We start from the raw sequence: 144,179 nt of genomic DNA on the forward strand, positions 1-144,179 counted from the left end.
AACTAATACATAAGAGCAGTGCTCTAGAGCTTGCATTTTTGTTTTACTTACACACATATGCACAGTCTTGTATATATGTATGTATATATATACTCAAATGAAACAAGGTTAAGAATGTATTCCACAGTTCTACTGGATGTGAACTAAAAAATTTAGTTTTTTAATTTACCTGTCCATTGACAGATGAATGGATAAAGAAGATGTGGCACATGGGCTTCCCTGGTGGCGCAGTGGTTGAGAGTCTGCCTGCCGATGCGGGGTACACGGATTCGTGCCCCGGTCCGGGAAGATTCCACATGCCGCAGAGCGGCTGGGCCCGTGGGCCATGGCCGCTGAGCCTGCGCGTCCGGAGCCTGTGCTCCGCAACGGGAGGCCACAGCCACAGCAGTGAGGCCCGCGTACCGCAAAAAAAAAAAAAAAGAAGATGTGGCACATATATACAATGGAATATTACTCAGCCATAAAAAGAAATAGAATTGAGTTATTTGTAGTGAGGTGGATGGACCTAGAGTCTGTCATACAGGGTGAAGTAAGTCAGAAAGAAAAAACAAATTCTGTATGCTAACACATACACATGGAATCTAAAACAAAAAACAAAAAAACAACGGTACTGATGAACCTAGTGGCAGGTCAGGAATAAAGACGAAGACACAGATGGACTTGAGGACACGGCGGGAGGGGGAAGCTGGGGCGAAGTGACAGTAACATCAAAATATATACACTACCAAATGTAAAACAGATAGCTAGTGGGAAGCAGCTGCATAGCACAGGGAGCTCAGCTCGGTGCTTTGCCAAGGACCTAGAGGGGTGGAATAAGGAGGGTGGAAGGGAGGCTCAAGAGGGAGGGGATATGGGGATAATTGTATGCATATAGCTGATTCACTTTGTTGTACAACAGAAACTAACACAGTATTGTGAAGCAAGTATACTCCAATAAAGATCTATTAAAAAAATAAAAATGCTAAAAAGCTATGACTTTTTAGACCATGGCATTTTAGATTGGCATTAACTCTGCTTCATGACTTCTTGCATTATCCACTTGCAGTGGGTAATGACAAAAATACAGAAGTTATATTATAAATAAATATCTGGGTGTACCAAAAAAAATTTAGTTTATCAACTGACTGAGTACAACGTATATTAGCATATCAACAAATTATATAACAGCTCTTCACTTATATATTTTCTGTATAATCCTATTTATACATCATTACATTTTCTTCATTGATAATGCAGAGGTAAGTCTCATACGAGCACATGTGAACATTCATTCAAAATTAGCAAGGAAGGGAGGCAGAGAGGGGAGACAGAGTGTGTGAGTGTATATTTGAGTCTTTAGGAATGCGTTAGTATGTCTGTATATTAAGGTGGAAATTAAATATAGTAATTCCTTTAGAAGTTTATATTTATCTAAATATCAAACATCTGGAAGCAAAAAATATTCCCTTGCAATGTATATACTTACTATATTAGATGTTTCTGGGTTTCTGGGATTCTCTTTTTGGAGAGACAGACCTCCAGGGATATGACATTGTCCCTGGGATGCCCTTCTTTCCTTTGTCTGCCTGGTGAACGTCAACCATCACACCTCTTTGGACAATTTCTGTACAAACAATATATAGAAGTAGTCTTCCATATTACAGTGCTAACACATTGCAGGAGTTATTATGTACCATTCAAAATCAGGTACTATTTTTTGTCTAGTTCTGGAATGGTATATAATAGGAGCACAGTAAAAGTTTAATATTAATTATGAGTTTTTATTGACTAAACTAAGTTCTCAATTTCAACTGGATTACTCAGCAGTTTTTAAATCCAAATCATATGTTATGTTCAACTTTGTTTAGGCCTTTAACATTAAATTAAATGACTTACTATTTTAGTATGAGGGAAATACTTTAATTATGGGCCTGAAGCCACTTATATTCTCCTTAGTTAAAAAGTCCTCTTGCTGCTACCAGTTAACAAGCTGTAGGCATTATTAACCACTTCTCCCGGTGATTTCCTTAGCAAAAGTGGAGTTAGAAGCTTGGCATTTGCTTTATTTTAGATTCAAAAAAACTTTTTTAAGATTATGAACAAAGACTGAAGTTCCTTAGAAAAATGTTAAATAAGATATTCATTTTAAATATAAAATATCCAGGTTAACGCAAATGAAATATTTTTTATCAATTATTTCTATACTTTATATGATGCTCTGTAAATACTACAGAAATGGTAAATAATAAAATATCTGGCAAAGAGGTTCTCAAGAGCCTGTAGCATAGGCTAATAATCTTTGCTAAGTGTGATAGAAAGATTTTTAGGCTGAAATACAGAAGACTGACAACTGGTCATCTTGGTGAATCTAAGAAGACAATTCTTCAAAAATTACTTAATTCATAAGAGATTACAGAATACTGAATTGTATTCAGTAACACCTGCAAGGGACCAAGTAAAATATGGTATTTAAACCCCTATTAAACACTACACTTCCAAAATATAAAAGTGATTTAGATTGTTCATTTTCCACAGATGAAAGCTAAAATTCTGAATTTTTAATTATTGACTTTCCCCCAATTTTAGCAGTACATATAATACTTATTAAATTTTTAAATGTCAGATTGGTATGCCTGCTTCCAATTGCTGTCTTGTTTAATTCTCAACTTTTTCTTATGAAGTAGCTCAAGATAAATGTAGCTCAAAAAAGCTCTCATAATTATCAAGCTATTTTTCCAATGCACATATTATATATTCAATTACACACTCAAGTAATTTCACAATTGTTTTCATTTAAAAAATTATTTTCAGTTGATTATTTCTTATGCATTGTAGATTCTGGGAGGAAAGTTACATAAAGCATTTGAAAATAATTCAAAGGTGTATTCAAGTGAATGAGGTTTTTTTTTTAATAGGATACTTTTCCTAGTGATAATAATCTTTAAAAGAGAAAGTATTAATACCTCAATATTTTGAAGTAAGATAGCTCAGAAACACAAGTTAAATGCTATTTATTTACTTTTCTAAAATGTACAAATGACTCATTTTTATTATCACTCATGCACTGTAATAGCTGGGAGAACAGCAGGTTGCTTGAAGATGTAACAAATATTCTTTGAACACTTCAATAAACAGAATGTAAACATTCACTTTAATAATGTTTCCTTTGTTAATGCAAAACTGAGTGCATTTTTTCCTTGTCTCTGGTTGAGTCATGACTAGCTGAGTAGCAACAGCAGAGCGCTGAAAGAATTTTTCAACAGCAATTTGCTTGTTCTAATTTACTTTTCAAGGTTGATGATCAGGATCATTATGTGGCTTGCAGAACTATTTCTATTAACTTGATCCAGTCATTCCTCTTGTTCTCATCATATTTAGTTGCCCTGGCAGCTTTAAGTGAATCAGAAGTGCCACTGGTGCTCCAGTTCTATAGTTTCATATACAAAATGAATTCCTATATCCTTTAGAAACAAATCTGTCATACTCATTGAGAAAGTATGGGTTCTTTGAAATGAGTGACTCAGATACGAAACCTTTGCCTTTTGTTCTTCAAATAGAAATACTCTTTCTGGTTAGTGGACCTATGCAACAATAATACCAAAGCATTATCTGTTCAACCTTAACTTTGTTTAAAGAAATTCTAAGTAGCCTCGTGTTTTGAGCTTGAACACAATCATCACTCATCAACAAGATTAAGAAATAAAACTCATGTAATTTTTAAAATTTACATGATGCATACTGGAAAAGGCTTATTTTATTTCAATGTATAATATTCTAATAATGTAATGGGAAATAATCAAGTTATTCTCCACATTTTCAATAAATTTCAAAATCGCTGAATGTTTTCCCAATCTGCTTTCTGTGAGGGAATGTGTATTACTATAGTTCTAACATTTAAAGAGTGCCAGCTAAGTGATTTGGAAAATTCAATGGTATTACATTCTTCACACTAAACAAAACTATAAAACTGGCAAAGAAAAGAAACTCTTACTTCAATCACTGGCAAATTAACAAAGTTAACAATATAAGTAAAATGGATCACACTTACCAGGCTTTGCTTCTAAAAGGGAAAAATCACAGGGTTTAAAAATATAGTCATTAGTTATCTCTTTATATAACCTGCAGAGGGCACTAAAGTCCCTTGAAAGAAAAAGTAAAAAATTTAAGAGGGATAACAATAATTTTTCATTTTTATTTATTAGTAGTATGTTAACTAAATAACCTTTTTTTTCCCACAGAAACTATCATTTAAAGAGAAGACATTTAAAGGAAACATAGTTTGATTTTAAATGTTTAATGGAGTATTAAGATATACAAATTTTCACGTCCTACTGGAAGAACAATTCAGCAGGTGGTTTCCACCCCAGGGCATCCGTCACTATGTAAATGCTGTGCATCATATATTAACACCACACTACCAACAATTACACAGATTGGCCAGGGCCTGAGAAAAGTCAACCTGGACCTCAAAGTAACCTGCTTACAAAGCAGTAAATTAGTAATACAGATAAGGCATTGCATTGCTCCAGGCTATATACAGACGATAATGTTATCATATCCATAAAACAGTTGTTGAAAAAAAACCTAGAAGCTAGCTGAAAAGCTTTCAACTCATAAGAGTTTTAACCATTTTATAAGAGTAACCTCAAGAGTTCTTTGGTAATATTCATTTTATGCACCTCCTCATTACTACTGACTAACATTGTGTTTGCAGGGAGGACATTTGAATATTTAACTTTAAATATTCTTCTTCCTCTGACATAATGAAATATTTCATAGGGAAACCCACCAAGTTGTACACACTAACATAAAACATTATATAAATACCCACACACATACATCTATGCTTTACATAAATATATTTTCTCTGATAGCATATTTCAAGATATATTGCAACATTTTATTAACTAAAAATTTACTGCACAGAGTAAGTTAATTATTAAAAATACTAGTTTCTTAGCAACATGGCCAGGGGATCCTGCCTTCCATCTTATATTTTTTCTGATCCTCAATTTTACCATGGTTAAGTAACTTGCTATCAAAAGATATTTAGAAACATTTTGGTTACTAAATTCAAACTAGAGATGTTCATTTGGCATAAACATAAGTTAGATATGCATTTATTTGAGTCACTGTTTCAATTTAGAAATTGGATCACAAAAAGTTTGAGCCAAAAAAAAGGTATAAGAAAATTATCCAAATACATAACTTGCAAACTGATACTAGAATAATGAACAATTACAAAGCATTAAAAAATGCTGTCTATAATAATAAAACTAGTCAAGAAACACATCTTACAATTTTATTCTTCAAATATTGTGCAAAATTTCATAGAATGTTTCAAACTTTAAAGTTATGGAGGAAGGGTACCCGGTTAAATGAGAAAAAGGCAGAAAAAAATAGTAAACAGTACTGTCGAAATGGTTATTTTGATAACTTAAAATAATCAGTTTGAAGTATTTTTGTAATGGTACTTTTATGAAAAAAATCTTGATTCATCATGGGAACAAAACAAGCTCTTTTTCAAGAAAGGACAAAGTTAAATAAAGCTTTGAAATCACAAGTCTTATGAATAATTGTGTACTGCGACATGTTTTCCCAAATTGGATTTCTTTACCACATACCATGACATTTTTTAATGGAGGCGGATGGGGAGAAACTGTGCAGTTGAATAAAATAGAAGCATTTTCTCAGCGTAAGTTGTAGCTTTGATTTTTGGGTTATCTCAGGGCCAATAAATATACACTCTAGTATATGAAACAAAACTAGAAGATATACTTAAACTGTAGTCTTTGTTTCTTCAAAGCCTATGTTTTCTAAAATCATTGTTAGGCAAAGTAAAAAGAAATGTTTGTTCTATTACATAAGAACTAAACTTCATTTGGTATTCAATTGACTTTCTAACTTAGCAGACAGGACTTTTACATCTTCAAATACTGAAAATAAATTGCATTCTTGGCCCTTGCTTTAAAAGGTTATAGAGAATAAACGCACACCCTGGTAGTGTTCTAGTGATCTCCCTAATCTCAGTTGCACTTTGTCAGAACGAGGTAACTGGTAGTTAAGTGAAATACCCTAGATCAAAGGGGGATTAATCACCAACTGAATCCTTGCTGAATAAACCTGTCATTCAAGAAAATTATTTCCACTGAACTTAGCAGAGGATTGAAGGTATTTGCATAACAGGGACCTACGTACTTCAGCCAGGTTAAAAGGTTCAGAATTCATCCCATGTTTAGCTTTTTGCCTCCTTTTCCTTTCAGCAGCCTGGTACAATGGTTTCTAATCTGATAATACAGCTAACTATCTAAATGATGTCAGAACAGGAAAGTATTGCAAAGTTTGGATGAGGGATGGATCAATTTCACTTTCAGTAACTCCTAAATCTGATTTGTTGGAATTTAAGATGTAATCCTAAAAAAGTCCCTTAAACCTGAGAACTGTTTATTAACATCCCTTTTCTGACCTTTGTCTTAGAAACAACCATTCTGCTGTGGCAGCGGTCCCTGCAGAGACTCTGGATGATAACTCGACCTACCTTCCTCCCAGGGGTGGTGCAGGAGTCCATGAATATCTATAAAGGATTCTGAAATACTATAATAAAAACTAGAAGAAAAATACTAGTAGTTGTTCTATGTATTAAATTGTGCTTTGAAATATCTTAAATCATACAATGTATATATAAAACCACAATTTTAACTCACTGAAAATATTGAGTTGGTGTGAAAAAATTAATTTTGTAAGACTAATGCTTAATTAAAAATTTTTAAAAAAATTTAAGAATTCCTGATAAGGCTATTTACTTCAAACCTGACATTTGAATCAATTATTTAAAAAGTAAAAGGTAAAAAATGCCCACCACTGTAAGGGGATTGTCTTACACTGTTAAGGGTACAGCTGACTTTAAAAAGTTTGAGTACATTTTCAGAAATGTAACACTTTTTGTACATTTTGGATCTACTGAAGAATAATTACCCATATGATAGACATCAGATTTCATAATCATATTTTGGCACTAAAGGGAATTTAGCAATTTTGCATCCAGCGGTCTGACACCATCCAAACCTTTAACTGGAAGTAGGTGCTCATATTCAGTGCAAACACACAGCATCTTTCAAGTTAAAAAATGCAAAGAATAGTTATCAAAGAAAATGAATAAAATCCATAGCGAGATAATATTTTAGAAAATGATTGAAGTTTTAACCCAAGAAAGGACTCTTAGAGTGTCTTATAGCTTAGAATAAGAACATGTCAATCACGATTAAGCTTCTGGAATTGGAATCCCTTTGAAATGCAGCTGTTTCTTCTTTAATTGTGGCAGCGGACTCTGAAGAAAAGAAAGGTCCAGCCTTAAAGATGAGTAAGGAATACAAAATAGCTCAGGATTAGTTGTGGAGTTCAAAGGTCGCTAATTACACTAAGGAGTTCCCAGACACAGAGAAAACATTAAACAGGTCACCTACCAAACGGGAAACAGACTTTGTCTTCAGAAATTATCCTGAAGTGACAGGTTTCTAGACAAAATCAAAGCATCACAGTGTGCCCAGCTGATCTCAACAGGATGAAAACATGAGTTAGTTTTAGTTCTGTAGCGTTATGTTAGAATGCAATGGCAACAGATGGCATCAGGTTCCCCATTGTCCCTACACTTTTCCAGTACTCCTTAGATTTTCCTCAGGTTTCTAGAAATGTCAGATCAAAGATTCATTGGTTTTTACGACTGCTTATAAAGTTTTGCCTAGGGGATTATTATACTGAATCTCAGCCTACTCACTAGATAAATGCCTCTTCCCTATTTTAGTATACTTTGCTAAACACTTATACAATCAAGATGTACAAATGGCTCCGTTAATATAAGTGAAATGTTAAGCTTTCCTTGAGTTTAAGAGAGATCAAAAAACTTAAAGGGAATGATTTTTTTCTTTTTTCAAAAGGAACGTTTTTACTACTGATTATCTATGATTAACCTAGAATAACAAGCTAAAGTCCTGGTCTGGAAGTTACTCTGTTTTCTTCATTACTTGGGATAATTTTGAACATAGAACATTATGCCATGATAATGTCTTGCAGAAAATGAGTTTATGAGTAGGATTGACCTTAATTTTAAAAAATTACATTTCAAATCCTAAATTTCTATGCAATCTCCTTTCAAACTACCATAGCTCTCTTTCAAGAAGTTAGCAGCTTTTTCTAAGCTTTTCCTTAAGAGACTCATAAAAAAAAGAAACCAAGATATAATTTAATTGAATATTAATCTGTAATGCGTATTTTTTTTATATAACTCTTCTAATTCTGTTCTGTAAAAAGAAACTTGACATGGAATAGGTTTTGAGGTTCTTGAGATTTCATCTTTTCTTGAATGGTCATTTAAAGTCCAACTTGACAATGAACTACTTTGAAAACAGAATGTGACAAATAATTGTAAAGACAGGTAGACTGTATGACTGGATGGTTCCTGAAGAAACCCAGAGCATGCCAATAAGGAAGCAAGGGTGACAAATTTAAAGAAAATGTGCTACATGAAACTGAAATAAGATTTAAGTGATACTCTCTACCCATAAAATAGCTTTTGATTTTTACCTGAATTCATTCATTAATGAATTATAATAAAACAGGAAAAGACCGTTATTATATCTAAATTTATATTTAAAAATTTGGCTGCAGATATTCAGTAATCACAAAACACTATGCTCATCTTCTGAAGGTATCCCACTCCTCTTAATATGCTTACTAAACAAAATGTTATTGTGGCAGATTAATAAGCTTGCCTGAAAAGTAACTCCAGAACAGAGATAAACAAAATAGAATTATGCAGATTCTTTATTAGTCAGTAGGATAGTTCTGATTAAAAACAGGTTACTATTTAAACAATTTTCTTTCATTTTCATCAGCTGTTTTCTCAAGAGATTTACAAAGTTGTTTCTAATGTGGTCTATGGTATTCTGTAACAACACATCGTACTAGCACTTAGCACTTAGGTTTGGAAGAGCAAATAGTTTTTTATCTTGCACGTCATCTACAATCTATTGGGAGTAGCTGCCTGCAGCTCTGCACTGAGGAGCCTAAGCCCATATCCAGGAAGGCTCAGTGGAGAAAGAGGACTGTGACTGATTAGCCATGTCTGCCACAGGGGCAGGAAGAAACATGTATGGCAGGGTAACCCAAGACTAGTCTACAATAAGCTGAAAGTGAATCACTACATTTTATGCTCTGAAATCATACTTGAGTAAAATCAAAGGGTAATGAAATTGGATACATTAGTCTTTAAAATGTTCTTTCACACTAGATCAGACTAAAAACATTGAACAAGAGCATTTTGTAATTAAATCAATGATTTTCACTCATAGGTTATATGCATACACCTTAAAAATAAAAGACTGTGATTTAATTTATGTTACTATTGTATAAATCCCATTTAAACATGAGACAATTACAGTAATAATGATCCATATGTTACTGGAGCAGGAGCTTTAGAATTCCAGATGTAATAGTCAGAAGAAATTAGTTTCCGGTCTAAAAAAAAAAAATGATAAGATTATATTATCTTAAAAATTCAATGAGAAAGCAAAGTCATGATATTTAAAATTGTGGAACACAATTATTTCAAGGAAGGCAATACTTTGAGATATCCATTTCAATTCAATTTTTATCAAGGCATTATTATAACTTTCACCACTTTAAAAATATGGCTTCATTAAATACATGAATAATCCACCTTTTAGCTTATACATGCCAAAATCCCTCATGCCAAATCTGCTAATTTTTTTCTCACATCTTCCCTAAATTCTTTTTATTATAGACCATTACTTCAGCTACAAAAACATTAAAAATAGTTTTATTGTTACCCTTCTGTAACCTCTTCACTACAGTTCTGATTCTGATCTTGCTATTCTTTATGCATTCAAAGTTTCAGAGATGGAAATACACACCCAACTTTCTAGTAACGTTTTAAAAAGGTTGCTTCAGTGGTTTCTTATTGTTCTGATCAAATTTAAGGTTTCTGTTTTAAGAGCTTTGGACAAATGAAAACCTCTTTAAAGTTTTCTGATATGTAAAACTGAGATGATAATGCTCATTTGGAGCTACACATGTGTAAGTTCTTATTCCATACATCTCTATGTATCCAATTCTGCCTTTTATACCTTCTTCATAATGAAAAGGATAGAGGTAGGATGTATTACTGCATTGCCTTTTTGTTGTTGTTTGTTCAGTTTGAGAACCTAGTAACATTGAGAGGCAACATAGCATATTGGTTAAGACATTGAGAGGCAACATAGCATACTGGTTAAGTGGTCAGGGTCTAGAGACAGACTGCTTGGCTTTGAGTCCAGTTCTGCCATTTACTAGCTATGTGACCCTATTCTCTCTGTTCCGTCAACATCCTCATCTGTAAAATGGAGATAACAACACTTACGTAGGGTGCTGTAAGGATTAATGAGTTAGCACACATTACATACTCAGAACTGTGCCTGGCACATAGTAAGCAGTAAACATCAGCTATTATTATTTAAATTAAGATTATTAGCATTATTAAACTATTTTCAGAACTAAGTTGTATATTATGAATATAGATTTTATTGTCAAGATGATGGCAAAATAAAGGTTTTTACATAGTTGCACGAAGTGATAGTTATGCTCTGAAACTAATAGAAGAAGGAAATAAAAGATTGGTCATAATTATGCATTTAAAGTGACCTCTTTCATTCATATATTAAGAAGCAGGTGAATTACTGAAACATCCCATTCTGTATTATAATCTCTGAAAATTACTACAATATGTTTAGTTAATATTAATAAGATACAATATTTTAAACATTATCTAAAGAGACAACATATTTCCCATAGACAACCTAAAATACTGGTCTGTTTGCATTTAGACAAAACTGCTGGTTTGTCCAAACTAACAACTGTATTGTGCCTTCATTTAAAAAAAAAAAAAAAAAAAGCATTATGAAGACTCTTCCATATACATGAATTTCTCTAAAAAGCAATGAAAAAATGATGTAGGAGAAAGCACAGGGATGTATGGAGGTAAAGAATATGGCTTATTCTGGTTATATTACATAGAATATATTATTGCCATTCACAGGTAATTCCTTAGAATTCAGTAGTTCTGAGTTCTGTAATTCTTTTTTTTTTTATTTTTTTTATTTTTTAACATCTTTATTGGAGTATAATTGCTTTACAATGGTGTGTTAGTTTCTGCTTTATAACAAAGTGAATCAGTTATACATATATATATGTTCCCATATCTCTTCCCTCTTGCGTCTCCCTCCCTCCAACCCTCCCTATCCCACCCCTCTAGTTAGTCAAACCAACGAGCTGATCTCCCTGTGCTATGCGGCTGCTTCCCACTAGCTATCTATTTTACGTTTGGTAGTGTATATATGTCCATGCCACTCTCTCATTTCGTCCCAGCTTACCCTTCCCCCTCCCCATATCCTCAAGTCCATTCTTTAGTAGGTCTGTGTCTTTATTACTGTCTTGCTCCTAGGTTCTTCATGACCTTTTTTTTTTTTTTTTCCCCCTTAGAGTCCACATATATGTGTTAGCATACAGTATTTCTTTTTCTCTTTCTGATTTACTTCACTCTGTATGACACACTCTAGGTCCATCGACCTCACTACAAATAACTCAATTTTGTTTCTTTTATGGCTGAGTAATATTCCATTGTATATATGTGCCACATCTTCTTTACCCATTCATCTGATGATGGACACTTAGGTTTTTTCCATCTCCGGCCTATTGTAAATAGAGCTGCAATGAACATTTTGGTACATGACTCTTTCTGAATTATGGTTTTCTTAGGGTATATGCCCAGTAGTGGGATTGTTGGGTCCTATGGTAGTTCTATATTTAGTTTTTTAAGAAACCTCCATACTGTTCTCCATAGTGGCTGTATCAATTTACATTCCCACCAACAGTGCAAGAGGGTTCCCTTTTCTCCACACCCTCTCCAGCATTTTTTGTTTCTAGATATTTTGATGATGCCCATTCTGACCAGTGTGAGATGATATCTAATTGTAGTGGTGATTTGCATTTCTCTAATGATTAATGATGTTGCAGATTCTTTCATATATTTGTTGGCAATCTGTATATCTTCTTTGGAGAAATGTCTATTTAGGTCTATTTAGGTCTATTTATTGGATTGGGTCGTTTGTTTTTCTGACATTGAACTGCATGAGCTGCTTGTAAATTTTGTATCCATTCAGCCAATCTGTGTCTTTTGGTGGGAGCATTTAGTCCATTTACATTTAAGGTAATTATCGATATGTGTGTTCCCATTCCCATTTTCTTAATTGTTTTGGGTTTGTTATTGTAGGTCTTTTCCTTCTTTTGTGTTTCTTGCCTAGAGAAGTTCCTTTAGCAGTTGTTGTAGAGCTGGTTTGGTGGTGCTGAACTCTCTCAGCTTTTGCTTGTCTCTAAAGGTTTTAATTTCTCCATCAAATCTGAATGAGATCCTTGCTGGGTAGAGTAATCTTGGTTGCAGGTTTTTCTCCTTCAACACTTTCAATATGTCCTGCCACTCCCTTCTGGCTTGCAGAGTTTCTGCTGAAAGATCAGCTGTTAACCTTATGGGGATTCCCTTGTGTGTTATTTGTTGTTTTTCCCTTGCTGCTTTTAATATGTTTTCTTTTTATTTAATTTTTGACAGTTTGATTAATATGTGTCTTGGCGTATTTCTCCTTGGATTTATCCTGTATGGGACTCTCTGTGCTTCCTGGACTTGATTAACTATTTCCTTTCCCATATTAGGGAAGTTTTCAACTATAATCTCTTCAAATATTTTCTCAGTCCCTTTCTTTTTCTCTTCTTCTTCTGGAACCCCTATAATTCAAATGTTGGTACGTTTAATGTTGTCCCAGAGGTCTCTGAGACTGTCCTCAGTTCTTTTCATTCTTTTTTCTTTATTCTGCTCTGCAGTAGTTATTTCCACTATTTTATCTTCCAGGTCACTTATCCGTTCTTCTGCCTCAGTTATTCTGCTATTGATCCCATCTAGAGTACTTTTAATTTCATTTATTGTGTTGTTCATCGTTGCTTGTTTCATCTTTAGTTCTTCTAGGTCCTTGTTAACTGATTCTTGCATTTTGTCCATTCTATTGTCCATTCTATCTCCAAGATTTCGGATCAACCTTACTATCATTATTCTGAATTCTTTTTCAGGTAGACTGCCTATTTCCTCTTCATTTGTTAGGTCTGATGGGTTTTTATCTTGCTCCTTCATCTGCGGTGTGTTTTTCTGTCTTTTCATTTTGCTTATCTTACTGTGTTTGGGGTCTCCTTTTTTGCAGGCTGAAGGTTCGTAGTTCCTGTTGTTTTTTGTGTCTGTCCCCAGTGGCTAAGGTTGGTTCAGTGGGTTGTGTAGGCTTCCTGGTGGAGGGTACTAGTGCCTGTGTTCTGGTGGATGAGGCTAGATCTTGTCTTTCTGGTGTGCAGGTCCACGTCTGGTGGTGTGTTTTGGGGTGTCTGTAGACTTATTATGATTTTGGGCCGCCTCTCTGCTAATGGGTGGGGTTGTGTTCCTGTCTTGCTAGTTGTTTGGCATAGGATGTCCAGCACTGTAGCTTGCTGGTCGTTGAGTGAAGCTGGGTGCTGGCGTTGAGATGGAGATCTCTCGGAAATTTTTGCTGTTTGATATTATGTGGAGCTGGGAGGTCTCTTGTGGATCAGTGTCCTGAAGTTGGCTCTCCCACCTCAGAGGCACAGCACTGACTCCTGGCTGCAGCCCCAAGAGCCTTTCATCCACAGGGCTCCTTAATTTGGGATGACTGGTTGTCTATTCAGGTATTCCACAGATGCAGGGTATATCAAGTTGATTGTGGAGCTTTAATCCGCTGCTTCTGAGGCTGCTGGGAGAGATTTCCCTTTCTCTTCTTTGTTCTCACAGCTCCCAGGGGCTCAGCTTTGGATTTAGCCCCGCCTGTGCGTGTAGGTCGCCGGAGGGCGTCTGTTCTTTGCTCAGACAGGACGGGGTTAAAGGAGCCGCTGAGGGGTTAAAGGAGCCGCTGATTCGGAGGCTCTGGCTCACTCAGGCCCGGGGGGGTAGGGAGGGGCACGGAGTGTGGGGTGGGCCTGCGGCTGCAGAGGCCGGCGAGACGTTGCAGCCTGCGGCGCGCCTGTGCGTTCTCCCGGGGGAGTTGTCCCTGGATCCCGGGACCCCAGCAGTGGCGGGCTGCACAGGCTCCCCGGAAGGGCGCGTGGCCAGTGACCTGTGTTCGCACACAGGCCTCCCGGTGGCGGCAGCAGCGGCCCTAGCCGCTCTGGGCGGCCCTAGCCACGTCCGTCTCTGGGCTCCGCACCCCTAGCCGCGGCTCGCGCCCGTCCCTGGAGCTCTCTCAAGCAGCGTTCTTAATCCCCTCTCCTCGTGCACCAGGAAACAAAGAGGGACGTAAAAGTCTCTTGCCTCTTCGGCAGTTCCAGACTTCTCCCCGGACTCTCTCCCGGCCAGCCGCGGTGCACCAACGCCCCGCAGGCTGTGTTCACGCCGCCAACCTCAGTCCTCTCCCGGCGCTCCGACAACAGCCGGAGCCTCAGCTCCCAGTCCCGCCCGCCCCGGCGGGCGAGCAGACAAGCCTCTCGGCTGGCAAGTTCCGGTCGGCCCGATCCTCTGCGCTGGAATCTGTCCGCTTTGCCCTCCGCACCCCTGTTGCTGTGCTCTCCTCTGCGGCTCCCAAGCTCCCCCACTCCGCCTCCCGAAGTCTCCACCCGCGAAGGGGCTTCCTAGTGTGTGGACACTTTTCCTCCTTCACAGCTCTCTGCCGCTGGTGCAGGACCCGTCCCTATCCTTTTGTCTCTGTTTAGTTTTTTCTTTTGCCCTACCCAGGTACGTGGGGGGTTTCTTGCCTTTTGGGAGGTCTGAGGTCTTCTGCCAGCGTTCAGTAGATGCTCTGTAGGAGTTGTTCCACGCGTAGATGTATTTCTGGTGTATCTGTGGGGAGGAACGTGATCTCCGCGTCTTACTCTTCCGCCATCTTCCCGGAAGTCTCTGTAATTCTTTAGAAACTTTCAAGTACAAAGTCTTGTCTTATCCTTCCTAGGGACCCTAACCCTTAGTTTAAGAAATACTTACCTAAATAGCTTTATTCCCCTTAATATATGAGGCAAAAGTGTTGCTGCTTACGTTTATCTAACTCTACCTCATTCTAGCTACTTTTTTGTTCTATGCCACATATCTATATTTGATCTGAATTAAATAATTTTGAATTCATCTACAAATTGCTCTGTTTCCCCTCCCTATATTTCCATTTGTACTATATGTGTGTGTGTGTGTGTATACACACACACACACACACACACACATTTCTCTTACCCTCCTTTTGGTAAAACAGAGTACTAAATAATGCTCATTGACTACAACATTTGCTAAAAATATTTAAAATTTTAAGTAATAATCATACTTAACATTTATTGAATCCATCCCACATGCTAAGCATTAATGCTAAGTGCATGGTTGATATGATTTTATTTAAACCTCCTAACAACCCTGAGGTAAATACTACTACTAATTCCGTTTTATATATGAGGAAACTAAATAAGAAGTTCACTAACTTGCCCAGAAGTAAATTATAAGCAGAGCAAAGCAAATCCAACTTTAGACTAGAGCCCACCTCTATGTCAATCCTTGCTCATCCAGACCACTTTACAAATAGGAGAAGGCAGAGGGCAATGTACATAAACTGTTACACAGGATGGATTAGGCCAGAATTTTTATAAATCGGTATTATTCTCTGATCTTTTTCTGTCATATTTTAATTTTATCTTAGTTAATAATAACATAACACCACTTTAGTTACCTTAAGTTAGTTTGAATCTGTACAACTTACATGTACTTATTTTTGGTTTTCCTGATGCAAAAACTTGAACTGAATGCTGATCCGCATAACACCCAGTGAGTGTATAATCTAAGATCCTAAAATGAAGCTAGAACAAGAAGAGAAATGTACCAAATTAAGGTGATTATTTGGTAAAAATGATGGTCACATTTTTTTCCCTTGACACAAGTTTAGGAATTTATTTCACAGAGTTCACAAAATAAAAATCACAAATAATACTGTGTGTGTTTGCGTGCGAGTGCACATGTTCACACATATATACTCACCTTTCCCTTCTGCATTAGGGTCGTTTCTTTGTAAGGCTGCCATTATGAAGTGCTTAACACATACCAGGCCCTTCACTAATATAAACTCTAATCTGCACTGCAAGGTATCCCTATTTTACACATGAGGGAACTGAGGTTCAGAGATGGAAACACTTAGCGTCCCAGTAGGTAAGTAGTAGAGCTGGCATTTGAACTCAGACCTGCCTGACTACAAAAGCTGGTGCTCCTTCCCCTATGGTGTTTGGTGTTCTGTATGTTCTCTCCTATCTCTAAGGCTATGTGGCTGTGATAGATTTCAGATCATAATTCTTTTATACACCTTTTAGCAGAACACAATAAAATAATTACTAAAACAGAAACACCAGTTTATCTGGTGTTTGGAGGGAATGAAACGCTCTGCTTAATTTTTCAGAAAACTAAAATTTAACTTTTACATAACTAACCTTTCTAAAATGTAATGAATGAATGTAAGTTCCTGGATTTAATTGATAATGTGGTGATATCAGTATAAATGCCAATTAATATATTGGGCTATAATAGAGAGGGCCATTAGTACCTTCTCTGAAGGCATAGTGTTGGGCTGTCTCTGAGCCACAATGATATTCACATGAACCATGAAAGGTCTATTCTTACAGAACTCCTGCCTCCTTTTGCTGTGATTCTCATCTTTGCTGCTAAAAGCTTTTGATTTGGCAATATCCTGATAGCTTTTCTATACTTTTTTTCTTCCTTCTCCCTTCCCTGCAAATTTCTCTCTTTTCCTATCTTTCTCCTTTTGATTGCCAAACTAACTGATCACAGGCATAGATGTAATTTTCAGATCTTCTCAGCAATTTCTTCCCTATTGCAACTCAAATTATCTAATAGTAAAGGGCTTTTGCTTGCTTGTTTGGTATAATTCTGGATGCTGGAAGTTATGACAAGGTTGATTTCCACACAACTAGATATTATAAAAATAAATCTATTCATTGAACACAAATACGTACTACACGCTTTTGATGCGGCTATAACTGGTTAGGTGATGAAAATGAATAAAAGAGTCATAATCCCTACCTTTGAAAAACATATAGTATAGTAACATCTCACTTTTTTTTCTGAAAAACATCTGGAAGAGGGAATTTCTATAATAATCATTGAAACAAAGCTCATGGACATAGTTGAAGCCAATACAGAAGAAATGAATATCACTAGTGTACTTCTGACTTCACTACCATTTCCCCTAGTTGCTTTTACATATAGATTTCAATCTCTCTTTGATTTCTTTGATACTACTCTATTTAGGTTTTCCTGCTACCTTTCTGATCGCATTTTCACTTTCCCTCACTGATTCTTTTGAACCTTCCTCCTATTTTCTCTTATCTTTTTCTGACCTTATTCATTTCTACTGCCTCAACTATTTCTTCTCCATGGATAACTCCTAGATCCTAAGAACAGTTGAGCTTTCTCTTGAGAATCAAGCTTTGGGTTTTAAGCCACCTACTGGACACCTATACTGGGGTAAATTGCTATTACCAGCAACATATGTGATATGAAGCCCACTCCCTCCCAAATTTCTCCACATTTCTTCTAAGATACAGAACTTTCTTCTAAATATGTACATCCATTCATCAAATATTTATGCGCTAGGTACTGAACTAGATGTTGGGAATAAAACAATGAATGAATGAGATTCACACAGTCTTTGCCCTCCTGGAGCTTCAAGTCTGGTCTAAGTCACAATTTTTTAATGACATCATCTTTGACTTAAAACTATTTCTTATCTTTCTACTTAATTACTGAGATTAAAGGCTATACCTTTATCACAGCTCTATTCCTTTTTCTCCCTTCCTTTCTCTTTCTGTGACACTACACTAGTTCAGCATTATTAACTTACTACCTTTCAGATGAAATACTAATATAGCTAAAAAATAGTTTCTTTGTCTCTAGTTTTTTTCTTCACTCACCTTCCTCACATCCATTTCAGATTGATCCTCATAAAGTATCGCTTTCTGGAGGACCACTCCCGTACTCAAAGAAAGTATAACATCTTCTAACAAAGCAATGAAAGCCAGATTCAAATTCTCTACAATCCAGACCTAGATCACTTATTCAGACTTCTGTGTGACTACTGTTTCTAGCACTGGTTCCTAAACATGCCTTGTTATCCTTCATTCCTGTGATTAAGTCATTTCTTCACCTATACAAACGAGAGTTAATATTCAAGGCTTCATATCGATGCTTACCTGAGCCTCAGAGTTTTGCCTAAACTCCATCTCTACTACAAAGCTTTCCTTGATCACTTTGGTTGGAAGTGCTCAGTCTTTTTTTGAAAGACCAAAAGCAGTCAGTCCTGATCAGTTACTGACATGCATCATTGAAAAATCCCTAGAGGGCAAAGACTACATCTTACATTCTTTTTACACAAATCTAAAATGTGATATCTAAGAGCTGTGTAGAACTAGGTTAAGTTGAGGTATTTAGGTTTTACATAATTCTTTCACCTTAAAAATTTTAAAGTATTAAGTGAAATAGAAAGTGATTACTAAACAAAAAGAATCTTACTAAAATCTAACAGAGGACTTAGACAAAAAGAACAGAACTCCAAAAACAAAAAAATGTTAGGAAACATTAAAAATCAATTATATGCAATTTGGAACAAAAGGAAAGGCTTCTAATGTAGTGAGCCATATAAATATATTTACCTTTAAATACGCTGTGCCTCCAATGCAAATCTGGTCAAATGGCTGCTTTTCATGGCTCTTGGCTCCAAAAGTTACAGTTCCAGAAAGACTAATTTCCATTGATTTTGGGAACTTCTGTCCTAAAAACAGAAATACATCAATCAACTATTATAAATTAAATAGATTCTACAGCAAATGAATGAAAAAAAAATAAACAAAACCTAGTTTACCAATATTCCAGATCAATAAGCTTTTCTCTCGAAATACTTCAAGCTGGCCAAAACTAACTTTGTATTCCACATGTGTGACTGGACCTCTTTAAAAAAGAAATGGACAAAATGGAAAGAAAAAAATAATCATAGATATAACAGTTTAAAGAGATTTAAGTCAAATCTTGCTACTGTTACTTAATACAAGGACAACATAAAAGCAGATCTGTATTCAAGTTTGCAGAATAGAGTAGAATAAATAATGAATATTATACCTCAGAAAACACAGAAACACAATAAACATTTTTTTAGTGATGCTATACATTTCATTATTAATTCTAAAGATAACTACAAAGTCATGCAGAATGTATTAATACAGGCACATAGATTGACGTAACATTAAAACTGTGATTTTACTATATATTTATGTATCCTTTGAAAAGAACTATTCTGTAGGACAAACTTAAAAGTAGAACTGATAAGGAAGCAATCTTATGATATTAATTCACCAGGTTTTCTAGTTGGGCTTGATCTGTATGTTGAGTACAGAAAATTGTTAGAAATAAAGCCAGTAGTAAAATAAACCCTGAAGAAGCTACACTGGCTGAAGTTTATAATTTACTAGCAAGTAGTTTAACCAGAAAAATGACGATATTTAAAAATAAAGAGATTATTTTTATGACAATGTTTTGGTTAAGAATCAGCATACATTTGAATAACATAAAATTTTTAGATCTTAAAAATAAGGTAAAAACCAAGACAATTTATTATAGGGCAGTGGGAATGTACTAAAGAAGGCAGAGATCATGGCATTATGTTACTTTATTCCTACCTGTTGTAAAAAGGTATACGAGCTTCACAGAATTCAAAACTATTTTTCACACTTTCATGAAGTTTTAAATTAACTGTTATTTTTAGTTGTACTTCTTCCTCTTTTACTTGATAAAAACCCAAAATTGGTGGCACAGGGACCTGGAAACAAACATAAACACATTTTTATATAATTCTCAGGTTAATGGGTCTAAAATATCAGTGGTGATGGAGAAAAAAGCCTTGCAGTAATATAGTCATTATATACAGATATGACTTTAATGACTAATGGGTTACTCCAAGTTATTTTGATAATAGATGATGAAGCTACATTCCTTCTAAGGTCAGGGATTCTTGCATCTCTTTCTATTTCCAGAGGTGAGAAAGGTGCCTTACAGAGGTGTGTGATACATTCTTTTTCCTACTCCTGCTTGTTCAGATTCCCTTCCTCCAGGGTCTCTATAACCTGCAACACAGAACGTGCACTAGACATACTGATCACTGACACCCGCCCACAGTTTCTGCTGCCCTGCTTGTATCTTGACTCCCCAACCCTCCCAGATCAGCAGTAGCTTAATGGGTCATCAATAACTGATCGGAGCGAAACAATCTGAATCTTCTGGTAAATAACTCATGAAAAGTTCTTGTTTGGACTAAAAGTTCTTGTTTGGATGATTTGCTCACAACAGAATTCATAAATATGAAGATTAGCAAAGTCCCAACTTCTCCAAGGTTGTTTACCTGAGAAGTGTAGTAGCATAAGTTGAATGACTCTAAAGGTGGAGTGAGTGGAAATTTGTAAGGCCCACTAAATGCAGAATCATCTGCTGCATCAATGCTACTAGAAGTCAGAATGGCAGAGTCGAGAGATGTCACACAAGGATGAACCAGAATATCCTGAAGTGGAGATCCATTGGTGGGGAGACTCAAGCTGATGGTAACATTTGGCATACTTCCTTCTAAATCACACTGCAACACAAACAAACAGATATTACCAAGATTTTTGAAGCATACATCTTTTGAATGAGGCCTTTCTTAATTTATCTGAGTCACTTTCCACAACTTAATTCACTTTTCTCTCAAGGTATTATTCTCATTGCTTTCTGTGTTCTGGTTAATGATTCTATCATGCTCTCAGACACCCAAGCCAGAGACCAGGAGAGCCTTCCTAGAGCCCTCTGCTTACATTTAAAACCCTTAAAAAGCAACTTTTCTTCATTCCTGTTACACTGGTACAGGCCCTTACAATTTCTGTCATAGCCCTCTAAGTGTATCTAGACTCACTTTCCTCTAATCAATCCATCCTTCATCAATGCTAGAGCTATCTTAATAAAACATAATTCTAATTATATTGTATCCATGTCAAAACCTCTCAATAGTTCCCCCTCAGTTTTGTATTACTTTTAAAGCCTTTTGCTGTTTGGTTCCCATCTACCTCTTTAATCATTTTCTACCCTGCAAGTAATGCTGGAGACACATTGGGGACTGTCAGAGGATCAGAGACTTATTCTCCCAGCTCCTCTTATCCGTAAGTAAGCCCTCATTCCTATACTAAACACCTTTACTCCCATAAATCTGTAGTGGCTCTTTTTCTGACCCAGCCAGACTGATATACCTTACTTGGGTATGTGCTGGGGGCCGGGGGGGGGGGCGGCGGTGGGCGGTCAGGCTCTTCCTTTATAACTCAAACTTGACATTTACCTCTATTAAAGCACCCAATTACAACTGTCCAATTGAGGCATATAAGGCTTACTGATAAGTTTTGTTTGGCTAGACTTGTACAATATTTTAAGAGTTGGTGGAACTCAGTAGGTATAATGCTTAGCTCCAAATGCAAGCAGCTAGTTCCACTATCATATACATAGTCTGCATTATGCATTAACTGCCCGCTCTCTAGAGGTGAGATCAAATGTCTGTGCCCCTGTTTGTTTCCTTCTTTAAGCTTTAAGTTTTTGAAAGCAAGAATTATTATATTTTTCTTTGTATCTCTAGTGCCCAGTACATTGCTAAGTATAAGAGATACTCCAGGGACTTCCCTTGTGGTGAAGTGGTTAAGAATCCGCCTGCCAATGCAGGGGACATGAGTTCGAGCCCTGGTCTGGGAAGGTCCCACATGCCGCGGAGCAACTAAGCCCGTGTGGCACAACTACTGAGCCTGCACTCTAGAGCTCGTGAGACACAACTACTGAAGCCCACAAGCCATGACTACTGAAGCCCGCGTGCCACAACTACTGAAGCCCGCACGCCTAGAGCTCGTGCTCCACAACAACAGAAGCCACCGTGAGGAGAAGCCCACGCACCGCAACGAAGAGTAGGTCCCGCCCTCTGCAACAAGAGAAAGCCCATGTGCAGCAACAAAGACCCAACGCAGCCAGAGATACTCCAATAATGTTTGCTGAATGGATATCTTTTTATAATTATGAACCGTACCTTTGGTTCGCAATTTTAATAGGAAATGTTTTATATTTTTAATCTACCACTTGACATATGTGTGAATTCATGAATATATCTGCTGTATAATGCAAGCATTTAGAGAGCAGGCAGGCATTATGAACAGTACCATGTATAATTAGTGACTTATAAAGGTCTTTCAGTGATAGTTAGAATAACGTCAATCCCATTTGATAATAAAAATGCCAAATAACTACTATGAAACTTAAGAACATTTTAGTATTTTCAACTTTAAATCATCTGCTGCTTCACTCTCTATATGTGGATAGCAAGAATTAAAGAAAAAAGTTTTATTTTTTGGCAGATATTTATGGAGATAATATATGAACAAATACTAGTAGCAAATAGTATCAACATTTTAAAATATTCGGTTTATACTTATTATCCTCTAACACTCTAACATAATTAAAGGAATCAGAGAAACAGCAACCATTATGGAAATAACCAAGAAATTATCTGCTGTCTAGGCATCTGAAATACCAGAGCACTAGCCATTCACTACGGGATGAGGACATCCATTCTAGAAGAAATCTGTATACTACCTTTTAAACCAATCTGGCATATGTAGATCTGGACTTTTAATTAGGAATTATACAAACAGAAGCAACCTAGGTCCTTATCTAATTTTAAAAATGAGAAGAGAGGGCTTCCCTGGTGGCGCAGTGGTTGAGAGTCCGCCTGCTGATGCAGGGGACAGGGGTTCGTGCCCCGGTCTGGGAAGATCCCACATGCCGTGGAGCGGCTAGGCCCATGAGCCATGGCCGCTGAGCCTGCGCGTCCGGAGCCTGTGCTCCGCAACGGGAGAGGCCACAACATTGAGAGGCCCGCGTACCGCAAAAAAAAAAAAAAAAAAAAAGAGAAAAGATTGAAAAAATTGTGTAAGTCTTCCAAAGAGACAGAGAAATTAGTGGTGGAATGAGGATTAGAACTTCAGTCCACTGGCTTTTGGTTCACCAGGTTTCCTACTAGGATTGAGATAAAATGAAGATAATTATTTCCATTTACAATAGGCTTCATAATAAAACTCCTTTAAATACTTTAAAAATGGTTTGGCTAACAGTTATACTATTTACATACAACCCTAAAGAAACATTTAGTTCATGAGTTTCAGTATACCCTCACTATTTTTATTTTTAGAAAAAAGTTTTTTAAAGATGAAAGTTTCCCATAATGATCATTTGTATTAGACCAAGAATAGGAGCCAATCTAAAATTCCCAGAAGCAATAAACTAGGGTCAGCCTATCAATGAGCTGAGATATTTAAATAGCATAATATTAATTAGTATTAAATTATATATAACATATTCCCTGTTCATTACTACAGAATGAAAAACAGAGACAGTGAATTTTCCTACTTGTATTTTACAGAACTTACAAGAAACGTAGATTCAACTGCTTTAAGAGGTATGAATGACATAATCTGTAAACACCTTAATTTTGGAGACATTTATGATAATTATTTCTATTAAAATTAATAACTGGAATGTATTTTTTTCTTTTTTCGGTACGCAGGCCTCTCACTGTTGTGGCCTCTCCCGTTGCGGAGCACAGGCTCTGGATGCGCAGGCTCAGCGGCCATGGCTCACGGGCCCAGCCGCTCCGCGGCATGTGGGATCTTCCCGGACCGGGGCACGAACCCGTGTCCCCTGCATCGGCAGGCGGACTCTCAACCACTGTGTCACCAAGGAAGCCCTGGAATGTATTTTTGATCGTAATAGAAGTGAGTTTAAAACAGGCACATAAATTTTTAGGTCACTTTAAGGTTAAAAAGGAAAAAAAAAGACCCAATTTGTCTGCCAGGACTCTTCTCATTCTCTGTTCTTGAAATCTACTTTTATCTATTGGATTTGCACTTAACTACTCAACATTGATATGATATATAAAAAGTTTATATTAATAAGTGCAGAAAATAAAGGAAGATAACAGAAAAACAGACACCTGAGAATATTAATATGTACTTGTAGACATTCTCTTGGAGGGGCTCTATTTTTGATCATTATTGAATGTGGCACTGATCACTGCTAACTGTATTGTTATTTTCATTGCTTTTTCCTATTACCTAACCTTAAACCACAGAACCCTATATTAACCTAGTGACTTGTTTAAATAAAACGTGAGCCCTTGAAAATGGCTTCAGATATTAAGTCAGAGATTTGTCAATTTCACCCCCTCTAGGAAAAATGGAAAGTAGGTATGGTGACTTTAAAATATTTTCACAAATTCTCTGACCCTACTCTTTTCAAAAGATGGAGTCTCATCCCACTCCCCTTGAACGTGGACCAGACAAAGTGACCTGCTTCTGATGAACAGAAAGTGGCAGAAGTGATACTATGTGACCTTTCAGCCTAGGTAATAAAAAGAATAGCTTTCACTTGTGCCTCATGTGGCTGGCTGTCTGTATGATCATTTGATCAAAGGGAAGGCAGTCACCAAGTTGTGAGAATATTCTTAAGCAGCCTGTTGAGAAGTCCACATGGAAAGAAACTGAGGTCTCCTACCAATAATCAGCACCAACTTGCCAGCCATGTGACTGAGTCACCTTGCAAGTAGAACTTCCAGCTCCAGTCATACCTTCAGGTGACTATAGCCCCAGCTGAACTCTTGACTGTGACAGACTTCCACACTAGAAGTTCCCAGCTAAGTTGCTCTTGAAGTCCTGACCTACAGAAACTACGAGTATAATAAATGTTTATTGGTTGTGGTAACAGGTCAATTCATTACACAGCAATGCAGTCGACCCTTGAACAATGCGAGGGTTAGGGGCACTGACCCTCTGTTCAGTCAAAATCCATGTATAAACTTTACAGTCAGCACTCTGTGTCCGAGGTTCCGCATCTGTGGATTTAGCCAACTGTAGATTCAGCCAACTGCAGATACTATAGTACCGAATGCAGTATGTATTTAGTGAAAAAAAGCCACGTAGAAGTAGACCCACGCAGTTCAAATCTGTATTGTTCAAGGGTCAAATGCATATAGCCAGTATAATTAGTAAGAAATGCAAAAAGATAACATTATAAAATTTCACGTGAACATAACATTTAATGACTGCTGTTTATAAGAATCAAGAATGTCACATTATGATGTAAAATAAGGTCGGCAAATTTTACTTTTCTCCATAAATGTTAAGTGCTATGATAAAACAAGTACCAGAGAAAATCTCACCTTGCAAGTGACAACTCCAATGACTTGCCATGTATCTGCTATATCCTGTTTATCATATTGCATGGATTTTACCTTTTCAGTGATAGAAATAGAAACCTGTGGTTTTCCTTTGTATGTTCCAGCTTTCCAGGTCGGCTGTTTTTGTGGATGAGTAACAGAAGCAAAATTAATACTATCCAATGAATTCTGTAAGTTGGCATCTAACAAAGTGCCAAAGGGACAAGCCTGTAGAAGCAAGTCAGGCAACTGGCTCAATTTTGTATTTAGCTCACTGTCATTTTTTTGACCTGAGTAAAGAAAACCCTGTACCCCAAAAAGAAGTTCAAAGCCTTGTGAAATTCCACTAATGCTAATTAATGGTGGACGAGGGGATAAAGTTTGTTCAACCAGTGGAACACAAGCGTATATCATGCCATTCTTCATGAAAGCAACAACTGGCCAGAGTTCTTCACCTCCTATCGGGAGTGCATAAATGGATGTTTTATTGATGTGTGAACAGCTATCACGACTCTCCGAAAAGTGCTTATCATCACGCAATAATCTCAGTTCGAAAAGCAGTGCTTTAAGGAAGGGACCATCTTCAGGAACAGGCACATAACTTGCTCCATTGAAGACTTTGGCTCTTTTTTCAACAGTTGGATACCGTCTGTATTAATGGAAACAAAACCATAATTAATTCCTGCAAGTAAAATAAAACTGCAAGTTCAAAACCTAAAAACAAACACAAAACATAGGCAAACACTAATAACAACAAAACACACAATAACAAATACACACACCAACAAACAAAAACCACAACCAAAAAAATATTATATTACATGTTAAATTCTTTCTAAAACAATTACCTGTTGTGTACTTGATATATCTCAAATGATAAAGTATCATTATCTATTATCTAAAAAAATTCAATTTAGTTAATTTTTTAAATAGGTAGAATAGAGTACCTGGTTCTAATTCAAAATCCTAGCCTTTGGCCGCTCAGATTCACACTTAAGCAAGGTGTGTATACCTGTATACATTTTAGGCATCTATAAGGACTTTTTTTTCTTTCTTATCTTTTTAAAAAAAATTTATTTTATTTCCTCCTTTCCTTTGTTTTTTAATCACAAGGAACATCTTTCTCCCCACTCAATCCTACCTCCAGGAGTAACCACTGCCAAGGGTTTACTGTTTCATCCTTCTAGAGGGTTTTCAATGCTTTTAAAGCATAAACATAAACACACTGTCATTTTAAAAAAACAGAATGATACATTTTGCAGTGAAACTTACTTTTTACACTTTCCAAGTTAGGTCATGTAAAGCTACAGCTGCACAGTATTCCATTGGGTTAAGGACCTGCAATCTATCTGGACCCCCATTGGTAGAAACATCACTTCTTTTGTTGTTACAGATAAGGCTGCAAAGAAGATTTTCTTGTCTTGTCTTTCCTTTCCCCTTCCTCCCTCTCCTCCCACCCCCACTTTCTAATTGAGGTATAATTTAGATATAACATTATATCATTAGGTTGGTCAAAAAGTTCATTTGTTTTTTTCCATAAGGTGGCTCTAGTAGTGCTTAGTTGTCTTTAACTTCAGTGTTCATTTAAAAAAAAAATCAAAATTGGAGAATTTCTGTGTGGCCATTTTAATATTGAAAAAGAAAGAAAAAGCAACATTTTTAGCATATTATGCTTTATTATTTCAAGAAAGGTAAAAACACAATTAAAACGCAAAAAACAAGATTTGTGCAGTGTATGGAGAAGGTGCTGTGACTGATAGAACGTGTCAAAAATGGTTTGCAAAGTTTCATGCTAGAGATTTCCTGCTGGACGATGCTCCACCATTGGGTAGACCAGTTGAAGTGGATAGCAATCAAATCGAGACATTAACGGAGAACAGTCAATGTTATAGCACACTGGAGACAGCCGACATACTCAAAATATCCAAATCAAGTCTTGAAAATCATTTGTACCAGCTTGGTAATGTTAATCGCTTTGGTATTTGGGTTCCACGTAATTTAAGTGAAAAAAACCTTCTTGACCGTATTTCCGCATGCGATTCTCTACTGAAACATATCAAAAACGTTCTGTATTTGAAACAAATTGTGATGGGTGATGAAAAGTTGATACTGTACAATAGTGTGGAATGGAAGAGATCGTGGGGCAACTGAAATGAACCACCACCAACCACACCAAAGGCCGGTCTTCATGCAAAGAAGGTGATGTTATATATAGTGGGACTGGAAGGGAGTCCTCTATTATGAGCTCCTTCTGGAAAACCAAACAATTAATTCCAACAAGTACTGTTCCCAATTAGACCAACTGAAAGCAGCACTCCACAAAAAGCATCCAGAATTAGTCAACAGAAAACGCATAATCTTCCATCAGGATAACGCAAGACCGCGTGTTTCTTTGATGACCAGGAAAAAACTGTTATAGCTTGGCTGGGAAGTTCCGATTCATCCGCCGTATTCACCAGACATTTCCAGGATTTCCATTTATTTCCGTCTTTACAAAATTCTCTTAATGGAAAAAATTTAAATTCCCTGGAAGACTGTAAAAGGCTCCTGGAACAGTTCTTTGCTCAAAAAGATAAAAAGTTTTGGGAAGATGGAATTATGAAGCTGCTTGAAAAATGGCAGAAGGTAGTGGAACAAAACAGTGAATACCTTGTTCAATAAAGTTCTTGGTGAAAATGAAAAATGTGTCTTTTATTTTTACTTAAAAACCTAAGGAACTTTTTGGCCAACCCAATAGTTTCAGGTATGTAACATAATGATTTGATATTTGTATACATTGCAAAATGATCACCACAGTAAGTCTAGTTAACATCTATCACCTTACATAGTTACAAAATTTTTTTTTTTTTGTGATGAAAACTTTTAAGACTTCCTGTTGGGGCTTCCTTGGTGGTGCAGTGGTTAAGAACCTGCCTGCTAATACAGGGGACACAGATTTGAACCCTGGTCTGGGAAGATCCCACATGCCGCAGAGCAACTAAGCCCGTGTGCCAGAACTACTGAGCCTGCGCTCTAGAGCCCGGGAGCCAGAACTACTGAGCCTACGCACCACAACTACTGAAGCCCGCGCGCTTACAGCCCGTGCTCCACAACAAGGGAAGCCACCACAACGAGAAGCCCGTGCACTGCAATGAAGAGTAGCCGCAATGAAGTGCGCGCAGCAACGAAGAACCAACACAGCCAAAAATAAATAAATTAAATAAATTTAAAAAAAAAGACTTCCTGTCTTAGCAACTTCCAAATATGCAATACAGTATAATTCAACTATAGTCACCATGCTGTATATTACATCCCTATGACTTATTTATTTTATAACTGAAAGAGTATACCTTTTGACCCTCTTCATAAATTTCTCCCACCCCACCACAGGACTTTTTTTTCTGATTCCATCTTAGTAGAGTATGATGGAAAAAAGTGGTTCAATTTAATCCTCCACATTGTGGGTTCACTAGTATCCTGAGTACACTTGGTACCCTGAGTCTTCTTGCCAACCCCTACAAAAACATGTAAGAGCATCTTAGTAATAGTGGTTTATCTCTATGGACCTGGAAGATACTATGAGGTAACAAAAAGAATAAAATGAATAATCTTTTATGGTTTGCATGCTCTATCCTGAACAGTAAGTTACTAATTCATCCTTTTTTTGGGGAAACAGAAATTTACAAAAATGTTAGATCACATCTTCTTAATTAAAAAAGTACTTTCCCAATTCCTTCTCTCTCCACTCCAAAGTCCACAACAAAGTCATTTATTTGCTATTAACTTCTGTGTAAATTGCCTAACTTCCCTAAGTCTGTCTTCTTATTTGTAAAATAAGGGAGTGGCTAAAGAACATATAAGCAATTCTCATCAAGAATCAAGAACAGACCTAGCCAAATAATGTTTTTCTACTAATTCACTAATACTACTAATAATTCTAAAAAAGAAAAATAAGAATGTATTCAAAGTTATCCATGTATTAGTGAACCTCACTCATTTACATTCTGATGCATTTTCTTGATTGAGGAAAGGGAAGAATTAGCTAGCCCTCCAGTAATGGCCTAGCAGGTGAATGCCACTTCTTCCTCTTAGTCTTTGGATAAGGATAGTTAAAAACTCTGGACTGAACTCTAGCCCAGACTATTATCCTCTAGAGGATAATTCAAGTTCTCTTAAGTGTAAGAATTTCATGATTGAAATTGCAAAAATAAGTTTGTCTGGGATCTTATTACAGAATGTCTCAATATATGTTCAATAAATACTTTGCCGGATGACTCAACCTGTCATTTCAGAGTTATTCTAGGCCTTTTCTAAAACAGGACTTGAACTTTAAATGGCCCTGCAACTATAGGGAACAATACCAACCTAAGCTAGACTTAAGCTGGTACTGTTACTATCTATCCAGACAGCAAATCTCTAAACCAGAATCTAAATCAAGTTCTGTTGTGGGGAAAAAGTAGCTAGATAGAGGAAAGATCATTTGCATTCTTAAATCTTAAGTGATGGCCATCACCCTTTGGCAAATATGTGGATAAAAGGCCAGTGCATATCTGTTTAGCTCTAACTCTGGCCCCAGGAGGTCAGAAAACAGAAAAAAAAATAAAACCTAACTAATTCGTTCAATGATACAGGATTAAATAAGTGGCAGATGAATTATCTGAACCCAAGTTGCTGCCTTCATAGAGATGTTGAAAAGTCCACCCAAACAAAAAGAATTTTTCTTTTGAAATATTCTAAGCACAGTGGGAAAGAACTCTGAAAACAAGCACAACTTCTTCAAGAAACTTATTATTGTACACAGTACAAAAATCTTACCTCTACGAAATATTAAAATAAGCTACAAAGCCACAGATATAAATACACTATGGTACTGGCAAAGAACAAAGTAATAGAACTGAGACAGACCAATGTTTATATGGGAGACATAATAAACTACTACCAACAGGCCCAGAAATCAATGAAAAAAATACATACTGTTTGGAAGATGATGTCAGGAAAACTGCCCCACAGCATAGAGAAAAACAAAATGAGAATACTACTTAACACCACATCCAGAGATGGACTACAGACGGATTAAAGGCCTAAATATAATAGAGAAAATGATAAAGTCAAGAGGAAATAATGTAGTAAGATATCTTCGGGAAATAAAGGTAGGAAAAGACTTCAACAAATTCCCCCAAAGGGCTAACTACTTTGACTGCAACAAAACTAGGGATTTCTGTTTAACCGAGGGTAATGAAAAGTTAATTGACAATGACAATAAGTTAAGATAAAATATCTATAATAGCTAAAAATGACATAGGACTAATATCAAGATTACGCAATGAACTCCTACAAGTTAACAGGAAAAAACCAGCAACTCTTGCAGAAAAAAACAGACAACTGATATATACAGGCAATTCACATAAGAGGAAACCCAAAGGCCATTGCTACACAGAGAAATGCAAATGAAAGTAAGGTATTCTTTACACCAGTACTGGCAAATAGTGGAGTAAGTGTTAGGAAAGAATAGATACTGCTGATGAGAGTCTAGACTGGTCAAAGAATTCTGAGGAGCTAATTATTGGTAATATTTAGTCAAAATCAGTATAGATATGCCCCCATGTAACTGTCTGAGGTTATCTACTGCAGCACCGTTTTGATAGCTGAGTCGGGGGCAATCTGGGAGATCATCACCAGGGGAAGGGGAGATGTAAAATGTGACAGATGTAAACCATGGAGTACTACAGAGCAAGTAGATTCAATGGCCTAGATCTGCACTATCCAGTATAGTAGCTGCTAGCCATACATGGCTATTTAAACTTAAAATGAAACACAATTAAAAACTGAGTTCCTCAGTTACAATAACCACATTTTAAAAACTCAACAGCTACATGTGGCCAGTAGCTGCAATATTAGACAGTATAGATTTAGAACATCTCCCATTTCCATCACTGAAGAAAATTCTACTGGACAGTGCTGCCCTAGATGAACACAAAGTAAACTGGATGTTTCCTAAAAATAGTGCTGAGAAATCTGACAAGCGTAAGAAAAGGGAATGACATCTATAGCACACTTAATTGTATAATTTGAAAAATACATACACAAACACACAAACAAAAGGATAAAGATACCAAAGGGAATATATAAGTAAAGCAGGAGTACCTAGGATGGATGGACCAATAAGGCTGATGAACCATATTGAAGATTATTAACCTCCTGAGGTACAACAAGAAGAACAACAAATGTAAGCCAGGTATCCCAGAGAAAATGGTAAACTCCAAGGCTGGATGCCTTCAGTAACAAAAATTGTTAAGGTAGGAAAGAGGGAATTTTTCATATCCACATTGCCTACCACTTTTCCTTAAAATTACACTCATCTTTGTCAGCCTCAATCTGGATTCAGAACTAGCTACTTCACTATAGAGCTTTTCTCAGGGAAGAATGAATGTTTGCAAGAAAGAACTGTCCACCACTGAGAACAAAAGGTGAAACAGATCACTCAATTGCCACCCATATTTTACAGTGAGTTACTGTATATTCTCTTCACAGAGCTAGTTTGATAAAACGCGGCAAATTCTAAAAGTGGAACCAGATCAGCTCACACCATTTTAAAAAAGTGAATTCAGTTTAATTTTTTGTACTTTTTCAATTTTCTTCAACAATTAGGAACTTTAAAGTAAACTATCTGAGAATTTCTGGGAATGAAAAGTAATTATAAGCTGAAAGTAACAGCCTGATACTGCTCAGCAAGAACTTTCCATAAAAATGAGTTAAAATGTCCTTGAATGATTTTTATTAAAGTAGAAAAATGTGAAACATGTTTATTGCTCAGGAAGTTTCCTTTCCTTTCGTCATCTCTACATCAATCTTACGTAGGTGGAGTTACGATACAGTAACATTAATATAAGAAAATACATAATACTTAAAATGTGCCAGGCATCAACTCATTTAATTCTCACAACACTATGAGGCAGTATTATTACAATCTCCACTTAACAGATGAAACAAATGTTAAGTAACTTGCCCAGGTGTCGGACCAGGGATACACAGCATCACAAAACTATGCTACACCATCCATCTGTCCGATCCATCACGCCTGAGGATTTAGATTTGCGTTTACCTGGAGAATCTGACGGTGCCACAAAGTGGACTTCCCGGTTCGTGGCTTATGAGCCACACTGCCCGCTGGGCCATGATAAGCCACTAAGACATCAGCTCTTCGCTAAGGTGGCCACCGAAGAAGAGCGCAGACCGGCTTTCTCAGGCGTTTTCTTTTACCAGAAGCCCCGAGGCTCACGCAACTAGAGCCACATTCTGCCCCACCACAGACAGGTCGGGCTCAGCAGAGAAGCTAACTCCTTCAGGTGAAGTCACTAAAACCTCTGAGTCCGCGCTGGACAACACACGCCACAAAAAGTTCTGTGAATCCGCCCTTAAAACCTCCGGAAATCTATTTCTCCCCACCAACCCTGCTACTTTCTTCCCCTCGAGTCCACTTCCGGGACGGTAGCCCGCAAGGATCATGATGCCTCACTCGCCCGCGCGGGGAGCCTCTTCGCGGTTCGCCTGCTGCTCTCCCCCTCGCCGGCCCCTCCCAACAGCCACCCGGGCGCGCGCAGCTCCACTTCCGGCGTACGAGGCGGTGACAATGGGAGCGGCGCGGGCGGCGCCGGGAGGCAGCTGACAGGCGTCTGCGGCTTCGCTTCATGGCCGCTTTCCCGCCCCGCCTGGGCTCTGCGGGGAGCGGGGCGGCCCGCGGCGGCCGGGAGCCGGAGCTGGCGAGCCGAGCAGAGACCTGTGCGCGGCGCCGCTGAGGCGCAGCATGTGAAGAAGAGACGGCATCCAGTACGAGGCGAGCCTCTCAGCCGGCCGGGATGGCCACGACGGCCGAGCTGTTCGAGGTGGGTCTCCGCAGCTCTTCAGGGAGTGGCGGGCCCGGGGTGCGAGCAGCGAGGTGGGCGGGCAGAGGAGCGGGCGTTCGCGGCTGCGGGAGCAGCCCTGGGGAAGGAAGGTGAGAAGGGGAAGGGGTGGGGTGGTGGCTCCCGTGTCGGCGCGGGCGGAGCGTGAAAGGGGGGAGGGGTGGCTTGGGGACCGGGGTGGGGAGGTGGGCAGGGGAGCAATCCCGGAGTCCCAGCGGAGGAGCATTGGTTTTGTCCGCACGGCTGGAAGGGAGCCTCGGGGTTTGGGCGTTGGAAGATGAACTCGGGATGAGAGTTCGGAAGGGCTGACTTGGGGCGCGGAAAGAGGATCCTGATCCAGGTCTGGCGAGCCCCGTCTTGTCGCCTGGATCCCCGCGTGATATTCTAGGCCCCCCCCCCCCCCGCCTTGAGATTGGGACGACTAGGCGCTTTTGGTGGTTGAGTAATGACTACGTTAGCCAGTGTTGGAAGCGGCGCTCACTTGCCTACCAGTTTACCCTTCCATTTGAAAAGGCTGTAGTATTTTTTACGACGATAAAGGCCTACTAAGCCCTTTCCGACTGAAGGAAGTCAAAACTAAAATTAACATTTGTGTTCGGGTCTTGAGGAATTGAAGTGTATTATAACCCCCCTCAGCTCGGTGCTTTGTGACCACCTAGAGGGGTGGGATAGGGAGGGTGGGAGGGAGACGCAAGAGGGAGGGGATATGGGGATGTATGTATATGTATAGCTGATTCACTTTATTATACAACAGCAACTAACACACTGTTGTAAAGCAATTACACTCCAATAAAGATGTAAAAAAATAAAAAGAATCCTTACGCGTGAGACAGTGAGATTCTAATGTGTTTCTTGGACCGTTTTCAGTCTCTAAAACTTAAAATTCAGTTTAGGGGAATCCTGTGTGAGAATCTGTGATGCTTGAGATAATAGAATAGGAAAATTTTAATTAGACCACCTAACAACGTGTAAGGGATCTTCTTTTGTGACAGAAATGAAAACTGAGATGTGAAGGAAGGGGAAGGAAGAACCTTTTTGATGTGTGCTTGTGTTTCATATTGAATAATAAAAGTGTAAGAAATAATTAAGAAGACTGAAGTTGACAATAGACAATTTCTCCATAAGTGAAAATTGGATCCTTTTTTCTGCGTGAGATTCAGCAGGTTTTGTTTGGTTTTTTTTGGCTTAAAATTTGAATGCCACAGTTTATATAACAACTGGGAACTTTTCATTTGTTAGCTAACTATATTTTGGGTTTCTATCAGCTTTTGGATAGATAATGCATTTATTGAGGAATAGTACATGCCATTTTTATAATAAGTTGTAATAAGATAGTAATTTATGAGTGAAGAAATATAATTGTAAGAAAGAATTGGGAAATATTAATTACATTTCCTCGGATTTAAGTGTAGGGATATATTTTACATTAATTTCTCTTAACTCCAAAATTGTGCCATCTGTTTATTGATTGACACAGGAGCAGGGAGACATTCTTTTTGCTACAAGCTTTTACTGTGTGTTCCTGAGCAAGATACTAAGTAATTCTGTAGTTCCTTGTTTTATTTTCACATTTTTGTAAAGGTAGAAAACAATTTATGAACTTGAAGCCTTTAATATAATGAAATATGGGACCAGCCAGCTATTAATAGAAAACTGTTATTTTGTCATACAGTTCAGAAGGCATTAACCTTTGGGCTTATGGATCCTGCTTGACATTCCCAGTTGTCTTTTTTTTCTTTGAATGTTTGATTCCATGAGTCCACATATACTTCCTTGAAAATATATTTGATTTCTGTTTCCCCTGCCCCCACCACGGGGGAAGGAGAGGAGGTAGAGAAATATCTGTAGTATATTTAGCTTTCTAGGGTCTTGCCATTTAGTAAAGTAGTTAAACTAAATTAGGGTTTAAGTTAACTCAGTGACTCCAGTTATGATAGCAGGTAATATTCACTTACCAGTGATGATAGAGACAGACTAGTCCTGTGTCCACAGCGTTCATAGAACGACCTTGAACATGCTTATGGATCTTAACTCATGTGACTTTCTCTTTCCTGACCATATGTAGTATGTTGTTTCATCAAAATTAAAAGCGTATTACCTTAGGGACTTTCCTGGTGGTGCAGTGGTTGAGAATCTGCCTGCCAATGCAGGGGACACGGGTTCAAGCCCTGGTCCGGGAAGATCCCACATGCTGTGGAGCAACTAAGCCCGTGCGCCACAACTACTGAGCCTGCGCATCTGGAGCCTGTGCTCCGCAACAAGAGAAGCCACCGCAGTGAGAAGCCCTTGCACTGCAACGAAGAGTAGCCCCCGCTCGCCGCAGCTAGAGAAAGCCCGCGTGCAGCAACGAAGACCCAAGGCAGCCAAAAATAAATAAATAAATAAATAAAATTTTTTAAAAAGCATATTACTTTAATAGTTACAATTAAAGGTAAATAGTCATGATTAAGAAGTGTATTTATCTTTTCATCCCTACAGTGGATTCTACTCTTGAATAAGTTTTCATCCCTAAGTGAAAAGTTGGTCTCTTGCTTTAGAGGGAGAAGGAAAAAAAGAAAACAAAAACCAAACTTCGTTTGTCACCGCCATTTCCTGTTGCTTTTGCCTTAGGACCTAGGTTGTAGGAAAGTCAGGAGTTCTTCTCTTGCTTCCCTTTCCTAGTCACAGCTGGAGAACTGTGGAAAACAGAGGTCAGGATGTAGTCAAGGATATTTAGTTTTTGCATCCTGGCTTTAATGCACCAATAAACTGAGTTGTGTTTTAATTTTTTCACATTGAAAAACAAGTTAAATCAATACAAAATTATGTTTTGAATCCATGAAATTTCATAAGTGTTAATCCTGTTTCTTTTAAAATCTTATTGGTCCTGTGAGACTTCCTTTTTAACAAACACCTTCATACAACAAAATCAAACTACCAGATATTTCCTCAATTGACAGAAATAGTTTAAAAGTTCTGTCTGCAGTGTTTCTAAATGATCACCTCAGGTTGGACATTCTAAACAGGAATTCCTATGTGGTTTGGATTATGTCCTCTTTATAAAAAGTGGCGGAGATAGTAAATTTTTTCTTTGTTGTCATAAGTATTCCTCTCTTTTCACTGCACTACTGAGAACATTGTACTCCCTTCTCACTTGCTATTTTTCTCTCCTGTCATTCTTCTGGAGACAATGATTATTCTTCTGCTTGGGCAAGCTACCTTTATGGGAAAGTTCTTTGTTAAGTAGGGTCCGTTACCCATTCATTCAACAACTATTTGTTGAGTACCTACTAAGTTAATGAGGCTGCATGTCTCAAAGGGTGTGCTGTATACATATTAATCCTATGAGATGTGCTGCAAAAAACCCAAATGGTTCAGAGCCCAAGGAAGTTTGGGGTATGGGCATGCTTTGTTTCATTAGAGATTTACAATATACCTTAGTATGTTAAATATTCTAAGAAGTTCATTTCCCAAACTTCTTTGACCATGAGCCTGTTTTACTTTCTACTGTTAGTTTTGTGAATTCTATGGAACATACTTTGGAAAATGTTGAATTATATATAGAACTCGCCCTTACTGTTAAATAAGGGAAGAGAAGATAGATATATAACTATATATATATGTATAAAGCAGACAAGACGATAAAAGTCCAGATATAAAGGGAGGTAACTGTAGACCCCAGAGACAAGGGAAGAGTTCATTTTAGCTGAAATATATAGCATGCATGAAGAAGAAGAGTGCTATGTAAGGTAATCGGGGTTTAATTGTAGAGGTCCTAAATGCCAGGATTAGGAATTTGATTTTTTTTTTCTTTCTTGTAAACGTAGATGCCTTGATAATAGTGTTTGAGGTCATGTAATTTGAGTGTGGTGACAATGGCTATTTGACTTCCAGATTAGAATTTGAATAGCTAAGAACACGTTTGTGTAAAAACATATTTATTTCTCTTAGATTTACAAACTAAGTAACAAAAGCTATTTAAACAGACTTATTGAAAAAGACTTATTCTCTTGTTCAATTAACTATTTAAATATGTTTAATGAACATGAGATATACAAGTAAGGACCACTCCTTTACCTTCAGGGTGCTGAAATGCTACTTGTTTTAGACATATTAGCTATTAAACAAGTGTTTGTGGAACCTCGCCACCAATTACAGTATCATGTATATGAGAAAATGTATTCATTCAGTAAACATTTAGCTTACCTTACTTTACCTACCCTAGGCCAGAAATCCTTCCAGGTCCTGGAGTTAAAGATGGTTTGAGTTAAAAATCTAGTTGGGGGAGTCAAAGAAAAAAAAAAAGAACTCTTTCTTCTCTCAACATTCTACCACTACTCTCAGTATTACTTCATTTCTGACACCAGATGTGTGGGGATTTTCTTCCACAACAATTCAGTTCAATTTTCCAATAGACACTGACTGGGTGTCCTACAATTCACTCTAATTCTGATACTGTTTACCTGGAGTTAGCATCAGATCCCACAAGTTAAGGGCTCAGTCCCACAAAAATGCCTCCAGTTCAGATACCAATTGCAGTCCAGGTTGTCACCTGTGTTTCTGACTGACAGCTACAAATTGGAGGGTCTCATGACCCCCTCTTAGAGATTCAGTAATTTGCTAGAACGGCTCACAGAACTCAGGAAAACAGTTTGCTAACTAGATTACTGGTTTATTATAAAAAGCTAAAACTCAGGAACAACCAGATGGAAGAGGTACATAAGACAAGATATGGGGAAGGAGTGCAGCACTTCCCTTCTCTTGGGTGCTGCCACCCTTCCAGCACCTTGATGTGTTCAGCAACCTGGAAGCTCTCTGAACCCCACACTTTAGGGATTTTTATGGAGGTCTCATCATGTAGGGATAATCATTAACTCAATCTCTAGCCCTTCTCCCCTTCCCAGAGTATAAGGGGTGAGGCTGAAAGTTCCAGGCTTCTAATCATGCTTATCTTTCTGGTGACCAGTCCCCATACAGGAGCCCACCAAGAGTTGCTTTAGTAGGACAAAAGATGCTCCTATTACCCAGGAGATTCCAAGGGATTTAGGAGTTCTGTGTAAACCACTCCTATCACCTTTGTCACTCCGGAAATTACAAGAGTTTTAGGAGGTCTGTGTGAGGAGCCAGGATTGAAGACCACTGGAACAAAAGATGCTCCTAGTACGCTTATCACTTAGTCCCTTAGTTGTCTTGTGTGTGCTTTCTTTCTACCTTTCCATGGGTAGGATGAATCCCATTTTGCTAGTCTGAAACGAAACGAAACGTTTGTAGTGCTTTTCAAAAGAATCAATGTTCAATAAATGTAATTCATTTAAATCCACCATGAAACACATAGTCTCATGAAAATCAAATCAAATGTGGTTAAAAGGAGAGCGAAATGTGATAAAATTCATTTAGTTCCAGTGCCAGAATTGCATAAAGTTCATATTTGGTTTCTGGTAGAATCTTGGATTTATAACACCATAGAATGCCTATTTTTTTATTTCTGGAGTGGAGGGTGGTGGTCCTGCCTTTTTGGTTTTGGATCTATGAAGCAAGTTTTGATTTTCAAGATCCTGTGCAGGGGATTTGGCCATGGCCCCGATAACAAGTGGTTTGATTTATTGTGCATCTATGGTGTGCTCAACATTGTTCTATTGACCACAGCTGGAAAGCAAGAGAAGTGTATGACAAATCCTGACTTTGCTTTCAATTTAATTGTGGAGAAGAGAAAAACTTACAAATGTTACTATAAAACAATAAATGACAAAATGGCAGTAATATATTGTTTTGTGTTGGCATTTGAATTTTTAAGCCTCATAGGGGTTAAGAGTAAAGCAATCAGTGGAGATCATCTAGGGAAAGAACCTTTTCCCCATAAGTATCCTTGTAGGTTGAGTTACCTGGTCACAGGTAAGGAAGCAGAAGTAGCATGGGTTTGAAAAGAAGACTAGAGGAGGCTGCTGGTAGTGTACCTGTTCATTTTGGGGTGCAAAGAAATTTGATTAGGTAGTGTAATATAAGAACTTCAAGGGCAGACTTAAGAGTGTAAACTTCATAGTTTAGGAATTGCATAGGGAAGTTTCTGACTAAAAGGGAATATAGTGTTTTAAAGATTAGTTTGGCAGTGGTCTGCACAATGAATTTAAGAAAAGCACCTTATATAGGAAGTACTTGAACCCACCTGTTAGTTGGTTTAGTAGGACACAGGAATACTTCTCTCTGAAATCCTCTGAGCCTTATTTTTATTTTTATGCGGTACGCAGGCCTCTCACTGTTGTGGGCTCTCCCGTTGCGGAGCACAGGCTCCGGACGCGCAGGCTCAGCGGCTATGGCTCACGGACCCAGCCGCTCTGCGGCATGTGGGATCCTCCCGGACCGGGGCACGAACCCGTGTCCCCTGCATCAGCAGGCGGACTGTCAACCACTGTGCCACCAGGGAAGCCCTGAGCCTTATTTTTTAATCCAAGCAAGCGAAAATATTATAGGTTCTTTGAGTTTGTGGGTGGCTGTAACATATTTTATTGAATCTGTTTTTGGGAAAGCTACTATAAGAAAATATAAACGGTTGGATTTTCTCAAGGAAACAATGTTAAATTAGGGATTTATGTTCCTGTCCAAGGGCTTGAGGTCTTAATTTTTAATAGAAATGACCACAAACTCCAAGTTTTTATTACAATTGGTAGCATTTGTAAAGAATAGGAAATCAGCTTAATAGATCAACACAGTAATCAATTATGTAAAGTTGAATTTAATATGATAGTATCTTTGTAGTACACACTTAGATTTTTGTTTTTGTTTTGGCTGTTTGCTTTTAATTACTACAGAAAAATAGAGATTAAGATATACCTTTGTCAGGTTCACGAAATTCTAAAAGATTTTTGGGGTAATAGTTTACAGGTATCTTTGAGAATCCTCTTAGGAGGACTTGGTCATTTGGAGGTCTTGGAGAATTTGTTAATTTGACTATCTTTTTCTCATTGTAAATGCCTTTGCAGCAATGCTAAGTATTAGAAAGTAAATTATTGGGATTTATTTGGTTTTATAAGCCAACAAAGGTTTTGTTTTGTTTTTTGGAACTTCCATTCCATTGGAATCAGTAGTTGATTTATCTTAAACCCTTGTTGATAGTTTGATTGCTTCTGCAGATGAAACCTGAACTTTGCTTCCAGGATGCTGTTGTCTCCTAAGTTTTCCTCCTGCTTTACTGGTCCCCCTTACTTTGTCTTTTGTTGGATCCCTTTCCTCCTCCTATCTCCACATGTTGGCATGCCCTTCTTCTTCCTAGATGATCTCATCCTGTTCTGAGGTTTTAAGTAACTCTAAGATTATGTCTAATGCCAGTTTCTTCCCTGTAATGCAAACTTATTTTTCTGACTCTGTCTTCTGCATATTCACTTGTATATCTAATTGGCATCTTCAACATATCATATGCAGAATAGAACTCTTACATCCCTACTCCCTTTTCCATCTCTTTCCCCAGTCTCACTAAATGGCACCATTTACCATTCATACAGTTGTTCAGGCTGCAGACGTCTATGAGTAATCATGATTCCTTTTTAAAATTTCTCCCACATCCAATTCATCAGCACTTTGTATGAGTACAGTCTTCAAAATGTCATGAACCGGGCCACATCACAGTACCCCCTCTACTGCCACTTTCATCAGAGTCATTAGCATCTCTTGACTAGACTAGTACAGTGTTGCAGGTTTTCCCAGAGAAGCAGACTTTGAGACAGAGTTTAGTGTGCAGAATATTTATTAGAAAGTACGCTTGGGATAAACACATGTGAAAGGACAGGGTAGAGAAGCAAGATTGGGCCTTAGGAGAAGTAGCAGTACAATGCTGGCCCAGTGACAATGGTGATGATCCCTGTGGGAAGATCTGGAACTAAAATTACGTATCAGAGTTGTTCTGCTTTTTACCAAAGTGGTCAGGCCTTTATATCCCCATCTTATTTAGTCATTGGATATAGACCACATTGAGAAAAGTATGACATTGAGTGAGGTGGCTCTCTGCAGCTGAGTGGATCCCTGAAAATACTGCCAGGTGAAGGTTCTGTGCTGACAGCACTGCTAGCAGTTAGAGCAAGACTCTTCTTGAAGGGAGATCTGGATGACACGTGTCCACCGCAGATCACCCCTGTGCCACTAGACTCTATGTCTTCACATACATTTGGGGGGTACCTCCTCTAGACTCCAGTTGGGGTTCTTATCCTGGAGGAAAATTAGAAGGTGGTTAGTGGGATGAACTATGGCCCCTACTGTTGCATGTGGTCTCAGGTTGCAACTTGATATCACTTTCCATTTTTTACTCTCCATTCTAACTCCCTCTCACCTTCAGCTAGTATGTCTGCTGCTTTAGGTGGCTTAACTGGTTGCCATACTCTTCTTAGGCCGGGGCTGCGCACATGTCCGTGTACTTTCAGAATTGGTCAAGGGAGTATCACAAGATCCTTACAAGGAGATCTGTGTGTCAAACATATTGTTCCCTGCCCCCTCTGTATAGTAGCCACCCTGCCTCCCTCTGATGATGTCAGTTGCCCTGCCAAAGATGGTCACTCCTCTTCTTGTTTTTTATTCGCTGGATAAAAGCAGCCAAATGCCCAGGCAGCACTTGCAGTTATAGGTTATTGGGACTCTTAATTATGTTCCCATACAAAAGTATTCCCCCTTTGGAGATTAAGACCTCTAACCCTGTAGACCTTAGAATTGCAGGAATAGCAAGAACAAATTGGGAGTCATGATGAGCAGGGCCACTTCTGATTTTATTCCTTGTTCCCAGGCTCATGTGTTCTTTCTGTTGGGGACACAGCATCATATAAAGGTTTTCAATTCAGAATGTATACTGCATTTTGGCGGATAGTGCTCCATCTTTATAGAGTATTGTCTCTGAACTGGTAGTTCAGTTATACCTTCAGCAGGCTCTTCCAGTGCTCTATCAGACTGGCAGCTTCTGGGTGGTATGGTTTATGATATGACCAGTTGATTCCATGGTCACCCCCTTTGCTGTTAAATGGGTCCCATGGTCTGATATGTGAGATCCTATGCCAGGAGAACAAACACTTCCTCTGAGGATAGGCAAACTCAATTTGGAATGTTTCTATTCCTGTTAGAATGAATGACTCTTCCAGCATGGAAAAAGCCCAGTGTAGTCAACTTGCTACCACATGGCTGATTAGCCTACTTGAAGGATGGGGCTGTTTTAGGAGCTCAGAGTTGGTCTCTGTCACTCTTAAACTAGATCTTTGGCTTTGACACTAGATGGATCAGCCTTGCTTGTGGCACACAGGCTTCAGTAGTTGTGGCTCGCGGGCTCTAGATGCGGGCTTCAGTAGTTGTGGCTCACGGGCTCTAGAGCACAGGCTCAGTAGTTGTGGCGCACGGGCTTAGTTGTTCTGTGGCATATGGGATCTTCCCCGACCAGGGCTCAAACCTGTGTGCCCTGCATTGGCAGCCAGACTCTTAACCACGGCGCCACCAGGGAAGTCCTATCCTGCTTTTTTAATATCAGATATTATACATGAGCATTTTTTTCTCATTTCATTAAATTTTTTTACAACATGATTTTAATAGGAAAATAATTGTTTTATCCTGTAAGTTTACTATAATTTTTCAATAATGATTTTGTTGAATATTTGTGTAATAATTTTTCAGAGTTATATATAATACAAAAATTTTGTGTTCATATCTGTTTTTTCCCTTAGAATTTTAAAAGTAGAATTACTGGGGTTAAAGGGTATGAGCATTTGTAGTACTTTGATGTTACCAAAATGTTACCTACTGTCCTCCAAAAATACTGTACCTTTTAACATTTCTAACAATAATGAGAGTGAATTTTAGCTTACCCTCTCTTGTATGCATATTATAATTAAGGAAAAAGAAAAACTTTGTCAGTTTGTGAGGCAAAAAGAAGAAAAAAAAAGTGATAACTTGACCTTATTTGATTACTAGTGAAGCTGTATATATTTCATGTTTCTTGGCCATTTGTATTTCTTCTATAAATTGTTTGTGTCCCTTGCTCATTTTTCCTTTGGTATGTTCCTGCTCATAATACTCTTTAATATTTTAATATACTAATTTTCATTAAGTAATTTGTTTATTGAAGATTTTTTAAATTGAAAAAGCCTGTACATTTTAATAATACAGATATATTTAATTAGTAATTTAATTTTAAGTTCTCACATGGTACAAACTGTTTCATATTTGTAAGCAGTATTAAGTCATGGCCTGTGAAACTTTTTAAAGGAACATTTATTTTGTAAACTAGGAGCCTTTTGTGGCAGATGAGTATATTGAACGTCTTGTATGGAGAACCCCAGGAGGAGGCTCTAGAGGGGGACCTGAAGCTTTTGATCCTAAAAGGTGAAGTAAAAAATTTTTTTTCATAGACCCAATCTAGTACAAATTTGTATCTGGAATAGAGGTGACTGTTGGAATTCCTTTCAACATTCATGTAAAGGGAGTTAACAACTGGCCAATAAAAAGAAGCAGCATTAGAAGTTTGAGATTTATTTTTTTCCTTTTATGTTTCTTTTATTTTAGAGAAGGACTTTAAATGATATGAGGGAAGGGATTTTATTGCATTATGAGAATTTAATATTTTCTCCAATTAGTAATAAATTAGAAATGGCTGGCTATACCTCTAAAATAAAACATGTTGAATATGTTGTTTTAAGTATCGTAAATTGGGGGAACAAAAATTCACCATACCCTGGAATGCACAGTATTAGTTTTATATAGTACGATTTACCTTTTTAACTATTTCTATAAAATTGGTTTCAATTCTGGGGGTTAATGGAGATTCCATATGAGGTTTTCATTTATGTCAGAGATAATCCCTAACAGGATGCTGAAGAGAAAATTAACATGTTCATCCTTACCACAAGGAATGCTCACTAATACTTTATTTACAATTATAAGTGAACTGGTCACTTCCTAGTGATCAGTTATAGATGGATTGATACATATTCTAATTTTCCTTTGTTAGATTATTAGAAGAATTTGTAAATCATATTCAAGAACTCCAGATAATGGATGAAAGGATTCAAAGGAAAGTAGAGAAACTAGAGCAACAGTGTCAGAAAGAAGCTAAGGAATTTGCCAGGAAGGTACAAGATCTCCAGAAAAGCAATCAGGTAAACAGTTAGTTAAATAATGAGTAGTTTATACAGGCTTTAATATCTTTATTTCCTTTCAGTTTTCAGTTTTTTAAAAAAATCTAATGCAACAGAATTGTTGAGGTTTCTTTATACTGCTCCCATCTCATGGGATAAAATGTTAATGAATTGTTATCAGGCACTCTTGGTGCACTTGCTTGCCTACTGAGTGTTGGTTTGGGATCACAGTACTCCCTTAGGATGGGGTGGTATCCATTACAGTGTGGTCCTTGCTTTCTCTTTAACAGTGCAAACTTTTAAGAATGATAATTCAGTAGACCTGTATTTTTAGGGGATCATGATTAGCTTGGATATTTAGGTATTTATTTGCATTCTCATTTAATCATAAAGCAAAATAATAATACCAGACCAACTATTGCCTGGATGAAGTTTTTCCCTAGAGGAAACCTGGTCTGGGAAGCTTCACAAAAGTCATGAGGTATATACCCTAATGAGAATGCTGGTGTAACTGGGAAAAGCATGTGCAGAACTCTTCCTCAGTCCATTTGGGAGTAAAACTAGATCTCTAGACTGACTCTGGGGTAAGTAGGCCAAGCTTCTTAGCCATTCTTAGGCCCTAAACTTAATCTGGAACCTCTGAACCTCTTTCACAGCCTGGACCTGATGTGGAACTTGATTGCCCTTTGTAAATGTAGTTAGAAGAGCATGTTTAGCATTGCTGCCTCCCAGGGGCTGTTTGTTCTTTAGTGTTAGGGGTTAGAAAGCTGATTTCTGCTCAGATTTCATATATTTAGATTCCTTCACTTAAGCATGTATAACTGTTAGAAAATAATAAAGTCAGTAATTTACATAAGATAATGTGTTTTTAAGTAGTTAAGGTGATAGATTCCAAATACTTCTAATGCAGATTCCCCTTGGTAATAATGATAGTATTTGTAGTTAATCTGGGTTCTCTGATTGTATTTTATGCTTGTTCACATTTTTCCTAGGTTGCCTTCCAACATTTCCAGGAACTAGATGAGCACATCAGCTATGTAGCAACCAAGGTCTGTCACCTTGGAGACCAGTTGGAGGGGGTAAACACACCCAGACAACGGGCAGTAGAGGCTCAGAAATTGATGAAATACTTTAATGAATTTCTAGATGGAGAATTGAAATCTGATGTTTTTACAAATTCTGAAAAGGTGAGCACTGTCAGAAGGATAAAAGCAAATTATAGCATTAATAACAATGCCCTAATTATGAACTGCAGTTATTACTTTCCAGAGTCAGACTTCAAATCACTGAGTAGGTGACTTATTAAAAGTCTTTATTCTGAAATGTACACTTATCTACAGATTACTAATCAACTATATATATTCAGATTTTTAGTTGGATTGCCTGGCCTTTTTGTTTATGAAATTTGTATCGTTTAGAAATGTTGAGGTAACTATTTTAATAAATATTTCTTTCTCATAATTGACTTTTAATATTAACAGAATTTGATAGGCACATTCCATTGGGTGAGGGGGTGGGCTGACCTAAATCATTGACAAGCTGAAGTATCTTTCTGTGCAAGGAATTCAGAGCTTCTAGTTTTTGTTACTTGTTACAAAGAATTAAAACATACTTTGGATCAAAGAGAATAGAAAAATCTGAATTAATTGTTCATGTTAATCTTTTTCATAGCACTAGTCACTTAATCCTGGTCTAAGGTTGCATGGTGTTGGCTGCTCTACAATCTTGGAAGAGGTTATTTAGCTCACTTTCTTCCCCTCGGGGGAAAAAATCAAAATGCATGAAAAAATAGACATTCTTATGGATGGTATATGCACATAGTGACATTGTCCACTAATACGTTGAATACAGTCTTCCAGAATTTTTCTGAGTGTACTCCATGGGATATCTCAGATAGTGAAATTTTAAAAACTAAGTAGTACTGAAGTTCACTTTGAATTAAGCAACACATTTTTTTGTGAGTAGGAACTATATAGGGGTATAGAATTTATAAGTTTTAGAGATCTTTAAAAGGAATGGTTACATATGTAGAGATAACTCCTCTAAAGAAAAGGCAGTATTTTAAATAATGAGTTTCAGGAATTATATTTGTAATATAAAGTAGAACTGATAAGATTAACATCAAGAACATTATCATACTTAAACACTTGTAAAATACTGGCAATATCTAGCTTTTATATATTCACGTGATTTTTATGTATAATAGTGTATACACACACACACACACACACACACACACATACACACACACGGCTTGAACACTGAACTGTTTTTCAGGATACCTTATGGAATGCTTTTATTTTATGTTTCCTAAATATAAACATACATATTTCTAATGTATTATGAAAGTACATATTTATACATATAAAAAATTTATATATATATAACGGTATATAATTCAAGTCTTATGCCTTGGGTTACCTTGGATTATACCTTTTGGACTGTAGAGTATATTTATGTTTTGTTATAAAGAAAATGCCGATATTTTACCCAGTGTGAGTTGGTCTGTTTATTTGATGCAGCTCAAGGCAGCCATTTAGAACCTAGAGAAAAATAAATATTTTAAAATTGAATGATTACACATATTTTTATCCTGATTTGTATTGCTTGTAATGTTTTGCATAATGAAATTATGTTTTTTACACTTTTCTTTAAACATTTTAATTATCAAGTAATTGTGTAGTTCATGGTATTACTATTGTCTCTTAATTTTTAAGATTTTGATTGAAAGAAGAAGAAAAAATCTTCATATTCTTGCTACTTCATTCACTTGGTCGTTAGCTGTCTGTAATTTTTGAAGAGCAAGTAGAGCTAACAGTGCTTAAGCTACTTCCTCTTATTTTCTCTCCTTTGCTTCACTCTCTACCATATCCCATTTTCTTTCATCTTGTTCCTTTTTTCTTATACTCTAGTCCTCTTTTCCCAATTGTCTTGTTTTTCTCTCATATCTCCCATAAGTTTTGGGTTACTGTTGAATCATTACTTTTGGCCTGGTACTATCACAGTTAACTACACTTAGGAACATCATATATGGTATTAGATTGCTAATTATTAGATAAACTTCTAAGTATCTCAATTTCTGCGCTGTGTGCCAGCCACCTTCCCAATGGAAAGAAAAGGAAAATCACCCATGTAGTTAGGGAGGTGTGTGATTTTGGAAGGAATTAGAATGCGAAAAGATAACAACCATCTTTTTCCTTTTTCTTCCTGCTCCAAAGTCATTTTTGCTTTTTTTAAATCTTTGCTTCTCAGAATCTTCTAATTTTCTTCTCTGGGAAAAAAAACCCATTTTATGACCATAGTATATATTCCCTCTTACCTCTGTCATTACAGAGTATGTTAGTTGTTTGTCTTCTTAGCATCACAACTTAATGTTCTTCATGTAGATAATGCCTGATGGCCCTGATTATCTTTAACCTGTTAGCATGGGTGGTCTCTCACCTTACCCTAACATCAGTAGGAGATATAAGCAAGTTATTAGATTGTGGTTTTGAAAGCTTCTGTACTTTTATAGTGTATTTCAACTGATGGATGACCTTAAGAGCTACTTGTGCTTGAAACAATTTTTATAAAATAATTACCTATGGGAATTCCATAAAATCAAGTGTTATTTACTCTGCTGTACTTCTTACTATATTAAGTGAAGTTTGCAAACACTTCCATCTCTTGAAACAACAAGAACAAACTCCTGATAGGAACATAAAACATGTATGTAGGTCCTTTCTGAAGGGAGTATCGGTGAGGAGAAAAGGGTGGACATTGCTAGTATAACCAAATGGCATGGTGAAAAGAGATAATGCAGTGGTATCTGTGCCCATGTTCAGTAGAATAGAGTGAACATCTGGTAACTGAAAATGACAGTGACATGCTGACTAGGAGAGAAGAGATAACTGAAGCAGAAATGCTATCTGTATTCACTATTGTTGGGCAAAACAACAATATCGTTTGGTCCTGCTTTTGTTTTCCATAGTTGCTTGCCAGACTTCACACGAGTACTCGGTTAGAAAGATCTTTGTTAATGTTCTCAGCTCTTCCTTCACGTTTGTATGAGTCTCTCTCTTCTTTTTTTTTTTAGTGTAAAAGAAAGTGAATGATCATAAAATCATTTACTTAAAGGTGTGCCAAAATAAAACTCAATACTTACTTGAAATTTGTTTTAAAAAGTAAACATTATATAACTCCCCTATACATTTAGTGTGAATAAGCACAAATGTCTGCATTTTAAGAATTTTGGACCCCTTGCCTAAATCCTTCAGTTCCACAACTTGAATAAGTACAAACATTTCTTTACCATATTACATTCTAGAAACTTCATATTAAACGTAATCTTTGCTTTTATAACAAGTTTTATAACTTGATATGTTCATTAAATGACAGGCATTTTGTTGTTATTTTCTTCACTTAAAATGGGATTTATACAGCAGTATGATCTGAATTTTTATAAATCTTGTTTATCATTTCACAAACTCAGAAGATACTTAAACTTGCTTTCAGCAATCAGTGATTTGAATTTATTCGGAGTAAACTTGAACTGCAGGTTTCTTTGGGAAGGGATTGTGGCATTATAAAATCACAAGATTTCAGTACAATAATGACAAATATTTATGTTTTATTGTCTCATTATTGGTGATACCCCAGATGTATTCCTGTTGCTCATAAGATTTTATTTGTTGTGTTTTTTAAAGAAAATTGTTTGGGTGAGGGTCTGTGGGCATACATAGAAGAATATTACTATTTTTAAATATAAAATTATTTTTTGATATGTATAAAGGTTTTGTAAAATTATTGCTTTTGTTTTTTAATAGATAAAGGAGGCAGCAGACATCATTCAGAAGTTGCACCTAATTGCCCAAGAGTTACCTTTTGATAGGCAAGTTTATTTCTCAAGAGCTAATTTGGGTATATGGTGTAGTGTATAGAATAAAATTTTACTTTTTCCTGTATGATTTTGCTCATTAATTCAACAAGAACTTATTGAGGACTGCCTTTGTACAGGTACAGTATGTAATAGCTGATTGAAAAAAATGTGGTATCTTAACAACTAAATTTAATGATATATCTTGAAATAATTTCAGTCTTATGTTTTTCTTTTGAAAAAAATTGATGGAGAATTTTGAAATTGGAGTAAGATTTTGAATTTTCTTTTTTTTTTGGACTTTGATCAACAGACTAGAAGGGGACAGAGAAAGCTTAAACATGGGTCTCTTGAGCTCCTTTTTCTTCTGTCTACATGAGAATTCTTAAGCTTTTAGGGGTCTTGGACACCTTTGAAAAGCTGGTGAAAGCTATGAAATTTCCTTAAAAAAATCAGGTACACAGGCCGTTGTATACAATTTCATGGAGTTTTAGACCCTTTAGCCTATCTGTAGGCTCCTTCCTAGGGACTTCAGGTTAAGAAGTCCTGTTTTAGATCCAAGGCCCTGGGGCCATTGCTAAGTTAGGTATTAATGGTTTCATCCTAAAAGAACTTCACTGAGAAGGAAATTCTTTCATGATTTCCTTTAGTCCATGGAATGTCAGACTCTATAATAAAATCTTGTTAACAGTGGTTCTCCCATTTAAATATCTGGAAAAAATGTCTTCCCTTTTAACAGATAATATACGTATTTTATTCTTTTGGTAATACTTGAAAATCCTGAGGTACAGGTAGAATGTAAATGTATTGCTATACTTAAAGCTTGTCCATTATGTCCCAAACATAGAGTGAAAGTGAATTCCCTACCCCCAAATATATCTTATTTTACTCTGAACTTTGTATCATCATAAAGGATTAGCAGTAATCATCATCTGTCATTTAGCTATTATTAATAATTTCATACTTGTCCAGCATTATGAGCAATGATTTTTAATGTCACCCACAAAAAACCTCTCTTTAACTTTATTTCAGAGTTAAACGATTTTCTTAAATGGGTAAAATGTGTGGCTCACAATAACTGCATCATAATTGTTGGCTTCATCTGTCTCCCACCCCTACAAACACAGAGGCATATACTCATCTTCTCCTGCTTCTCAATTACATGCTTCTCTTACAGTTTTGTTTTAGCCTATCAGGCCTTAGAATTGAATATATAGCCTAATCAAGTTTAATTTTTTCACAAAGATCAGTATGACCTATCATACTTTGTGATCCACTGTGACTTTGATATCAATTTTGTATAGATCTTTAAATTATTAGCTTCTTCATCTGTCTTTGGCATCTCTTTTGCCAGCCACTGTCCTGTCTCTTCAAACTAATCACATAAGATCTCTCAACATTAATTTTCCATGTTGTGCATTCCCCCTGGATACTTATGATTTGAAAAAAGTTCTAGTGTATGGTAGTGTATGATATTTTAGTTTTTGAATTTGCAGAGGTTGAATGCTAGGCACATTGCTGGGTCCTCTTTATGGCTTCTATTTTATTTTTCTAGTTTTAAAATAACTCATTTGTATATGCTTATTTTATAGTTGTTTTTCTTTAAGTAACAATAGTGGAACGTCATATGAGGAAATCCCAGCTGAGGGGAAAACACAAATACCAAGTGAATTTAAAATGCCAGTGAATATGAGTAGGGACAGTAACCCAGTTGTTGGGGCTTTCTGGGTTGTTAATGCCTCATACAGAATTCCTCCCTTTAAAAGGGAATTGGTGGGACTTCCCTGGTACTTCAGTGGTTAAGACTTCGCCTTCTAATGCAGGGGGTGCAGGTTTGATCCCTGGTTGGAGCTAAAGATCCCACATGGCTCTGGGCCAAAAAACCAAAACATAGAAGCAATATTATAGCAAATTCAATAAAGACTTTAAAAAAAATGGTCCACATCAAAAAATAAATTAAAAAATTTAAAAAACGGGGTGGGGGAATTGGTTGTTCAATGTGAATTTCCTCAGTGAGAACCAGAGACCCCATCTGGATTGCCCACATTCAGTTTTGTTACATGGCATGCTTCCTACTATCAGTACTCTCTCACCTCTGGCTTTGTCTTTCCCTCCCCTCCCTCCCTCCCCCTGCTTCCTTCCTTTTTTTTCTGACAATATTTAGTATAGAGGGTTCCTATGTACCCCAAAAACCAGTTTCCCCTTTTATTAACATCTTAAATTACTATGGTACATTTGTCACAAATAATGAACCTCATCATTGGTTTTTATCTTTCAGATTTTCAGAAGTTAAATCCAAAATTGCAAGTAAGTGGGGTTCTATTTATTTAACTGTTTTGGATAGGTAATCAAACTACTTGTATAAAAAAAAGAAAATAGTAAAAGAAGAGAGTGGGAACAATGTCATCCTCCCACCCCATCCCTGAGTTTGATTCCTTTTCCTTGAAACAATTGTTATCAATTTCTTGAGTATTCTTCCAGAATATTCTATGGATATACAAGCATAAGACATAGATCATGTATATAATGTGTAGAATTTAGTTCTGCTGTCCGCATTTATTTTAAAATAATTGGTGGCATGCTATACAAATAGCTTCCATACCTTGTGTTCTTGGCATACTATACAAATAGCTTCCATACCTTGTGTTTTTAATTTAACAATGTATCTTGGGGATTGTTTTTGTATTCATACATACAGACCTAATGTAGGTTCTCTTTTTTTAAAGCTAGCTCGTAATGACCATTTCGGTACCTATTTAACTTCTTACATGACAGCTTGATTCTTGATCTTTGGATTGTATTTTAAGCAGATCATTCTGAATTTCTTTAAAATCTGCTATATTTACAGGCTCCCGTGGTAGTCTAAGTCACTGTTTTGGGAAGTCATTGAAGTTCAGAGACCACCTGTTTTCCCAAAAGTGTACCGTAATAGCCTCAAGAATGTAGTGAATCAAATACCACATATTGTCTTAAGGTGTACCTTGGTATTGAATCTGCCATTGTTTGTAGTAAAGGCATCTGAACTCTAGTAAAGTGTTTTATAATTCTGCTCACCCTTTCCATAAATTCAGGTTTAAGATTTTTCCTGTCTCTTGCTATCACAAATGACATCCAGAAGGCTTTTCCCAGGCAGCTGCTTTTTTTTTTTTTTAACATCTTTATTGGAGTATAATTGCTTTACAATGGTGTGTTAAGTTTCTGCTTTATAACAAAGTGAATCAGCTATACATATACACATATCCCCATATCTCTTGCCTATTGCGTCTCCTTCCCACCCTCCCTATCCCACCCCTCTAGGTGGTCACAGAGGACTGAACTTATCTCCCTGTGCTATGCAGCTGCTTCCCACTAGCTATCTGTTTTACATTTGGTACTGTATATATGTCAGTGTTACTGTCTCACTTCATCCCAACTTAACCTTGCCCCTCCCCATGTCCTCAAGTCCATTCTCTATGCCTGTGTCTTTATTCCTGTCCTGCCCCTAGGTTCATCAGAACCTTTTTTTTTTTTTTTTAGCTTCCACAGATACGTGTTAGCATACAGTATTTGTTTTTCTCTTTCAGACTTAATTCACTCTGTATGACTGACTCTAGGTCCATCCACCTCACTACAAATAACTCAATTTCGTTTCTTTTTATGGCTGAGTAATATTCCATTGTATATATGTGCCACATCTTTATCCACTCATCTCTTGATGGACACTTAGGTTGCTTCCATGTCCTGGCTATTGTAAACAGAGCTGCAATGAACACTGTGGTACATGACTCTTTGAATTACGGTTTTCTCAGGGTATATGCCCAGTAGTAGGATTGCTGGGTAGTATGGTAGTTCTATTTTTAGTTTTTTAAGGAACCTCCATATTGTTCTCCATAGTGGCTGTACCAATTCACATTCCCACCAGCAGTGCAAGAGGGTTCCCTTTTCTCCACACCCTCTCCAGCATTTATTGTTTGTAGATTTTTTGATGATGGCCATTCTGACTGGTGTGAGGTGATACCTCATTGTAGTCTTGATTTGCATTTCTCTAATGATTAGTGATGTTGAGCATCCTTTCATGTGTTTGTTGGCAATCTGTATATCCTCTTTGGAGAAATGTCTATTTAGGTCTTCTACCCATTTTGGGATTGGGTTGTTTGTTTTTTTGATATTGAGCTGCTTGTAAATTTTGGAGATGAATCCTTTGTCAGTTGCTTCATTTGCAAATATTTTCTCCCATTCTGAGGGTTGTCTTTTTGTCTTGTTTATGGTTTCCTTTGTTGTGCAAAAGCTTTTAAGTTTCATTAGGTCCCATTTGTTTATTTTTGTTTTTATTTCCATTTCTCTAGGAGGTGGGTCAAAAAGGATCTTGCTGTGATTTATGTCATAGAGTGTTCTGCCTATGTTTTCCTCTAAGAGTTTTATAGTGTCTGGCCTTACATTTAGGTGTTTAGTCCAGTTTGAGTTTATTTTTGTGTATGGTGTTAGGGAGTGTTCTAATTTCATTCTTTTACATGTAGCTGTCCAGTTTTCCCAGCACCACTTATTGAAGAGGCTGTCTTTTCTCCACTGTATATTCTTGTCTTCTTTATCAAAAATAAGGTGACCATATGTGCGTGGGTTTATCTCTGGGCTGTCTATCCTGTTCCATTGATCTATATTTCTGTTTTTGTGCCAGTACCATACCGCCTTGATTACTGTAGCTTTGTAGCATAGTCTGAAGCCTGGGAGCCTGATTCCTCCAGCTCTGTTTTTCTTTCTCAAGATTGCTTTTGCTATTCGGGGTCTTTTGTGTTTCCATACAAATTGTGAAATTTTTTGTTCTAGTTCTGTGAAAAATGCCATTGGTAGTTTGATAGGGATTGCATTGAATCTGTAGATTGCTTTGGGTAGTATAGTCATTTTCACATTGTTGATTCTTGCAATCCAAGAACATGGTATATGTCTCCAGTTGTTTGTATCATCTTTAGTTTCTTTCATCAGTGTCTTATAGTTTTCTGCATACAGGTCTTTTGTCTCGCTAGGTAGGTTTATTCCTAGGTATTTTATTCTTTTTGTTGCATTGGTAAATGGATATGTTTCCTTAATTTCTCTTTTAGATTTTTCATCATTAGTGTATAGGAATGTGAGAGATTTCTGTGCATTAATTTTGTATCCTGCTACTTTACCAAATTCATTGATTAGCTCTAGTAGTTTTCTGGTAACATCTTTAGGATTCTCTATGTATAGTATCATGTCATCTGCAAACAGTGACAGCTTTACTTCTTCTTTTCTGATTTGGAATCCTTTTATTTCTTTTTCTTCTCTGATTGCTCTGGCTAAAACTTCCAAAACTATGTTGAATAGTGGTGGGTGTGGACAACCTTGTCTTGTTCCTGATCTTAGAGGAAATGGTTTCAGTTTTTCACCATTGAGAACGATATTGCCAGCCAGCTGCTTTTTTACATAGCAGTGATAAATGGCAGTCACACTGTAGGAGCTCACCTGTTTTACCAGTTGGGAAGATTTTTTGGTTTTGAAAATACATATTTATATACCACAGTATATTGCCGGGTTTTGATCCACTACCTATAATCTCATATCGTTTTTGCAATTCTTTTAAAAGAAAACTAGATTCCTAGTCATTATCTTTATAAAGAAACCATATACTCATAAAAACTTGGATACTTTGTCTCATTGTAGCTGAATGACTTTCTATTTTTAGGTAAATACCATGACTTAGAATGCCAACTGATACAGGAGTTTACTGGTGCTCAAAGAAGAGGTGAAATCTCCAGAATGAGAGAAGTAGCAGCTGTTTTACTCCATTTTAAGGTAAATAGTAAAAGTTTAAAATGCAGATTAGTCTTAAAGAGTACAGAGGTTATATGAATTCTATATATTATAGTCTCTGTTTTTCCCCAGTTGTATGAGTCACTGATAATTTTCATTATTTGGAATAATTTGAATGTACATTTGTATCTTTCTCCAGAAATGATATTAAATTTTAGGTAATATTATTTAAATAAGGATCTTATATTCAATAATATTAATATTTTATCACTGAATTTTTATGTAGTTTGACATAGAAAATCATATTGTCTGCCTTCTGGGTATTTAATGTATTTTTTTTTTCAGTCAAACATTTGATGAAATAATTCAAAAGCAAGAAGGATTGACTTTAAGTTTGGAATATAGGAACCAGAGAGTAGCTATTACCGTTGGCCATTTATTGAGGCATAGACATAGCTTTATTACATATAATACCTCTTTTATTGACATTGTTGTTATTATTGTTATAATTGAACCAAAAGAGTGATATGTATTTCTTTCTTTTTCCTAGGGTTATTCCCATTGTGTTGATGTTTATATAAAGCAGTGCCAGGAGGTAACATAACAGTACACTTTATTGTATTTTATTTTATGCTAATTTGTATTTTTAAAAAGCATTTTAAAATTATATATTCAATGTAAATTTCCTCTGCTGTTTAGGGTGCTTACTTGAGAAATGATATATTTGAAGACGCAGCAATACTCTGTCAACGGGTGAACAAACAAGTTGGAGATATCTTTAGTAATCCAGAAACAGTGCTGGCTAAACTTATTCAAAATGTATTTGAAATCAAACTACAGGTAATTTTAAACAATGATTAAGTACTTAAGGCAATATGTGATTTTTTTCCTCTATGTTTTAAAAGTTTTTAAAGTTTAATTTGTATAATATCCTTAGGCATAGTAATCCACTTATTAAGTGTAGGAGAAAGGAATGACAGTGTCATGCTTTAAAAAAAAAAATGTTTTGTTGTTTACTAAGAAAAAAGGTGCTAATCACTCAGTGTCATCAGAGGATGTGTTTGAAATTACATATGTATCAGGTTGTGTGGTAGGTTAGCCTCAGTTTTAATTTTTATTGGTTTCTTACCTTAACCAATAGATGGCATTTTGAAATTGAACAGGAATTACAAGCTCAATCTGTAGAATTTTTTATAATATGGTACTAAGATTAAAAGAAAACAGGAATTTCATTTACAACCTTGACTTCCATAGCTCTGTACTTTAAGGCAACATTTCCTAAACTATGTTTACCAATGGATTGAGCAACATTAAATAAGTGTTGTCTTTACAACACAATTCAAGACTTTTAATAGCCTTTAAAGATACTAATATGTATTGTGATTCTCTAGAAGTGGAGATGTAATGTACAGCATTTCCCAATTTTACAGTAGTGTCTCAAAGGACACTAGTGTTACTTACACTACAGTTTGGGAAAAGCTGCTTTAAGGAATTGACCATATTGATATAGCTTCAGGTTTTGTTTTTTGGGATTTTTTTTTTTTTCCCCAATGTACCCATGAGGCAGGATAGGCAGATTTCAAAAGACAAGGTATTTGAGATTCTTAATGCTTATTCCCAACACTGATAAGATGTATGAGTAAATATGAGAAGCAGTAAAAATTAAAAACCTATTTTTTTTATATTGGTCTCTTTTCTATGCATTGCCTTTTCCACTGGATTTTAAGTTAGAACAGTTCAAGAATGTGGAGTAATTCTAGAGAAAAAAATATTGACTATATAATTTAATATTTACTTAATTGACAGAATGTTGACTTTTTGTTTTAGAGCTTTGTGAAAGACCAGTTAGAAGAATGTAGGAAGTCCGATGCAGAGCAGTATCTCAAAAGTCTCTACGATTTATATACAAGGTATATTTTTAATTATTAGAAAATAGTAATATCTCACATTTTCTTTTTTTCAAATAGAAAATGGGGAAGTATTCAGGTATTTTTGAATAACAGTTTGTCAGATAGCAATATACCTTTTAGCATTAAATACTCGGCTGTATAGACTAGTATTGTACAAGAGCAGCATTCTTAGCATGTTAACTTAAGGAATTGGATATTATGCTTTATATTAATGTACTTTAATGAAATACAAAACCTTGTTTAAGACTTGAGAATTTTGTTTCTGATTTTAATTGTAAGCTAGTTCATTATTCTTTAATTCTTTTCTTTAAGAACTAGTATTATTACATTTATCTTCAGTTAAAACTTTAAAAGTTGAGAAAGGGAGTGACAAACTCTCTTTTAAATTTATTTATTTTATTTTTATTTATTTTTGGCTGTGTTGGGTCTTTGTTGCTGCGTGCAGGCTTTCTCTAGTTGCGGCGAATGGGGGCTGTTCTTTGTTGTGGTGCCCGGGCTTCTCGTTGCAGTGGCTTCTCTTGTTGTGGAGCACGGGCTCTAGAGCGCAGGCTCAGTAGTTGTGGTGCATGGGCTTATTTGCTTTGCGGCATGTGGGATCTTTCCGGACCAGGGCTCAAACGCGTGTCCCCTGCATTGGCAGGCGGATTCTTAACCACTGCGCCACCAGGGAAGCCCCCAGAGTGACAAACTCTTATATGACAATTTCAGACTTAAGTCTGATGTGAAAATTTGTCTTGTGCTTTTGTAAATGGCAGTGTTATACTTTGTAGAAGCTTCATGTGGAGTTTTTTTTCCAACTCTATTGCTTTTCTTTATTGTCATCGCTTTGAGAAGAGGGTTTTCAAAAGTAACTATAATCAGGAAGTCCATCTCAGCAACAGCACTATTGTGAACCTATCTTCAACAGTGAGAAACAGAAAATTAGAGGAAAGTCCAGGGACAAAGACTAAAGAGAATGAACAGCGCATAGACTTCTCAATATTTTGACTTTGGTACCATATCATGAATGTGGCATACTTGAAGCCATTCTGCCACTGTTGCCATTTCTAGTCTGGTTGGTTGCCTTAGTTTCCTCTCCTGAGTCATCTCTAGGAGTTTATGGTAGTTTTCAAAACCATGATGTTGTTTGTAATATTCATTCTACTTAATATATATAACCCTGTACAGTCGCTGTCTGCATCCTGAGTAACTTCCCAGGGTTTAAGAAACAGTGGTGTAACATAAGTTATTAAAAAGTCACGTTATAAAAATATGTATTTCTTAAATATTGTTACTATACCTAAAGATACATTCATCTTTTTTCTCCCTTTTGCATGAAAAGAACCACAAATCTTTCCAGCAAGTTGATGGAGTTTAACTTAGGTACTGATAAACAGACTTTCTTGTCTAAGCTTATCAAGTCCATTTTCATTTCCTATTTGGAGAACTATATTGAAGTGGAGACTGGATATTTGAAAAGCAGAAGTGCTATGATCCTACAGCGCTATTATGATTCAAAAAACCATCAAAAGAGATCGATTGGCACAGGAGGGTAAGTGTTTTTGTTAAATGTTATAGTTAAAACTAAAGATATTAAAAGCTATTATATTTGGACAAACTTGTGAAATATTGATAGTCATTAGAATTTTCTGTGAAGAATTTTTTTAATTCAGTTTGTTTACACCATTCATCAAATCCTGTCCTTCAAGCCACATGTTGAAATGTTCCTACATAACATTATTAAAATGTAAAGCAGAATACTAGTACCGTAAAGAGTTCCTCCCTCGCGCCCTTCCTGCCTGCCTTCCTTCCTTCCTTTTTTTAGACTGAGTAAATTATTCCAGGTTATTGACTAGGAAGCACATTGTTTTATTGCTGCTACTGCAGGTGTGGTTAAAAAAAAAATGCAGATCACAATTTTGTACCCTGAGCTTTTTCATGACTTGGGCATAAAATTATTTAAGTAATACATTAAAACGTGAATGTACTTACCTACTAGAATAAAATTAAATGATTTGCTGTAAGAATTGGTGGCAACTCAGTTATCTAGATCTCAACTATCTGGAATTGAGTTGATTTTTGGATGAATCAGAATGACTTCTGTGGAGCCATATAATCAGAGTTGACAGTTCACATAATGCACACCCAAATCATTTTCTTGTTTCCCAGTTTGTCATATATTAAATAATGATCATGGAGAGATTATAATTAGGAATAAGAAGTGACATCTCAAAGACAGTAGCAAGTAAAAGAGAAAACCTAAAAAACAATCATAAGAATTTTTTGAAAAATTAGTTCACAGTCTGGAGCTATATATTCTAGGACCAAAAAATAAAGTAATTTTCTAAAGATACTATCATGTAATAAAAGTTCTTAATGACCCTCAGTCATTGAGAAAAGCTAAATTATATTTAATAATAATGAAATGTACAGTATGTTTAAAGGGTTAATATGTTTAAAAATCTTTAAAATTTTAAAGTTTGTTTTAAGCAGGACCATTTAGTTATCTGGAATATTAACTTATTTGGAAAAGCCCACTTCCCAAGGAAACCAGACAAGGAGTTTTGGGCTACTGAGTGAGAATTGTAGAGTTGAAAGAGACTTTAGAGATAATAACTCCAAATCTACTCATTTTTCAGACGAACATCTTCTGTTTAGAGATTAATGCTTGCTTCACTTTACAGAACTACTTACTGAAATTAGAAGTTTTAGGTTTCCTGGCTGTTGGTCTATTTTTCTTTCTTCTTTCTTTTTCTTAGTTCATGTATACTAAGTTTGAGAGTATTTGAAATTGAAATATATGTATAGTAGTGTTCTTTTTTCATTTGTTGGTATTATGCACTAGTATTCAAGATTTGAAAGAGAGAATTAGACAGCGTACCAACTTACCACTGGGACCAAGTATCGATACTCATGGAGAGACTTTCCTATCCCAAGAAGTGGTGGTTAATCTTTTACAAGAAACCAAGCAAGCCTTTGAAAGATGTCATAGGGTAAGAGTAATTGTAAATTTATTTTATTTGTATATAGTTGTGTATTTTAATTTTTCTCTGGTTAGGAACAATTGTTTATTGTAATAAAAAAATAGGATTTTTGCTTGGGGAACAGAATTATTTTATTTATTTATTTTTTTTAAGATTTATTTTATTTATTTTTGGCTGAGTTGGGTCTTTGTTGCTGCATGCGGGCTTTCTCTAGTTGCAGCGAGCGGGGGCTACTCTTCATTGCTGAGCCAGGGCTTCTCATTGCGGTGGCTTCTCTTGCTGCGGAGCATGGGCTCTAGGCGCGTGGGCTTCAGTAGTTGTGGCTCACGGGCTCTAGAGCGCAGGCTCAGAAGTTGTGGCGCACGGGCTTAGTTGCTCCGCGGCATGTGGGATCTTCCCGGACAAGGGCTCGAACCCGTGTCCCCTGCATTGGCAGGCGGATTCTTAACCACTGCGCCACCAGGGAAGCCCGGAACAGAATTATTTTTAAGTTATTTAGAAGTATATTTTAACATAATTTTAAAATTGAGCGTGTCAAATTTTCCTTAGTGAGATATTAAATCAAGATATGAAAGGGAAAGTTAGACCTATCTTATAAAGAAATAGAGCATTAGGGAGAGAAGGACGTTTAAGAACACAGATATCAAAGGAAAGGAAAAGTTGACTCCATTAAAATTTAGAATTTCTGGGCTTCCCTGGTGGCGCAGTGGTTGAGAGTCCGCCTGCTGATGCAGGGGACACGGGTTCGTGCCCCGGTCCGGGAAAATCCCACATGCCGCGGAGTGGCTGGGCCCGTGAGCCATGGCCGCTGAGCCTGCGCGTCTGCAACGGGAGAGGCCACAACAGCGAGAGGCCCACTTACCGCAAAAAAAAAAAAATTAGAATTTTTTCCACAAACATACTTTAACAAAGTAACAAGTAAGTCACAGCCTCTGAGAAGGTATTTGCAACCAATATGACTAGCAGAAGATTTTTTTTTTTTTTAAATGTTGAGCCTTCTTTTAATTTTTAATTTTTACTTTTGGCTGCGTTGGGTCTTCGTTTCTGTGCAAGGACTTACTCTAGTTGTGGCAAGCGGGGGCCACTCTTCATCGCTGTGCTCAGGCCTCTCACTGTCGTGGCCTCTCTTGTTGCAGAGCACAGGCTGCAGACACGCAGGCTAAGTAGTTGTGGCTCACGGGCCTAGTTGCTCCGCGGCATGTGGGATTCTCCCAGACCAGGGCAGGAACCCGTGTACCCTGCATTAGCAGGCAGATTCTCAACCACTGCACCACCAGGGAAGCCCACTAGCAGAAGATTTATAAAACAAATATTAGTGGTTAATAATTGTATACCACATACTATGTTCCAGGCACTATTCCAAGCAGTTTAGGTATGTTATTAACTCATTTAATCATTGTAACATTTCTGTGAGTTTATTATTCCTGTTTTACAGAGGAAGAAACTGAGGTACATACTTCTTAAGTATGAAGTTGAGAGTTGAGGCAGTCTTAATTTTTTATTTGTACTGGTGTATATTGTCTATATACTTATATTGATAGATAGTAAATCAATATAAATTATACATATAAATATAAATCAATAGAAAACAAGTCAAAGGCTACACATAAATACAGAAAATATAAATTATCAATAAGATATTCAGTCTCACTAGTGGGGAAATGAAACTTAAAACAGGGAAAATACTGTCATTCTCAATAGGTTGGCAAAAATTAAGAAGTCTGTTGATACTAAGTATTGGTAAGGGTGTGGAGCAATAGAAGTTCTCATACACTGCCAATGGAAGTAAAAATTGGTATACTTTGGAGAGTAATTTGTTAATTCCTTAGAGAAATTTGTAGGTGCACATGACATGTCTAACATCATAAGCTATGTTGTTTGTTGTGGTGAAAAATTAGAAACAAAGTGTGCTGTAAAGAGGATTGATAAACTAACATTGTTCATATACTAGAAAACTATATACCAATTTAAATGACTAAACTAGAGTTACGTGTATCATCAGCATGAATAAATCTCAAAAATGCAATGTTTAGTGAAAAGAGCAAAATGGGGAAAAGATATATTCAGTATACCACAACATAAAATTTTAAAAAGTAAAACAATACTTTATATTATTCAGGAGCATACATAAGCATGGGTGTGATAAACAACTTCAGAGTAGTGGTTGCCTTGGGAGGAATACCCAAGGGACGTTATCTATATGTATAATGTTGGACAACTCCTGCCCCCCAAAAGGAAGAAAATCTGAAGTACATTTGGAGAAATGTTAAGATATGACACATCTGGGTAGGTGATGGGTATATTTGGTACAGTAATATCTGTACTTTTCTGAATACTGGAAATATATTAAAATGTTTCTAAAGCATCGGATCATCAAACATGAAGCCTTTAACATATTTATTTGAATCACAGCAACTAGGTCTAAATCATGACCTTGTCTGGAAAGTCATGAGATTGAAAATCAGTTTAATTCATTGCAGTCTGATCCAACAAACATTATTTTGTGTTTACTTTGTACCATCTGCCATGTTAGGCATTGAGGTTATAAATACAAGACATTTACATTACTTTTGAATAGTGTGGAGAAAAGAGGTAGACATATAAAGAATTAGTGCAAGGTAGGTAAACACTGCTGGGACCAAAGAGGAAACAACCAGCTCTGCCTGGTTAAGGAGTTGAGAAAGAGTATCAGGAAAGATTTTAAAACAGAGGAGACATTTGAGGTCTGGATCTTGAAAGCTAAATAGGATATCTTCAAGAGGATGATTCTGGCAGGCTGTTTCAGGAATAGAGAAAATTACGTACACAGAGACATACAGATATCAATCACGCAGTATGAAATGCTTGAACTAAAAAAGGATATGGGGAGAGTAATAAGTCAGGAGGTTGAAAATGTAGACAAAAACTCTTTGTATGCCATACTTAGAAATTTGGACTTGACCTTGTTAGGTGATGCTGGAAACTTTAAAGGATATTAAAAAGAGCAGTGTAATGAGCAGATTGGTGTTTTTTTCCTTTCTTTTTAAAAAACTTAGTAACTTTGAGATATAATTGACATTCAATAAGCTGCATGTATTTGAACTGTACAATTTGATAACTTTGGTAAATTATGTGTACATTTGTGAAACTGTAACGCAGTCAAGATAATGAACAGATCCATCACCTCCAAAAGTTTCCTTCTGCCCTTTTAAAATCTCCCTTTCGCCTCTATTTCTGTCCTTGGGCAACTGCTGATCTGCTTCACTGTAGATTAGTTTTCAAAAAGAAGGGGATGCTTCAGTACTGAGTCTTGAAAGCTAAATAGGATTTTTCAAGAAATTGATTAATTTTCTAGAATTTTTAATAAATGGGGTTATAGTATATTATAGTGTATACATGTGTTTCTGGATTCTTTAACTCGGCATAAATATTTTGAAATTCATTCGTGTGTATTAATTAGTATGTTCTTCTATTGCTGAGTAGTATTTTATTTAATGAATATGCCATAATTTGTTTATCCATTTACCTATTGATGGCAGTTTAGATTGGCTCCAGTGTTTGACTATTACAAATGAAGTTGCTGTGAATATTCATGCATATGTCTTTATGCAGACATATGCTTTCATTTCTGCTGAGTAGCTATATGATGTGATACGGTAATTCTTTTTACGAAACTGCCAAACTGTTTTTCAAAGTTGTTTCGTTTGACATTCTTACCAGCAGTATATGAGAGAGTTGCATTTGTTCCACATGATTTCCAACATTTGGTATGATCAGTCTTTATTTTAGAGTCTAATAAGGTATGTAATGATACCTTATTATGGTTTTAGTTGGCATTTTCCTAATGACTAAAGATGAGCATCTTTTCTTGCATTTATTTGCCATTCATGTATATTATTTGGTGTATTTTGCGTGCGTTTTTTAAAATTGGGTTGTCTGTTTTATTTTTTGACAGTTGTATATCTGGTTAAAATTCATTTATTCGATATATGATTTACAATTGTTTTCTTTCAGTCTGTGGCTTGTCTTTTTCATATCTAAAGAGTATTTCAAAGAATGGAAGTTATTAATTTGATGATATCCAATTTAACACTTTTCTGTTATGGGAGGTATTTTTGGTATCATATTTAAGGAATCTTTGCCTAACCTAAGGTCACAAAGATTTCCTTTTATATTTTCTTTCTTTTGTTTATTTTCTTAAGTTTTCTTTCTTTTTAAAAAAAATACATATTTTTAAAAGTTTTCAACAATTTTGAAAGGTTACTTTCCATTTACAGTTATTAGAAAATATTGGCTATATTCCCTTGAGCCTATCTTACCCCAGTGGTTTCTGCCTGCCACTCCCCAACCCTTACATTGCCCCCTGCCCCCCTGCTCTGTAACCACTAGTTTGTTCTCTGCATCTGTGAGTCTGCTTCTTTTTTGTTGTATCATTAGTCCGTTGCATTTTTTTAGATTCCACATATAAGTGATATCATACAGTATTTGTCTTTTTCTGTATGACTTATTTCACTTAGCATAATGCCCTCGGAGTCCATCCATGTTGCTGCAAATGGCAAAATTTCATTTTTTTTAATGGCTGAGTAGTATTCCCATGTATATATATATACCACATCTTCTTTATTCATTCATCTGCTGATGGACACGTAGGTTGCTTCTGTATCTTGGCAGTTGTAAATAATGCTGCTCTGACTATTGGGGTGCATGTATCTTTTGGAATTAGTGTTTTTGTTTTTTTCGGATATATACCCAGGTATGGAATTGCTGGGTCATATGGTAGTTCTATTTTCAGTTTTTTGAGGAACCTCCATACTGTTTTTCATAGTGGCTGTGCCAGTAGGAATGTTTACATTCCTACTAACATTGTACAGGGTTCTTTTTCTTCACATCCTTGCCAACATTTGTTGTTTGTAGACTTGATAGCCATTCTGTATGAGGTGTGACATGGTATCTCATTGTGATTTTGATTTGCATTTCTCTGATGATCAGTGATGTTGAGCATCTTTTCATCTGCCTGTTGGCCATCTGTTTGTCTCCTTTGGAAAAATGTCTGTTCAGATTCTCTGCCCATTTTTTAATCAGGTTTTTTTTTGGATATTGACTTGTATGAGTTTTTTTATATATTTTGGATATTAACCCCTTATCTTGCATATCATTTGCAAATATCTTTTCCCATTCAATATGTTGCCTTTTTGTTTTGTTGATGGTTTCCTTCGTTGTGCAAAAGCTTTTAAGTTTGATTGTGTCCCGTTTGTTTATTTTTGCTTTTGTTTCCCTTTCCTGAGGAGACAGATCCAAAAAAATATCGCTAAGACCTATGTACTGCCTATGTTTTCTTCTAGAAGTTTAATACTACACTGTTTTGATCACTGTAACTATAAATCTTGAATAAGGTAGTGTGAGTCCTCTAACATTACCATAGAAAGCGTTTTCATATAAGTCTGATAATCAATTTTTCATTTTCTGGGGAAAAAAAAGTTTGGGATTTTGACTGGAGTTGCTTTGAATCTATAGTTCTGTTTGTGGAGAATTGACGTCTTAGCAATATTGAGTTCTCAAATACAGTTGATTTTTATATGTTGATTTTGTACCTGCAACCTGACTAAACTCGCTTATTCTAATAGCATTTTTTGTAGATTCCACAGGATTTTCTGTATAGAATATCATGTTTTCTGCCAATAAAGTCAGTTTTACTTATTCCTTTCAATATAGATGCCTGTTGTTTTGTCTCTTGCCTTATTGCCCTGGTGAGAACCTCCAATACAATGCTGACTATAAGTGGCGAGAACATACACCTTGCATTATTCTTTTTGTTTGTTTGTTTTTTAATCTTTTTTTTAAACATCTTTATTGGAGTATAATTGCTTTACACTGGTGTGTTAGTTTCTGCCATATAACAAAGTGAATCAGCTATACGTATACATATATCCACATATCCCCTCCCTCTTGCTTCTCCCTCCCACCCTCCCTATACCCTGCATTATTCTTGTCTTTATCATTAATATGATGCTAACTGTAGGTTTTTCTTTTTTTAAATTTTTTTTTATTGACGTATAGGTTTTTTAAATTAATTAATTTATTTATTTATTTATTTTTGGTTGTGTTGGGTCTTCGTTGCTGTGCACGGGCTTTCTCTAGTTGTGGCGAGCAGGGGCTACTCTTCGTTGAGGTGCACAGCCTTCTCATTGTGGTGGCTTCTCTTGTTGCGGAGCATGGGCTCTAGGCGCGCGGGCTTCAGTAGTTGTGGCTCGAGGGCTCTAGAGCCCAGGCTCAGTAGTTGTGGTGCGTGGGCTTAGTTGCTCCGTGGCATGTGGGATCTTCCCAGACCAGGGCTTGAACCCTGTCCCTTGCACTGGCAGGCAGATTCTTGACCACTGCACCACCATGGAAGCCCCTATTGACATATAGTTGATTTACAATATCGTGTAACTTTCAGGTGTACAGCACAGCAATATATATACATATAAATATGTAACCTCATAGGTTATTAATATTGAATATAGTTCCCTGTGCTATACAGTAGGTCCTTGTTGGTTATCTGTTGTTGTTTTTTTTTTTGTGGTATGCGGACCTCTCACTGTTGTGGCCTCTCCTGTTGCGGAGCACAGGCTCCGGACGCACAGGCTCAGCAGCCATGGCTCACGGGCCTAGCCGCTCCACAGCATGTGGGATCTTCCTGAACTGGGGCACGAACCCGTGTCCCATGCATCGGCAGGCAGACTCTCAACCACTGCGCCACCAGGGAAGCCCAGGTTATCTGTTTTATACATAGTAGTGTGTATATGTTAATCCCAGCCTCCTAATTTATCCCTCTCGCATCCTGCTTTCCCCTTCGGTAACCATAAGCTTGTTTTCTGTGTCTGTGAGTCTCTTTCTGTTTTGGAAATAAGTTCGTTTGTGTCGTTTCTTTTTCTTTTAGATTCCACATATAAGGTATATCATATGAGATTTGTCTTTCTCTAATAATTAACGATGTCGAGCATCTTTTCATGTGCCTCTTGGCCATCTGTCTTCTTTGGAGAAATGTCTATTTAGGTCATCTGCCCATGTTTTGATTAGGTTGTTGGTTTTTTTGTTATTGAGCTTTATGAACTGTTTGTATATTTTGGAAATTAATCCCTTGTTAGTCGCATCATTTGTAAATGTTTTCTCCCATTCTGTAGGTTGTCTTTTAGTTTTGTTTATGGTTTCCTTTGCTGTGCAAAATCTTTTAAGTTTAATTAGGTCCCATTTGTTTTTCATAGATGCTGTTTATCAGATTGATGAAATTCTTTTATTCCTAGTTTTCTGGGTGTTTTTATAAGGATTAGATGTTAGACTTTGTCAAATGCTTTTGTTGTTGTTGTTCTGTTAATGTGGTTGGATTACATTGATTTCCAAATGTTAACCTTGCATTCCTTTGATAAACCCCATTGGTCATCACGTATTATCCTATTTATGTATGGTTGGATTAGGTTTGCTAAACTTTTGTTAAGAATTTTTGTGTTTGCCTTCAAGAGGGATATTGATGTGTACATATTTTTTTCTCGTAATGTCTTTGTGTAGTTTTGGTATCAGGGTAATGTTTGCCTCATAGAATAAGTTGGAAAGTGTTCCTTCCTCCTCAATATTCTGGAAGAGTTTATCTAAAATTGGTGTTATATTTTCCTTAAATATTTGGTAGAACTCACTAGTGAAGTCATTTGGGCCTGCAGTTTTTAACTTTGTGAGGGTTTTAAACTACAAATTAACTTCTCTAGTAGATATGGAGCTATTTTAGTTACCTGTTTCTTTTTAAGTGAGTTTTGGTAGTTTGTGTCTTTTAAGATTTGTATATTTCACACAAATTGTTGAATTTATTGGGATTAAGATGTTCATGGTATTGCCTTACTATCTTTTTTTTATGGTCAATTGATTTTGTGTGTGTGTGTGTGGTTTTTAATTGAAGTATAATTTGTTTACAGTGTTAAGTTTCTGGTGTATAGCAAAGTGATTCAGTTATATATACATAATATATATAATATATATATTCTTTTTCAATATAGGTTATTATAAGATATTGAATATAGTTCCCTTTGCTTTACAGTAGGACCTTGTTGTTTATTTTATATATAGTAGCTTATTATCTTTTTAACGTTTGTAGAATCTTTAGCGATGTCGCTTATTCATTTTTGATGATTGGTATTTTTGTGTGTGTGATCATTCTGGCTGGAGGTTTATCAGTTTTATTGGTTTCCCCAGAGAATCAGCTTTTGGTATCATTGACTTTTCTGTTTTCTGTTTTGTATTTCACTCTTTATTTTCCACTCTTTATTACGTCTTTTCCACTCTTTATTACGTCTTTTCTTTCTGCTTACTTGGGTTTCATTTCCCCTTCTTTTTCTAGTTTTTTAAGGTGGAGGTGAGACATTGATTAGAGACCTTTCTTATTTTCTAATATAGGCATTTAGTCTTATAAATTTCCCTTTAAGGTACTGCTTTAGCTGCATACCACAAATTTTAATTTGTTGTATTTATTTTCATTCAGTTCAAAATACTTCTAAATTTCCCTTTTGATTTCTTTTGGCCCAAGAGTGGCTTAGAAGTGTGTTATTTCATTTCCAGATATTAGGGGATTTTTTAGATGTCTTTCTGTTATTGATTTAAATTTGATTCCGTTGTGGTTAGAGGACATACTTTGTGTGATATGAATCCATTTTAAATTTATCAAGACTTGTTTTTTAGCCCAGAATATGATCCATCTTGGTAAGTGTTTTATGAATACTTAAAGAAAATGTATATCCTGATGTTGTTGGATAGCGTATTCTATGAATGTCAGTTAGGTCCAGTTGATTAACAGTGTTGTTTATGTCTTTTATATCCTTACACATATTCAGTCTACCTCTTCAATGAGTTATGCATGAATGTACGGATGTAGAGAGGAGGAATGTGAAAAATTAAATTTATTCTTTGTGGCTTGCTAAGGGCATTTGTTAAGCATCAGTGAGCAAAGAAGGAAGGTGAGGGTTGTGGTAGAGAGACTGATGAAGGGTAAAGGTTAGGATTGTATTAAGACCAGGAAGGGAATTGAGTAATACCAAATTAGTATTTACAATCAGTAGAGATTTAGGGAATTTAAAGTGGGTTATGCACTTCAGTGCCCATTACTCTGAGAGTGGATCACAAATGGAGACTACAAGTAGGCAACAATCAATTGATAAATAATATAGGAAGCAGTTATAAGAAGTTGAGAGGTAATTTTCTAACTTTTAAAGAGGGATTTAATTTTCTCAGCATAATTACTAATAATTCCTTTACTAAGTAGTTAATCAGCAGCAGCAACATCAACATCAAAATGAAAATTTATTATTGTGAACCTATTATATGCCAAACACTGAGCTAAAAATACCTTACATGCATTTTCATACTTTATTTTCACCTCAAGGCTAGGATATAAGTACTATTAATATTATTCCTACCTTACAGATGAAGAAATTGAGGCTTGGTGGGGTTAAATAACATCTCAAGGGTTCACTCAACCAGGAAGTGATGAAAGTGGGATTTGAGTCTATCGTATTTTATAGTGTGTCTGTTATTGATTTCCCATCCCCACCCTCCAATAAAATAAAGAATCCTTTTTGTTCTGAGTTTTACTAGAATAGCATTTGTTCATTTGGTGTCTCTCAAAATTCTTTTACTGTGACTCACAATAAAAAAGGCACTTTACCTGGCAGTTGAGTGTACATTTATTATATGTATTTATGTGTGTGTGTGTTATGTTTATATGTGTTTATTTCATTAAAACATATTTGGTTTTAATGTGTACTTTAGACATTATTTTCTATTGGTTCTCTCTTCTTTTCTCTCTTTCTTTCTTGTCACAGTCCACTAATGGGTTACAATCCAGGTCAGAAAAACATTGATCTAGTCTAAGCCAGGAGAGTTGTAGACAGACACGGAGCATTGTAACTGTATGTATATGAGAAAGGCATTTTGGGTGGGCAGGAGGAGTTTTAAGTTATCATTTTGATACCTGAATACTGACTATGTCTTATACAAAGTTGATTGCTAAAAAAAAAAAAAAAGTATTGCCTTTTTTTAAAGGTAAACTTGAGGAATGATCTATTTGGTTTTTGTTTTTAAAGCTCTCTGATCCTTCTGATTTACCAAGGAATGCCTTTAGAATTTTTACCATTCTTGTGGAATTTTTATGTATTGAACATATTGATTATGCCTTGGAAACAGGACTTGCTGGTAAGTATATTTATTTGTGTTATACTTCGTGTTAAATTCCTTTGATCCTATTTGGTTAAACTATGCATAATGTTGTTTTATATATATTCAACTCTATCTGTCAAATGCAGTTCAGTGCAACAAAATGCTTTTTGAGCTTCTGTAACAAGGATTTGTCATATGCTAGAAGCTATAGAAAGACACAGTTCTCATATTGCTTACATTGACCAGGGCTACATGAGTCACTACAGTGAATGGAAGAATGTAATACAATGCTGTAAGCTATGAAATGCCAAAGGAGCAGAAATGGAAGTGACAGCAATTCTGGTTGAGACAGTTGAGTAAAGTAAGATTTAGAAAGGAAAGTAAGACTTTTCAAAATAAGCCTGGAGAGGAATAGATTCATATAAAATTTTTTCTTTTATTTTTGGTCTTCTGGGTTTACTGGTATTAATAGGATAATAATGACTTCTTCCCTAAATTCCAGTCCCATTAATTCAGTTGCCTCCTTGACCTCTCTCACCTGTTCTGTGTGCATCTCAAATTTAATATATCCCAAATGAAACTCTTTATCTTCCACCTAAACTTCCTTTCCCCTTCTTTTCCATGTCTTTAAAAGGCATTACTATTTACTGTTTGCTCAAGGCCCAAACCCCGGAGTTATCATAATTCTTCTTTTCATCAAACCTGATAGCCAGTCTATCAGCAAATCCTGTCTGTATACTGCGAAACATAACTCAAATTCGTCTACTTTTCTCCATTTTTGCTGATGCCACCCTGATTTAAAGATCATCATCTCTATCCATTCCTAACTGGTCTCTTTGTGTACATTCTTACCTTTCCAAATAACTGACTCCATGTAACAGTTATGTTATAAATTCAAGGGTCTTAAAATTTCTTGCTTAAGACCCTTTAGTGGTTTCCTGTTACTGTTAGGGGAAAAACAACAAAAAACTCTTTATGAAAGTATAGCTTTTTATCTGGCCTCCTCTTATATATTCATCTTCATCTCATATTGCATTTCCCCTCACTACCCCAGCCCCTTTGGCCTTCATTCATTTTCCTCACTCAGGTTCTTTGCACTTGGTATCTCCCTACCCCCCAATCCTTTTCCTTCAGCTCTTCTCATGTCTGGCTTTTCACCCTTCTGATCTTAGCTAAGGGGCTACCTTCTTAGAGAGGCCTTTGCTGATCGACCTAGCTAAAGTGACACCCCTTTCCCAGCCTAGTTACGCGTTATTTCATCATTGAATTAACTTTTTTCATAGCACTTGTTACAATGAAATTTTCACTTGTTAATATCTGCCTCACTCACCAGAATTCATTCATTGAACACATGCTTATTAAGTCCTTAACCTTGTACTCATGCAGCTTACATTCTTGTGGAAAAGATAGACAAATGACTAGTAAGTGCAATGAATAAAAATAAAATTGAGTAAGGAATAGAGAATAGTAATGGGAGGTAGGATGGGGAATTCAGGGGCAGAGGGCTTTTTTAGAAAGGCTGGTCAGAAAAGGCCTCTCTGAGGAGACATGAACCGGAGAGCTGAATGAAGTGAAGGAGTAAATTGAATATTTGGAGAAAGAGTATTTTAAGTAGAGAGAACAGCATGTAAGTTCTCTTGAATAGTGAACTTCACGGGAATCTTACCTGTCTTAAGAATCTTATCTGTCTTAATTGCCATTATAGGCTAGCACCTAGAAAGCACATAGCACATGCTCAAAAATGTTTGTATATAACTTCATTCCATAAAGTTTCTAAGGTTGAAGCAGAATTACCCATAATTCAGTAACCTTGTGGTTTATTCTTACCCTTTTTTTTTTTTTTAACCTGCAGGACATAGATAAGCATTTGTAGCCTGCTTCCCCCCTACTCCACCCAATACAGCAGAAACTTGACATCAAGTATTTAACATTTGCCATTTACAAATAAGCTAATGTGGTTATTTGTATTGGGATAATAATATCCACCTCAAAGATGTGAAGATTAAAGAAGATAATAAAAAAGTAACATGAATTTGATTCTATATGGTATGAAGGAGTTGTTCTTTACCTAGTATGGAAGCCTAGCTTATTCATTTTAATAGCAGTATTCATAATTTGGAAGGGCTTAAAAAATTTCCCGGTAGGATGAGAATGTCCTTTATACTCATAAACATTTTCCATGCAGCTATTTAGTTAGTACATACTGCTGTTATTTCTAATGATTTTATAAAATTCTGTCGTGCATATATATTATAAAGTTAACCACCCCCTATTATTAGACATCTTGGATCTTTTCAGCAATTTAGTAGTATAAATAATGCTACAGTGAACAATTGTAGAGCTTAAAGTGTTTTCCTTATTTTGAATTATTTTCTTTGGATAAAATTCTGGAAGTGAAATTACCAGATCAAAGTGTATTGCAAATTAAAAAAATTTTTATATGTATAAACGATTTTCCTAAGGGGTTTTTCCCCACTAATCTATACTGCTGCTGGCATGTATGATTATTCCAGCTTTTCTGCACACCACTGAATATTCTTTAAAAACTTTAATAATTTAGTGGTTAAAAATGTACATCACTATTGCCTTTTCATGTCTTTCATTAATAGCAAGGATTAGTATTTTCTACATGTGTATTGACTTTATTTTTTTCTCTTGTAAATTTGTGTTGGAGCCTTTAATTTTCTTATCAGTTGGTGATTTTGTCGTTTATGGGAAAATAAAACACCTTTATTTTCCATTTTTAAAACTTTGAAAAAAAATCCTCCTCCTGTAAAGAACTCTAGGTATTAAACTTTTGTTTTCTCATTTTCTGTGAGTATTTTTCCTAGCCCCTTATGTCTTTGAACTTTAGCTAGAAACATAAATGTCTGTGGTTAGTAGGGACCTTAGAGTTTAACTATTACTCTCTTACAAGAGAGGAAACAAATCTGGAGAGACCAGCTGTCTGTTTTGGGGTCAGAATGTGAAGTGGCTTGAATACAGTGCTGAAAATCTGGAATTTATTATTTTGACAGTGAGGAGACTTTGACTTATTTTTGAGGAAATAGTAGAGAACATGGTGAGTGAAATATGTTAAATACATTATTATGGCAACAATATATAGCATAAAAGATGAGATTTGAACCAGGATACTAATAAGAAAATTATTTTAACTGTTATCAGAGGTAAAGAGGCCTGGTTATAAGAAAAATGGTTATAAGAAAAATGATAGAAGTGTATTCATGGCTCATGAATCATTGCGCATAAGAGGGCAGAAAAGGGAAGGAGAAGGTATAGTCCAAGATGATTCATTTATTGATTGATTTATTTTTTATTTATCTCCACAAATAATGAAGACGAGTAGATAGTGAAAATTTGGATGTAAAAACTTTGGATGAATTTTATTAAATTATTAACAAGCTTAATTTTACTCTTCTGTCCACAAAAACTATTGCTGATTTAATGAAACAGCAGTTACTTTTATGCATGTTGTATATATAAAACCACATTCTTTTTTCTGTTGCTTACATGAATTTCTTTAATATGATTCTAACATATACATGCCTTCCAACTTTAGGAATTCCTTCTTCAGATTCTAGGAATGCAAATCTCTATTTTTTGGATGTTGTGCACCAGGCCAATACTATTTTTCATCTTTTTGACAAGCAGTTTAATGATCACCTTATGCCACTAATAAGGTTAGTCAAATTGTCTGATTTTCATTGGTGTTTCAATGAATATTATAGTATTCTACTTCTTGTTAAAATTTAAAAATAATAGATGTTTGTTAAAACATAAACAGGAACAGGAGGGTGTGAAATAAGTAAAAGCCCTTTTCCTCTTCCTTGCCTTCCTGTTTTCCTTCTGTGGTATTAATTTTGGTTTACTGAATGTGTCATAAACCTAAATCTGATATGAAAGACAACATCTAGCTTGTTCCCACTTATTATAATAAAAAGATGTACAATAACAATTTTATGAGATTAATAGGACAGGTTTTGATGAGGCATTAAATGAGGTTTGGTTTATATCTTCCTATCAATTTATGTGAACTTTTAAAGCATGTGAGGATTAAATAAGGTAGTATATATGTGAACGTGATTTTTAAAATTGTATGTGTAGTACTATAATTAAAGAGGAAGAATATTCATATAGAAGATAAAATTCTAGACATTTTGTATAAGCGTTGATATGCCAAGAAATAATTAGTCTAGAAATGATCTCAAAGATAAAGATTACTTGTGATCCCTGAATCACATTTTGAAAGGAAATTTACTTTTTAAAGAGCTCTAATGTCACATAACAAAGAATTCACGTAATTATTAGGGTTGCATATTCTTTAATATTTTGGGTGTTTTTTTATTATTCAGAAGGTAAATATGGCTACCAAGTTGGTTTTGTTTTTCGTTTTTTTTAATATAGGAAAGCTAAATACAATTGAATTGGGTGTTAGTCTGCAAATTTTAATTAGTATAATTTGCTATATTCTCAAGACTTTGTGATTTTTCTTACTGAAATACCAGAAATTTAATTAAAAAGGAAACCAAATAATTTCAGAATATCAAAATCACATATTTATATTCTAAAGGGATGTCTCCTCCAGATGAAAGTAATAAATCTAAATCCTCCTCTTCCTTCTCTTTTAACGGGTTAATTTTTCCTAGCATGACTATTGTAATGAATTGGGCATAGTGAATACTAAATAATTACTTTACTATTTATATGCTTCTTGGATTGGGGAGCAAATTATAATGTGTGTGTGTGTGTGTGTGTGTGTGTGTGTGTGTGTGTGTGTGTGTGTGTGTGTGTGTGTAGGTATATAGCTATACACATATGCCTATGAAAAACTGTTAGAATTGTAAGGCTACTAATGTGATCTTTTTCCCCCTTTAAACATTCAATAGCTCTTCTCCTAAGTTATCTGAATGCCTGCAGAAGAAAAAAGAAATAATTGAACAGATGGAGATGAAATTAGATACTGGCATTGACAGGCAAGTTGTTAGTTTTACTATTTCTCTTGCATTTTTGTTGTTGTGTTTATTTTTTTATTTAAAAAAATTTTTAACCTCTTTATTGGAGTATAATTGCTTTACAATGTTGTGTTAGTTTCTACTGTATAACAGAGTAAATCAGTTATATGTATACGTATATCCCAATATCCTCTCCCTCTTGTACCTCCCTCCCACCCTCCCTATCCCACCCCTCTAGGTGGTCACAAAAAGCACCGAGCTGATCTCCCTGTGCTATCTCTTGCGTTTTTTTTAAATTGTAAAAACACCATGAAAATGATTTTCAGAGAAGAATAAAGTCTATTTTAATTCCACCATCCTGCTATAACGTTTGATTTTATTTTTACATATTGCTTTCATCTTTATTAGAATGTTGTTTTTATTGCCTTCCAGGTTTATTATTTATGGAAGTCAGTATGTTTAGACTTACTTTTAAAGCAGATTCTATTTAATATATTTTTTTGTAGATGCCCCCTCCTACACATACACACACACACCCTCTCGCTCTCCCTCTCTCCAAACTCCTTAAAAATGGTATGTAACATAGAAGATTTTATTTTCAGTTAGAACTGTCAGGCTAATATCTGAAATGCTTTAAATAAATTTACTGATTTTCTAAAAGTAACTTCCATTAAGTGAATGCAGACTCTATATTCAAAAAAATATTTGTAATGTTTATTGTAGTTAATTACCTGTTCATAATATGGAGCAGTGAATCTCTGTCTTTTGAGATGGTAGTGGGCATTTATTTATTGATGATGATAATAGCTACTATTTGGTTTGGCCAGAAAGTTTGTTCGGGTTTTTGTAACATGAAAAACCCGAACGAACTTTTTGGCCAACTCAATATTTATCAAGAATTTGCGGACTTCCCTGGTGGCACAGTGGTTAAGAATCTGCCTGCCAACTCAGGGGACACAGGTTTGAGCCCTGGTCCGGGAAGATCCCACATGCCGCGGAGCAATGAAGCTTGTGCGCCACAACTACTGAGCCTGCGAGCCACAACTACTGAGCCCGCGTGCCACAACTACTGAAGCCCGCGCGCCTAGATCCCGTGCTCCACAACAAGAGAAGCCACCGCAATGAGAAGCCCATGCACCACAATGAAGAGTAGCCCCTGCTCACCGCAACTAAAGAAAGCCCATGCACAGCAATGAAGACCCAATGCAGCCAAAAATAAATAAATGAATAGATAAATAAATAAATTTATTAAAAAAAGAAAAGAATTTGCTATGTGCCGGGCACAGTACAAGGATCTTTACCTGTATAATTTCATTTATTAAGTAGGAAATACTATTCCCATTTTACAGGTGAGGAAATGAAAGCTAAAGAAATGAGGTAGTTTGCTCAAGATCATAATGCTGGATATTTGGGACTCAAATTCTAAAGCCCACGCTACTAGGTTTGGGCATATTTTTATTTATTGTAATTCTCCTCCTTTCTCTTCTATTCAAGAAAACATATTTGAATATAAGTTAGTTACAGGAACTCTAGCCCTTAATATCTTTGTCTTTTGCCTATCTATTATCCTTTCCCAGCTTTATTTTATTCATTGTTGTGCTTAGATTGCTTGGTCCATCTCTTTAATTACTCCCTCATAATTACCCTAAAATTTATTTCCTTTAACCATAATTATCTTACAGATCCTAAAATCTGGATTAATGCAGACTCTTTTATTCCCATAACTGGATGGCTGATTGCTGTTGGAGAGTGCCACATAACTCAAACATTATTCGTGCCATTACAAACACATACTCTCATTTCTCAACTGGGTCTTCAGTACCACTTGTTCAGCCTCCTGCTTGTCCTTAGACTGTGAAACTCGGGTTCTTCTCACCTGTTCTTCTAAACTTTGGCCATTCCTCATAAGCCCCTCTATCTTACTGCCTTCCTAAGCATTCTCCAAATATAGTTGTTAAGGAAACAAATTAGTGACAGTCTTCTAAGATCTTTAAGATTTCCTTAAATAGAGTAATGGGCAAATGAATCTTTGCCCTGTGTTTTGAGCAGGAAGCTAATAAAACTAAGAGGTCTTTGATGTCAAGACCTAGAATTTACTTTTTTGAAATCTAAAGTATACCCATAGTAAAATAGTATCATGGTGACATGAAATGAAATAATTTAAATTTAATTTATTATAAATAATATAAATAAAAGTAAAAATAAAGTAAATTAAATGGATCAAATACATGGTGTTCTCAATTCTCTAGGACATTAAATTGTATGATTGGACAAATGAAGCATATCTTGGCTGCAGAACAAAAGAAAACAGATTTTAAGCCAGAAGATGAAAACAATGTTTTGATTCAGTATACTAATGTGAGTAAAATGATTCAGTATGCTACTAAGAATATCTGCTTTGTTTGTACTTTTGTTAACATTTCATTGATGTATCTTATTATGCTCCACGTTTTTTTATTTTATACTTAGAGATTAATGAGAAACTATATGTGTTTTCTCCTTAGCTAAGCTGATACACATTTCTATGTAATAAGTATAGAAAAAATTTTTACAGGCCTGTGTTAAAGTCTGTGCTTATGTAAGAAAACAAGTGGAGAAGATTAAAAATTCCATGGATGGGAAGAATGTGGATACAGTTTTGATGGAACTTGGAGTACGTTTTCATCGACTTATTTATGAGCATCTTCAACAATATTCCTATAGTTGTATGGGTGGCATGTTAGCAATTTGTGATGTTGCTGAATATAGGAAGTGTGCCAAAGACTTCAAGGTATGTATTCACAAATACCAAACTTGTAAATAGGTTCAAGAACATAAGTCAGATCATAAAAAATGTGTACTGACTTATAATCATCAGTGAAAAATTTATAACTTTTGTTGACATGGTAGTGAAACAGATCTAACATTTCCTAACTGAAAAAGTATTGTTGCAGTCATATTTTCAATATTAACACATTTTTGCTTTGAGCTTTATTTTAGACAAGGCCATATTTCAGTTCCATAGTCCGAATGACCTTATTAAATAACGCCCATGACTAATGCTGCATATATCAGATATCAGGAAAATATGTTCTTTCTTCATGTACATCTCTCTGAAATCAGTTTCCCTTAATGTTTAAATTATTTAAGAAACCTGCTAAATCAATGATAACTAATCCTAGTTTACAAAAGTATAAATGATTATTACTATTTAAGAAAATTGGCATAATATGAATCTTTTCAAAAAGATTATAGTGAGTTTTATAATGTCTGAAATATTTGAGTTTTAACGCTTCAGGAACTTTAAAAAATTCTAACATTGAACTGAATAACAGTATGTAAGTGAGGAGAATTTACAAACTGATTGTAAAACTAAACATTATCTTGTTTCAATGTTATTTTTTTCCTTCCCTTATCTCAATTCAGATTCCTCTGGTATTACAGCTTTTTGATACTCTGCATGCACTTTGCAATCTTCTGGTAGTAAACCCAGATAATTTAAAGCAAGTCTGCTCAGGAGAACAACTTGCTAATCTGGACAAGAACATTCTTCACTCCTTCGTACAACTTCGTGCTGACTATAGATCTGCCCGCCTTGCTCGACATTTCAGCTGAGGTTGAATTTACAAGGGCAGTGTGTTGTACTTCAGCAGGCCTTGGTTGATAGAAAGCACAGGCGGTTTCTTATGACACAGCCAACATTTTATTGATAAATGACTGTTTAGAAAAACAGCAGCCATACTTACCCTTGAGATTTTATTTGAAATTTGGACACTACTAAGCATATTTTGCTCTTTTCCCTTAAGTTGGATTTTAATTCCGTTTTTGAACTTATAAATTTCAAACTCTGTAAAGCTATATGTCATTGTTTTCATCCTGGAAAATGTTAGTGTCAGAAGGCAAATGAGATGTTACCAGTGTTCTGGTTCATGTTCTTTAACATAGTCCATTGGGAAATTTCACCATCCTGTTTCGCACTAAAGATGGGTAAAATCCAGCAAAACTACATTTATTATTTATCAATTTTCAGTGACCTTTTCAGCACTGGTAATTGTGAATCAGGTTATTTTAGGTTTTCCTAGAGAACTTTCTGCTTCTTTCAGAAGGTTAATTAACAATTGGGCATAATTTTTGTAGTTGGTTGATTGGATTTTTCTGAGGTACAACAATAATACTATTCCAAGAAAAATGTTATAAACAAAACTAAAATGATGAAATGTTTTATGTAGGTATTAGCAGTGGATCAGAATACATCTGCTTTCTGGGTAAAAAAAAAAACTTAAATGTTTACAATTTCTTATTTGGTAAACAGATTTTTAAGCCAATACTAGCAAGAAATTAATAAAATTACCTTATTTTATATTTTGCTTAAGATAAGGTGGAGGATCTTAATTAAAGGACCATATTTATTCATTATTTTAATATTACAAGGGAAGTAAAAAAATGAGGTGTGGTCTAAATGGTGCATATGAGAAGTATTGACAGTGTTTAGCAACAATGCAGTCCTTTAAGATTTCTACCTTTATGCAAAACTGGAATAAGATGGAATGGCTAAACATGCAGGTAGTCTTCTATTTTAAGAGGAATTGGGAATTGATAGTTAGCATTATATTCTAAGTCTCAAAATAAACTTTGCAAGGACTAGTTGCTTTTTAAATCTATAGTTTCTGTCATTACCTTTTTCAGGGCATTTCTGAAGCGATTCCTACTGAATGTAGTTAATTGAATTGGCTTAATATGGTGGCAGAATAAATCACTTATAAAATTTTAAACATCAAGCAGAAATTTAGAAATATCTTTACTCTAAAAACTATAAACTTGCTCTGTGAGAATGCATTCTTAGCTATATGTAGTGTTTCAGCTTTCATTGTGTTTTTCATAGTCTTCAGGAACAGATAAACTTTAATGTTCAACTCATTCTTGACTTTTCTTTTTCCTTTAATGTAGGCTTTTTGGCCTAATTTTGGAAAACTAATTTTAAGAATATGTTTCTGGGGCTTCCCTGGTGGCGCAGTGGTTGACAGTCCGCCTGCCGATGCAGGGGACACGGGTTCGTGCCCCAGTCTGGGAAGATCCCACATGCCACAGAGCGGCTGGGCCCGTGAGCCATGGCCGCTGAGCCTGCGTGTCCGGAGCCTGTGCTCTGCAACGGGAGAGGCCACAACAGTGAGAGGCCCGCGTACCGAAAAAAAAAAAAAAAAAGAAAAAGAAATATGTTTCTGAATGTTCATCAGCTTTACCCAAACTTCCAGGTCCAGAGCGAGCTAGCTACTGTTTAAGTTACTATTGACTGAATTTTCTTCATTTTCTATTTAGCCCAGTGTTATCAGGGTAAGCAAGAGAAATGAAGCATGCCAACTTTTGTCAAAGCATTTTAGGAAATTGTGGCAGCTTTAGAAGGCTGTCTAATTTTCTATTCCTTAGCCAAAGGAAAGCCAGAACAGGTTTTGGTTACTAGAGAAAGTCATATGCTTGTACTATTGCCATTTTAGAAAGCTCTGATGTGAATTCAAATTATACCTCTGTTACTTAAAGCCAACAATTTTAAAGCAGTAGTTTTACTGGCCACTTGAACTCTTTGTACACAGTGTCAATTTGTAAAAAAATAAAAAGGAAAAAAATATCAAATAAAACATGAGAGAACACTTTAAGACTTCCAAATCAGAAAAGTGCTTCAAATTATTTTGTTTGGATTAATTTTTTAAATGTAAAACATATATTTGTTGCTTAGATATTTTGTTAATTATTATTTCCATGTTTGAGTTCTGTGCAATATTTTCCATTATGTCCATTGACAGGACAGTAACAAAGAAAACTCATAAGTGACTACTTAATTTAGAAGTGTTAACATTAATGCTCAATAAACAAATTCCCTGCAATTGTTTTTTTTTTATTTCACTCCATTTTTACATTTTGAGGACATACATACTGAATTTTATAAATTATTTTTTATTTAAATTTTTAAGATGTTTCTTATTTTTCATAGCATAGGTCTTCCTTTTTAAGCAGAAAAATACTTGACTATATAATCAAAATTAGAAACAGATTGTCTTTCTCTAAGAAAAAAAATTTGTTATATAAAGCAGTATGCATTCTTTGCATTCATTGTATTTCATTTTGAAAGTATTTTTCATATTAATGGACACTACAAAATTCTCAAAATATATGGCTCAAAAGAGATGGTCAATAAGTAAAATGTTTTTCATATGCACATGGTAAAATTTTAGGTAGCGATAATGGAACTTTGTATATCAGTAACTTTAGTCAACATTTGAATAAGGAAAATCTTTATAATTTTCTGTAGTTTCACATGAGCTAACATGCAATGTTTAGATAATGTTTTGAAATTGAAAATAGACTCTTAAACACTGCATTTTTAGAAAATGCAGAAACACTCGATAAAAAGCTTGAGTGTATTATGTTTTCATAACACAGAAAGTGAAATATAGAACACAGGTTTAAGAAGGAAGTGTAACTTCTATAAGTTATGATATTGAAAATGACAGCTAACCAAAGTAGCTGAATACTTCTTATGAGGAATTGTTAAATAATGGCTGGTTGCATCTTTAGACAGTTGGTTATCTGACTATTTCAAGACAGTTATTAGTAGCCTCATTTTGAATATCCCCATGTTTGCAAGTCCCTAGCACCTTTCTTGTTTTAAAAAGAGCTTCTAAGTAAGTTAATTCATGGTATATTTTAGACCATCCCTTTCCTTTCACTTTAAATATATCACTCTGAATATCAGCCTTCTCACTCACCATAAAATAATTTAATTAGCCAGTAGATCGACTCAAAGTGGAGAATTTACTGCTTCCTTAAAATGCCTTTTTCTCATCTATGATGGTGAAATATTTACATCTATCTAGATAAAGAGATTTTTGTTCTTGAAATGCCACAAAACCCATTAAGGTGGTCATGTTTATGAAGTAGTGCTTAAGGCATGCTTGAACTGCACGTGAGAGTAAGTAAGGTTCCCTGGGTGCATAATTTGTTAGTGACTTTAAAAGCTCAGATCTGGGAGTTTAATTTTTTTTTTAATACAAAAATATTCTATGTATTACCGTTTATTGCCCATTGACTCAGAAGTATGACATATTTTCTAGAAGCATAGTGATTTCTAGTGGAGAATTTGACATATGAAGCATTCTGAGCTTTCATCCAATTAGTTTAACTATATTCAGTCCCTGTAGTACTTCTCTCTGCTTGAAGAAGTCTGTCCTGAAATACGTTGTGTACTTTGGAGGAAAAGACCAGTCCATATTGTTACTGTAAATAATTCTACATAAAGTAAAAATAGCATTTAAAAATTTTTGATGCATAATAAAGTATAGCTATATTTATTGACTTTAGTCCCATGCACTGTGCTAAGCCCTTTACATATATTATCTCATTTGGTTTCAAAGGAGCCCTAGGAGTAGGGTACTGTTATCTCCATTTGACAGACCCTGTGCACAGAAAGTTTTAAGTAGATCTGCTCAAGGTCTACAGCTAAGTAAAAGACTCAGATAGAAACCTGAATGTTTCTCACACTTTATCTTCTATACACTGTTCTCCTTATGCAACATAAAATATTGTTTGATAGACTCATTAGTTTTGCTTAGTCTAATTTTCTTTTCATCCAATGTTTGGTTCTCGTTGTAGTGTTTAGATTATGAAGTTGAGATACAGGGCTAATATCTGATTTACTGTTAGACTTTTTCGTAATGTGTCCGGTGTGTGGTCATACTTTTATAAAATTTGGTTTTTAAAATTTTATAAGTGGTCATGAAATTTTAATTGAATTTTAAGTGTGTACCTACTAGAAATCTTTCCATCAAAAAGTTCTTTAGTGAGTTATTTTGCATAATCATAATACTGTTTGAGTAATTTTTGCAACAGAAAGACTTCAGGTATTTTGTACCATATTTTGTAACATGGGAGTGAATGACAACTCTACCTTGAAAGATATGAAGAAATCAGTATTTCTACCTTCAAAAACAGACTATTTTAATGTCACAAGTTTGCCAATTCTGTTGTTTATTTAGTGCATTGGTAGTTTTAAATGGCTAATGCTGGAGTGAAAACATGGAGAAAAATGTACTCTATGTATTAGCAATAGGGGTCATTTTTATGTAATCAAATATTGCATATTTAATCTTTTTAAAATTGCCTTAACTCTTAACTTTTATTCTTACCACTGATCAATCTTTCTCTTTCCAAATTTAGGGGAGAAACAATCCTCAAGTGTATATAGGAGAGAAACCTGACACATTAGAGAGTAAGAATTTTAATTGGTGATTTGAAGCAGCTGGGTTGATAACCCTGGGCTTAACAAGACTGATATTTTTAAACTAGGCCCTGTATACTTTAACATTGTTATCTGGGAGGTAACACTAAACCTCAGTTCTTGTGATTAATAACACTTTTGTGGCGGAGAGACAGGTAATTAACTATACTTGCTCATTTTCTAAGTGGTTTAGAAGGTTGCAGTCTGCCTCACCATACAAAGCTAATTGAAATATGAATATATAACAGTCATACTCCAAACAGCAAACAAGCTCAGAGGAAAGTCATTTATTCAGAAGGCATAGATTTGCACTAGACAGCAGTGATGCATTACAAATATATAATTATTTTTACTAATATTTGAGCAGGTGGAATGGATTAGAACATGGTCAACATTATGCTGCTGCTAACATGTATTTTCCTATATTAATATGTACTGTGCAACATGTATTAAAATTGTCAATAATTCATTTTAGCCAAGACACTATATTACTGTGTTGAAGAGACAGTATCCAACTGAGCCACTTTTAATTTAAAAGTCTGAAACTGGAATTAAGTTTACTTTCAAAAACCACTTAAATTACTTTATAATCACTGGAAGGTCAATAAAACATAGAATTATCAGTGACTGGTCACTTAATAGGAAGACGTATGGAGGGGTAAGAATAGGGATAAGAATCTGGAATGAGTTAATTTATACTCAGATGAGTGACTTCTTTTGTTTTCACCATTGGCAATCTTAAATGAAGGAAAATGTCTTTCTTCCAGAGTATCTTCATATTAATAAACTAAGTTTGAAGATTGGATGGAACCAACTCCAAGGAATTAATCTCCAATGGTGGACTTTCAGATTTTTTAGATTAAACTTTGAGAGGTAGGAATCCTTCTTGATGCCCCTGTAATCTTAAATAGGCAGGTGCCTTGGAATGGGGCCATCCCTCTTTACCTGCCTGTCATTTTAATCTTTATACTGTGGGTAAATTTGGTTTCTTTGAACTCTGGCATTTTGTTGTGGCAGTCTATCAAACCTGCAGCTTTTTGCTATAGAGAATATTATCCAAATAGAATCTGGACAATGCTGAACTAAAGCAAACTGTGAAACTACCTCTTAAATATATTGTTTGCAAATGCTGTGTGCTAGAGGATTCACATAAAATTATATGAAAATACTTTATAACGAATAATACTAAGTGCCTCTATATTAGGATTCTTCAGAATGTATTTTCAATTTTTGCCACAAGGGGGAGAAGTTATTTTTATAGTAATACTTACAAACATTTTTGTTTGATAAAAATAGAACTCACAGAGCTTCTCTCTACTGAACAGCACCTATGAACATGTCGCTATCCTAACTAACAGGAAGAGTGTGTGAGTGTGTGTGTGTGTTTAAGATTCTGAAAGTCATGTGTGAGAAGAATTTCTGGGTGAATTAATGACACAAAACTAAAACAGTTTTGAAGAACATATATGTGCACAGTGGACCCAGGAACTGGACAGACTTCGTCATTAAAATTGTTTTTTTAATCATTGAATTCCTTTATCAGCTCTTTAAGAATAATAATCTATTGATTCATTTTTTTGCTTTCTGCTTTTTAAAGAAAAATTTTCGAAACAATTTCTAACTTACAGAAAGGTTGTAAATATGGTACAAATAAAATTTTTCCACTTTGAGAGTAAGTTGCTGTCATGATGCCCCATCACCCTGCAATACTTTTGTATTTCCAAAGAGAAGAAATTCTCCTATATAGCCACAATACAACCATCAAAATCAGGAAATTAACATTGATATATTACTCCCATCTAATCCTAAGACCCCATTCAGGTTTCACCAGTTGTCCCAATAATGTTTTATAAGGATCCACTTCAAAATCATGTGTTGTCTTAGGTTGTAGTGTCTCTAGTTTCTTTCACTCTGGAATGATTCCTCAGTCTTTCCTTGACTTTTACTACCCTTGGCACTTTTGTAGATTATAAGCCAGTTATTATGTAAAATGTCCCTAAATTTGGTTTATCTGTTTCCTCGTGAATAGATTCCAGTTGCTTTTTTGGCAGGGGTATTACAAAAGCAATTCTGTGTTCTCATTGCATCCTATGAGGTAGTGCACAATTTCAGTGCACTATTTCTGATGATACTCATTTTGATCACTTGCTTAAGGTACTACCTATCAGGCTTCTTCACTGTAAAGTTACTTCCTCCCTTTGTAAGTATTTTGTGAGGAGGTAGTTTGAAGCTATGTATATATCCTGCTCCTAATCAAAATTTCAGGTTATTAATATCTATGAATTCACGGTTTTCTAGTCAATGGATTATAATCTGTTATTTATTTTGAATCTCAAATCATCCCCCATTTGGTCAATGGGAGCCCTTTCAAGTTGGCTCCTCTGTCCTTTGACAAGTTGCCATCATTTTTTAAGTACTTTCTTACATTTGGGCACACAGGTTTCTCCAAACTTACCTTGTACTTGCCTGCCCCATCTTTGGAATCAGCTGTTTCTCTGCCTTTTAGTGGAAATTGGTATTTAGAAACTATAATTTGTGCATGAGATGTGCTTATAATTGAGATATCGGTGCCACACTCCTCGGTGGATGGTGCTCTAGGGCTTTATGTGTGTATATACGTGTATAATGTTTTAAATTTACATACACACACACTTTACTGTGTGACACCCTTTTCACCTCATTTGAGCTCCAGTACCCCACATTGTATTTCTCTCCTCCCCCATGCAGGAGGGGGACTTCCTCACTCCACTCAGCGTCTGAGGCTTTGGCTTTAGGACAGGTTGGGGGAATGAAAACAGTCATTACAGAAAACATGTAAAGATTTTAAAAATCTAAATAAAAATTACTCATAATTTCATCATTCAGAAACAACTTTTTTTTTTGGTGTATTTTCTTTTATTGTAGTGATCAAATTAATAAAGCTGAATTGAGAAGGGTAAAGTGTTTATGCCAAAAACACGAGGCTTATATTTTAAGGAATTAAATTTGAAATCATATCATATGTTTTTCTATAATACGTGGCCTTGCTACTATGAGTAGTTGTTACTTAATGATAGAGTACATCAGAGAAACTGATTCTGAGAAAGGAAATCTGACCATTAAGGACTAAATACCAATAGGATATTGGTACTCTATTGCTAATAAAATTCAAAGAAAAAATGATCATAAAATTGTTTTGTAGGCCAGCAAATAAAAATATATTTAAGTAAGATCAGCTTTATATGAGAAAGGAGTCTGTATCTAGACTGGATTTAATACATCTTAAACTTCGTTTGAAATAGGAGTCTATATATGGGCAAAGTACTTAATCCTCAGTTTCCTTGTTAGTGCTCTGTGATCACTGCTAAGGCTAAAATTCTGTAATTCCAAATGCAGGCATTCTGTTGAGAATGTATAGTGATGTCAGAAATGGATTAGCTTAAGAAGTCATGTCTGAGCCCACTGAGAGTATCTGAGAGCTAGATCCTCCTCCAGTGCTGCCAGCTTTCAGTGACCGTATACCACTTTGATTAAGAGCTAAGGCTCTTGAATCAGACAAATGGCAGATGTGCATCTTGGCTTTGTCACTTGCTAATTATGTGACCTTGTGCGAGTGTTGTAAAGTGGGGAGAAAAGACATTTGTGGTTTTCATCCTCACCACTTCTATCAGCTTTTTGAAGGTATTTCCAGTCCTATGTGGGATCACCTCATTGGCTCATTTTTCATCTGACCAACATTTATTGAAATGTTGTCCTTTGTCCGGTACTGTATTAGAAGTTAGGGATATTAAGATTGAGTAATAAGATCCTGCCCTAAAGAGTGTAGCCTAGTGAGAAAGTTAATGTATGCAGCCAATGATAGTATTCTATAAGTGCTATAACAGTAGCATGGAACCAAGTACTGTGAGAATCCACAAGGAGCTGTTACTAAATTGTGGGCTGGTGGGGAGGGTAGATAATTAAAACTATTAAAGTTACCTTTTATTAAACACCTATTATGTGTCAGACACCTTGCTAATAATACATTTGTTATTGTGCTTAATACAGTGGGAGGTAGGTACTGTTTTTATCCCCATTTTACATATGAGGGAACTGAGGCACAGAGAAGTTAGATAACTTGACAGAGGTTAAATATCTAAGAAATAATAGAGTCAGAATTCACACTATAACCACAGGCTTCCAGAGCCAGTGATTTAACCACTTTGTTCTGTTATCTCCAAGAAGATTTCACACTAGACTTTTAAAAGTCAAGGAGCATTTCAGGAAATAGAACAGGTAGAGGGGCATTCCAGGTAGATGTGACTCACACTTGCAAAGGTGTGGTGCATGAGTCACTGGTGTATTCACTGAATGTGAGTAGAGCTTAGGGTATGTGGTCTGTCAGAAAGGCAAGTAAAGCCTGGAATATTTGGGTCAGGGTTAGTTTATTAAGAGTTTTAAATGCTATGCTAATTGTTTAGGCTTTATCATAAAAATAATAGAGAACCAACCATTAATGATTAAGTAGGTGAATGACATGAACAACTCTTTAAAAAGGTGGCTGATAGGAATGTGTGCCGTGGGTGAGAGGGCAGAAGAGAGCAGAAGCTAGGCTACTGCATTAATCTGGATGCTGAGGGCCTGAACTGGGGGAGTAGCACAGGAATGAAGAGGAAGTGATGGACTCAGGAAACACTTGGAAGATTAAACCAATGGGACTTATCTATTGTTGATTATTGGATGTGGAGGGCAAGGAAGAGAGGGAATCAAATATGATTCCAAGATTCTTAGCTTACATATCTTGTTGAATACCAACATTACTTACTTACATTATATACATTAGCAAAAGTACGTTTAGGGGGAATGTCAGTGAGTGCTGGAAGAACATCTATTTTCTCACCAAGAGAACTTGGTTAAGGTCATGTAAAACTTTTAAACTTTTTAATCATCATCTTTTCAGAAATACTAGAAATGGTGGGAGAAGAAAAACATCCCTTCTTTATGGCTTTGAAACAGAGGAATGATTTTGAAATTTTAATAATACTTTGATAATGTATAGTTGTTGAGTTTTTGTTTTTAAAGCAAAAAAGAAAGCTTTCTAGCATTTTAGTGTATGGATATAATGGGTAGACTCAAATGGAATGACTCCAGTCCTCTAGAAAATTTAAGCTGTGAAGTATGACTTCCTATAGTTGGACTGTTTATATGCTAGGAATGCTTCCCGATTCTGAACCAGAATTTTAACCTTTAACCTTGAGGATGTCAAGTATCTTCTTATGGGAAGACACTGCAGATCTATAACACAGTTCTTAGCCATCATATTTAACTGTAATCCCAAAGAAAGCATGTTTATCTCATTAAGGTTAACAAATGACTCCTTGGCAGTAGTATGTGTAAAGTATAATTGCAAATTATGGATATACCACAAATTAATTGTATTTGATGGATTTCAGACATGTTTTGAAGGCAAATTTTTGGATCTTTTGGAAATATGACATAACTGAGTTGTCTTAAGCAGGGTAATAGTTAACCAAAGGATTAGCAAAATCCTTTAGAGGTAATTTATTTCTGAATCTGATTTAAAAAAACCCCAAAACTCACACATTGTCATCCTTTTATCAGATGCCTTTTACTCTGCTTTAGCAATTTTTTAACACAATGAAATAAAATTATTTTCATTGTGATTACTAATGGCTTTGATCAAAAGAGATCATTTACAGAATATTGAATATTTTTGTTTAAGAAAATTGTGGATACAAATTTCATTAAAATTTTGTGATTATATTTAGTAAATATTTTAATTTTAATACACATTTAACTTTCATCAGTACAGAGAAATGTGTTTTTAAAATAGATTGTAATATTTTGATTTTTCTGTAAAGGAGATTATAAAAAAGTAAATGATAGTCATACATAACCACAGAATACATATTCATTTCAAGTGCACATGGAAATTTAGAAAATGGGCTATGTGCTAGGTCTATAATGTCCTAACAATTTTCAAAAATTTGGAATTATTCAGAGTATGTTTTATGACTGTAGTGGAATAAAGTTAGAAATAAGAGTTTACTAAATTTTCATACACTTGAAAAATAAACTATTTCTAAATAACTCAGGAGTCAAAAAAATTACACTGGAAATTAGAAAATATTTGAACTGACTGGTAAAAATACAACTTATCAAAACTTGTGAGATGCAGCCAAAGCAGTGCATAGAGAAACACTTAAAGACTTAAATGTGAATGTATTTAAAAGAAGAAAAGCAGAAAACAACTATTTAAATCTATTTCAAAAAGTTAGAATAAAGCATCAAATTAAACACATAGGAAAGTAGGAAGGAAAATAACAGAAAATAAAATATAAAACAGAGGATCAACAAAAACAAAAATTGGCTTTATTGTAAAGACTAATGAAACATAAACCTCTGCAAGACTGATCAGGTAGAAAAAGAGCACGAATATTATCTCAGGAAAGACGAGGGAAACTTCTGTACATATTCTGAAGACATTAAAAAGAAAACTGAAGCGGGACTTCCCCTGTGGTCCTGTGGTAAAGAATCCACCTTCCAATGCAGGGGATGCGGGTTCAATCCCTGGTTGGGGAACTAAGATCCCACATGCCGCGGGGCAACTAAGCCCGCGTGCCACAACTACTGAGCTTGCATGCCACAACTAGAGAGCCCACACGCCCACATGCCACAACTAGAGAGAGAAAACCCTCACACCGCAACTAGAAAGAAGCCCACGCACCGTGACAAAGATCCCGCGTGCAGCAACTAAGACCCAACGCAGCCAAAAAAACTTAACAAAAAAAAAGAATAATACCAACTCTTTGCTAATAAACTTTAAAAAATAGATTAAGGTTATTCTTCAAAAAACTTTAAAAACACTGATACAAGATAAAATAGAAAATATTAACAATTCTATATCTATTAAAAATAGCTATTCTTTAATTAAAGTCTTTCCTGTGAAGAAAGCAGGCTTAGATGACTTCCTTGATTAGTAATGGTAAAAGTTTTGAAAGCTATCTTCCTGAGATCTGTAAATGCTTGCTATCACCACTTCTGTTTAACATCATAATGGAGATCCTAGCCAATACAGTAATGCAAAAAACTTATTTTATATGTATATATATATATATATATATATATATATATATATATATGTATGTATGTATGTATAAAGCAGAAGGGAAGAAATAAAACTCATTATTGGCCGATACTGTGATTATGTACATAGAAAGTCAAAGAGTACAGATAAGTTATCATAAGTGAATTTAGCAAGGTTACAAAATCTGTATACTACAGATTAACTATAGAAATTATTCTTTATACCAGTAAACAATTTGAAGATAATTTTGAAATGTTATCTGTTACAAAAACATCAAATACCTAAGAATGAAACTAGTGAAAGACATGTAAGACCTCTATGCATAAGACTCTAAAACATTATAGAGAGAAATTAAAGGGAGTGAAAGGCCATGTTTATTGATCAGAACTCAACATTATAAATCAGTTCTCCACAAAGTGATCTATAGATTTAATAAAATCCTAATCAAAATCCCAGCTCATTTGTTGTGGAAATTGACAGAATGACTGAAATTCATATGGAAATGCAAAGGTCCAACAATAGCCAAATATTCTTAGAGAAAAAAAATTTGGAGAACTTTCACCACTAGATACCAACACTTATTAAAAAGTTACAGTAATTAAGACAGTGTGATATTGACAAAAGGATAGAAAAATAGACCAATAGAGCAGAATAAAGGGTTCAGAAATAGACTGACACATACATAGATACTTGATTTATGATAAAATTGGTGCTGAGGAGTAGTATATTTATGAATCTCCATCCCTCCTCCCTGCTTAATACCATACACAAATTCTTGGTGGTTTATGCACCCAAATGTGAAAGATAAAACAATAAAGCTTCTGAAAAATAACAGGCAAATATATTTGTAATAGAATAGGAAAAACTATCTTTGCAAGTGACAGAAGTAACTCTAACTTGAATTACATATAAATTAGGAACTCCCAGTCATGCTAAGGCAGAAAATGAATAGACTTTGCAGTCAGGTGTGAGAGGGTCAGGACAAAGAGCCTCTGAATCTCTGGAGGCTAGAGATTGGGGAACTGGATTTAAAAGCATGAAGATTCTTGAAGAAATTTGTTGGTGGGAGTTAAGAAGTTGAAAAGACCAAAGAGAGTAGGGAAAATATTTGCAATATGCATAATTGACAAAAGATTAGTGTCCAAAACATATGAATAACTTCTATAAATCATTAAGAAAAGGACATTTCAATAGAAAAATTGGCAAAAGATTTGAATCACAGTACACAAAAGAGGATATTCAGCACCCAATAGATATAAAGATTCTCAACCTTATTGGTTATCAGGGAATTGCAAATTAAAACCACAATGAGATACTATTACACATTCCACAGAATGGCAAAAATTAAGAAGCCTTGACAATTCCATGTATTGGCAAATGTGAAGCAAGTGGGATTTGTATACAATTCTGGTAGGAACAGATATATTGCTCTTTGGGTAACTTTGCTATTTTCTACTGCATATGCATACCCAGCAACTCCACTCCCTTCCTTTGAAGGGAAGGAAAGGTAGTGTCTGAGGAGGTGGCTCAAGAGCTTAGGTCCTGGGGTATTGTTTTATTTCTTGATCAGGGGACAGTTACATGAGTGTGTTCACTTTGTAATAATTCATAGAAAAGTACATTTACAGTTTGTGCACTTTTCTGAATTTAAGTTATATTCTAATTAAGTGGTTATTTAAAGTAATTGAAACAGAACTACTTTGGTTTTGCATTCATAGCCATTAATGGTACTGTTAAAAATAATGTAAAATCTAAAGGCACATTTTCTAGAACTTGCTGGATATAATACACCTCCTGGCTTGTGCTGTTTGTTGAATAATTTATATCATATGACCTCAGAGGATAAGACCTACTAGAGTAATGCCTGTGTAGGTGGATTAAAACCCATGTGTGTATATATAATATTTTTTCTCTTTTCTCATTCTAAAGTAATATATACATGCTCTAAATACTCCAGACATTACAGAAATATACAGTGCAGCATAACCAGAAATATCTAGGTAGTGTACCCCTGCTTTATTGGCTTGGTCTACAAAAGGTCAGTTTTTTAAAAATACTAAAATTCTAAGAATTCCAATCCAACACCTAGAATTCCCCCAAACCTAAGGTTGTAGAGGTTAATAAAGCTTTACTGCATGCTTGGGGGATAACCAAAGAACAGCAGCAAAAGTGATTTACTCTGCCATTGGCAGTGATTTTTCTCAGGCTCATGTGCCCTGAATTCAATATCAGGGACCCCATGGACTTTCTATCAGGCTCCCAGATGTTGAGGCTAATTTAACGCCCATCAACAAAACTCTCCAAGAACTTTCATGTGCCAAATCCAGACTCAAAGAGGCTCTGTCTGCCCCATGCCCACACTCCTGATTCCAAGGCCCGTTCATTTTTCTGCTTTAAAATGATTTGAGAGAGGGACTAGATGGTAAGTCACAGTAGAGTGGATTTCTCAAAGCCCAAGTTAGTTCATTTTAATAACACCACAGAGGAACACTGAGAGTCCTATCTAAATATACATATAGGAAAGCATTTCTCCAGTGCTTCAAGAGCCCAGCACAGCCAACACCACATCTGGTTGCTAAACAGAACTCCTCATGATGATAGCTAACACTCAATGGAACATTTACTTTATGTCAGATGTTATTTTAATGACTTTATATTCAATCTACACAAAAACTCTATGAGGTAGATACTAATATTGTCATTATTTTATGGTTAAAAGAGTGGAGGCGTGGAGAAACCTAAAGCAAGTTCACCCAGGTAGGGGAAGTTAGAACCAGGATTGAACATGGGCAGTCAGCAATTGGTACCTGTATTCCTAACCACCACCATGTTACATTTCTTGGAAAATAAGCTGCTCAGATGATAACATCTGGCTTTGGACTTCTGACGACTTCACATGCTTCTCCAAGATTAACTGATGAACTCTTACTTTCATATAACAAGAGACTATTCTGAATAATTTTCCCCAAACAAAGGGTACATCTCAGAATATAATGGATTTATCAACTACCAGGAACCCAAACTATCCAGCAACTCCCCAAAGCCAGATCCTTTCACAAAACAAACCAGGACATTTAAAAAGTGGAAAATCCCTGTAATCCTGCTCAGTGCTCAACTCTGTTAGTAGACATGTTATGAATTTTGATTTGGGTAGCTTCTCAAACTTGTTCTTAACTCTTAAAGAAATCCATACCTTTCACATTTAAATATGCAGCAAGTTGAACATTGATGTGACCCTTCATAGCACAAGCAGAGGATAAAAATACCTGAACCAACATGAAGAGTTTAGGGAGTAAGCCTTTCCTTTGTTATTTAGAGCCAGTGGGTGAGAATTCATAGGCCAGTTAGTAATAATGTTGCCTAAGTGTTGGGCTAGGCCAGACCCAAAGCCTGATCCACATTCAAAGATGGGCAATAAAAACGACTTGAACTCATTTTAAGATTACTCTGATCCAATTTACAAACCTGCAAAAGAGCAGCAATACAAGTGTGTGAGTGGAGAGGCCTCAGTGTCTCCTTTGCTCTTCATGGAAGGGTGCCCAAAGTTCAGAAGTCAACATGGCATGTTTCCAGTAATGAATCACTGCACAACTCTACCTCAGAGTCTTATTAGCCTAGGATAAAGGCCCTATCAGCACTCAGGGGTTTATCATTCACTCAATTCAATATTTACTGAACACCTATGTGCTGGGCTTTGGTCTAGGCACATGGGATACATCAGTGAACAAAGTCCCAGATGTTGTTGAGCTTACCTTTTAGCAGCAGAAGCAAATCAATACAATTAGTCAGTAAAGTCTGCAGTATATTAGAAAGCGATAAGTGCTTTGGGGGAAAAAAACAGATCAGGGTATAAAGAAAAAGAGTTGGCAGGGAAGAGCTTCTCTTTTCAATATGGTAGGATCAGCTTTATATGTGTGCAGTCTGTGCAGTTACACAAGGCCCATACTCAGAAGGGATTGCACTTGGTTTAGTGCTCTGCTGACATCATCTTGAAATTCTTAATAATTTTGTCTTTGAACTTATGTGTTGGGTTTTTTTTATAAATTTATTTATTTGGTTTTGGCTGCATTGGATCTTCCTTGCTGCTCTTGGGCTTTCTCTATTTGCGGTGAGAGGGGGCTACTCTTTGTTGCGGTATGCGGGCTTCTCGTTGCGGTGACTTCTCTTTGTTGCAGAGCACGGGCTCTAGGCGCATGGGCTTCAGTAGTTGTGGCATGCGGGCTCAGTAGTTGTGGCTCACAGGCTCTAGAGCGCAGGCTCAGTAGTTCTGGTGCATGGGCTTAGTTTCTTCACAGCATGTGGGATCTTGCCTGTCCAGGGCTCGAACCCGTGTCCCCTGCATTGGCAGGCAGATTCCTAACCACTGTGTCACCAGGAAAGCCCCTAAACTTACGTTTTTTAAGTGAAGTCTGATGGGACAATGGAGTATGTGTATAAGCAGAGGAGGTATGCATAATTTGCATGTCTGCCATGTCTGTTGAGATTCTAATTGAAAACTGCACTACATTGGTGTATTAATTTGGCATTTTTAGTTTATTAAGTTCTTTCCATTCAAGAAGATGGTATGCTTTTCTATCTGTTTTTATGTCCTCTGGTGATATTATATAGATATTTTCTATTTAGGGCCAGCACATTTCTTTTTTATTTAAATTCTATTTTAATTTATTCCTGGACGTTTTCTGGAGAGACAGCAGTTTCGATGCAACGCACATTTTTTTCATATTAAAAATCAGCATTTTGTCTTTTGACTTAAAATCATAGGAGAAGGGAGAAAGTTCCGGAGAAACACACAACTAGGAACAAAATAGTCTTTTTGTTTCCTGGCATGTTGTATTTCTGGCCATCCTTTGCTTGCAAGTTTATTCTTCTCCTTCAGACCCATTGAAATTGGGTAAATAATCCTTTTGGGGGGAAAATACAGGGATCAGTGAGTCTCAAAGTTAGAGTAGTAGTGGATGAGACAAAGCCTGTACTGGCCATGAGAACAGACTGCTCTGTGTGGTTACTTGTTGGGATAACCATGGCTGTCAGCAAGACCAAAGAGAAGTAGACAGAGAGGTCAGTGACCCCATGGCCTCTTGGGTGGGGTCTACATATGTACCTTTGACACCAGTGGCCACTGAGGACTAAATGCAAAGAGCAACACAAGCAGGGACCACAGGGGCTGATGTGATGTGTGGCCAGGCCTGATTTGTGCAAACCAAGGAAAATGAAGCTCATCCCAGATCAAGAAGGCTGTAAATGTTATTGTAAACCTCAACGAACCCATTTAGTCAGCAGAAATATTTTCACCAGCAGTGTAGGATGTGCAAATGCATAGAGATGGAGCAGCTAGATGAAAAATAAGAGCAAAATCTTAAAAGTAGCAACAGTATCATGGCAGAAAGCGGTGAACATTCTAGACTAAAGTGGACACAGAGATGTTTTGGTATGCAACCAGAACCCAGCAGCATACTGCTGGAGACATTGTGACTCATGGAGGGCAATCAGCCCAGCAAGGACAAGCATGGACCCAAGAGGAAATGAGGCAGAGAGAAGAGGTACCAGACTAGGTCTGAGACAGCTTCTGTTTGCTTTGGGCTATAGGAAAATACCTGGCCTTAGGATAAAGGCCATTTACAGTGGCCAAGAGAGACCTTCATTTAGGTGTTAAAACAGAACAGAAACAAGAGTCTTTTGCACCCAGCTACATTTAGAAACCAATAAGCCATGATATTGGTTCCTACCAGAACAGTTAATTGTCAGGCATCAGTTTCATCTACCACTGCTCTTTTGAGGTTCCTGGAAGGCAGAATGGGAGGCTATTATTAGGATCCAGTATGGCAACACTACTCTTGAACGTTCATTTTTCAGCTGAGCATTGTGAGAACCACAGGCAGGGAAAGGGTTAAGTATGTCAAACTGCATACACAAAAAAGAGGGAGAAAGAAATGTTACCAGCATATTTTTAAACAATAGACATGAAAATGCGGGCTCTTCTCGGTATGGAAAAAAATTTCCTTTTCATACATATTGACAGCCAGAGGGGGTTATTATTGAGAACATGGGTGAAGTTACTGCCAGTTTCTACTGGTACTCATGTTTAAAAAGAAACTATGGAAACCAGGAGAAGGAATATTAATTAAGTTCAAATTTGGAATGTCTTTGCCAGGAGTAGATGAATGAATTCAATGAAGCAACCTGTTGGGTTGTAATTCAGTGTTTTGTTAGCAATTTAATAGAATGTTGAACTTTTCATAAATTAACACTTTGTTTTAATAATCTTATTAAAAGGTTGTTTCTTGATAAGGTTAGTCCTGGAATGTCATTTTGTTTTAAATTTAAAGAACCAGTATATATTTTTTTCTTTTTCACAATTTTAAATAACCGCATTATTGGTTATTTATAAAAATATTTAATAAATTTCTATGTTAAAAATAAAAAGCACAAAATAGTATAGACAAGTAAATGTCTTTCCCACTTCAGACTCTGTCTCCCTGCTACCCCTAACTAAAGAAACCTGTTATTAGTTTCTTGTGTATACTTTAGAGATATTATTTGCACATCTCTTTCATACAAATTCACAAAATCTGTTGTTTGTTAGACCTATTATAACTCTTTTTAAAAGTTCCCTATTATATTTATATTCAAGGCCCTTTGATGATCACATCTTTGGGGTTATTATTTTCTAAGAACACATGCCTTTTAAAAGAAAATATTTTCTAATAATGAAAGTAATATGTCTGGAGAAGATAATGCTAATGAGAAAATACAAAATGGGAAAACTTATTCACCTGAATAAACCTGGAGAGTTTACAAGTAAGGCTTCACTGGTCACTGTAGGGTTTAAAGGAAGTTTCCACTTTACAATGTGAATATGTTGTGGTCGTCTTAGTCCTTAGACTAATTTGCTTCTTTCTGGTGGGGAGGATAGCAATGTGGAGGAAACACTGACTAAACTGAAAATCAGCTCCATTTAAATGTGAAGCTGCGTTCTAGACACAAGCAGACTCTGCTGAAGGACTCTGAACATTAAGCTGCATGCCTTGCTGAGTTTTATTCCAAATAGACAACAGCAGATGGTAACAATGCACTTCTTATAGATGGTAGGAGGGAGGCAGTCTTGTTTCAAGTAATACTATTTCTGGGCGATAATCCAAAATGCGCAGTAGGCAGAAGTTAAAAGGAAGCGCTTGCTTTTAGGTTTTTAAAATATATCCCTTAATCCTGGGTGATGATTGACAATCATGATTTAGAGTATGAGGGGCCTCTCTTTAATCTGGCAAGTTTGATGTTATTTGCGTATCTAGTAGGGCTTTTATTCAACTAAAAGTAAGTGGAAGCCTATGCAATTGATGCTGCATTTCAGAATTGATTCCTGGCCTGATACTCTATTTACAGATTAGTAAGTACACAGGATCCATCCTCCTCCTCATCTTTTTGAAATTTAAAGGCTCTAAAAGACACATTTACAATTAAAATGTTTCTTGCTGTGTAAGACTATGACCAGGAGATGACGTTTTTTCCCTGTAATTTAATTTCTTGAGAAAAGAAGCAGTCTATAAGATTATATTATAATCCCGATTTGATTCTTAAAGTATAATATTAGCCATTGGTATTTCCAAATGATTAAAATGTTGTCATTTCTGGCATTGTGTGGTTTGTTATAAGTTCTTGGGAGAAATTTTAGTGAATTACCTCCAAGTCTACTGCGCCTATTACAAGGTTTCTGGGGAAGCTTTCGTAAGAAAAAGATCAGTGTTCAGCCATTGTATTCCTACTGTTTTATCATTTGTGACAATAAATTGATTTAAAAACACACATTACTAAAATATAATTAAGTAATAAATTCCAACACATGATACAGCTAAGAAAAGGAAATGAACAGAAATGAAATTTAACAGATGAATTTGACAACAGTAACAATAAATGTGGTTTTTATTGAGGCACTTAATCACTAATGTTAATGTCTCTGTCACAATTGAATTAAACAAAGCAAAATGGGCTTAAGGGAAGAGAGAGAGCTATATGTGAAGCCCAAGTGATTTAGTGTTTGACCTGTGTTCTCATTATGATGTTTTAAATTATGTAATTTGGGGGAAATTTTTAAGAAGTAAAACACATTCATTACAGAAAATTGGAAAATACAGAAAAGTATAAAAAGAAAATAAATATTACACTCAACTCCAATTTTCAGAGACAATCACTGTCTTGTAAAGTCAGCTTTTTCCCCTTATCTTGGTTTAATCCAGATTTAAGTATAAAATGTACCTCCCAGGAGTCATTCTGGCTGCTGGGAGCGTGCAGAAGTGTTCAGAAAGGGTCCCTTGCAGCTTCTGGATCTGGGGTAAGTGACACAGAGCACTACAGGTTTGGTCTGTGTTTTGTAGCTGCGCTAGCAGTGCTTTCTTCCTATAGAAACCCCAGTGATGAGAACCTTTGTGTTTAGAATATATTCTAACCTAATAAGTGAATGTTGATAATACTTCTTTCTGTTAACACTTCAAAAGCCCATTTTTGCTGCAGAATCATGTGTTTGATATTTAAAGGCTAATAAAATAAATCCAAATAATAGAAAAATAGTATGAAAATCATATTGGCATATCCATTGCAAACAGTTATTAAACCCAAATTTCCTTTTTGCCTTTGGACCTTCAGTTTCTTGCCAGTAAATTATTGAGTGATTGCAAAAATGAAAACACTACTTGCCTACAGCTTTGCTCAATTTATTCATAAGGATTGCATAGGTTAACTCATCAAATCTTAATGAGGATTTTCTGAGAAGTATAATAGGTAGACCTAAGTCTACAGGCTCAAAAATTAAATCCCAAACCCTCAGAATGCCAAATCTGGGGAAAAGTCAAGGACCTTCCTCTCCAGTCAGCGATGGCCATCATCCCAGCAACCTATCCTGTCACATGGTTTTCCCTCTCCCCAGCATGCTATTCCCCTCCCTCCCTCACACCCTCACGTTACTGGCTGCACTCTTCCTTGGAGATGCTGCTCGGATGTCTCCTGTGCCATGAAACCTTTGTCTCCTGCCCCTGGCAAGGTTCCTGGCACCTCCCTCCACACTGACAGGGCCCTTCACACACACACAAACCTCCACTGCAGCTCTCATCACCTCCGGTTTCCACCATTTATTTACTATCTGTCTCCTCCTTACCTGTGAGCTCCCACAGCCTAGCACAGCATTAAAAAATGATTTGTTGATGCATTGACTTACTAAATAGATGAATAAACAAATGGATGGATGAATTTACTCATAAGATAAAGGTGAAAAAAAAAAAAAAGATAAAGGTGTCTAGCACCCAGCCTAGCAGCACAGTTAGTATGCATAGTAGTGATAATAGTTTCTGATGCTATGACTTTTACTGAATAGTTATCAGATTTTGTGTTCAGTCCTTTAATGAATTACTCTTTTATGGTGATATTATTATCCTTATTCTACAGAGGAGGAAACTCTGAGGCTTAGAAGGAATAAATCACTTATCCAAAGGCAGACAGCCAATATCTCATGGGGAGGGGACTCAAATTCATGCTGTCTCATTCCAAAGCCTGTGTACTTACCAATATCAAATACTACCTTTTACATGTTGAATGAATCAATGAATAAATGAACGGGTACTCTCCTTACATGTGAGAAGTTTGGGTGAGAAGCATGTAAGAAGTTGAAGTGAGACTTAGCATCAGGTGTATAATAAGTGCTCAAGAAATGGCAGTGCCATTGGCTTTATTTTGTCATATGTTCTATGTAGCAGCAAACAACCCAAATAGCATCAGTGAAAATCTGACTTGAAATTAGGGCTGGATTGATATATGTGAACACCGTGGATGTCAAATATACTTGTTCAAGATTTGTTTAGTGGGGAGGGGTCAACACTGGCAAGAATGCTTCCTTTTCCCCCCTTTCAATTTCCTCTAAAAGCTTATGTATTTCAGTAGAAATGGGACCATGTTACATTTTGCCCTTTACGTTAGGAGGCATGTATAGAGACCCCAGTTCACTGTCAACACATTTTGTGGTATTTTTAGCACTTCTAATATATTGGTACCACAGACATTGGTCTGGTTGGTCCACTCCATAATCTGACTCTGTATAAAGAGAGATATTATTATGAAATGTGCCAAAAGATGTCACAAGTTCCAGGTTGATCTCCATGGCTCAGCGATTCTCAACCCTAGTTAGTTTTGAATCAACGCATTTGAGGAGTTTTAAAAGCCTTCCGATTCCTAGCACCCAATCTCAGAGTTTCTGATTAAGGAGACCCAAGGAGTTGTAGTTGACATATGTACTTTTAGGAAGCTCAGCACTGTGGATTGGGATGTGCAGCCCATGTCCAGAACTGATGAAACAAAGTATGTAAAGACTTTGACTATAAATATAAACTTTCCTTACCCTGAACCCTCCTAAGCAGGATGGCAGACAAAAAGGGAATAAGGATTTATTTCCAGCCAGGTCTGAGGAGGAAGGGGCTCTGACGTGGATGTGCTAATTGGATTAACAGATACAGTTCAGTGGTTCACAAAGTTGACTTTTCTTTGCACTCACCCCGGGGCAGTTTTAAAAAATAACCTGAGTTCACTGGCAACACATTTCTGTGGTATTTTTAGAACTAATATATTGATGCCATGGGCTCCCACCCCTAGAGGCACTGATCTAGTTTTTGACCTAGGTCTCAGGATTTTTTAAAGCTAGCAGGTGATTCTAATGTGCAGAAGTGTTTGAGAACCACTGGTCTAGTTGAGGAAACTACATCAGGTGTCAGGTAATTGACTCTTTGCAATATCTCCTCAACGAGGGTATTCTCTTGGATTGATCCTTCTGCCACTCCCCAAATCTAATGCACAGAAAGCAGGTCTCTGTTTCAAAGGAAAGGAGAAGGAGAGACAGTGAGTATGGCTAAAACATAGGAATCTCTGGTTTTCTAGAGTTTCTAGGTAGGGTCTCAGGAAACATATTGTGGAGGCACTTTTTTGTTACGTACCTTTGCTCTACCTTTATTCTCAGTAAGAAAGTTCTTGACTTTAATTAAATTTCCTAAGCTAAGGTATAAGCTAGCCAACAGGAGTAGTCCCATCTGGCAATCAAAGATCTCAGTAAGAATGAATATGTTGGCGTTATGGTTTGTGTATGAGCCGCCTCATGAAGGCCTGATCACTCTCAGGTGCAATCATAAGACTCGTGCAGAGCCCACCAAGCTGAGAACCAGACCCAGCTTTCTTGATGATCCTACCAAACTGCCACCCCATGAGACTTGTGCAGAAAGAGACGTCTTTTTCATTTTAAGTCCGTCTCTTTACAGGAAGACCCAGGAAACATCCCACAGCATTTACCATGTTGAATACATTGGGGCCTCTTACTCCCTTAGCTGAATGCTGGAAATCACGGGCAGGTATTTGACTTGGGTCTAAGAAGAAAAATAATCCGACAGCTTGGAGACAAAATAGAGATAACTGAAGGGTCTAAGTGCAGGCATGAACACCAAAGGGCAGTGTCTCCGAGAAGTAGACCATGAGACAGAAAAATCCTAAGCCAAATACACATGTTCAAAGGACCCTCCAATGTCCAGTTCCATGAAACTCGCTAGTGGAGATGAGAACCATAGGAGGCTGGGGGCAATTTCAACACAGGGCTCTTCTCTCTTTCCAGTTCTCCCTCTACCCTGCATCAGTCTTGTGGCCTGCCTGAAAATCTCACAATTTAGGCTTTGTTATTTGGTATAAAATACAACTATCTCCAGAAAGTGCAATAAGCCTCCCCATTAATGTCTATACAGTGATTCTCAACCCTTGCTACATGTTAGAATCACTTGGAAGGTTTTTTAGTTCTGCTTTTTAAATACTGAAGCCAGGGCTTCATTGTCAGAGATTCTGATTCAGTTGGTCTAGGGTAAGGCCTAGGCATTAGTATATGTTTTTTTAAAAATGAAAGGTAATTTTAATGTGCAGTCAAAGTTGGCAATCACTGGTCTAGAGTGTGAAAAATTTGATCATATCATTTCTGGAGGGCAGATTTTGATTGGGAAGGAAAGAAAACTGAATCCTTGGGCAAGGGGAGGTAGGAAGAAGTACCTGGGGTTTTTACAGGAAGATGGGGACAATGGAAATTAAGAATGAGGAGGTGGCACTGAAAATAAACTTCTATTTGTCAATTTTGCCTAGGGCTGGCTCTGACCCAGGACATAAGAGAGATAAGAAGCGAGGAGGAGAGTGAGTTTATGAGAAAAGTGCATCTTCATGAATACATATTTAAAAACTGTCTTAACAAGCATTCTCAACATCACTGGGTTTCGGAAATTGACCACCTCTAACAAAGCACTTTTAATTCCTGTAGTACTGATCCTTCCTGGAAAATCCTAAAATAAAAACTAGCACAAAATTGAGTATTAAAATATCTATGGGAGTAGTGGTAAGTGAGGTGTTTGCTTAAGGATCCCTCAAGACAGTTTATATAAGATCCTTGAAGTGTGCCCTCAGAGAAATAAGTCATATTTTGTTATTGTAAAATCACTGTGTAAATGTCCTTTTTTAAAACACCAATCCAATTTTATCTTGCTTTAGTTTGCTTCTCCATCATTTGCCAGCCAAACAGCTTGCCCCTTGACCCCATTCACTTGTCACTTTACTTGACATGAAGAATTTTAATTAGTTTTGTTGGTTGTCCTCCTGACTTTTGTTTAGAACATTTTCCAGGGCTGCTACGTTACCTCTAATCCACAGCCTCTGAGAGGCAGTGTGGCATCATGCACTGAAGTTGTGCATCCTGGGTTTGAATCTCAAGTCTTTGACCTTGGGCAAATCTTGTTGATTTCCTTTTCCTAATCTGTAAAATGGGAACGATGCTAATACACTGGCAGAATTATGAGCATTGAGTGACAATACATGTGAAAATTGCTTTATAAACTATATATCATGCTGTGTAAAGGATTCTTTCCCCTTCCATGGCCCTCTCACAGGGAGGGCCTGTTAAAGCTCTTCAGGATAGGATGAAAGGGGATGGATTATTGAGGGATATTTTTAAGACATCTGCTCTTGGTCTATCGATCATTTCAGAACAAATGTGCTGAGATCATCCTCTGGCCTTCCTGAGGCCACGGCTCAAGAGTCATCATCACCAGCCTCTGGGCACATCACTCATTGGGTGCTCTGCCCCAGAATCTGACATCAGAGAGATTTGTATGGACTGTTGGGTTGGTAGATTTGACCTCAGGTAGGGCTCTTCAGTTTGTGATAATCAGAGTGAGCCACGTGGCTTTGAAGGTACAGGACCAGAGTTTCCTCTGAAGATTATCATTTTAGCTTTGGGTCCACCAATCTCTAAGCCCTTAAAGGGCCCCTTTGTGGTCTGTAATTCCTTGGGGTTGTGAGAATCTCCTATAACATCAATCCAAGACACTCTCTTAGAACTTTATTGATAGGACTTGTGGTTGTTCATCAGTGTCGTATGGTGGAATCTGCTATGCAAATACAATTCAATAGGAAATATTGGGGCTTGTTTATCCTTTCCTGTTCTAGGCTGTCCTTGTCTTGATCTAGGACAGTGGTTCTCAATGTGTGATCCCCAGACCACCAGCAGCAGCATCACCAGGGGAACTTGTTAAAAATGCAGATAAATCATCAGCTCCACCCCAGATCTTCTGAATTAGAAACTCTGGGGGTAAGACCCAGCAATCTGTGTTATAAGAAGCCCTCCAGGTGATTGTGATTCACTAAAGTTTGAGAACCACTGATGTAGAAGGCAGCTACCTAGGAAGCTGTGACCACCTGTGTTCTCTCCTGGGTTCTACTTCATTGGAAGTAGAAATGAGGATCTTCAGGTGCTTCTCTTAGGTACCTTATTGTAGTCACCCAGTGAAGGAGCCATTATCAGTGGCCCTGTGCTCTGAAAGCAGCCTGACTGGCTGGCATTGGGTTCTCCATCCAGCTAACTGCTCTCTCAGGGCTTTGCTTCATCAACTTCCTGGATTCAGCTGCCTTTACTTTCAGGCCGAACAATTTTGGGAAGAAAAGTGTATGATTTCTCTTCCTGGGTAAATGTGCATTTTGTTATCTGACCTCAAGAAATAGCATGAAATTAACTTATTTCCCCTACCCTTGGTTAAAAGAAATGTAATTTTGTTCTGTGGCTCTTCACACATTTGGTGATATCTGACCATAAATAGTTTTAGGACTAGAGAGGGTCAAGCAAATAAAACAGCCTTGCCCATAGGCTGGGGAAAAAAATTCTGCCCAACAAATTTAAATTGCCTTTCCTTTGATCATAACACATATTGGTGGCCTGAAGGAGGATAGTACCAGTGAGCTGAAGGCTAAAATTTCCGTTTCTATCGTTTTTTCTTTACCTACCGGAGTGGCTATCTGAGGGACTGTTGGTCATACTCACTCTCTAAGTAGGGTTTTGTGTCAGTTTCTGCTTTCAAAATGTGCTGGAGATCTGAGTAAATTTTTTACCACTAGCCAGTGTCATATATTTTCTTGTTTTGCATATGATCACCACTATGGTTTTAATATCTGAGTAGTAACATTAGGGGGACATGGGAAAAATATTTTCCTTATCTTATTTTTGGTCTTGAGCCCTAAAAGTTTGTTTCTCAGAAGATTCTAATTGAAAAGGCCCATTCAGGACCTACAAATTTAATGGTGGTTTCTGTTATTCAACTCTATAGGATTCACTGAGATACGCCCATATTAAATAAGATCCCCTCTTCATTTGGTCACAAATTCAAGATTCTACTGTGTAGCAATGAGCCCTTCACCAGAGCTTTACCATTAAAGCCAATATGCTAGATTCTTTCGTTTTCTCACCAAATACTTCAGGGGAGAGCCAGTGATCTTTGACTTTCACTCCCACTTTATTAAGCTAATTTTTGTCATCATTACTCATCATAAGGTGACAAATGAGGGCTGAAAAAATAAACTGGCTGAGATGTGAGTCACAGTGTTCCAAGGAAATGGCCAGGGCAAGCTTGTTCAACTAGCTGCTGGGTTCTGGGTAAAAATGAAACATCCAAATCCATCCCTTTCCCAACTTTGGTTGGCACCACCTGTGGTGATATTTCACTCTGGCTTATATATCAATGGGGATAATTCTGGGTCTTGTAGCTCTCTGGGACTAACAAGACTATGATAACAATTCCAATAGTTTTCCAGATAATTACCTTTCCTTGCATTGACCCAATGGTGGGAGATTGGGCTGGGAGGATATACGGTTATGAGGTCCCACTCTCTGCTTCCCAGCTTCCCAATGTTTTCCCCTGAAGCCTCAGCCTCTCCCCACAAAAGGTTAGAACTTTAACCAGCCCCATTTGAGAAGGAGGACTGGGAGAAAATAGGAGTCAATTGCAAATCTTGATACATCCAAACTAATTGGGGCTTTCTGTATTAAGATTGTTGGCACACTTGAGGTAAGAAGATGTTCAATTTCTGTTTGATGACTTGAATTGAAAATACAGGTAGTATACCCCTGGGAGAAAAAGTTAATCTTTATTAAATCTTTAATGTTTTAAGAGTTATTCTTTATCTTCTACCTCATTTTATTTCTGCAGTTTTGCATTCTGATAGGTTGGGACTTCTTTCATGATCTACATTTTTCAGATGAGGAAACTGAGGCACAGAGCAGGCAGGTCTAAAATCACACAGCTTTGACAGAAGTGGAGATGAGACTCAAATCAGTTCTTGCGATGTCCAGCCCAAACCCTGTTCTACCTCCCTTGAAGCAATGAGTGTTAGTGTGGCAGTTATATACCTGAGATGCTGCAAACTTTGTTCTCCTTCCCCTCAACCAAAAGAGTAATCCAAACAATAGTCTAGCATCGATAAAACAAACACCTTTTGAAAATTGACTAAAATGAACAAAATGAGAACCAGACTCAAAAAGGACGACTGTTTTTGGGGGGTTTTTTCCTCAAAAGAGAACAGTTTTAATACATGTGCCCAAGGTTTTGGAGATGGTTTTATATACAGACATGAATCCAGCACATACTTTATTAACTTCCCATGCTCTGCTTCTTCACCTCTGGTACAGTGTGAACTTGGGAAGCTCCCTTTACGTCCTCCTTAAGTTCACAGGTAAAAGTGTGTTTATTTGGTTCATTGTGCATGTTTTACAATTATTTTTTGTGTTTAGAAGAGAGTTTAGAAACCACTAACTTACAGACCTATCTCATTATTACACAGTCAAATGCTATTTAAATAATTATTTAAATTAAATTAAATTTATTTCATATTTTAAATTAAATTAAATTAAATTAATTTAAATTAGTTGGAAGCAATATTTTTTTCCCTCTAACGAGAAATGAAACTTTATCACTGTTTCCCCAACTCTTTTTTCTTTACCTCCAAAGAAATGGAGATCTTATATTAACCCTATGAGTTGCACTTTTTTCAGTTATTCTTCATTATTTAAGTCAGCCAGGCAAATATGTTCTCATTCTAGTCTGAGATTGTGTGAATAAAGAATGATGATTTTATTTTATAACTTGAGTACCCCCTGGAGAAAGTAACTGGCAAAATGTCTTGGTATTTAAGTTCAAGGTTGGGTTTTTAATGATTTGAGTGTGAAGCATATGAATTAAAAAATTAGCCATTTGGAACCGTCTGTCCTGAATTCAGACATCAGATATGGTGTTATTGTTAGTCTTAGAGTGGACCTATCAAGAGGCTACATTTTTGTTGTTGCAGAACTATTCATATAAGCTGTCCTGTGTTATTCCTCTAGGCCAGGGGGTCATCAAACTCTTTCTGTAAAGGGTCAGAAGGGTCATAAAGCATATATCTCAGGTCTTGCGGGTGTGGTATGATAAGAAATATATTTGGTCTTTGTACCAGTTCCTGGCAGAGAGCTCCTACAACCTTTGTAATTTCCTGAATGATAGGGGTGCTAGGAGCATCCTTTGTTCTAATATTTGGTCTTTGACTCAAGTTCCTGATACAAGAGCTTCTAAGATCCTTGAAATCCCTGGAGTGGTATGAGTGTCTTTTTGTATGCTAATGAGATGGCCAGTGGCTGGGGGCCTCTAGATAGCTTCAGGATGGGGGCTGATCACCAGAAAGACCAAGCCATGATTAGAAGCTTGGAACTTTCAGCCCCACCCTCCATCCTCTGGGGCTGGAAATGGAGTTAATACTCTATCACGCCTAAACGATGAAAACTCCATAAAAATCTCTAAACTACAGGGTTTGGAGAGTTTCCGTGTTGGTGAACACCCCCACAAGCTGGGAGGGTGTTACACCTCAACTTCATGAGGACAGAAGCTCCTGTACTTGAGACCTTTCAGACCTCACCATATGTACCTCTTTATCTAGCTGTTCATCTGTATCCTTTATTATATAATAAACTAGTAGATCTAAGTGTTTCTCTGAGTTCTATGAGCCATTATAGCAAGTTGTCAAACCTGAGGAAGGGTTTGCAGGAACCCCCAATTTATAACCTGTTGGTCAGAAGCATAGGTAACAACCTGAGACTTGTGATTGACATCTGAAGTGATGGAAGTCTCCTGAGACCGAGCCCTTACCCCGGGGGTCTGCACTAACTCTGGGTAGTTAGTGATAGAACTGAATTGTGGTACACCCCGTTGGTGTTTGGAGAGTTGGAGAACTGGTTGGTGTGGGGAAGTGGTGTCAGAAGTTGTTATGAGTAGAAAAGGGAAACAGTTTTTCCCTTAGCGGGTCGTGTAATTTCTGTCACAAGTACTTAACTCAGCCACTGTAGAGTGAAAGTAGCTGTAGACAGTATGTAAACAAATAAGTGTGGCTGTGTTCCAATAAAACTTTATTTACAAAAACAGGCAGTGGGCTAGAATTTGGCCCATGGACTGTGGTTTGCTGACCTCTGATCTAGAGGCTTCTTGGAATAAATTTGTTATTCTGAACTGTAGAAGATTATATCAGATAAAAAATAAAAAGGTCAGTTAGTTGTAGACAAGCTTTATGATTCTGACTCCTATGATTTAGGCTCCAGAATTATACCTTTAAATGAGGGACTTCCTGTCCTCACATCAGGAATTAGGCTGAGCAATTAAGAGAATTTAATTTAATTGCTTCATGTTAAAATACAACTTTTAAATGAGGTATATTCCTCATGGAAATATATATGTGTATGTTTGTATATATATCCATATATTGCATCTATGTATCTGATATATCTATACTTATATCTAGCATGCTGTGAAACCCTACAACACCTTTTTCAAACTTTATTTATTTATTTTTTACGCGGGCCTCTCACTGTTGTGGCCTCTCCCCTTGTGGAGCACAGGCTCCGGACGCACAGCCTCAGCGGCCATGGCTCAAGGGCCCAGCCGCTCCGCGGCATGTGGGATCTTCCCGGACCGGGGCACGAACCCGTGTCTCCTGCATCAGCAGGCGGACTCTCAACCACTGCGCCACCAGGGAAGCCCCAAACTTTATTTTTAGTAGCTACTTTCACAAAGAACAAGACTGGGTCCCTCCTTGTCATTCTCTAGACTCCAAGTGAAACAAGCATCCCAATCCACCATATGTCTGTTAGTAATTGCAGGGTTGGTCTGTTCCAGGTGAGAGCTGTCCATGGGGCAGTGTATGGCTCTTGGGCTGCCCTGTGCCAAAGTTGCTGTTTGCCAGGTTGTTTGACCAAGGTAAAGAGAGATGGTAATCAGAGCCCAGGTTGCAAAGACAAAGGTTGGAATTGGCAGGTTAGGTAGATAGGCTAGGTTTAGAGCACTGAAAGAGATGGTGTAAAACAGGCAAGAAGGCACTTTGGAGGCAAATTCTATGAACCCTGGGCATCTGCTGGGATGTCCCTTCTCAAGGGCAGCCTGGCACCTTTTGTTGGCTGGGGGCCAATTTTAACAGTGAATGAACTCTGTAGGCTACTTAGTGACCCATTCTAGGGATTTGTAGAGTTCTGAAGGGTCAGTTCATCTTGGATCCCACAGCATAAAGTTGACTAGTCAGAAAGAAGACCAGTAAGACTGTCATCAAACCGGTATTAGACACAGAATCCCCTTTCATTGTTAGTGGCATTTTCAACATGAGTTAGGGCTTTAGATATCCTTGGAGGCAGTCAAGGGCTCTGAAGTTCAACTGTCAGGTTTCAACATCAGCTTCACCGCTTATTAGCTGATAATGGTGCTGTGTAAAATAACCTAATCTGTCTAAAATTGTTGACTCTGGAAGATAATCTATTTTTCTTTCTGAAATGGTGGGAGCTCCTGCCTGCTTCCTCAGCTGCCCCCCCCCATATTTTTCTCGGGCTGCTGCAAATTGTTGGATGGAATCATATGAATTCTAAATTACTTTTTAAAATTGACATTACTTTGCTGCAAGCCAACTACTTCATAAGCTGTGTCAGCTAAAGGTCTCCCTACCAGTTAGTCTGAAGAAGTTTTTGCTGTCATATCTGTCCTGTTAATTTAAGCAGAAACTGTAATTAGATGTAAATGGTCCTGTTCCCACAGAAATGAATGGCAGCATCTGTAGAGAGACAACCGTTCCAAACCCTTTTGGCTACCAGTGCTCTACAAGTTAGCAGTGTGGAGTAAGGCCCAGATCCAGACTTCTGTCGGCCTAATTTTATATCTGTGGATACACAACACTAAATCCAATATTTCTAATGCCTTGCTGTGATGGGTGCAAAGCCAAGCACATTCCAGACTTTTGTGCTGGTGACTCCTTCCGAGAAGGACACTATGTGTGTCTGTGTTTGTGTGTTTTCTATTTTTCTTGATCACTAAGCAAAAATAGGAAAAAATAAATAGCCATTTGATAAGTAGCTATGTTCAAAACCAGAAAAAGTAGAAAGTTGTGTTTATAACTGAACACTGGAATCCAACGATATTTTGAATAAAGATACTTCATTCCTTTGTTTACTTCTCTGATAAAGGAATGAGCTGCTTGTATCCTGAAAGTCTGGCCAATGATAGAGTCAAGTGCCAGGGCCTCCTATGTATGTAAGGATGTATTTGCAGGAAGAGTATCTATGGTAGACAAGTAAGAAATCTATATTGAGACAGTTCATACTGTACTAAAGCTTCAGCAATGCAATAAAACTGGCAGTTGTTCAGTATCTAACCCTCATCTGTACCACACTAGAACTTGTGGCGTATATAAGAGTGATAGAAAACATGATTCCTTTTCTCAGTGAGCTTGCAATTTGGCTGGGGGTTCAAATACACAAACTCAAAGATAACTGGATGATAAAATTGAGTACAATAATAAGTAGAGTAAAACTCTCTTCGTGATGAGAGAAGCGTGTTCCAACAAATTCATTTGCTTAAAACCTGGTGTCATATTGCAAGATTAATGAAATGACCAGAGTGAGGTTGCCCAACTAGCCATCTGGGAGTTACAGGGGTCTTTGCCATCTAAATCCGCCCTGGTCCTGGCCGCAGTTTGGTGCCACCTGGTGGCAGTTTTCCACTCCAGTTTAAATATACCTGGAATGATTCTGGGCCCTGTGGTTGATGGGACTTCCAGGAAAGAGGCAGCAATTCCAGGAATCTCCCAGAAAGTTGGCACCCGTTTCATTAGCTCAATCCAGGGAAATTGGGGACGTGGTGACCACCTTGGCTTCCCTGCTTCCTGATGGGGTTACCTGCATAGTTCCTCTTTTCCTTCCAAGCAGCCTGTCTTCCCACCCTCCAGCATTTTTGAGAACAGGGCTGGGCAGGCAATGGCAGCCAATCATTACTTTTGTCATATTCAAATTTACCTTTTATTGTTCTTTAAAATTTTTTGTTATTTTTTTATTTCACAAACTTGGAGAGTAGTTATTCCAGTGTATGTTGTAGCAGCAAAGGTTTCTTGAAAGATGTTAGGCTTGCACCTTTTGTGGAAATGTGAAATATAGTTAGTCAGGAAAGACAAACTTTACAAGATCAAGTAAGGAATATTCTCCTAGCTGATTTTGCAGTTTTCTGGAAAACCTGTACCTGATTTAGAATGTATTTGACCAAATAAGGTACATTTTGGGAACTTTGGGATCTTTTGGGTGATAGTAAGGGACAAGAGTCTGTATTGGTACCTTTTTTTGGCCACATGCACAGCCTGTGGGATCTTAGTTCCCCACCAGGGATTGAACCCGTGTCCACTGCAGTGGAAGCACGGAGTCCTAACCACTGGACTGCCAGGGAATTCCCGCCCCTAAGCACTTTTGGCACTAGAGAAAAGGGCCTTTTTTACAGATAGATATTTATCTGTACTAATGCATTACTTAAAACACCATCAACCGTGACATGTTTGAATGTAAAGATCAACACATGAGAGAGAGAGAGAGATGGAGAGAAAGAGAAAAAGTGCTCTAATGTTCACCTAAGAATTAAGTTACCCTGCATTTTTCTAATTTAAAAAATGGGCTTGCCCGTTATATAAACACAACAGCCTTGCCTGGAAATTTGATTTTAGTTAAGTCTCAATCAGGCAAACTACAGATACTCCAGGGATCAAGACAGGAAATTTAAGTTTATATCAATTGTGTAGCTCATTCTTAGCAAAGGCTTACCTTCTGGTTGGTTCACTTGCCATTACCTCTTCTCTTGGTAATTTTCCTATTCTGCCCTATGGTTAATGCTTTGCCTTTTTTATGAAGTGCATTTTAATCTTTAAAGTGCTATGCAGGCAAGAATTAATCTCTGGTAGAATTTTTCCATTTTGTAGATGGAGGAGATATAGATAGATTGTCTGGGACTTCAAAGTGGAATGTTTTCAGAGCTGGGATTTGGTGAGCAGTCCAAGCCCTAGAAATCCTGAGGCAGCTTTAAATTATCTGTTTGCCCCTGGACTGTAGATCCTCTTGAACCACATTTGTGAGTATATGTGTTTGTATGTTGATAGGGGGAGGGGGTGACAGGCGACCAATGGGAAGAGTTAAATGATACGTTTTCAACTGGTCCAATTAAATAAAAAATACATCCAAACAAGAAAACTGCTGATGGCCTTAGATATAATAGAAAGAGCTCTGGGCAATTACTTTATCCCTTTGGGGTGCAGTGCCCTCCTCTATAAAAACAGAAACAATGACAAAAATATTTACTGAGCAGCTGTACATTACCATATGCCTGAAACTGAGTTAGGTATATTCATAATGGTCACTGAATTTCCCAAAGTCCAGTTTCTTAGAAAAAGGAAACACAGAGAGATGCAGTGTCTTGTTCAAGATTTGTCTAGTTCATTTAACTATGAACAGAAGGGTCTAGTCCCTGGACCTAGATCCAGTGCTCTTTCTGTCACATCACAGCTGCCTCAAAAGTGGGCAAGACTAGCTGGTCTTGCAGGTCCTGTATGGCTGTAATGTAACATGGTCCCATGATGATGAGAGGGTACAATTCAATGAGTCTGAGTGGAAGATAGAAATGATTCAAGAGTGATCATCATTGTGATGACTCACCGAGTCTAGAAGAGTGATTCTCAATCTTGACTTCACATCAGCATCATCTTGTGAACTTTAAAAAAACTTCTAATACTTAGGTCTATCCCCAGACACATGAAATCATGGGGAAGGGGTCCAGGCATCAGTCTTTTCAAATCTCCCCCAGTGATTACAATGTGCAGCGAAGGTAGAATACAACTGCTTTAGACTTAGGAATTCGTACCAGTGAAACTTCCTTTCTTGAAGTTGTTTGATACACTCCTGTCTCTCCTCTCTCCTGCATCTCATCTCTCTTTGCTCTTGCAAACCAGTGGAAGGAGAGCAACCTTCAGCTTCCTTGTTAGTTTCCATTTACAACAGAGTGTGATTGCTGTAGGGGAGGGGAAGAAAGAAAATTAATAACAACACCCATGAACAACAAACACTGTCAACAGGTCCGTTCCCAACAAAGACTTAGCAGTGCATAACCATGACAAGCCAAACCATTAGCAAGGAAACTACTCACGCCTGACTTGCTCAGGTGGCTTTGCCAGCAGATAACAACGGGCTCTTGGGAGTAGCTTCCACCCAGTGCAGCTCCTCACATAAAGGAGGGTGTTGTGGCTTTCCTGTAGGGGGAGAAACAAAAGTGACATGCAGCGTCAAAGTATTCCCAAGGTCAAAACGACCCAACACCATATGGGATTCTATGAGCTAGAAAATAGTTGATTAAAATTTTAACCCTCTTCACAGACCAAAAGGGATTTTATCCCCAAATCTGGCATACTTAGACTGTGGCTGCTTCTAGAGCTGGATTATATCCTTATGGAAAAATGGGTCTTAACAATTTCCATGGGTTCTTGTTCATTTAGGCCTGTTTTGGAATCTGACTTCAAATTCTAACAGATGGAAATCCACACTTCTTGAAATAATAAACATGGGAGAGTTATAAGCAAATATCTAGATCACCTTATTAAGGTAAAAAAAATACATGCATTTCAATAGTGAAGTGACAGTAATGGGGCTGGGTAGTATTTGGTAAGGATTTCCAGGATTTTCTTCAATTTAATTTTATTATATTTTAATAAAAAAAATTTTTTTTGGTCATGCGGCATGCAGGATCTTAATTCCCCGACCAGGGTGACCAGGGATCAAACCCGTCCCCCCTGCAGTGGAAGCGCAGAGTCTTAACCACAGACTGCTGGGGAAGTCCTTTTCAATTTTACATGTGTAAAGAGTAGTTTTAAAATGAGTCAGTCTTTTTCTGGTGTTCTCAACTGTGTGAGAGAGGAACAGTGAAAGTGAAAATCTAGGTGTTTCCAAATTTAAGAGTGGTTCCCTCAAGTCTCAGATTATCAAAGAGAATAAAAGTGCCCTTTCATTTTCCCCAGCATTTTGAGTTGTTTCAATTATTAGTGACCAACACAGTGGTAGGAAATGCTTTTAATAATTTTTAGCCTTTTTGTTGTGAAATACACAGACACACACACACACACACATCAGAAAACTGCAAAAATAAATAATGTTTAACCCAATGATCCACCACCAGGCCAAGGAATAGAATGTGGCAAGCCTTCCTATAGTAAATTTTCTCAGGTAGAAAAAGGTCATCATTTTGAAATTCTATCTTTCTTCCTGGAAAAGTAAGAAACATTTGAACCTGGTTTTTGAAAGATTTCTAATGGGGGAAAAAAAGGAAAGAATGTCAGTGGGAAGTGTTGAGTTCATCTTTGTGCCAGCTAGAACTTTCCTTGTTGCCTGAACATATTTCTGTGCCTTTGCCCCTGCTCTTCCTTTTGTGCGGAGAGCCTTCACCCTGTGGACTGTAAAAAGGAGTTGATAATACCTTTCTAACCAGAGGCTTATAATTATGTAACTTAAATATTAACTAAGGCCCAATTAACCTAGTCTCCGTGAGGCGTTATATTCTGGGAAGCCCAGCAACCACAGGAAATTAAAAGAACTCTAATTCTTAACTAAATCACTTAAAGAGCATTTTAGGGGGTATATTTCGTATCCCACAGTGACAAAAATCCCTTCTCCCCTTCTCTCTTCTTCCATACCCCACAGCAGTTCTAAAGACTCTCACTTACCAACCCTACCCCAGAAATAATTTCTAGATGCTACATACTGTGGTATTTTCTCTCTCTGTACCTCCTCCTTTCCTCTGTTCTTTACTGTGTAGACCAATTAAACTGTTCATGCTTCTTTTTAAAAAAAAATTCCTTTCTGCTTTTCCAATCCCCTAGATTTTTTACAACAAAGGACAGCAATGGAGGTGGCCCTACTAGCAAGATTCTTCCCCATTTTCCTCTTTCTTTTGGGTCCTTTTTCTGTCTACTCATTCCTCAAATTCTGTCTCTCAAAGAGCCCAAACTGGTTTGGCAAATGCCGGAATATGCTTAGAGGATGAGAGAGTGGGGAGAAGTGGACTACATTCTTTCAGCTGGTAGGGGTGATATGTGTGTGTGTGTGTGTGTGTGTGTGTGCATGGGTGGAAGAGTGTGGGTGGAGACTGGGAATACTCATGTTAATAAGGCTTATCCCAGAAATGATTAATTGAGCTGAATTTTTTAAAAAACAACATAAATTGAACATGGGTAGGGGTTAGGGATGCTACATCTTAACATCAAAAAATGAGTAGGACAGCCTATTAAAGGGTTAAAAGTATTGAAAGACTGCCCGATGTGGGTCAGAGTTGCCAAAAGCACTGCTTTGACCCTGGGAGATTCCTGAAGACTTGGGTGGTGGTAGTTAGGGGTGGAATGGGGAGAGATGGATGTGAAAGGAAGGAAAAGGCTAAGTTATATGCTTGGATGGGGGTAGTCTTCCTCATGGTTCTTTGCTGAGATCTTCTTTTTTCCTCTGCTGAAATCTGCAGGGACCATATCCAGAGCTGCCTCATGTAGGGCAAAGCTGGAGGAGACTGTGAGATCAATTAGACCAGCAGGACTGAGGCCGTGAAAGTAAAATGGTCAGTGTGCGGCCACCCAGCCATTGGCTGTGACCACCTGGGTGGTGGGCCAATGTGATGAGAAACAAAAAGTGACCAGTCAAGTCCTAGACCTACAGCCAAAGACGGTGCTTAGTTCCTTTTTCTAAAGGGTTCGACAACCTTAGAGAAAAATGTATCTTCAATATAAAATGTAGAAACATGAAGATGAGGGCAACAGAGCCCACATAATGTAAGACAATGCACAGATGCAGAGGCTACTTAAGAGAAAAAGAAGTGATTTTCAGAGTACAGTAACAAGAAAGATCTAGATGTTTTATGTAGTAAAATTTGCTTCTAAAAAGCCCCTGGTGTGATTCAGAAATTCTGAGATAATGCCCATGTTTCTGAAATTTCTATTAAAGAACTACTCTGGAATTATCCATAGTAGAAATACCTAAATCTAATTCCACCCAACAGAGCATCTGTTCATCCTAGTCATTGGCCATCAGGGACTGCTATACTAGTGGTGTCCTGATGGGGCTGATGCCCAAGGATATCCTTCTGCTATTCCTGACTAATGGTACTGATTCTGATTTTGTAGCTCCTCAGTTTATGACTTCAAGTTGATGACTGATTGCAACTACCCAAACTCACCAGGCTTTATGACAGGATAGATAAGATTCAGGTTATTCTCTTCAACTTCCCTCTTCTTGTCAGTGGGACCACCAGGTTCATAATCTTTTTTTTTTTTTAAGGTCAACATGATTAGTTAATTTTTTAATATTATTGAACAGTAGCAAGGCATGGCAAATATACTAATCATTTTAAAACATAATTTATTTTATTTTTGGCTGTGTTGGGTCTTTGTTGCTGTGCGCGGGCTTTCTTTAATTGTGGCGAGCTGGGGCTACTCTTTGTTGTGGTGCGCGGGCTTCTCATTGCGGTGGCTTCTCTTGTTGTGGAGCATGGGCTCTAGGCACGCGGGCTTCAGTAGTTGTGGCATGTGGGCTCCGTAGCTGTGGCTCACAGGCTAGAGCGCAGGCTCAGTAGTTGTGGCACACGGGCTTAGCTGCTCCGCAGCATGTGGGATCTTCCCAGACCAGGGATCAAACCCGTGTCCCCTGCATTGGCAGGCAGATTCTTAACCACTGCACCACCAGGGAAGTCCCACTAATCATTTTCTTAACCTACAGATATGGAGAAAACTACATGAAATCTACATAATACTATTCAAAGGCACTATGCATATATTCAAAATGCTACTCTCTCTAAAGAAGTTTCCAAAAGAATGAGTTTCGATTTTTTTTTTTTTTTAGTTGGGGTATAGTTGTTTTACAATGTTGTGTTAGTTTCTACTGTACAGTGAAGTGGAGTTCCCTGTGCTACACAGCAGGTTGTTATCTATTTTATACATAGTAGTGTATATATGTCAATCCCAATCTCCCAACTCATCCCACCCCCCACCCCACCTCCCTCATAATCTTTTTTATTCTTATTGTCTTTATTTCCTTTGCTCCCCGTACCCTGTATCCTATAGCTCCCCCATATCTTTCTTTTCAATGTCTCTGGAATCCAGGACTGCCTCTTAACATTTGAGGGACCCAGAGCAAGAGTAAAATAATAGTGGCCCATGTACCCTGTGTCTAAATACTTGAAAGTTATAAAAAAATTGAGCTCACAAACTATTGAACAAAATGTTCTCTTTTGCCTGGACAAATAATACCTTCCTAACGACACAATAGAAAAGTGTGAGTGAAGCTATGGTTTATTTGTGACTGAAAGTTGGCAAAATGTCAAAAGCCACTGACATTGCTTTTGTGCATTAATTATAATTGCACATATCTGGGTGTATTGTTGACGGGCTGGCAATGTTTAGGTGAGTAATAAAGATACACATATTTCATAAACTATTATGTATATATTTATTAAAATTTTTGTCTTCTTTTCAGCAAAATCACCAATTATGTTGTTATAATGAAGATTTTCACGTAATTTGTTTTCTATGAACAGGGATGATCTAAAGGACTGAAAAATAAAATGGATTCAAGTGTACAAATTTTGAATATGTTTTCAGCAAAAATATAACTTAAAGTAAAAATAAGCATTGAAACATTTAAGTTAGTTTGAAAAATCGGAATTGTTTTAATAGGTCTTCCAAAAAGTTATTTTCTTCTAAAATATTTAAATTTATGTATTAAAGTTTAAAAGATAAAATACAAATAGTAATGAATTTCCATATTTTAAAGCAAAATTATTTAGATAAAGCTAACCTTTTAAATTTAATTTTTAAAAATGAATTCAATTTCATTAACTATGCTTGTCAAAATGAAACTATTAGCAGCAGTGAAAGATCTTTTTTACGAAGGTGTTATATTTAGATCATCAAATTTAAGAGTAAGTGAATTGTTGAATATAGCAAAATGTTCGTCAGCTTCTATGTGCAATTGTTTTCAATATACACTAATTTATGAGGACTCTGAAACCACAAACTGGGACACAAAGAGAAGCAAGAAAATGGATGCTCAACTCTATTAGGAAAAGATATTTCTCTATGCAAGAATCTGTGGCATTCATGCTGGGAGGAAGGCTTTGTAAGTTTTTGTCTTCTCTTGAATCTAAGCAGTCCTGCTGCTGAAGCCCTCCTGTGCTCCAAATCAGTGTCTGTCTCTAGGAGGGCGGCCTCAGCTGCACAGCCGACCACCCTCATGGTACTGGACACAGGTGCCTGAACTGCATTCTGTTTTAAGGGTATGGGGCAAGAAAGGTGGAAAAGCATTTTCCTGCGGCCTAAGTGGTGTTAGTTGGCAGTGTGAATGTTTAGAGCTATGGGTTGTGCCATGCTGGTGCAGAGCATTGGATCCAGAAAGACGTGTCCATGTGCTTTTCACTAAATTTAATTTTTTTGAATTTTGTGATACGTAGAACCCTCTAAAGCTTGGAATCCCAGCCGTCTTGCCTGGGTCTAAGGATGGAACTGTCCTGATGTGTCTCTTTCCCTCCATTTCTTAGTCCTGGTTCTAGTTATCTTGTATCTTCATATTGAAGTAGCTCTAACCACCTATGAATTTTTCTCCTGCCACGTCATCTACATCATCTGTAAGGTGAATTTTTCTTAAATTCTGTGACCTACCGAGTCATTTCTTGCCTTAGAACTTACAGTAGTTACCTGATGCCTACTGAATCAAATCCTAAATATTAAGACTATCTCACCTCATCAATTAATTTCCTCTGTTTACTGATAAATACCCTTTGCTCTCTTATACCCCCTAAACTTGTAGTTCTCGTTCTTTGTTGAGTAACTTTGCTCACAAACATCCTCACTTTTTTTATCCATATAACCTTGACTAAGGTAATAGTAAACATCTTTTGGCTTATGTACATCAGCTTCTGTTAGGTGGCCTGTGGATTTTTTCCAGCTGGATTATATTTTGTCTTTCTAAGTATTAGTTGTATAAAAGTAATTTTATTCTTCTTTGTTCTTTTAAGGCTATAGTCATATTTCAATTACGAGAATAAATATTTATGTTTTAAATAAAAATTTAGAAGTATATTAAGGAAAATGTCACTCTCTTCATTACTTCCACTCATTCCCCTGGAGAAAGCCCTATCAATAATTTAGTTTGTTGTTTCAGCCTTTTTCATCTATACAAATGTTTACAAACATTTTTGTATACACCTTTTGTAAAAGCAAAGAAGGTAGTAATGATCTTAAATATTCATTTTTATGATTTTCTTTATTTGCATAACACCATATCACAGATGACTTTCCATGTCAGCCCATCAGACTATCTCATTCTTTAAAAGCTGCATATAATGAATATTATATGAATATAAAATCCCAACTGTAAATGAGAATAAGAATAGTATGTATTTCAAAGAGTTATGGTGGGGATTAAAAATGTTAAGACAGTTGGGGCTTCCCTGGTGGCACAGTGGTTGAGAGTCCGCCTGCCGATGCAGGGGACACGGGTTCGTGCCCCAGTCCGGGAAGATCCCACATGCCGCTGAGCGGCTGGGCCTGTGAGCCATGGCCGCTAAGCCTGCACGTCCGGAGCCTATGCTCTGCAACGGGAGAGGCCACAACAGTGAGAGGCCCGTGTACCGCAAAAAAAAAAAATGTTAAGACATTTGAAGTGCTCAGAACTGTGTCTAGCACATGGTAAGGATAAATACATGTAACCTGTTTAATAATAAAAACAACCATTTAATACTATTATTATTAATTTATTTTCTGCTAATAGACTTTTTTTCTTTTTTTAACCATACTATTTTTTTTTAATTTTTAAAATTTTTTAACATCTTTATTGGAGTATAATTTCTTTACAATGGTATGTTAGTTTCTGCTTTATAACAAAGTGAATCAGTTATACATATACATATATCCCCATATCTCCTCCTCCTTGTGTCTCACTCCCACCCTCCCTATCCCACCCTTCCTTGTGGTCACAAAGCACCGAGCTGATCTCCCTGTGCTATGCGGCTGCTTCCCACTAGCTATCTATTTTATGTTTCACAGTGTATATATGTCCATGCCACTCTCTCACTTTGTCACAGCTTACCCTCTCCCCTCCCCATATCCTCAAGTCCATTCTCTAGTAGGTCTGTGTCTTGTATTCCCGTCTTGCCCCTATGTTCTTCATGACCTTTTTGTTTTTTTTCTAAGATTCCATATATATGTGTTAGTATACGGTATTTGTTTTTCTCCTTCTGACTTACTTCACTCTGTATGACAGTCTCTAGGTCCATCCACCTCACTACAAACAACTCAATTTCGTTTCTTTTTATGGCTGAGTAATATTCCATTGTATATATGTGCCACATCTTCTTTATCCATTCATCTGTTGATGGACACTTAGGTTGTTTCCATGTCCTGGCTATTGTAAATAGAGCTGCAATGAACATTTTGGTACATGACTCTTTTTGAATTATGGTTTTCTCAGGGTATATGCCCAGTATTGGGATTACTGAGTCATATGGTAGTTCTATTTGTAGTTTTTTAAGGAAACTTCCATACTGATCTCCATAGTGGCTGTATCAATTTACATTCCCACCAACAGTGCAAGAGTGTTCCCTTTTCTCCACACCCTCTCCAGCATTTATTGTTTCTAGATTTTTTGATGATGGCCATTCTGACTGATGTGAGATGATATCTCATTGTAGTTTTGATTTGCATTTCCTAATGATTAATGAGGTTGAGCATTCTTTCATGTGTTTGTTGGCAATCTGTATATCTTCTTTGGAGAAATGTCTACGTAGGTCTTCTGCCCAATTTTGGATTGGGTAGTTTGTTTTTTTCATATTGAGCTGCATGAGCTGCTTGTAAATTTTGGAGATTAATCCTTTGTCAGCGGCTTCATTTGCAAATATTTTCTCCCATTCTGAGGGTTGTCTTTTCATCTTGTTTATGGTTCCTTTGCTGTGCAAAAGCTTTTAAGTTTCATTAAGTCCCATTTGTTTACTTTTGTTTTTATTTCCATTTCTCTAGGAGGTGGGTCAAAAAGGATCTTGCTGTGATTTATACCATAGAGTGTTCTGCCTATGTTTTCTTCTAAGAGTTTGATAGTGTCTGGCCTTACATTTAGGTCTTAAATCCATTTTGAGTTTATTTTTTTATACGGTGTTAGGGAGTGTTCTAATTTCATACTTTTACATGTAGCTGTTCAGTTTTCCCAGCACCACTTATTGAAGAGGCTGTCTTTTCTCCACTGTATATTCTTGCCTCCTTTATCAAAGATAAGGAGAACATATGTGCGTGGGTTTATCTCTGGGCTTTCTATCCTGTTCTATTGATCTATGTTTCTGTTTTTGTGCCAGTACCGTACTGTCTTGATTACTGTAGCTTTGTAGTATAGTCTGAAGTGAGGGAGCCTGATTCCTCCAGCACTGTTTTGCTTTCTCAAGATTGCTTTGGCTATTCAGGGTCTTTTGTGTTTCCATACAAATTGTGAAATTTTTTGTTCTAGTTCTGTGAAAAATGCCAGTGGTAGTTTGAAAGGAATTGCATTGAATCTGTAGGTTGCTTTGGGTAGTATAGTCATTTTCACAGTGTTGATTCTTCCAATCCAAGAACATGATATATCTCTCCATCTATTTGTATCATCTTTAATTTCTTTCATCAGTGTCTTATAATTTTCTGCATACAGGTCTTTTATCTCCTTAGGTAGGTTTATTCCTAGATATTTTATTCATTTTGCTGCAATGGTAAATGGGAGTGTTTTCTTGATTTCACTTTCAGATTTTTCATCATTAGTGTATAGGAATGCTAGAGATTTCTGTGTATTAATTTTGTATCCTGCTACTTTACCAAATTCATTGATTAGCTCTAGTAGTTTTCTGGTAGCATCTTTAGGATTCTCTATGTATAGTATCATGTCATCTGCAAACAGTGACCGCTTTACTTCTTCTTTTCCAATTTGTATTCCTTTTATTTCTTTTTCTTCTCTGATTGCTGTAGCTAAACTATGATGTATCCAAAACTATGTTGAATAATAGTGGTGAGAGTGGGCAATCTTGTCTTGTTCCTGATCTTAGTGGAAATTGTTTCAGTTTTTCACCATTGAGGACAATGTTGGCTATGGGTTTGTTATATATGGCCTTTATTATGTTGAGGAAAGTTCCCTCTATGCCTACTTTCTGCAGGGTTTTTATCATAAATGGGTGTGGAATTTTGTCAAAAGCTTTCTCTGCATCTATTGAGATGATCATATAGTTTTTCTCCTTCAGTTTGTTAATATGGTGTATCACATTGATTGATTTGCATATATTGAAGAATCCTTGCCTTCCTGGGATAAACCCCACTTGATCATGGTGTATGATCCTTTTAATGTGCCATTGGATTCTGTTTGCTAGTATGTTGTTGAGGAATTTTGCATGTACGTTCATCAGTGATATTGGCCTATAGTTTTCTTTCTTGGTGACATCTTTGTCTGGTTTTGGTATCAGGGTGATGGTGGCCTCGTAGAATGAGTTTGGGAGTGTGCCTCCCTCTGCTATATTTTGGAAGAGTTTGAGAAGGATAGGTGTTAGCTCTTCTCTAAATGTTTCATAGAATTCGCCTGTGAAGCCATCTGGTCCTGGGCTTTTGTTTATTGGAAGGTTTTTAATCACAGTTTCAATTTCAGTGCTTGTGATTGGTCTGTTCATATTTTCTATTTCTTCCTGGTTCAGTCTCGGAAGGTTGTGCATTTCTAAGAATGTGTCCATTTCTTCCAGATTGTCCATTTTATTGGCATAGAGTTGCTTGTAGTAATCTCTCATGATCCTTTGTATTTCTGCAGTGTCAGTTGTTACTTCTCCTTTTTCATTTCTTATTCTATTGATTTGAGTCTTCTCCCTTTTTTTCTTGATGAGTTTGGCTAATGGTTTATCTATTTTGTTTATCTTCTCAAAGAACCAGTTTTTAGTTTTATTGATCTTTGCTATCATTTCCTTCATTTCTTTTTCCTTTATTTCTGGTCTGATCTTTATGATTTCTTTCCTTCTGCTAACTTTGGGGTTTTTTTTATTCTTCTTTCTCTAATTGCTTTAGGTGTAGGGTTAGGTTGTTTATTTGAGATGGTTCTTGTTTCTTAAGGTAGGATTGTATTGCTATAAACTTCCCTCTTAGAACTGCTTTTGCTACATCCCATAGGTTTTGGGTCGTCGTGTTTTCACTGTCATTTGTTTCTAGGTATTTTAGACTTCCTCTTTGATTTCTTCAGTGATCTCTTGGTTATTTAGTAGTGTATTGTTTAGCCTCCATGTGTTTGTATTTTTTACAGATCTTTTCCTGTAATTGATATCTAGTCTCATAGCGTGTGGTCAGAAAAGATACTTGATATGATTTCAATTTTCTTAAATTTACCAAGGCATGATTTGTGACCCAAGATATTATCTATCCTGGAGAATGTTCCATAAGCACTTGAGAAGAAAGTGTATTCTGTTGTTTTTGGATGGAATGTCCTATAAATATCAATTAAGTCCATCTTGTTTAATGTATCATTTAAAGCTTGTGTTTCCTTATTTATTTTCATTTTGGATGATCTGTCCATTGGTGAAACTGGGGTGTTAAATTCCCCTACTATGATTGTGTTACTGTCAATTTCCCCTTTTATGGCTATTAGTGTTTGCCTTATGTATTGAGGTGCTCCTATGTTGATTGCATAAATATTTACAATTGTTATATCTTCTTCTTGGATCAATCCCTTGATCATTATGTAGTGTCCCTCTTTGTCTCTTGTAATACTTTTTATTTTAAAGTCTATTTTGTCTCATATGAGAATTGCTACTCCAGCTTTCTTTTGATTTCCATTTGCATGGAATATCTTTTTCCATCCCCTCACTATCAGTCTGTATGTGTCCCTAGGTTTGAAGTGGGTCTCCTGTAGACAGCATATATACGGGTCTTGTTTTTGTATCCATTCAGCCAGTCTATGTTGTTTGGTTGAAGCATTTAATCCATTTACATTTAAGGTAATTATCGATATGTATGTTCCTATTACCATTTTCTTAATTGTTTTGGGTTTGTTATTGTAGGTCTTTTCCTTCTCTTGTGTTTCCTGCCTAGAGAAGTTCCTTTAGCATTTGTTGTAAAGCTGGTTTGGTGGTGCTGAATTCTCTCAGCTTTTGCTTGTCTGTACGGTTTTAATTTCTCCATTGAATCTGAATGAGATCCTTGCTGGGTAGAGTAATCTTGGTTGTAGGTTTTTCTCCTTCATTACTTTAAACATGTCCTGCCACTCCCTTCTGGCTCTGCAGAGTTTCTGCTGAAAGATCAGCTGTTAACCTTATGGGGATTACCTTGTGTGTTATTTGTTGTTTTTCCCTTGCTGCTTTTAATATTTTTTCTTTGTATTTAATTTTTGATAGTTTGATTAATATGTGTCTTGGCATGTTTCTCCTTGGATTTATCCTGTATGGGACTCTCTGTGCTTCCTGGACTTGATTAACTATCTCCTTTCCCATATTAGGGAAGGTTTCAACTATAATCTCTTCAAATATTTTCTCAGTCCCTTTCTTTTTCTCTTCTTCTTCTGGGACCCCTATAATTTGAATGTTGGTGCATTTAATGTTGTCCCAGAGGTCTCTGAGACTGTCCTCAATTCTTTTCATTCTTTTGTCTTTATTCTGCTCTGCAGTAGTTATTTCCACTATTTTATCTTCCAGGTCACGTATCCATTCTTCTGCCTCAGTTATTCTGCTACTGATCCCTTCTAGAGAATTTTTTATTTCATTTATTGTGTTGTTCATCACTGTTGGTTTTCTCTTTAGTTCTTCTAGGTCCTTGTTAAACGTTTCTTGTATTTTGTTCCTTCTATTTCCAAGATTTTGGATCATCTTTACTATCATTGCTCTGAATTCTTTTTCAGGTAGACTTCCGATTTCCTCTTTATTTGTTAGTTCTGGTGGATTTTTATCTTGCTCCTTCATCTGCTGTGTTTTTTTCTGTCTTCTCATTTTGCTTATCTTACTGTGTTTGGGGTGTCCTTTTTGCAGGCTGCAGGTTCGTAGTTCCCGTTGTTTTTGGTGTCTGTCCCCAGTGGCTAAGGTTGGTTCAGTGGGTTGTGTAGGCTTCCTGGTGGAGGGGACTAGTGCCTGTTTTCTGTTGGATAAGGCTGGAACTTGTCTTTCTGGTGGGCAGGTCCACGTCTGGTGGTGTGCTTTGGTGTGTCTGTGGCCTTATTATGATTTTAGGCAGTCTCTCTGCTAATGGGCAGGGTTGTGTTCCTGTCTTGCTAGTTGTTTGGCATAGGGTGTCCAGCACTATAGCTTGCTGGTCATTGAGTGAAGCTGGATCTTGGCATTGAGATGAAGATCTCTTGAAGTTTTTCGCCATTTGATATTATGTGGAGCTGGGAGGTCTCTTGTGGACCAGTGTCGTGAACTTGGCTCTCCCACCTCAGAGGCGTAGCCCTGATGCCTGGCTGCAGCACCAAGAGCCTTTCATCCACACAGCTTAATCTAGTCCCCAAATCTCCACGAGGCACAGAAAACAAAATAAAATAAAACAAAAACTCTTTTACAATGCATAGGCAATGAAGTCAATCCTCCTCACATAGGTCTTCTTAAAATTAGGTCACCTAGGCTTCATTGTCACAGAAGGTCAGAAAAGCCTACCCCAGGAAAGGAAAGAAGCCATCTGCAGCCTTGCCCCTCCTCAAACTAGAAGATAGCTTGCTAATAGACTTTTGTTTTCTCTAATTTTTTACTTTTACAAATAATTCTTCAATGACCATCCTTACATATACCCTTGCACACTAAACAATACTAATTCATCTTTCCACCAATAGAGTATAAGAATCCAGTGTGGGAATTTTTAAATGTTTCTTGTATTGCTTTTTTTTTTTTGAATTTTTTTTGATTGTTGTAAAAGTCACGCAATATAAAAGTTAAATATGGGTAAAATAGTATGTTTTACTTTTGTTGTATTTCTAATTATAAAAGTAATACATGCTCATTGCAGAGAATTTGGAAAATATCAAAAATGTCAAAGCCCTACCATTCAGAGATAAAATCACTTAACATTTTAATGCATTTCTTGGGAATCATTTTATTTTTATCGTATAAGTGTATGTAGTTGTTTTTCACTCAATACACATTATAGAGAAAGCACTTGCCCATGATATATAATATTCTGTCACATGAATACACCATCATTTACTTAACTGTTCTCTTTTTGTTGGATATTTAAGTTATTCCTAATTTTTCACCATATGAATACGTCTACAGTTAGCTTTTGAGCATAAGTTTTTGCCCACGTTTCAGTTTTACTTAAAATGTGAAGGATACAGACTTTTGATTGCCAAGGTGCTTTCCAGGAAGGTTCTCAGCAACATAAGAGAGTGCCTGTTCCAGGAATGGCCTTCAGAAGTCAGCCTCCACTTTTCCAATCTGGAAGCATCCACTGGTTCACTGCTTCTTCATCTTTCCCAGGGCCAGATGGAGCCTGGCAATCTCAGCCACAGATAACATGCTAGATATTCTATTCTGTCTTTAAGACTCTGATGGTCCGTATGCTGGATTCTTGCTCTGTATTCAGGGCTTAGCTAATATCATTTCTTGCTCTTCATAATCTTTCTTTCAAATTCTTTATGGCAACACTTCATCCTCTTTTTGGATATCCCTTCTGTGAACCATAGAAGATTAGAATCTCAGCAAATCTAAATTCTATTTTCTGCTCCTGCAGGGACTAGCTGTGTGACATTAGGAAGTGATTTATCCTCTCTGTGTCTCAGTGTCCTCATCAGTAAACTAGAGGTGTGTGTAATATGGTATTTATGGCATTCTTGTAGTGAATAAAATCAAAGGAAGGTAGAAATTCACATGCACACCTGCCTATAATGACAACATACAGCTCATAATTTTATTGTCCTTCCAAAGGCGAGGTCCAGTGTGTTGATCAAGCTGATTTTAACATTTCTTTGGGCTCTGAAGGAGACATCTGGCACTGCCTTTACTCTATGGGGTAACCAGGTAATGAGGTAGGCAATGATAAGGGTGTGAAAGTAGAGAGGGGACCGGCAGATAATGACAAGGAGCTTGAAGCACAGTCTGCCTGTCAGGTGTGTTGATAGCTTTGGTCAAGAATTCACATACCAGGAAGTCAGGTACAAAATACCACAATTTCTTTAGCCACAGGCATAGAGTTTGTCGGCTCCTTTCTTCCTGCTTTCATCCATATGCAAGCAAGTGATAACATGTACTAAGTTAAATAATGCATGGTACTTCAACTATTCTTACTTCCTATCCTTTGGTTATTGTAATTACATGTAATTTTGTGACGGATTTTCTATTTTTTAAGAAATCGCACTTTTGTAGTTGATCCAGCTAATAGGATTTTCTTACATTACTTCATAAAGAGACCATCTTTTAAACTTCTAATGTTATTTCTTATTCATTAGTACATTTGCCTATGGGGTATGTTCATAAATGGGTTAAAGTTACAAAGTTATGCTTATAAAAGCTCATGGTAATTTGGAGTATCAGGAGGATTTATTAATTTTGAAATCTTAAAAGAGCAAAAGCTAAAATGAGATTGGATTAAGTATATTCTTACATGCAGTTATTCTAAACACCCTTAAGGACCAAAGACTAACTTACAGAGGACATTATGCAAATGCGAATATATCTCTAAGTGCCTCGTAGGCTTGCTGATATAATATTTTACATGGTTAGTTAAGTACATCAAGTAAAAGGTTTGACCTTGATAGAGTAGAAAGGTGCTTACTTCAAAAAAACTCAGTTGTTTTCCAGGCCATTGCGGAGCAATCAACATAAAGTGAATGTAATCTAGAATCTAATCATTAATATCTTAGTCAGCTAAGTATCTACTTCACAGGAAACCAAATATATGCTTTCTAGTACACCCATATCTCCTGTATTCATGTCTGTCATCTAAATACATGTGCTTGAATACGTCTTAGGGACTGTATTGTTGCAATTTGAAGAAATTGTTTGTAGACATGGCTGACACCAAGAAAGGAAGTTAAAAAAATTTTAGATCCCCAGCTGTCACGATGACTTAATTAGATTTTGGGGGGAAGGTGGCCCCAAGAATCAAGAGCTTTTAAAAAAAAGTTTCCCTACATGAATCCCATGATTAGGAACAATCAGAGGCCTCCTGAACTGTAATTTGACAGCCCGATGTGGTATTTTCGTATCTTTCCTTTTGCCACATTATATCTCAGTATAAGTTACTCAGTATAAGTAAGGAATAGATATGGTTTCCTGGGATTTATAGTTTCTATATTAATATGAGAAGAAGAAAGTTTTAATGGGGATACTATGACTTAAGCTCTAGAAACTTGGAACAAAGGGGCCATTCTGGCACACTTTGGCTCATCCATTATTAATTGTCATCTACTGTGGTGCCCATATCTAGGGTTGGTTGAAAGTAAGGAAGGAATTTAGGGAAGAGGAGACAAGAGAATGTTACAAAGAAACCTAAACATTCATTACCTTACCTCTGCCTCAAGTGGAGTTTTTCCCAAAAAGCACTTAAATAAATACATTCATTGATCATTAATCACTAATTGATCACTAATTTATATAGGTACTTTAAAAAATTTAGTCAACAAATATTTACTGAACATTTATAGGATATAGAGTTCTGTGCTTGCCAAAGGGTCAGTGGTTTTAGGAACTTTCCAAATATTCTCTACCCTGTTCATTAGCAATGGGCAAGGGGAAATGAGAATAAAAATCTGATTGACAATCTTATGTTAGAAGAAATTATTCCAAATGTGTGTGGACCATGAGGGATGCAAATTTCTCATTTTGAGCTAATTGCATTCTTCCTCATCTTAATAAGAAATGTTGTTATTTCTTTCTGATCATTTTAAGCATCACTAATGCCCCAGCAGACTGAAATGGGGACAGTTGTCAGGCGGAGAAAACGGATGATGGTAGAAGCAAAATGTAATTCCTTCCACTGTAATTCTCCACAAGTTGTGTAAACTTTCCTCAGTTAAACAAACATTTCTAAAGACAAAGATTTTACATTTTCATCTAAACACTGCTGGTAACAGCTGCTCACTTTCACTCTTTTGGAGCCTTCCCAAACAGCTAGGAGATTTGTGTTTTCTTTAATAGTCTCAGCAGTATGCTTTCTTCTAAAAAAGAGAAAAATGAAAACCTTGCATTTCCCTGAATGCTGACTAAAGTAACATGACTGTGTTCCAGGTGGTCTAGTGAATAAATATGTAATTATTATTATTTAAAAAAATTTTTATTGACTTATGCAGCAAATTTACCAAGCATTTGAACTTCGCACAGCACCATTTAAAATGTGTCATACGTGCATACCAACAAGACCCTGAGCTGACCATTCACTATAGTCACTGGATCACTGATCACGTTCTCAATTTGGAGTCAGTGGGGCAAATCCTACAGCTAGAGTCAGTGAAAATTTGAAAGAAGTGCACATGCATAGAATATGGATGTTTATTTTTGTGGAGGTCTGTGGATTTCTAAATTTCACACTTTTTAAAAGGGAAATAGAATCTCTAAAGAGAATAAATGTAGATATTTAATTTCTCCTTGGGAAATATCAGTCACATACCTGAAATGAAGGCCCCAAATGAGCAAAGTGCAAAGGAGAGGAATGGATTATGAGTGACAATGTGGATAATTATATCATCCCAACATGTTGGTGAGCATCAGTGTGGTTCAATATGGACTTCAAATCTCAGTTCTATTATCAACTGGCTGTGTGTCTTTGGACAAGTCACTTAACAACTCTGTGCCTCATTTTCCCCATCTAAAAATAGGGATACTATGTGAGGATAAAATAACGTGTGTATAGTGTTTAGAATAGTGCAGAACACATTGTAAATGCTCAATAAGCCCTAGTGATTAATTGCTATCATATAACCTAGCTTTATGACACATTTTCAAGAGACCACTAATATGTAACCATGCCCAATTATATTATTCTGGTTGGCCTGCCCAGTTATTTAATTCCCACCCACGATTCTCACTCCCCAGAGACATTCTCCAGGTAGCGCCCCATATCTCCAGGGTAAGAACTTGCACAGCCTTGGGCTTGCCATATGGTGGTCCTCAAAGTTGATCCCGTGTGGTTCTTTTATTCCATCTGTATGTCAGCCTCTTGGGGTGGCATGAAAGCTGCCACTCTGTGGAAGTATCTGTACTCCCACAAATATCACCCTTCCTGCCCATGCCTTTTCTACTTCTATTGTTCCTTATTCCCTTAACTGAGCGTCTACCAGAACATGGATACATAGGAGCTTCCCAGTCCATACTTACTGACTGGTTAGCTGGTAAACTATGATTAAGAAAAATTAAGGCAAAATTAGCATTAGGTGAAATTTTGAGAGTAATTTTAAAGATAAAGAACAGTGAGGAATGCCTAGAAGGAGGCTAAGTGGCTCCAGAATAGTTTTTCGTTAGTATCAGATTGTGTCTGTATGTTCTTTATATATGAGTATGCCTTAGGCTACAGGTGTCCTCAGCATCAAAATTCAGACTAGACGTTGAGGCCACCCTATACAGATCTGATTATGAGGGGAGTCCTTTGTCTAGTTCACAGCACATCCCAACTCAAAGTTCTCTACTCTTTGGCATATGTTTTTGTTTTGCTGATTGGTTTTATGTCAGTGAAGAGTGAATAGTAATGAAACCCTCAATTTGACTCCATAGTAGCCATAATGAGCTTATTGGAACATCCAATGGCATGTTCACTCTATTTGAAGGGAAATTAAAAGTTAAAAAAAAAAAACAGTTTAGGAAGATTAGGGGAGCAGGGGTCACACGGCAAAGGGTAATTTCTTTAAGATCACAATGACAGTCAGTGGCAGAATCTAGATATACTGGCTCCCAGAGAGTGAGCCTTCACCATGGGCTGGCACAACTATTAGAAAATAGTCAGTACTCTTGTTCTTAAAGGTAATTCCCTAAGAAGTGAGCAACTCAGGGCCCAGATATTCATAGTAGCCAGTTAAGGACTTCTGTTGGATGCCCTGTTGATGGGACTCTTCTGGGTGTGATAAAAGAGGCTATCCTATGAATATAAAATGCTGGAAATTCAGAGACCTATTACAAATGGAATTAGCATAATTTTATGTGGAGCTCATTTCTCTGGCTCTCAGCTAGAATTGACAACCTGACTTGTAGTTTCCGACTGAGAATCCCTGCCTACCGGCAAACAGCTTCTGTTCTAGGTTCCTAAAACAGGAGAACTGGATGGAGCCAGGGAGAGGACTGAAATGGACTCTTTGGTTGCAATCAACAGAACTCCAATTTCAGTTAGATTAAACACAAATGCAAATCCATTAACTCATGTTACCTGGAGGTCAGGCATTGCTGGATCCAGGACCTCAGGGATGAGGTCTGTTCTGTCTCTCTCTGTCTCTTGACTTTGTGCATTTATTTCTTCTTCTCTTTATATGATATATTCGTCTTACTCGTTCCTGCTGCAGAGAAATTCTTGCCATGTGGAGGGAAAGAAGTCTACTAGCAACCAAGTACTATCTCTTGGACCAGTCTGTCTGGTCACGGCCAAAGGATACCATAATTGGCCAAGTCTGAGTCACACATTCAGCTCTGTGGCCAAAAGCAGAGTGATTTACTGTGATCAAGAACTCTACTAAAAATCATTTGAAATCAACAAGGAAATAGGGGTGCTTTTCCGAGGAAGGAAGGAGGAGAGAAAAAAATACAGAGCAGATCAAAACAGGAGTTCCAAGAGCCACTCAGAATGTTTTGGAATAAAAGTTGGCAGCTTAGCGGTGGGGTGGGATCCCAAGGTCTGTGCATCTTTGACTCAGTGATCCATATTGCATCTAGTTGTAGGCATTCAATGGCACTAAACTACTGTCTTTTCTAGCCCAGCACAACTCAGTCTGTTGATTGCTTCTTCTCCCCATGCATACCGCTTTCCGTGAGCCTACTGATGAACGTTTGAGTTAGTGAGGTGAAGTGCATGAGAGAAGCACAGGGCAGGCTGGCTTCCTTGTGGGCATGTATGGGAATGCCTTTGGCTGGCCATGGCACAAATTCTGTCTCTCAGAATGGAAAGTATTCTGGTCTGTGATAAGCCATAAAGTCAGCAAGCTCCCTTGCCTTTGCATAGGCTGGTTTTGACTCAGGATGCCCTTTATTCATTCATTCATTCAGTAATTATTTCTTGAATTCCTACCACGTGTCTGGCATTTTGATACGAGTTGTTACATTGCTCTTGCCCCATGGAGATTACAGTCTATTAGAGAGTATAGACACTAACCAAAGAATTACCCAGTTACCCTCTCAGTTTTGTCATCGTTTCAACTCTTCCTCCCTTACCCATACTCCAAATGTAGCCAAACTGATGTTTTTTAACAGACTATATCAAATTACATAATTTCCCTGCTTAAAATCCTTCAATGACTTTTTATTTCTCTGTGAATAAAATCTTTCTTTTTTATTGTAATAATTTTTTTCCAACTTTAGACATATAATTGGCATATAACATTGTATAAGTTTAAGGTGTACAAGGTGTTGACTTGATACATATATATTATAAATTGATTACCACCACAATGGTAGTTAACACCTCCATCACACCACATAATCACGAGTTCTTTTTTGTGGTGAGAACATTTAAGACCTACACTTTCAAGTATATAATACAGTGTTGTTAGCAAGAATCACCATACTGTATATTAGAACCCCAGAATTTATTCATCTTGTACCTGGAAATGTGTACCCTTTGACCAACATCTCCCCATATCTCTCACCCTCCAGCCCCTGGTTACCACCATTCTACTTTCTGTTTCTATGGGTTCAGCTTTTTTAGATTCCACATATAAAATCACACAGTATTTGTCTTCTTCTGTCTGACTTATTTCACTAAGAATAATGCCCATGTTGTTGCAAATGGCAGGATTTCCTTCTTTCTCATGGCTGAGTAATATTCCATTACACACACACACACACCCCCCACATCTTCTTTATCCATTCATCTGTTAATGAACACTTTGGTGGTTTCCATATCTTGGCTATTATAAATAGTACTGCTATGAGCAATGGAGGGCAGATGTGTTGTCAAGATCCTATTTTCATTTCCTTTGAATACATGTCCAGAATTGGAATTGATGGATCATATGACAGTTCTATTTTTTTTAAAGTTTTTTTTTTTTAATATGCTATCTGTGTTAACATGTAATGGGCTTACTATATTTCTTTTTATTTATTTATTTATTTTTATTTTTGGCTGTATTGGGTCTTCGTTTCTGTGCGAGGGCTTTCTCTAGTTGCGGCGAGTGGGGGCCACTCTTCATCGCGGTGCACGGGCCTCTCACTATCGCGGCCCCTCTTGTTGCGGAGCACAGGCTCCAGACGCGCAGGCTCAGTAGTTATGGCTCACGGGCCCAGTTGCTCCGCGGCATGTGGGATCTTCCCAAACCAGGGCTCAAACCCGTGTCCTCTGCATTGGCAGGCAGACTCTCAACCACTGCGCCACCAGGGAAGCCCAACAGTTCTATTTTTAATTGTTTGAGAAATATCAAAAAGTTATCCATGAATTATCCACAGTGGCTGCACCAATTTACATTTCCAACAACAGTACCCAAGGGTTCCTTTTTCTTCACATCCTCACCAAATTTTGTTACCTCTTATCTCTTTGGTGATAGCCTTCCTAACAGGTGTGATGTGATACCTCATTGTGGTTTTGTTTTGCATTTCTGGGAGTAAAATCCAAACATTTGCTACGTCCTCGAAAGCTCTCTGGGACCTGGCTCCAGCTGAACTCCCCATTTTCTCTGCCTTGCTGTATTGGCAACACTGTCTCTCTGCTCCTTGCCTTCTCCAGCCCCTCTCTGGGCCTGGCACTTGCCCTCCGCTTAGCTTTGCGCGTGATGAGCTCCTTGTCATCCTTCACGTGTCAACTCAAATGTCATCTCCTTAGAGAGGCCTTCTCTGACCAGCCATATAAAGGAGTTCCCTTCCTTATGTCATCTCTATCATTAGTCCCTTCACAGCACTGATCACGATTATTTGCAATGAAAAATCCTTTTTGTTCTCTTCCTTAGTGTTTGCTCCCTCCTAGCAGAATGAATTCAGGGACCATGGTGGTCTTATTCAGTGCTTTATCTCTGGTCTGAGCAATTGGTGAACTTGCATGTCTGCGAGGCGATCTCTTTAAGAGCCACCTCCTCCTCCATGAAGCCTGCCTTGGGCAGAACTGATTTCTGTCTCCACGGTGCCTCACACACACCTTGGTGACAGCACTTGCTATACTAGGCTATATAGTTGCTTCTCTCCATGCCTGGCTTCTCTGCTAGCGTATAGCTCCGTGAGGTCAGGGACCAAGACTTATCTCTGTATATCCAAAGCTGAGCAGTGGTCCCCGGCCCATAGCAGGGGCTCTGCTGCTTAGTGATGGAATGAAAGCAACTCCAATTAATCAGCAATCTGTATCTGCGTGTTTGTGTATTCATCAGGGAATGGAGGGGTGGAGAACTACAGAAAGGACTGCGGTCCTTTCAGCTTTATTTGCTATATTGATGGGGTAGGAGTGAAGGAAAAGCTTTATGAACTGATGATGGGAAACAAGCAAACTTGCAAAGAAAGAAAACCTATTGTCATGCATTTTAGTTTCAATTAATAGCCGCTGGTGGGTTAAAAAAAGAGAAAACTGCTAGGGGAGAACCAGAAGACAGGTACTTGACAGTATTCCTTTAATGCTTTGCCTGTTCCTTGATGCATTGTCTTCTTGTGGAAGTATCACTGTTGTGTGTAGACAAGGGGAAAAGCATCATCTTCAAACTGTAATGAATCTAAAATGAAAACGAGCCACACAGTTGGCCAACACTGCTTTTAAATTGCATATCAAGAACACTCCCAGTGACAAACACTTTCAAGGCAAACAAACCAAACAGAAATTAAAAAATCTCTGTGGGGTATAAATATGTAATTACACTCACGCAGGGAGCATTTTATCAGGTAAACCATCCCACTTTGTTAATTGAAATCCTCCAGCACTGGGCTTTTTTGACAAAGCATCTGAATATGTATGGGTAGGGTGTAGACATGCTGCTTCCCCGGGCTCTTCCTAGCTGGGGTTAACCATCTCAAAGCCATTTTCCCATGCAGCTGGGAGGTCAGTTCTTAAGCCTTCCTTTTGTCTATTGCTTCTGTTTCCATCTAGCTGAATGTCACCAGGATGCAAACTGGTGTGGAATTCTTAATATCTATCCGAAACACAGCTATTTTCAAAATCAAGACTAATATTTTACTTTCATATAGCTCATTTGAAATACATAGATAAGTAATCCTCTGTGGTAACTTAGAAATGTTAAGACGACCAAAAAAAGAGGTTCCAGGATTATACATTAGTATGGTGAAGAATGTTGGGCTAGAATTCCTGCTTCTGGGTTCTGCTTCAGGCTCTGCTCCAACTAGGTATATGGCCATAGGCCATCAAGACATTGCCACCTCAATTTTGTCATCAAAAATAAAGGTTAGTTTATGATTGTTAAAAATTCCTTTCCACTCCAGCAAGGCCTATCATTCATTATCTGATAGTACTGCCTTTTTCTTTTTTTTTTAAAGCATTATTATTTATTTATAAATTTATTTATTTAGTTAGTTTTGGTTGCGTTGAGTCTTCATTGCTGCTCGCTGGCTTTCTCTAGTTGGCGGCGAGCGGGGGCTACTCTTCGTTGCAGTGCGCGGGCTTCTCATAGCGGTGGCTTGTCTTTGTTGTGGAGCACAGGCTCTAGGCACTTGGGTTCAGTAGTTGTGGCATGCAGGGGCTCAGTAGTTGTGGCGCATGGGCTTAGTTGCTTCACGACATGAGGGATCTTCCTGGACCAGGGCTTGAACCTGCGCCATCGACAGGTGGATTCTTAACCACTGCACCACCAGAGAAGTCCCAGTACTGCCTTTTCTTGAGGTTTGTTTTGGTTTTTTGAACAGTTGGATTATTAATTCAATAAAATCTTTAAGTGTTGGAAAATTCACCCAAATGAGGCTCTGTTTCCCTCCTCTGGGGTGTCTAGTGCTCTGGCCTTTCTTTAGGCCCTGGCTTGGCCAACACTGCGCCACAGGCATCAGAGGCAGCTGCAAATTTACTGGGTGACCTCAATGCCCTCCCTATGAGCATGCTGCTGAGGTCATCTGCAAAGGGGGAGACACAGGGTGGTGTCTGGGAATGGCTAGAGTAGAAATCCAAGTCCCAACACATAGATCTTACAGTAGAGGGAGAACCATCTCTGGATTTTCCAGTTCCCAGAAGTATTAGTTTTCCAGGAGTGCTATAACAAGTCACCACAAGCTGGTGGCATAAAACCACAGAAATTTATTCTCTCACAGTTCCGAAGGCAAGAGGTCTGAAATCGAGGGCTCTAGGGAGATTCTGTCCCTAGCCTTTTCCAGCTTCTGCTGGCCCCAAGCATCTTGCCTTACAGCTGTATCATTCCAGTCTCTGCCGCCCCCTCCCCATTACATTGCCTCCTCCTCTTCGGTCTCTCTGTGACTTCTCTTTTTTTGTCTCTTATAGGACACTTGTCATTAGATTTAGGGTCCACCCTGGTAATCCAAGATCGTTTCATCTCAACATCTTTAACTTAAGTACATCTGCACGGATCCTTTTTCCAAATAAGGTAACATTTATAGGTTCTGGGGATTTGGAAGTGAGCATACCTGTTTAGGGCCACAATTTAACCTACTACACATTAATCCCTGTTCCAAGATTTCTAAAGCAGTGGCGTAGAAAGTCTGGGTTTAATGATGAAGCATATACATGAATGATTAACATATGATTCATCCCCAAATCACCTTAGCCCATAATTTATTTATGAGGAACTGCTGGAAAGTAGCAGAAATAAGACATGAATGCTTTTGGGACTTAATCAGCATGAGAGGAGAGGACAGGCATTAAGTCTGGTATTGAGCACTTCATGATCTCTGCAAGGCACCAGGGGTGCCACAAAGGTGTACAGAGATGGCCCTACCCTTGAGCAACTCACAGTGTAGTAGAATGAAAAGACAAGAGAACCAGGGACATGGAGAAAAAGAAAAGTGAGATATAGTTCCTAATGAGATAGGCTAGCAATTAGGTTTTGCCTCAGCGCTCAAATATTTCTTCTGAAACACACTTTGGAAATGCACTGCTTTTCACGGGTGGTGAGTGAGTAGAGAGGCAACTAGAGCATATCTTCTCTCCTCTAAAGGTGACCTGATCCGATCCTGTCACAGTGGAATTCCCTGGGAAGCAGAATCTGAAATGGAGATTAGCATGCAGGATGTTTATTAGGAGAGCTCTTGGGATTAACAACTGAGGAAGGGAAGGGCAAGGGTTGTGCAGAAGGAGAAGCTGAGCTGTCATACAGACTCAGTCCAGGTCTCAGTTCGCCTTCAGGGAGCTCTGGAGTGAGGATGGTCCTTCAGAGTTTCCCCTCGATGGGGCAGGGTCTTTGAACCGCACATCGGTCAGTCATTGGGTATGTGCTGCCCATGTAGAGCTCTCTTTAGCCAGGATATTCCCAGAGGATGCTGTGTCCCAGCAACTGGGGGACTCAGTTCTTCAGTCCTGAAGGAGGATGTGGGCTGGCACATCATGGCATCCACTACAGATCCTTGCTCAGGCTTCACCATCCCCAAACTCCATGGCGCCATCCCACAAGCTTTACAATTTTTTGAAGATAAATCTTACCCCAAAAGTTGGTGCTATCCACATAAATTCTTCTGTCTGGTTACATTCATAAGTTTGTTATTAGAGAAGAGAGCAGGACCAGTGCTGTAGAACAGAGCTATGACCAGCCAAAGGGATTCAAGGGAAAAAGAGGCTTGGCCTCAGACTTCTCATTGCACACATGTGAGGCAGTGATGGCTCTGCTGTGCGAGCAGATGGGACAGTGCCTCTGGGCAGCTCCACAGTTGTACACTGCTTTCTTTGTGTGACCCTCTCTCTCTAGATAAATGGGCATATGATTGAGAAACGTCCTCAACCTGGGGAGAAGGAGGGGAATTCTAATAAGTTCTGTCTCTGTGTCACAATGTAGTGGAAGGAACATGGGGTGTGAGGTCAGGTGGATGCTCAGTAAATCTGACCTCATCCTTTTCATCCACCCCCTCTTATCTCTATATTCTGGGAGCAACTTCACCGGCTCCTCCCAGCTTCCCAGTGTAATCCCGCAGGCCTTGAAGTTTTGTATTTTGCAACATAGCTGTCTTCAGAGTCTGTGCTCTTCCAGGAAAATCTTTGTCTGCCAGACTGCTTGGGTCCTGGGTCCACAGCGTCATCCTGGTTCTACCATTTATACAGTCATTGTAGGCAAATTAGCTCACTCCTCTGAAAGAGCTCCTTCTTGTAAAATGGTGACAATAATAATTGTATTCTATACATGTATATATACATATATACACATACTTATCGTTACAGTATATACTTATGGATGTTAATATATTGTCAGACACTTAGCACCATTCCTGGCTCAAAGTAAGTGCCCCATGTTAGCCATCATCAATGTCATTGTTTTATTTTCACAATTATCATGTTGTCCTTAGGTGTCATCCTCTGTGAGGCTGACGAGGTCCCTGTTCCCTTATCTTTTCTTGCCCTTTGTCGTTACCTCTTCTTGGGCTAGGTTTTCCACCCTCCTTTGTGGAGACTCCCTTGACTTCCCCAGCATACAGACCTCTTCCCCACCTCTGCACTCCGATAGGACTTCCAGAGTTTATCTCCTGTGTTCTGTCATTAGTCCTGTGCACTGTTTGTTCTCTCCTGGATCGAGGAACATGGTCATTGTCAGATTGGAAGGGAGATCAAACACTGACCATGATAAGCTGAAACCTATTATATTGAGATGACTCTAAAGAACAGGTCACTGTTTGCAGTAAAGAAGGTCTCCCAGCCTAGATTAATTATGTACCAATAGCTCTGCTCTCTGGGTCATTCTCTTTCTTGCTTTTTCCACCAGAGCACCCCACCTCCTGGACAAAATTTCCCAGAGACCGTTTGTTTTTTTCCCTCCTTCTCTTCTTCTCACTCTAGCTCCCTTTCTCCTCCAACCCTCTCCCTCTTTCCTTCATTTCTTTCTTTCACAGATATTGATTGAGCCACTTCCATGTGCAGGGCACTGGAGACCAATGGTGAGTGAGCAAGATGAGTAAGACACTTAACAGTTCAACAGGGAAGGCCAAGTGCTAGGCAGTGTGCTTTGAAAGGAGGTTTGGGAAGGCGTGGGAGCAAGTGGCTGGGACACTTGCCTGTATACAGAAGGTATACAGGTAAGGGAGAGTTTTCTCAAATACCCTTTGCCTGTATACAGAAAATAAGAAATGAGAAAAACTGGAGACATAGTGGGTGGAGATAAAAGGAACATCTCCAGGACTCTTCCTGGTTTCTGTTTTCCTATTCTTGACCTTTCTTCCATCACTCTTAACCACTTGGTACCTGCCTCTGGCTCATTCAACAAATACCCATTGAATGACTGTTGCGTGTCAGGTACTGCACTAGCAGCAGGGAATAGACCAGTGAATAAGACACAGTCGGTTTCCTGCCCTTATGTAGCTGACAGTTCTATCCTAGGTCTTAGGACCAGACCTGAATTTGGTGATTTATGGGACAGTATGCGAGCTCCAAACATTTCACATGTATTAAGTAATCTAATCCTTGAACTAGCCCTATGTGGTAAGTACCATTACCATCCTCATTTTACAGTTAAGAAGACCAAGGCACAAAGAGGTCCAGTCACTTGCTCAAGGTCCCATAGCTAGCGTGAATCTGGACTCTGCCACTTAGAAGTTATGTGAGCTTGGCCACCTTACTTAATCTTTACAACAACCTTATAAGGTAGGGATTATTATTATCATCCACATTTTATAGGTGAGAAAACTGAGGCTCAAAAAGATTGTTAGTTAATCAATGTAAAACACTTAGCATGGTGCCTAGCAATGGCTGCTATGATGATTATTGAGAAAAAAGAGTGGGAGAAATGGAGCAGTTACAGAGGTCTGGAGATGAGCCAATGTGACTCCAAATTTTCATAACTGTGTGATTCTACCACTGTAACCTGATGAGCTGACATAGGTACTGGGTAAGAATCTGTTACTCTTGGCTGAAAGAATTATTCGTGAATCATTGAAGAGGTAGTGTTGAGCACTTTGCTCTTTCTCACATATCATTAGGTATGTTAGCCATAGCTTCACAGCAGCATATGAAGGGAGAAATGTAGAGATTTTGATTGATGGTAGGCAGTCTGTTCAGGCTGCCATATCAAAATACCACAGACTGGGTGGCTTAAATGACATTTATTTTCTCACAGTTCCGAAGATTGGAAGTCCATAATCACGGTGCCAGCAAACTCAGTTTCTGGTGAAGCCTTTTTTCCTGGCTTGCATGTGGCCACCTTCCCATTGCATCCTCACATTGCCTTTCCTCTGTGGCATGGAGGAGGAACAAGAGAGAGGAGAGAGAGAGAGAGAGACAGAGAGAAGTGGTCTGACTTCCTCTTCTCATAAAGACACCAATCCTATCACATTAGGACCCAACCCCTGTAACCTCATTTAACATTCATTATCTCTTCAAATATAGTCACATTGGGGGGTGAAGCCTTCAATATATGAATTTTGGAGGGACACAGTTCAGTCCATAGCATGCAACATTAGTCATCAGTGTGACATAGCTACAGGAAACACCAACCTATATATTATGTTAATAGAAGTGCCCCCAAATGATCTATTTCATCTCATTTAGTATGTGAGCCTCGCTTAAAGATGGAAAACAAACATTTATTAAGCATATACTACATTTGATACTTTATTTAGTCCTTAGGACAACCTTTTAAGTTGTTGCTATTATGGTTCCCACTTGAAAAAATTGATGAGCAATCTGTTACTTAAAACGACACTCATTATGGTACGGAGGTCCACCAGCTAAGGGAGTGGGGAAGCTGGGGTTTGAACCCAAACGAGAGTTATGGGAATAGGGGGTCTTGAAAAGAGAAACTATGAGAAAATATTGAAGATATTGTGGATGATTATCCTGGGAAAAGCAAATTTTAATAGCCTCCTTCAATGTGATTCCAGAAGACAGTGCATAAATAAATTGGAAATTATAAGGAAAAAGGTTTGGATTTAATATATGTAAAAATAATTTTTTTAAACTACAACTCTCCACAATAGAATAGGTTATCTTAGGAGCTGCTCACTATTGGAAGTGTTCTAAAGCTAGAAACTCTTGTGGGAGGCAGATGGATTGGAATGGAGAATGGGCTTTTATGTTCTCCATTATTCCAAGTTTGGTGAAATATTCTATTATCATAGAAGGAGTTACCCAAGAGCAGTTTTGAAGGTATATGAAATCCTAAATGCTTTAACCTTTGCGCAGTAAAGTAGTTCAAGAAATTTATCTGATGCACAATTGCTGCTAATTCGTTTCTAAATATTTTTATATATGAAAATGCAGTCAGTTCAATAGGAATCTATTTGAATTAAGTTATTAGAATTTAAAAAATCATGAGAATCATTTCTCTTTATGACAGCTGGTAACCATCTCCCAAGAATGCCCTTGTAATTACATTTAGAGTTGCTTATCTAGGGCACATCAAAGAATTAGATGCAAGTGGTCATTGCACTAATGAAATGCTTATCTTCCTGAGCTCATCATGCTGAAGAGCTTTTAGGAATGGCTGATATTTAGACTCTTCTTCCATTATTAATTAATTGAATGGGCATAAGGGCTCCCAAGCTCTATTAAATGAGGCAAGACCTAGATTAATGTGGTTTCTATACAATAAGTACGTTTGAATGCTAACAATTTTCAACATGATCATAAAATAGATCCAGGTTGGGATGCATCAAAGAATGGCACTCCTCCCTTCAGAGATGCCTATTTTGTAAATAGTAAAAGCAAAAAATGCCTTGAGACTTTGTTTTCTTAGGGAATCTGAAATTAAACTTACATCATTGCCTTTAAAATAAGTATCTTCTACAAACCTGAAACATATTTGGATTATTACAATTCTCTAGATACACCCACACCTCATATTCTAATTTTGAATGTATTTAGGACTGACAGCTCTTGGTTAAAATCTATTGCGAAGCAAAAATACTCTTGGCTGCTTTGGCTGTTCCACCCATCCAAGTGGTTCTGGCAAATAAGCTCAATGGGCAAAGGCTAATATCCCCCAAATCTCCTGGCCTGTGGAAACTTCTGCCAAAACTTTATTTGTACTTAGTATCAAAATAAGCACTGACTTTAGTAAGAAAGATCACTGCAAGCTTTCCCAATTGGAGAGCACTAGCAAATAAAACATAATTTTCAACTGAACTAGAAAATGGTTGGATCACTAAAAGACACTTGGATGGAGCAAAACTTTTAATTATTCACAGGAAACTTTGGCTTCATATGGCCTTTCAGTGTGTTTGGGACCTTGAGACCAACTTTTGTTTTCTTAGCTCTGCTTTATAATATGTCGGAAAAATTCCAGCCTCTTTTCTCAACCTGTATCTCAAGCCTCCTCTCCCTGCCCATCAGCCCATTTCTTTATGCAGAAGAAAGCTTCAAGCATCTCGTCTAGCAGAACACTGCAGGGATCACTCTGCATGGGAAATAATTATTTTAAACCACATTTGTTTGTTGTGTTTTGCCTGCTGGGGTGAGCCTCGCTTCCCAAGCAAGTTGCCACAGGCCAACTTTCGCTTGGAATTCAAACACGTGTTGGTTCCACCATAACCCGAAAACTTAGTGAGGGGAACGTGTTTCCACGTTTAATGTTACCACCACATTGCAAACCACACATGATGTCAGGTTTTGACAGTTTCCTTTTTTTAAAAAAATGTTTTATTTATTTATTTGGCTGCATCGGGTCTTAGTTGCGGCACGCAGGATCTTCGTTGCGGCAAGTGGGAACTTTTTTTGCAGCGCACAGGCTCTTCATTGAGGTGCGCGGGCTTCTATCTAGTTACGGCGCATGGGCTCCAGGGCATGCAGGCTCAGTAGTTGCAGCATGTGAGCTCTCTAGTTGTGGCAGATGGCTCTAGAGTGCGTGGGCTCAGTAGTTGCAGCATGCGGGTTCTCTAGTTGTGGCACGTGGGCTCTAGAGTGTGTGGGCTCAGTAGTCATGGCACATGGGCTTAGTTGCCCCGCGGCATGTGGGATCTTAATTCCCCGACCAGGGATCAAACCTGCATCCCCTGCATTGGAAGGCAGATTCTTAACTACTGGACCACCAGGGAAGTCCCTCAATAAATATTTTTGATTGAAGTAGTATTGTAGACCAATTTTGATATAAAGGTTAGATAAGCTAGACAGAATTCTTAAGAGATGATTTATTTAGATATCTAAAACTGAAAGATGCTCCCTTAAAAACTCAAAATCAGTCTTTTAAAAATATCTAATTCTCTATTACAAACTTACCTAAAAATACAGATGTCTATTGCTGCATATCACCCCAAAATTTAGTCGCTTAGAACAATGAACATTTATTATCACACAGGATCTGTAGGTCAGGAATCTGGGTGAGGCTAAGTGGCTCTGGCTTAAGGTCTCTCATGAGGTTTGACAGTTTCCTTTGAAGAAATTAACCTTTGACTGAACTTAGAGGGGAAAATTTATACTCAGCTGAGTAACTTGTTGCTGACTAGAGTGGTGAAATATCGTTGACATGTGAATAATTTGAGAGATGCTAGAGGGCTCTATGTTTTACTTTCAGAAACTCTCAGGTTGGGTCAAGTGTACAGGCTGACTACTTCCTGGTCAGGAGGCAGTGAAACCTGATATACAAATACACCTGCAATTTGATAGACGCCAGGTATAATCTTTACAAGCAAATTGCTTCTTCAGAACTGTTGTGTGAAATGGTTTTTATCTACTTTTCTTTTGGGATGCTGGGCTGAGTGAGAAATCAATAATCATGGTGTTCTGTTTGGGTAGCCTGTGGACCAAGTCTATGAAGTAAGCAGTTGTGTTGTGACTTTTGAGGGGCTCTGAAACTTCCTTTATGCTCCCAGTTCCCCACAAACATATCCCTCGCTAATTCTGTGAGGGCCTGAAATAGTTTGACTTATGACTCTCAGGGTTGGAAGGAATCTTCTACCCTGAGAGGTAGGTAGAAGGTGATGAACTGACACTGAGGAATCTCAATGAAGGGATCTCCTCTACAACAACTTCACTCAGTTACCCAAATTTCATATCCAACGTTGCCAAATATTTAGAGCAATTGTTGCTACTGTCCCTGAATTTGCCCATGGCAAACATTATCAATCTTGATCCTCTTTCCAGCTGAACCAGAC

General features: G+C 37.2%; 2 protein-coding genes across 3 annotated transcripts; one reads left to right on the forward strand and one right to left on the reverse strand.

The window, feature by feature from the left end:
• Positions 1-4,151: 4,151 nt before the first annotated feature.
• AP5M1 (adaptor related protein complex 5 subunit mu 1) lies at positions 4,152-32,896 on the reverse strand. 2 transcript variants are annotated; one of them, XM_067734682.1, is made up of 9 exons: positions 32,452-32,896; positions 25,374-26,019; positions 20,502-20,729; positions 19,783-19,922; positions 18,972-19,057; positions 18,763-18,881; positions 15,807-15,903; positions 9,414-9,492; positions 4,152-7,306 (listed from the first exon to the last, which is right to left on the reverse strand). In XM_067734682.1, exons 1-9 carry the CDS (start codon positions 32,523-32,525, stop codon positions 7,288-7,290), a joined length of 1,488 nt encoding a protein of 495 aa, XP_067590783.1. In that variant the 5' UTR covers positions 32,526-32,896; the 3' UTR covers positions 4,152-7,287. The 2 variants fall into 2 exon arrangements, with proteins under 2 accessions (XP_067590783.1, XP_067590785.1); XM_067734684.1 differs by having other exon boundaries at positions 4,258-9,492.
• Positions 32,897-33,054: 158 nt separating this feature from the next.
• Positions 33,055-80,766, forward strand: EXOC5 (exocyst complex component 5). The gene is made up of 18 exons (XM_067734677.1): positions 33,055-33,232; positions 43,479-43,573; positions 44,199-44,346; positions 45,318-45,512; positions 49,131-49,195; positions 51,459-51,487; positions 54,861-54,970; positions 55,479-55,523; positions 55,628-55,768; positions 56,756-56,838; positions 58,160-58,369; positions 59,663-59,810; positions 69,884-69,992; positions 73,516-73,636; positions 74,843-74,929; positions 77,158-77,266; positions 77,463-77,678; positions 78,314-80,766. Exons 1-18 carry the CDS (start codon positions 33,206-33,208, stop codon positions 78,500-78,502), a joined length of 2,127 nt encoding a protein of 708 aa, XP_067590778.1. The 5' UTR covers positions 33,055-33,205; the 3' UTR covers positions 78,503-80,766.
• The last annotated feature ends 63,413 nt before the right edge of the window (positions 80,767-144,179 follow it).

Source organism: Pseudorca crassidens, chromosome 1 (assembly GCF_039906515.1).
Source record: "Pseudorca crassidens isolate mPseCra1 chromosome 1, mPseCra1.hap1, whole genome shotgun sequence".
Lineage (NCBI taxonomy): Eukaryota > Metazoa > Chordata > Mammalia > Artiodactyla > Delphinidae > Pseudorca > Pseudorca crassidens.

Bases quoted from the DNA above. Each gene is read 5' to 3' on its own strand.
- AP5M1 (XM_067734682.1), bottom strand. From the start codon at position 32,525: ATGGCCCAGCGGGCAGTGTGGCTCATAAGCCACGAACCGGGAAGTCCA. The intron at 26,020-32,451 runs GTAAACGCAAAT...CCATTAATACAG, and splicing joins GGCACCGTCAGATTCTCCAG to ACGGTATCCAACTGTTGAAA. The intron at 20,730-25,373 runs GTGAGATTTTCT...TTTGTGTTGCAG, and splicing joins TTGGAGTTGTCACTTGCAAG to TGTGATTTAGAAGGAAGTAT.
- EXOC5 (XM_067734677.1), top strand. From the start codon at position 33,206: ATGGCCACGACGGCCGAGCTGTTCGAG. The intron at 45,513-49,130 runs GTGAGCACTGTC...GTTTTTTAATAG, and splicing joins TTTTTACAAATTCTGAAAAG to ATAAAGGAGGCAGCAGACAT. The intron at 51,488-54,860 runs GTAAGTGGGGTT...TTCTATTTTTAG, and splicing joins AGTTAAATCCAAAATTGCAA to GTAAATACCATGACTTAGAA.